This window comes from Triticum dicoccoides, chromosome 2A, assembly GCF_002162155.2.
Source record: "Triticum dicoccoides isolate Atlit2015 ecotype Zavitan chromosome 2A, WEW_v2.0, whole genome shotgun sequence".
Lineage (NCBI taxonomy): Eukaryota > Viridiplantae > Streptophyta > Magnoliopsida > Poales > Poaceae > Triticum > Triticum dicoccoides.
Genome location: NC_041382.1, coordinates 578,098,690 through 578,242,868, shown reverse-complemented (window position 1 = coordinate 578,242,868; position 144,179 = coordinate 578,098,690).

Sequence of the window (144,179 nt, the reverse complement as noted above, 5' to 3'; positions counted from 1 at the left end):
CAATTGCAGTCTTTGTAGTACATAATATCTCTATATAATGCCATATCAATAAGGCATATTTGATTAGTGTTGCTTGGTCTGAACATTCTTACATGTAAATCTGGATGCTATAGCTAATTTGTGTTCTCATTTCTAACAAGATGCAATGTTGTCTATTTGAACTGGTTTAACGCAAGACACTGATGTGAATTAGTATGAATTGTATATCCGGTTGCTAGCAGTATGTAGTTCCGAAGTACTCCCTTTGTCCCATAATCTAAGACAGTATTACATCCTATATACACACATATTGGATGTAATAACATCTTATATTATGTGACAGAGGGAGTAGAAAACTTTCCAAATCGTTGAGGCAATCAACAAGCATTTGCATAGTTTCTGTAACTCAAAATGCATCCAGGTTTAGCTCTTACAGAAACAACTATGGGACATGCACAACATGAAGCTGGGTTCTAGTGTTTGAGCTATAGTGTAGGTACATCTTCCTTGCTTAGTCTAATTGTGATTGTGAAATGTTCCTTGATTGCTATTTTTGTGTGAAATATTCTTGTGCATATGTGAAGGAAAGCTAGCTTGGATTCACTGGATGATGTATACACACCAAGCGCACCTCGCTTTCTTAATAGCAAGCAACCCCATTCTGAGGTACGTTCTCTTTGCTTGCTGCCTTTTTAAGAGTTTGTATTTCTCCGCTTAGCCTCCTCTGATGGTGATGCTTGATAACCCCATTCTGAGATTTTGTACAATCCTTTCATTGAAATGGCCTAAACCTAACATAAAAATGTGGTAATCCATTGGGACAAATGAACTGCATACATTACTCTTAAGACTGCAATACATACAAATTGGTAGGCCAACATTCAGAGAAGGATGTACTGAACTTAGGTTGTAGAAATCAAGAGAAGTGTGTACTGGATTTAGCAAGTAGAAATTCGGAGAAGCATGAGTGGAGGAGCTGAGCCTACCTTTTTCTGGATGTTGTCTACCTTTTCCTATTATCAATTGGGATGTCACTTTTTTTGATAAGGGAAAAGGCATGCTCAGGGTCTTGTTAATCCAGAACTTGTTGACCATCTGATTTCCATGCTACAAAAGATAGGCATCTCCTAAATTATGTTGCTAATTCTTTCATTTACCGAAGGTGGATGTCAGTCCTCCCAATTATGTGCTTGTATAACAGAACAGATTAGAGATATGTTCACTGCCATGCATTCAGTTTCATGCAAAGCACATAAACTATATATTAAAGGCCATTGTCTTTATGTGTACTCAGTTTATTAAGAAATAGGAGTACCATTGTAGTCATGGTTTTTGCTACTCTTTGTATTTGTGAATTTTGACCTAAATCTGCCATGAGGAATCTGCCCATGAGCTTTGTCTGGTGTCCATCATTTTGGTCATTATTAATTTTGTTGTCGCAAGTGCAGATTCTTCCAAATATGGTACTCTTAATAATTGAATATGTGGGGATAGTTGGTGTTTCATGAAACCAGATTGATTTACTTGCTACAGAGTATGAGCCACCAAGGTTTGTTTCCCGTGAGATACTTCCTACACCCAACAGGGGGCTTGATGTTAAGGTAAAGAAAAATCTGGTCAAAGTTCGTTCCAGATCAAACTTCTATGGCTTGGTGGCGAGCGCCTCAATGTGGCGACAGCGGCAACCAGCACTCGCATATGTGGGTCAGCAGAGGAGAGCGGCACGCGGCAATGACGCCTCGCACTCACATCCATGGGGCAGCAGAGGAGAGTGGGAAGCAACCATGGCGGCCAGTGCTCGCGTCCTTGTGGAAGTAGAGGAGGAGTGGACGCCAGTGACAGAGTCCCCTGTTCGCACCGGTGGGAGTAGAAGAGGAGCGGGAAGCGAAGACATCGATCCGCGTTCGCGGCAGCATCCAGCAGAGGAGGAACGGCGGGCAGGGGATGCGATCTGCGCTCGGATCTGTGGGGCAGCAGAACAGGAGAGACAACTTGTTATGAGGGAAGAGAGAAAATTACAGGATAAAAAATCCCTTAATCCTGCTAATTGAGGACAAACGGCTGCGCAGGGCAGTCTGCTCTGGTAGAACATTTAATATGGACCGTTCATTTGCGTGGCTGACCATTGATGTAATATAGTCTGTCAGATGTGATTTAGTTGGATTGATCGAACTCCTCTAGTAATCTTGTGTACACTTTGAGGTGTGTCTGTTGGGTAATTCATGTTTGCTATTTTATTAGTAGTATAGATATAGATATAGATTATTAGTAGTATAGATATAGATGATGTAATATGGACTGTCAGATATAATTTAGTTGAATTGATCGAGCGCCTCTGGTTGTCAGGACCCCGATCCTCAGTCAGACCAATCTAGCATGTAATACATCATATCACTTTGCTGCCTCATGCACGGTATTCCCACGGGTGCCACCTTACCTAGCCCGGGACCATTTGCGCCTTTTGGCTCATGTATATGATAGTCTCGCTAGCATACATATGACATAGAACCTGGGCCGACATGACTAGTCGTAAACCCAAGGTGGCAATAATTTACAGGGACAGGCATACATGACCCAGCAACGAACATGTCGATCATCAATGTATGAACCCAAGTCGTAGCAAGCTACAAGGACTTAAAGGAACAACGTGCGACATTTCCCCGAAGGGACAGACACGAGAACGAAGAAGGACACATGTTGGCCAACCTAAGTGTTCCAGAGCAGTAGCATGCTACCATGGCTCAGTGAAAGCACTACGAGACACTTCTCCATAAGAGAGGCTAACAAGAATAAACAACTAGGTTGTCGGATCCCACACATACCAAACATTTCAAAATCATACACACAATATGCTCGATATGTGCAAATACAACATGGCATCACAACAAAACTCTACAACTCAAAGTATTTATTTAATAGGCTACGAGGAGTCAGATATTACAAACATGGGTCACATGACCCAACATACAGAGCATACAGGCAACGGAAGCATAACATGTCTGAGTACAAACAACTACAAATGAAAAAGGCTAAGAAGCCTGACTATCTACACGACCGTCCCAAGGGTACAAGATCATAACTGAGGTAACAAGCTAAACGTCAAAGTCCAGCCATAACTACTAGTGAGACTGAATTCTCCTTGCAAAAACATAAATTAAGAAAATGTGAGTACAAAAGTACCCAGCAAGACTTACATCAGAACTAGCTACATATGCATCAGTATCAACAAAGGGGTGGTGGAGTTTACCTACAGCAAGCCAACTTTGACTCAGTGGCTATCCTGAACTGTGACTGCTGGTAACTCTTTTGAGTTGGTGCACACGAGTCCACATATTCACCATATCAATACACCACTATGGATATGTTCCCGTATCCCTATGAGAGGGCCATCCATAGCACTCACGCTTATCTTGCACATTTTAGAGTATCCACTTTCACTTGTCTATGAACTGTATAAGCAACCCAGTAGTACTTTACCACGGTCACGGCTATTTGAATAGATCATGTTAACCCTGACTCAAAGGAATCCGTCCCCGTCCTATCAGCAACGTTCCCTCTTGGAACACGTATCTACGTCCAGCCCGGACACCGTGCCATGTAGTGTGTCACCCGAACACACGCGTCATGCGTCACCTGCCCGCACACCTGACCACAAATGTCCGTGTAACCACAAGGTAGGCTCTGATAAGCACGGAACTCAATTCCTGTGAGTTGTATAACAAGACAATCCACCATGTTTTCCAACATGGCCTCTCATCACCAAATTGACCAAAACGGGTCAAGACACTTAACTCTCACACAGTAGGACATGTTCACACCATTCCAATCCATCCCGGATGAATCAGACCTGACACAACTATAAGCATAGCAGGCATAACAAGAAAGAATGAATGAGTAGGCACATCATGGCTCAAACAACTCCTACTCATGCTCGTGGGTTTCAACTATTTACTATGGCAAAGACAGGTCATGCAGAGGAAAGGGGTTCAACTACCGCAGCATGTAACAATTGAATCATTGTTGTCCTAATTCAGTAAAAGAGAGAAAGAGGGAGAGAATGGGATTGTATCGGAATGCTCAATGGGGGTTTGCTTGCCTGGCACTTCTAAAGATAGCAATAGTTCTTCATCGGTGTCATCGAACTCATCGTCGGAACATACGTCTACTGAGGGGGAACAACCACCAGCAAAAAAGAAGGAACACAATCAATGCAATGCACAATATGATGCATGATCATGACATGGAAAAATGGGTGTGTTTGAGCTAACGCAACTAGCAACAATTTAAATTAAATTGGTTCGAACCCAAGGTTCAAATTCAAACTCCATATGTGAAATTCAAATGCCATTTATTTGTTTTGTCCAATTCAGCAACTTTAGGTTGTTCCAACATGCATGAAAAAGGTACATATGGAAAGATTGGATTTTTCCGATCATTTTTCATATATAAATTATTTCCATTGGAGTTACGGTTTATTTTATATGATTTTTGGAAGTTTAGGCAAATTTCTAAAAATAAATAAATCATTTAGATTTATTTAAATTCCAGAAATAGTTACTGTGCCAGCATGACATTGGTGTGACATCAACAAGTCAACATAAGCCGGTCTAGGTCAAACCTGACCAGTTGGGCCCACTACTCACTGACTCAGTGCTTCCTAGGGTCACAGACAGGTGGGGTCGGGTCAACGGACACGTCAGCATAGTCAACTCTGACGCGTGGGTCGCACTGGGTTATAAACTAATCTAAATAGAAAATAAACCCGGAGTTAATTAGGCGTGGGGCCTAGTTGTTGGTGTCACTGGAGGGGTTAATTAGTGGGGCCTTAGCCACTAATGGTGCCCACATCGGCGGCTAAATGTCGGCGCTAAGCACAGCATGGCGGTGCTCGCCGGTCGGGAGATTCCGGCCATGAGAGCTCACGCTCTTGGGCTCTACAGTACCAGCGCGATGAGGCGCTTCAGATGGTGGTCTTATATGGCCATGGGGATGCCGGAGCAGTCGACGGCGTCGAGGTTTGGCGGCGGCTGGAGCACGGGATAGCGCGGGTGCGGGGCTGCAGCTCACGTTCGAGCGAACGGAGAGCACATGCGGTAGCTACGTGTCAGCAGGAGCTCGACCAGGTGCTCAAACGTGATGTTGCTCCACCATAACGACGGCGATGACAAACGTGGCGGCCGAAGCTTGCGGGCAGGACAGCGAGGTCAGTTAGCGGACGAGCGCAACCAGGGGAGTAGGGGGAAACTATGACGGAGTTCACTGGGGGTCAATGCGCAGATCAGTGGGCTGGGGGAGGCATCGGAGTTGATGAATCGACGAGTGGCGTCCGGCGGCTGTGCGTGAAGGAGATGGCTCGATGGCGGCGATGGAGGCCGTCCGACGTCATTTCCTTTGGATTAGAGACGAGATGCTCAATGGAGAGGCTCGTGTGTATGTCGGAGAGGCGAGGGGGAGGCGGTGGCTACGGCAACAGCGAGTGGCGGCAACGGCTATGCTCGGGCGGCGCTCGGCTGCGAGAGAGAGGGGGCTAGAGGAGGGGACGAGCGACGGGCGAGAGGGACCGCGGTGGCGCATGGCGTCGTCCAGAGGGGTCGGGGAGGCCAACCAAGCAGGAGGTGGCGCGCGTGTGTGCACGAACGGCGGGCACACTCCCTCCTGCATACTGGCAGGTGGTTGAAGACCGTGGGGGCCTACTAGATGGGCCAGCAGTGCCAGGCCAGGTGGGCTACAGGTAAGCTAGGTAAGTTCTCTCTCTATTTTCTCCTTTGTTTCTGTTTTCTAATATTTCAATCTATTTTGAATTTGTCTTTCAAACCAGACCAATTTTTCTGCTTCTGAAAATTACTGTGGGAGTTGAAATGGGTAATTCCAGGGACCCACAAAATGTTTCAAAATTATTGGAGCTAAAAATATAATTATAGGAATTTATAACTCCAATGCAAATACTTATTGGATTAAATCAGAGACTATAAACGCCATAGAAAAATGTGAATCATCTCTAGTTAAGGTTTTCACCCTTTTCCATAAATAATGAACATTTTAAGGCTATTTTGGGTTCAATGAAAATATTTTAGGTTAAACCTATTTCAATTACTTTGGTGATAGGGTATGGACAACCCCCATTTCAAGTTTCAAAAATTTAGACATGATGCATGGATGCTTGTGCAACTATTTGCAATCAAATTCTAGGGTTGTGACAACTCACCCCCACTAAACAAGAATCTCGTCCTAAGATTCAAGACGTGAGGTAAGAAGATAGAGGGGACACAAAGCGAACACGATTTTCACGTTCCAGATTGCACTTCATAAGAATGTTGATTGCTTGCATCATGTTGATCTTGACATCCTTGCTTTAGAGATCTTTTCCCAACACAGTGACGACAGAAAGAAACTCTACAGGAATCGATCTTCTCAAGATCGAGCAACTCAATATCAACTCATGGAGTGAGACGTTGAAACATCTCTTGAAATGAGACACAAAACACACATCAGGAGGGATGGAAGAAGGATATGATGGAGGTTCAATTTCGTAGGCAACAATTCCATGATGGAGTAGGATGGTGCATGGTTTCAAAGTAGCGAGGAGATAATTGCCATGATTCCATAACGGGACACCTTGGGGGTGGTGACTCGTAGAATTATTCCCTTATGTGGCAAAAATAGTTACTTTTGATACATAGATCATTGAAACTCTCTATACCAGCCTAAGGAAAATCATAGTCGATCATTTTACAGAGTTCGAAAGAATTACAAACTCGGACTAGAATGGATGATGTGAACTAACTTGTCGAAGACAACGCAATGGATGATTTTTGCTTATCATCGGAAATGTATGGGACCCATGGTAAGCCCACTTTTGAAGGCTTATTCTGAGCAGCAATTACTGAGAAGGGATGCCCATGGTAGAATGGCACAATGGCGTGTGCAAGCTAAGAACAAAATTCAAATGTTGGGAATGATTCTAGTAATTGGGGAAAAACTCAACAGTCGAGAGTGATTCCACCATTTGAATGGTTATAGTATCATGAAAAAACTGAGAGCACAAGAATCGCTAAGGAATAACTTCTAGAATAAGTCACACGAAATCCTCATGGAAAAGATGGATAAATTGCTCATTCAAGATACTATAATAATAGATCTTCAAGCTAGGTGTGTTGGCCAAAACATCAACCTTGCCGGAACCTACATTATTGATCTTGGAATAGTTCCAACCATTACCTGCCCGAGATTCAGATCTAGTTGGTAATAGGATATTTCAGACAGCATGTCTGGAAAGAAAATTTGCAACACAAGCCGAATAGATGACATTGCGAGATTCTCAAGAAATGGACTATGGTAGTAAGCTCCAAAACAAGAGATAGTGCTGCTACACACATGTGAACATGTTGTCCCAGACAAGCATGACCACATAGTAGTATTACAACAAACTCTACCAAGTTCTAGTGGGGAACCATCATTGAGGATATCAAAATCCTTGCATAAGGCATGCTCTTAAGAAGGAAATTCTTCTCCTTAAAAAAATCAATCCGTGGCTTGGTGTGCTAGGGATACATATAAAATGAAGGGTGCAAATCTCCATACCACAGAATATTTCGCACATATGCATGACTAACTTGGGATGATTCCATAGGAAGCAAAACTAACTTCCTCGAATTCACAGCGCCAACTTGCATCAAATGCACATGAATTAAAGGAAGTCACTTATTTCATCAAACATATACTTCATGACCTGGCACGAAGGAGATGCTTACAAAAGTTTCCAACACTAGCTTGATGTTCAACATGAATCATGGAGGAGATATAATGCTGCTTATGAGCTCAACAACAAGTCATCAAGATTCCCATGAAGATGGAATTCCACAACTATGTGAACAAGCCGATAGTATTGGTCAGACCCAAAAGATATAATGGTGTATGCTCGAGGAACAACTGTGAGTAAGACAACATTACGAACATCGTTGGTTCTGATTTGATTTGATGATAGCCCATATGCAAATCAAAGATTTGGGTAAGACAATAGATCCAACAATTGATCACGAGGACCAATAGATGAATATATCATCTTTCTTCATCACACACATACAAACGCAAAGATATCCCTTCAGAACAAACTAAGTTAGGTAAAGCTTTTATCTTCCAACTCTCCAAGCTGTTGTTTAGCTTAACCAACTAGCTCAGGGGTATCCAACACAGATTCTTGGAGAAGGGGTGGTTTATAGAAAAACCAACTTGATCACAAACTCAACATAGCAGTCAGGTGACAACCTGGTAATACTTTCGAGAAGATGTTCGGTAAATTACGAACCACCGATATGTTACTAAGCTCGAGAACAATATTGCTTTTCACGGCAAGACGATATGATCGAAAGAGCAAGGAATTAACATAATCCAAACTCATTGATCAAAGAGTGCACCAGGAAAATGGACTAGGTAGCACAATCTATCTTAGAATGATGATTCAATCCATGACGCTAAGAATGAAATTTATCATCCATTAACTACCACGCAACGGGGTTGCTAGGAGTATTGATTTCACACATCCCATTTCATTTGCCGTCATTCTGGTTGCAACAACACGGGGACCGACAAATGAACAATGATGGCGAGAAGTATCACTGCATCAAGATTTCATAAGAGGGAGTGCAATTCTCATGATACTCTTGTTATGAAAGAGGGTGATACTCCAAGGTAGAACAGAACAGAAGTTGGATTGGCATTTTGATCTGCGGGATACAACTGCTTTAACCCAATCCTAGATATGGATGAGATATTGGAGTTTGTTTCTCCTAGTCATTCCGGTATAGAATGGCTTGACAGACCATAGGAATAATAGACATTGATAACACGAATGCACAACTACTCTTGACAAACAATTGACAGACAAAGGTCGGATAACAACTAAAGAGGGACAACTCAAGGGGACATATATCTTTCTGAGTTGTGGATGCATAGATTAGTATGTCAAGAAAAGCTCAACATTTCTTCCAGGTAACCCATGCAGAAAGGTAGAACTGGCAGATTCACAATGTAGAATGGAGAACTCATCAAGAGCACTCTAGTTGTGGTCTTTTTGTTGAAAAGAACTTCTGCCATAAGCAATTCATGGTAGTTCGAAGAAGGAAATACCACGTACCTCGAGGACTATCGCAAAGGTTACTAATACCCTAAAGGAACGAGCAACACTATCAACATGATGTAAGTGGAATGAATCTTGGGTCCAAGAACCCAGGAAAACAATGCCTACTAACTAAATGGCACCATGAGATGCTCTCGAGAATGGTGGACAGAATCATCACACTGGGAACACAAAACATGTCTAGATCACTAGATGGTTCTCTAAGATACCTAATGTCGTAATAATAGCTTCAACATATAAGCCGAGGCAACGAAGTACCTCAACTCAATGATTAGTGTGATTAATCTGGCCCAAAGGAAAGTCGGGAACGGGCAGAAGGGATTTGCAAATGCATCAGACTATTTAGAAACCTGGGATGACTCGGATAGCATAACGGTTGTAAATGCTCAAAAGATTTTTGAGACATCCTGCAAAATGGTGGCATAACCACTCAATATCACAATATCAAGGTTCCGAGTCCAACTATTAACACACAGAGGTACCAGAAACTGAACTGAGACTCGAATCCATCATTCCTATAAGTCTCTAGCATAGTGACTTGTCATCCTGATAGATAGTGAGAAGACCTAGTTTCTTAACCCCGTAGAAAGGATGAGGGTGACTCAGAATCAGAATGAAACAGGGATAAGGAGCAAAAAGAGCCTTATGTTCCCTTCCACAATCAATTCCCTTACATAACTAAAGCATTTCTAGACACGACTTCGACCAGTTTGGCTTGGTAATCCTACACGCAGCCAGGCTCTGATACCAAAGCTGTCAGGACCCTGATCCTAAGTCACACCAATCTAGCATGTAACTGTTGGGGAACATAGTAATTTCAAAAAAATTCCTACGCACACGCAAGATCATGGTGATGCATAGCAACGAGAGGGGAGAGTGTCGTCCACGTACCCTCATAGACGGTAAGCGTAAGCATATGACAACACAGTTGATATAGTCGTACGTCTTCATGATCCGACTGATCCAAGTATCGAACAGACGGCACCTCCGAGTGCAGCACATGTTCTGCTCGGTGACGTCCCACGAACTCAAGATCTAGCAGAGCTTCGAGGAAGAGTTCCGTCAGCACGATGGCGTGATGACAGTGATGATGAAGCTACCGAAACAGGGCTTCTCCTAAGCACCGCTACGATATGACCGAGGTGGATTATGGTGGAGGGGGGCACCGCACATGGCTAAGGGATCAATGATCAACTTGTGTGTCCATGGGGTGCCCCCCTCCACTGTATATAAATGAGTAGAGGAGGGGAGGGGCCGTCCCTCTCTATGGTGCGCCCTAGGGGAGTCCTACTACCACCGGGAGTAGGATTCCCCCCTTCCTAGTTGGAGCAGGAGAGGAAGGGAAGGAGGAGTAGGAGAGAAGGAAAGCCCCCCCCCCCCCAAACCTATTCCAATTCGGCCTCCTGCCCAAGGGGGGCACACCAGCCCCTTGTCGGCTGGTGTGCTTCCTTCTTATGGCCCATAAGGCCCATAAATTCTCCCGGGGGGTTTCGGTAACCTCCCAGTACTCCAGAAAAATGCCCGAACAACTCGGAACTATTCCGATGTCCAAACATAGGCTTCCAATATATCGATCTTTATGTCTCGACCATTTCGAGACTCCTTGTCATGCCCGTGATCACATCCGGGACTCCGAACAACCTTCGGTTTGTCAAAACACATAAACTCATAATTCTGATCATCGCCGAACGTTAAGCGTGTGGACCCTACGGGTTCGAGAACTATGTAGACATGACCAAGACTCATCTCTGGTCAATAACCAATAGCGGAACCTAGATGCTCATATTGGCTCCTACATATTCTACGAAGATCTTTATCGGTCAAACCGCATAACAACATACATTGTTCCCATTGTCATCGGTATGTTACTTGCCCGAGATTTGATCGTCGATATCTCAATACCTAGTTCAATCTCGTTACCGCCAAGTCTCTTTACTCGTTCCGTAATGCATTGTCCCGCAACTAACTCATTAGTTACATTGCTTACAAGGCTTATAGTGATGTGCATTACCGAGAGGGCCCAGAGATACCTCTCCGACAATCGGAGTGACAAATCCTAATCTCGATCTATGCCAACTTAACAAGTACCATCGGAGACACCTGTAGAGCACCTTTATAATCACCCAGTTACGTTGTGACGTTTGGTAGCACACAAAGTGTTCCTCCGTATTCGGGAGTTGCATAATCTCATAGTCATAGGAACATGTATAAGTCATGAAGAAAGCAATAGCAATATACTAAACGTTCAAATGCTAAGCTAACGGAACGGGTAAAGTCAATCACATCATTCTCTAATGATGTGATCCCGTTAATCAAATAACAACACATGTCTATGGTTAGGAAACATAACCATCATTGATTCAACGAGCTAGTCAAGTAGAGGCAAACTAGTGACACTTTGTTTGTCTATGTATTCACAGATGTACTAAGTTTCCGGTTAATACAATTCTAGCATGAATAATAAACATTTATCATGATATAAGGAAATATAAATAAAAACTTTATTATTGCCTCTAGGGCATATTTCCTTCAGTCTCCCACTTGCACTAGAGTCAATAATCTAGTTCACATTGTCATGTGATTTAACACCAATAGTTCACATCTTTATGTGATTAGTTAACACCTCCATGTGACTAACACCCAAAGGGTTTACTAGAGTCAATAATCTAGTTCATATCGCTATGTGATTAACACCCAAAGAGTGATCATGTTTTCCTTGTGAGAGAAATTTAGCTAATGGGTCTTCCACATTCAGAGCCGTATGTATTTTGCAAATCTTCTATGTCTACAATGCTTTGCACGGAGCTACTCTCGCTAATTGCTCCCACTTTCAATATGTATCAAGATCGAGACTTAGAGTCATCCAGATCGGTGTCAAAGCTTGCATCGACGTAACTCTTTACGATGAACTCTTTGTCACCTCCATAACCGAGAAACATTTCCTTATTCCACTAAGGATATTTTTGACCATTGTCCAGTGATCCACTCCTAGATCACTATTGTACCCTCTTGTCAAACTTATGGTGAGGTACACAATAGGTCTGGTACACATCATAGCATACTTTATAGAACCTATGACTAAGGCATAGGGAATGAATTTTCATTCTCTTTCTATTTTCTGCCGTGGTCGGGATTTGAGTCTTTACTCAACTTCACACCTTGCAATATAGGCAAGAACTCCTTTTTTGACTTTCCCATTTTGAACTACTTCAAAATCTTGTCAAGGTATGTACTCATTGAAAATATATCAAGCATCTTGATCTATCTCTATAGATCTTGATGCTCAATATGTAAGTAGCTTCATCGAGGTCTTTTCTTTGAAAAACTCTTTTCAAACACTCATTTATGCTTTCCAGAAAATTCTACATCATTTCAGATCAACAATATGTCACTCGCATATACTTATCAGAAAGGCAGTAGTGCTCCCACTCACTTTTTTGTAAATACATGCTTCACCGCAAGTCTATATAAAACTCTATGCTTTGATCACACTATCAAAGCGTATATTCCAACTCCGAGATGCTTGCACCAGTCCATAGATGGATCGCTGGAGCTTGCTCACTTTGTTAGCACCTTTAGGATTGACAAAACCTTATTGTTGCATCATATACAACTCTTCTTTAAGAAATCCATTAAGGAATGGTGTTTTGACATCCATTTGGCAGATTTCATAAAATGTGGCAATTGCTAACATGATTCGGACAGAATTAAGCATCGCTACGAGTGAGAAAATCTCATCGTAGACAACATCTTGAACTTGTCGAAAACCTTTTGTGACAATTTGAGCTTTGTAGATAGTAACACTACTATCAGTGCCGTCTTACTCTTGAAAATCCATTTATTCTTAATGACTCACCGATCATCGGGCAAGTCAATCAAAGTCCATACATTGTTCTCATACATGGATCCCATCTCAGATTTCATGGACTCAAGCCATTTTGCGGAATCTGGGCTCATCATCGCTTCCTCATACTTCGTAGGTTTGTCATGGTCTAGTAACATGACTTCCAGTAAGGATTACCGTACCACTCTAGTGCGGACCATACTCTGGTTGTCCTATGAGGTTCGGTAGTAACTTGATCTGAAGTTTCATGATCATCATCATTAGCTTCCTCACTAATTGGTGTAGAGATCTGAAAGCACAAGTGCTCCCTAGGTGGTTTTGATAATTGATGACAACATATCTCTTGTTGAACTAACATTTCTATCTAGCATGTTTCAAATAAGTTCAACAATGGAGTGGCATGGACTAAAGGTTGTGGGAAGTTCTCCAAGATGCTAAGGACAAAGGATTGGCTAAAGCTTAAAGCTCAAGACTCTTCATTTTACATTTTAGTGATCCAAGATCACATTGAGTCCATAGGAAAAGCCAATACTATCAAGGAGGGATGAGGTGTTGCTTAATGAGCCTCTTGCTTCAAGTGCTTAGTGATATGCTCCAAAACCCTCAACTACTTTCCCACTTCCTCATATGACCTAAATCCAAAGCCAAACTCGGTCCTACCGATTCTTTCTATCCGGCGCCACCGAGTTTCACTTGTCATAAGCCACTGCCAAACCCTAGCAATTCGGTTCTACCGATAGGGATCTCGGTCTCACCGAGATGGGATTGCAAACTCTCTGTTTCCCTTTCGTAACTTTTCGGTCTCACTGAAAAAGCGAATCGGTCCCACCGAGATTGCAATGTAAATTCAGTGTTTCCTTTTTGTAACTTTTCGGTCTCACCGAAAGAGCAAATCGGTCCCACCGAGTTTGCCTGACCAACTCTCTGGTTAGCTAATTACCAAAATCGGTCCCACCGAGTTTGTGTAATCGGTCTCACCAAGATTACGTTATGCCCAAACCCTAACCATATCGGTCCTACCGAGTTGCATGTCAGTCCCACCGAAAATCTCTAACGGTCACTAGGTTTACCTTTTCGGTCCGACCGAGTTTGTTGATTCGGTCCCACCGAGATTGGAAAACTGTGTGTAACGGTTGGATTTTGTGTGGAGGCTATATATACCCCTCCACCTCCTCTTCATTCGTGGAGAGAGCCATCAGAACACATACACAATTCCAACTCATATGTTCTAAGAGAGAACCACCTACTCATCTGTTGAGACCAAGATATTCCATTCCTACCATATGAATCTTGATCTCTAGCCTTCCCCAAGTTGCTTTCCACTCAAATCTTCTTTCCACCAGATCCAAATCCTATGAGAGAGAGTTGAGTGTTGGGGAGACTATCATTTGAAGCACAAGAGCAAGGAGTTCATTACCTACACACCATTTGTTACTTCTTGGAGAGTGGTGTCTCCTAGATTGGCTAGGTGTTACTTGGGAGCCTCCGACAAGATTGTGGAGTTGAACCAAGGAGTTTGTAAGGGCAAGGAGATCGCCTACTTTGTGAAGATCTACCGCTAGTGAGGCAAGTCCTTCGTGGGCGATGGCCATGGTGGGATAGAAAAGGTTGCTAGTTCGTGGACCCTTTGTGGGTGGTTGCTTCTTCGTGGACCCTTCGTGGGTGGAGCCCTCCGTGGACTCGCGCAACCGTTACCCTTCGTGGGTGGAGCCCTCCGTGGACTCGCGCAACCATTACCCTTCGTCGGTGGAGCCCTCCGTGGACTCGCGCAACCGTTACCCTTCGTGGGTTGAAGTCTCCATCAACGTGGATGTAGGATAGCACCACCTATCCGAACCACGGGAAAAACATCTGTGTCTCCAATTGCGTTTGAATTCTCCAAACACTTCCCCTTACATTCTTGCAAGTTGCATGCTTTACATTCCGCTGCTCATATACTCTTTCATGCTTGCTTGATATGTATTGTGTATGTTGAAATTGTGCCTAAAACTCCACTTAAACCGAAAAAGCCTAAAAATTGCAACTTTAGCACTAAGTGTCTAATCACCCCCCCCCCTCTAGACACATCTACTTCTAGATCCTACAAGTGGTATCAGAGCTTTGGTCTCCATTGCCTTGGTTTAATCACCATTGGAGGAAGATGGATGTGTCTACCTTAGGGAGTCTTAGACATAGAGTGCCCATTCTTGATGGAGAGTATTTTCATGAGTGGAAAAATGAGATTCTTGTAATTTTCAATCAATATCATTTGAACAAGTATATTGCTAGCCCTTGTGCACCTCATATTGATCCTTTGCATCCTACCCTAGATGAAGATATTAACATGATTCGCAACTTAGAACTATTGAGCTCATCATTAGAGGATTGCCCAAAAATTTGATTGCTAGTTTGCCTACTCTTAATGTGCCTATGCTATATGGAAATTTCTTGAGGAACGATTTCCCGATCATTCCTTGAAAATTTTGGATGAAATTCTCCATAAATCTATTGCCTTGAGTAAGATGAACTCTAGTGATCCTAGTTTTGGTAATTGTCTATTTGAACTTACCAATCTTAAGCATGTTAAAGGAGATGTTGGAATCATTAGTGATATCATATTCGAAGCTATAAGAATTCATAAAAGTGACCACTTTGATGATCATTTATCTAACGAATTACCCTCTCTAGGAAATGATGAGTCACAAGATCATGATGAACATGGATACTATGATGATGATGATGATAGTGACTTCGATCCTGATGATGCAATGAGACATTTTGGTCTTATGGAAAATCTTCGGGGATATGAATCAGGAGGAAAGGAATGGGTTCTTGATAGTGGATGTACTGATCATATGACCGGAGATGAAGAGATGTTTCGTGAGCTTGCTGAAAATGACGGCCCTCGAAAATATGTCACCTTTGGTGATAATTCAAATGGTAAAGTGGTTGGCCTTGGTAAGGTGGCCATCTCACATGATAGTTCCATTCAAAATGTCATGCTCGTTGAATCTCTAGGCTACAACTTACTTTTAGTATCTAGACTTGCTGATTTCGGTTTGAATGTCCTATTTACTGAGGTAGATTGCCAAGTATTTCATCGAGACAATCATAAAATGGTCTTTACCGGTATGCGTAGAGGTGATCTTTACATTGTCGATTTCTCTAAAAAGGCACAACCTAAAACTTGCTTTATTGCTAAATCCTCAAAAGGTTGGTTGTGGCATAGACGTCTAGGTCACGTTGGCATGAGAAACCTTGACAAGCTTATTAAAGGAAATAATATCCTTGGAGTTAACGATGTCATATTTGATAAGGATAGACTTTGCAATGCTTGTCAAGCAGGTAAACAGGTTGGAGGAAGGCATCCCGTGAAGAACATCATGACCACAAGAAGGCCACTCGAGCTACTTCGTATGGATCTTTTTGGTCCCAATGCCTACAAGAGTCTCGGTGGAAATTCTTTTGGTCTAGTTATAGTTGATGATTTTTCAAGATTTACGTGGGTGTTCTTTCTTAATGACAAGTCGCAGGTCCAGAAGATCTTCAGAAACTTCGCTAGGAAGGCCCAAAATCAGTTTGACGTGAAGATCAAGAAGGTTCGGAGTGACAACGGAACGGAGTTCAAGAACGCAAATGTGGACACCTTTCTTGATGAAGAAGGGATTTCACACGAGTTCTCGGCTACATACACACCTCAACAAAATGGAGTTGTTGAGAGGAAGAACCGGACGCTCATCGAAATGGCAAGAACGATGCTTGATGAATACAAGACGCCGAAGCACTTTTGGGCAAAAGCGGTTGAGACAGCTTGTCACGCAACAAATCGCTTATATCTTCACAAGCTACTCGGCAAGACGGCATACGAGCTTCTCACTGGTAACAAACCCCAAGTTGGATACTTTCGAGTATTCGGCTCAAAGTGCTACATTCTTGATAAGCATCGTCGTTCAAAGTTTGCTCCTAAATCTCATGAAGGTTTTCTACTTGGTTATGGCTCAAACTCTCACACTTACCGTGTCTACAACAATTTCACCCGAAAGGTTGCAGAGACGGTAGATGTGAAGTTTGATGAATCTAATGGCTCGCAAGTAGAGCAATTGCCAATTGATGTAGGAGACAAAGACCCTTCAGAAGCAATCCAAGACTTGTCCATTGGCAAAATTCGTCCAACGGAGGTGAAGGAGAGTACTTCATCCGTCCAAGTGGAAGCTTCTACTTCACGACAAGGTGAACCAAGAATCGACACGGAAGCATCCACAAGTGGGACACACCAAGATGAAGAAGACAAGGAAATGCATCAAGACGAACATCAACAACCTCTTTCTCCACCACGACAAGAGAACGACGACGTCAACAATGAAGAAGGCCAAGAATAAGAACAATATGAAGAAGATGTTCAACGAAGACCCAAGCAAAAGCTCTCACGAGTTCGAGCAAGAATTGCCAAAGATCATCCCGTCGAGCAAATCCTCAATGATATACAAACTGGGAGAATCACTCGCCCAAAAACTCGTTTAGCTAACTTTTGTGAAAACTATTCATTCATCTCTAGCATTGAACCTATGAAGGTTGAAGAAGCATTGGAAGATCCGGATTGGATAAACGCTATGCATGAAGAGCTACACAATTTTGAGAGAAACCAAGTTTGGACATTGGTTGAGAAGCCCGATAACAACCACAATATCATTGGTACCAAATGGGTGTTTCGCAACAAGCAAGATGAAGATGGACAAGTGGTTCGCAACAAAGCACGTCTCGTCGCCCAAGGGTACACACAAGTCGAAGGTATGGACTATGGTGAGAGATATGCTCCCATTGCTAGACTTGAGTCCATTCACATTTTACTTGCCTATGCTAATCACCATAATATCACCTTGTACCAAATGGACATTAAAAGTGCTTTTCTAAATGGTGAAATAGACGAGGAAGTTTATGTCAAACAACCTCCCGGCTTGATCAATCCTAAGAAACCAAATCATGTTTACAAACTTCACAAAGCTCTTTATGGTCTTAAACAAGCTCCTAGAGCATGGTATAAATGCTTGACCAAGTTCCTTATAACAAGTGGTTTTGAAATTGGTAAAATTGATTCTACTCTTTTTACTAAAAGGGTTAATGGAGAACTATTTGTATGCCAAATTTATGTCGATGATATCATATTTGGTTCAACTAACCCTCTCTTTAGTGAAAAGTTTGGAAAGCTAATGTCAGAGAAGTTTGAGATGTCTATGATGAGTGAACTCAAATTCTTTCTCGGTTTGCAAATCAAGCAAACTAAGGAAGGTACATTTGTCTCTCAAAGGAAGTACACCAAGGACTTATTCAAGAAGTTCAATATGCAAGAATGCAAAGGTATGTCTACACCCATGCCTACTAGTGGGCATAATGATTTAACCAAAGATGGTGAACCGGTTGATCAAAAGGTTTATCGCTCTATGATTGGTTCATTGTTATACCTATGTGCTTCACGTCCCGATATTATGCTAAGTGTGTGCATGTGTGCATGATATCAAGCTGCTCCTAAAGAATGTCATCTTAAGGCTGTGAAAAGGATAGTGAGATATTTAATCCATACACCAAATTTTGGTATTTGCTATCCTAAGAGGTCTTCTTTTGATCTTGTTGGCTATTCTGACTCGGATTATGCCGGAGACAAGGTTGATAGAAAGTCCACTTCGGGTACTTGTCAATTTCTTGGTAGATCTCTTGTGTCTTGGTCTTCCAAGAAACAAAACTCGGTATCCTTATCCACCGCCGAAGCGGAATACATTGCCGTTGGTTCATGTTGTGCTCAATTACTTTGGATGACCCAAACTCTTAAAGATTATGGGATTTCTGTGAAACATGTTCCACTGCTTTGTGACAATGAAAGTGCTATCAAAATTGGTCATAATCCTGTACAACATTCTCGAACTAAGCATATTGAAGTTCGTCATCATTTCATTCGAGATCATGTTGCTAAGGGTGACATTGATCTTAAGCATGTTCGCACCGATAAGCAATTAACGGATATATTTACTAAACCTCTTGATGAGAAAGTGTTTTGCAGGTTGAGAGGAGAATTGAACATCATTGATGCTTCGCACTTGGAGTAGAAACTCCATTGGATACATGCAACACGTGAGCTTATGACTAATCCCTGATATATCTCTTATGATAACTATCTTTTGTCTTGGATATATTTGCACCTTGCATGTTGTCTAACCCATGTAGGTGCTTGGTTGAATCTAATTCCATGAGATTGCGACTCACTCACATCTTGAGCAATCTCTACATCACCAAGACTCTACACAATGGTGGTTGAAGACAAGGAAGCACAAAACCATTTAAACATATCCTTTGACAAATTCTATGTTGAGCTTCATGATTGTCATTTTTGGATACACAAGTGCTCTTCCTTGCAAGAACTAACCCATGTAGGTAGATGAACTCAAACTCCAAGTGGTGCTCCCAACTCTTGATGAGCTACATCAACCTTGAGCACCCACACAAGTTCAACTACATGAGCAAGAACCACACCACCACCCAAGGTATGTTATTCCATCTTAGAGAAGCTTTACTCCAAGACATGAGTCAAAGCAACTCAACAAGATGTGAATACATCAAGATGCTTAAACGAAAAATGGTAACCCCATTTTGAGCTTAAATGATGAGTATGACCTATGATCAAGTGTTCTCACTTGACTCCTAAGTCAATATACTCTAACATAGGTGACTATGTCACCGCCCAACTCTAGATGAAGTTCCCTTGTGTTCTTTTCTGTGTTATTGCATTTGTCTCATGCATGTTTAGTTTCTTTCTCTTTTTCAAAAAAAAACTCCATCTAGATTTTTCAGTCTCTTCTCTTTTCTTTATGTTTATGTTCTGCATTTTTTGCATTTAATTCCTTGCAAATCCTTCAGGTAATTCATTGCAAATCTTTGTGAGATCCTACATGTCTAGAGAGCTGAGGTGACAAGTGTTTTTCTCTGTGTGAACTCGGTTTCACCGACTTGTAATTTTCGGTCCAACCGAATCTTTTCGGTGCCACAAAAACATACCACTCGGTGCCACCGACTTCGCAACAGGAAAAACAGTTTGCCACTTGTTCTATATTTCTTCTGATCCAGCTCTACTCAATGAATCTTGTCCTCTACAAGCATCATAGTTTTATGCATTGTTTTGTGCTGAGTCTCAAGGACCAAACCTATACGACGGATTCCAGAAAGCCCTTCTTGGAAATTGAAGTCAAAGGGGGAGAGAGAGATCACATCAAAGCTTGTAGGAGAGAGAGATCACATCAAGGGAGAGAAAAAGTCTCGAGGACCAAACCTACAAGAGAGAAAGTATTAAGGGGGATAGAGAGATTTCCAGGGGGAAGAATACTCAAGGATCCCATATGCTTGATGTTGAAGAGGAGAGATGTCACATGCCTTTTTGGGGGAAAGACATGTATTTGCATTAAGTTCTATTCATTTGTATCTTTCAACTCTGATTTTCTGTTCCCTATCTTCTCCAAATATCCCATGTAAGATTCAGGGGGAGCAAGACACCTAAGGGAAAGAAATCAGTCAAATTCATTGCATATCTTTATTCTTGGGGACATGTTGAATCCAATGTGGTACCTTGTACTCACTCTCTACATGTCATCCCGGTCTTGGTATTCTTGTGGTTTCTTTTGTTTGCTCTGGCTAGTGGATGTACCTGTGTTATCTAACTTTGTTTGTGCAGGTTCATTCCATCCTGAGCCAACTCAAGACCACAAGGTAAGTATATGCATCAAAATCATGAGTATGAGGAGTTCTTGCTTATGTACATACTGTTTGCAAGAAGGACTCATGAGCATGAAGGTATTTTCCTTGATAATCTTTTGCTCTGATGCATATGGCCAAGATACATGTAACACATTGCCTACTCTGTCATGGTTATGCTCTCACATGCCTCTATATTTCATATTTACATGAATGCATACATGTAGGGGGAGCCTATGCTTGTTACATGTCCTTCCAAAGCTTTACTTGCTGTTCTTTATATCTTTATCTAAAGCTTTGATGTATGTTGCCATCAATTACCAAAAAGGGGGAGATTGAAAGCACAAGTGCTCCCTAGGTGGTTTTGATAATTGATGACAACATATCTCTTGTTGAACTAACATTTCTATCTAGCATGTTTCAAATAAGTTCAACAATGGAGTGGCATGGACTAAAGGTTGTGGGAAGTTCTCCAAGATGCTAAGGACAAAGGATTGGCTAAAGCTTAAAGCTCAAGACTCTTCATTTTACATTTTAGTGATCCAAGATCACATTGAGTCCATAGGAAAAGCCAATACTATCAAGGAGGGATGAGGTGTTGCTTAATGAGCCTCTTGCTTCAAGTGCTTAGTGATATGCTCCAAAACCCTCAACTACTTTCCCACTTCCTCATATGACCTAAATCCAAAGCCAAACTCGGTCCTACCGATTCTTTCTATCTGGCGCCACCGAGTTTCACTTGTCATAAGCCACTGCCAAACCCTAGCAATTCGGTTCTACCGATAGGGATCTCGGTCTCACCGAGATGGGATTGCAAACTCTCTGTTTCCCTTTCGTAACTTTTCGGTCTCACCGAAAAAGCGAATCGGTCCCACCGAGATTGCAATGTAAATTCAGTGTTTCCTTTTTGTAACTTTTCGGTCTCACCGAAAGAGCAAATCGGTCCCACCGAGTTTTCCTGACCAACTCTCTGGTTAGCTAATTACCAAAATCGGTCCCACCGAGTTTGTGTAATCGGTCTCACCGAGATTACGTTATGCCCAAACCCTAACCATATCGGTCCTACCGAGTTGCATGTCAGTCCCACCGAAAATCTCTAATGGTCACTAGGTTTACCTTTTCGGTCCGACCGAGTTTGTTGATTCGGTCCCACCGAGATTGGAAAATTGTGTGTAACGGTTGGATTTTGTGTGGAGGCCATATATACCCCTCCACCTCCTCTTCATTCATGGAGAGAGCCATCAGAACACATACACAATTCCAACTCATATGTTCTGAGAGAGAACCACCTACTCATGTGTTGAGACCAAGATATTCCATTCCTACCATATGAATCTTCATCTCTAGCCTTCCCCAAGTTGCTTTCCACTCAAATCTTCTTTCCACCAGATCCAAATCCTATGAGAGAGAGTTGAGTGTTGGGGAGACTATCATTTGAAGCACAAGAGCAAGGAGTTCATTACCTACACACCATTTGTTACTTCTTGGAGAGTGGTGTCTCCTAGATTGGCTAGGTGTTACTTGGGAGCCTCCGACAAGATTGTGGAGTTGAACCAAGGAGTTTGTAAGGGCAAGGAGATCGCCTACTTCGTGAAGATCTACCGCTAGTGAGGCAAGTCCTTCGTGGGCGATGGCCATGGTGGGATAGACAAGGTTGCTACTTCGTGGACCCTTTGTGGGTGGTTGCTTCTTCGTGGACCCTTCGTGGGTGGATCCCTCCGTGGACTCGCGCAACTGTTACCCTTCGTGGGTGGAGCCCTCCGTGGACTCGCGCAACCGTTACCCTTCGTAGGTTGAAGTCTCCATCAACGTGGATGTAGGATAGCACCACCTATCCGAACCACGGGAAAAACATCCATGTCTCCAATTGTGTTTGAATTCTCCAAACCCTTCCCCTTACATTCTTGCAAGTTGCATGCTTTACATTCCGCTGCTCATATACTCATTGCATGCTTGCTTGATATGTATTGTGTATGTTGAAATTGTGCCTAAAAATCCACTTAAACCGAAAAAGCCTAAAAATTGCAACTTTAGCACTAAGTGTCTAATCACCCCCCCCCCCTCTAGACACATCTACTTCTAGATCCTACAAGATCACTAGAACTGATTTCTGTGATGAGCTACTTTCCAATTCGGGAGAAGGTACAATTACCGCCTCAAGTTCTACATTCCTCCCACTCATTTCTTTCGAGAGAAACTCCTTCTCTAGAAAGGATCAATTCTTAGCAATGAATGTCTTGCCTTCGGATCTGTGATAGAAGGTGTACCCAACATTTTCTTTTGGGTATCCTATGAAGACGCACTTCTCCGATTTGGGTTCATGCTTATTAGGTTGAATCCTTTTTCACATAAGAATTGCAACCCCAAACTTTAAGAGACGACAGCTTAGGTTTTTTGCCAAACCATAGTTCATACGATGTCATCTCAACGGATTTAGATGGTGCCCTATTTAACATGAATGCAGTTGTATTCTAATGCATTACCCCAAAATGATAGCGGTAAATTAGTAAGAGACATCATAGATCGCACCATATCTAGTAATGTGCGATTACGATGTTCAGACACACCATTACGCTGTGGTGTTCCATGTGGCGTGAGTTGCGAAACTATTCTGCATTGTTTCAAATGAAGACCAAACTCGTAACTCAAAATATTCTCCTCCACGATTAAGGGAGTCCTGGAATAGGGGGTCTCCGGACAGCCAGACTATATCCTTTGGCCGGACTATTGGACTATGAAGATACAAGATTGAAGACTCCGTCCCGTGTCCGGATAGGACTCTCCTTGGCGTGGAAAGCAAGCTTGGCAATACAGATATGTAGATCTCCTCCCTTGTAACCAACTCTGTGTAACCCTAGCCCCCTCCGGTGTCTATATAAATCGGAGGGTTTAGTCCGTAGGACAACATACAATCATACATAGGCTAGCTTCTAGGCTTTAGCCTCTTCGATCTCATGGTAGATCAACTCTTGTAATACTCATATCATCAAGATCAATCAAGCAAAACGTACGGTATTACCTCCATCGAGAGGGCCCGATCCTGGGTAAACATCGTGTCCCCCGCCTCCTGTTACCATCCGCCTTGGACGCATAGTTCGGGACCCCCTACCCGAGATCCGCCGGTTTTGACACCGACATTGGTGCTTTCATTGAGAGTTCCACTGTGCCGTCACCGTAAGGCTTGATGGCTCCTTCAATCATCGGTAATGATGTGGTCCAGGGTGAGGTTTTCCTCCTCGGACAGATCTTCGTATTCGGCGGCCTCGTACTGCGGGCCAACTCGCTTGGCCACCTGGAGCAGATCGAGAGCTACGCCCTTGGCCATCAGGTCAGGTTCGGAAACTTAAACTACACTGCCGACATCCGTGGAGACTTGATCTTCGACGGATTCAAGCCTATGTCAGGTGTGTCGCACGATCACGATGAGCATGATTTAGCTCTGTCATCGGATAGTGTTCGAGAGATCACACCTGCAACTACTCCGGCCTTCAATCCGGAGCAATTTGCGCCATCCGAGGACGGCTGGATAGACCCCGCCATGGAGGTCGCACTCTCAGTGGCGATGGAGCCGGATACTGACTTCACCCCTTACGAGAGACGTGTTGTCGAACCAATGGATTCGTCTCCGGCCACGGACTCCGAGCCGCCTGCGTCTGTGCCTATCGAATCCGATTGGGCGCCGATCATGGAGTTCACCTCCGTGGATATCTTTCAGCACTCACCTTTTGGCGATATGCTAATGTCATTAAGGTCTCTCTCCTTGTCAGGAGAACCTTGGCCGAATTATGTCCAGCTAGAATGGGATGCGGACGACGAAGAAATTCGCTCCCCACCCACCACCCACTTAGTAGCCACTGTCGACGATTTAATCGACATGCTCGACTTCGACTCCGAAGACATCGACGGTATGGATGACGATGCAGGAGACGAACAGGAACCACCGCCCATAGGGCGCTGGACCGCCACCTCATCATATGATATATACATGGTGGACGCCCCCAAAGAAGGCAATGGCGACAAGATAGCGGAGGATGACCCCTCCAAGAAGCAACCCAAGCGCCGACGTCAACGGCGCTGCTCTAAGTCCCACCATAGCAAAAGTAACGATACTGGCACAAGAGACAATAACACTCCAGATAGTGCCGAAGACGACAATAATCCCCTCCAGCACGATTTAGAGCGGGAGGGTGAACAAGCTAGCCCTCCAGAGTGGGCAGCAGATGGAGAATCGGAGGAGGACAATTACGTGCCTCTCTCCAAAGACGAGGTGAGCCTCGGCGATGAAGAATTTATCGTGCCTGAGGATCCCGTCGAGCAGGAGCGCTTCAAGCGCCGGCTTATGGCCATAACAAATAGCTTGAAGAAAAAGCAACAACAGCTTCAAGCTGATCAAGATCTGCTAGCAGACAGATGGACCGAAGTCCTTGCGGCCGAGGAATACGAACTCGAGCGCCCCTCCAAGAGTTACCCAAAGTGCAGGTTGCTACCCCACCTCGAGGAGGAAGCATTGAAACCTACATCACCAGTGTATGATGCGGCTGACCGGCCACCTCGTGGCCGAGACAGAGAGGCGTTTCAGCCTGAAGTTTAGCCTGCACCCCGCCGCCACTCAAACAAAAACACCAAGGCCCAGGGCAACACACGGGACCTGCGAGACGTATAGGACAGCATGGCAAAACATGCAAGGTCGATATACGGGTCACGGGGGCGCGCGCCAACACGGGACGATGACCATCGTGCCGGATACACTAAAAGTAAATCCGGCCGGGCCGAATACAGCAGAAAAGACTCATATGAACTGCGTCGTGATATAGCCCGGCACAGAGGCGCCGCACACCCCCTATGCTTCACTGATGAAGTTATGGATCACAAATTCCCGGAGGGTTTTAAACCCTAAATATCGAATTGTATGATGGTACAACAGATCCCGCTGTATGGATTGAGGATTTCCTCCTACACATCCACATGGCTTGCGGTGATGATCTGCATGCCATCAAGTACCTCCCACTAAAACTCAAAGGATCAGCTTAGCATTGGCTGAATAGCTTGCCAGCAGACTCCGTCGGCAGTTGGGAGGATTTGGAAGACGCATTCCTTGACAACTTCCAGGGCACTTATGTGCGACCACCGGATGCTAATGACTTGAGCCATATAACTCAGCAGCCAGGGGAATCGGCTAGGCAATTCTGAACATGATTCCTAACTAAGAAAAACCAAATTGTTGATTGTCCGGATGCAGAGGCCTTAGCGGCATTCAAGCATAACATCCGTGATGAGTGGCTCGCCCGGCACCTCAGCTAGGAGAAGTCGAAGTCTATGGCAGCCCTCACGACACTCATGACCCGCTTTTGCGCAGGCGAGGATAGCTGGCTGGCTCGCAGCAACAACACATCAAGGAATCCGGGCACTTCGGATACGAAAGATGCCCATGGCAGACCACGTCGTAACAGACAAAAGCGCCGCAACAACGACGATAACACCGATGATACGGCAGTAAATGCCGGATTCAGAGGCTCTAGATCCAGTCAGCGGAAAAAGCCATTCAAAAGAAGTACTCCGGGCCCATCCAGTTTGGATCTCATACATGATCACTCGTGTCAAATCCATGGCATCCCCGATAAGCCAGCCAATCACACCAACAGCGAATGCTGGGTGTTCAAGCAGGCCGGCAAGTTGAATGTCGAAAACAAGGACAAGGGGTGCATAGTGATGATAAGGAGGAGCCCTGGCCGCCGAACACAGGAGGACAGAAGAGGTTCCCCCCACAAGCGAAGACGGTGAACATGATATACGCAACTCACATTCCCAAGAGGGAACGGAAGTGTGCACTAAGGGACGCCTATGCGATGGAGCCCGTCGCCCCAAAGTTCAACCCATGGTCCGCTTGTCCGATCACCTTCGATTGCAGGGACCACCCCACTAGCATCCGTCATGGCGGATCCGCCACACAGGTCCTAGACCCCATCATCGACGGATTTCATCTCACTCGAGTCCTTATGGACGGCGGTAGCAGCCTGAACCTGCTCTATCAGGATATAGTGCACAAAATGGGTATAGATCCCTCGAGGTTCAAACCCACCAAAACCACCTTTAAGGGCGTCATCCCAGGTGTAGAGTCCCATAGCATGGGCTCAATCACACTAGAAGTGGTCTTCGGATCTCCGGACAACTTCCGAAGCGAGGAGTTAATCTTTGATATCATCCCGTTCCGCAGTGGCTATCACGCACTGCTCGGGCGAACCGCATTTGCAAAATTCAATGCGGTATCGCATTACGCATACCTCAAGCTCAACATGCCAGGACCTAGGGGGTCATAACTGTTAGTGGAAACACAGAACGCTCGCTCCGCACGGAAGAGCACACTACGGCCCTTGCAGCAGAAGCACAAAGCAGCCTTTTAAGGCAAACCACCAATTCGGAGATATAGCCCCCGAACACCATCAAGCGAGTCCGGAGTAAACTGCAACAGGATCGCCTGGCACGTTCAGAGCTCGCCTAGCAATTCGGCCCCCGTCCCAGTCCCAGTCAAGTGACAAAATACGTGCCGCGCGTACATAGTTACGCACTGAAAATACCATGGGCATAGGCGGGGGCACAACGAGGGCACGTCCCTCAATGCGTCTTAACTGCCCTAGGGGCTGCATACCTTTATCATTTTTTCTCTTTTAGGACCTAACTCTCTGGAAACCCTTTCCGGCAGTATAATTGCTGGACACATTATGGGAAGGAACAACCAAGGCAAGAAGCTAAGACGTACAAGGAAACCCCCTGGTGGTCTCTAATAACAATCGATATACCCGCTTTTTACTATCCATATGGAGCTTGCCCTTGGATAGGACATGTCAAATAGTCCTATTTTTGCTTATTGCACTACTTGTATCAGTACGCTTCGACGTATTATTTAAATAACAATGCATAGCATTAGTCCATTATTGCATTATCCATCCTTTTTTTTCCTTATATGTTCATTTACAACAACTTGCACCTGTACATTCTGGTACAGTCAGTACGCCAGGGGCTTTCGTTTACCCCATAATAGGGCGTGAGAAGTCCGAACACTTTCGACAGTGCAGCACCCCGAACTTATAGCATTGTATGCATCAGCTCCGAATCATGTCTTGGGTCAATAGTTGGGTTTGCCTGGCTCCCATGTTTTGGTACCTTACGTTCCGCTATATCGGCTAAGGTAGCATTGGGAGAACTACTGCGATTGTGTCCCGGTTCTTCCGGACGAGCACCTCAGTAGAGAAAGCCGAAAACTGACTGTCATGATAAGGCGAGAGCTGGTCGCTATTCGAGAGGTCTCAAGTCCTTAAAGACTTTTTCCGCTTCGGGCGAGGAGTCGGCCTTGCCCGACTTAGGCGTATATAGCGCCCCAAATTCGGCCTTCCGAATACTAGGGGCTTTGCCAAAATTTAAAATTGTAGACTTCTATGGCTAAGTGACAGTGATAAAGCCTTATAGTCCGATTGCCTGGTTCGTTGTGCTGAACACCTCCCTCGAAGGACCCAAAACTGGGATAAAGAGTGCTCAGGTTTATCCTGAATACCCCAGTACTAGTTACATGGGGGCAGAAGCCGACGACTGGCCAACTCTCAGATTTTATAAACGGCCGCACAGAAGGTAATATTTTAAATTCAAAAAGCGTTGCATAGCGCAAATGAACTCGTTTCACATTACAGGATCACAGGAGCATGTTCATTCAAAAATTACATCTCTGGCACATTCCTCCGCCACAAGGCGGGAACCCTTCAGGACACTGTCATAATACATTTCGGGGCAGCGATGCTCCTTGCCCTCCGGCGGCCCCTCCTTCACCAGCTTTACGGCGTCCAGCTTCGCCCAGTGCACCTTCGCCCGGGCAAAAGCCTTGCGCGTACCCTCGATGTAGACGGACCGCTTTATGACTTCAAGCCGTGGGCAAGCATCCACAAGCCGCCTCACCTGACCGAAGTAGCTGCTAGGCAGGGGATCGCTAGGCCACGTCCGGACTATAAGACCCTTCATGGCCTGTTCGGCCGCCTTGTGAAGCTCGACCAGTTGCTTCAGCTGGTCGCTCATGGGCATTGGGTGTTCGGTCCCAGTATACTGAGACCAGAACAACTTTTCCCTCGAGCTACCATCCTCAGCTCGGTAAAACTCCACGGCATCCAGTACACTGCGGGGAAGGTCTGCAAACGCTCCTAGAGAGCTCCGCACTCGGGTAAGTAAAAGGAAAGTTTCCTTCACATCCTTGCTTTGCATAATGAATGCCTTACCCGCTGCTATCTTCTTCACCACATCCATCTCCTGGAGGGCCTTGTGGGCTTCAGCCTTAGCGCTCCATGCGCTTTCAAGCGCCTTCGCAAGCTCAGACTCTCGCGTCTTAGTGTCAAGCTCCAATGACTTGTGTTTTTTGGCGAGAGCCTCGAGCTCTTGCTGCACCTTGCCTACCCAGGCTTCTTACTTTTCCCGCTCAGTGTGCTCCTTGGCCGCTTTGTCTTCGGCCTCGGACAACGCCTTCTTCAGGGTCGCCACCTCGGTCGTGGCCCCTGGAAAATTCATGATGATCCTATTACTTTACAACCGAACTTCTTTTTAATGTATAGACAAGGTATTGCTTACCTTTGCTCTCCTCGAGCTGCCTCTTGGTAAGGCCGAGCTCGTCCTTGGACCGCTCCAGGTCCTGCTTCAGTGTAGAGACCTCCGCAGTACGTGCGGCAGCGGCCAGCAGTGAAGCCTGCACATGCACATAGACATATTCTGATTAGACTCCTGAGTCATTATTTGATCCTCTATTCGTCCTTTCTTCGCGAACGCCAAACAGAGCATCAGGGGCTACTGTCTATGCGGTAATATTTTCTTATATTTTGATTGCTTACCTCAAAGCCTATTAGGAGGCTGGCACAAGCTTCGGTTAGTCCATGATAGTGTGGTGCTCTTCGTCGATGGAAGCGCCGTGAAGTGCTTCCAGCAAGTTGTCCAGTGCCTCTGGATGGACAGAGGCCACCGGCACGGGCGGCTTGCCCCCCTTAACGGGGGATCGCCTGCCGGATTCCGGAACCACTGAAGGTTCCGGCGTAGTGTTCGGCTGGGGGCGAACTTGGAGCTCGTGGGGATCTTGCTCCCTCTGCGCCCAGGGTCCGGAAGGTCGCCTCGAGGCGCCCCCAGGACTGCCTCCCCTCGGCTCGGTGCCTTTTGAGACAACACCTCGATGTTGTCCGTAGTGCAAGGGGTGGAGGCGGTCGGAAGTGAATCGCTATTCATATCCGATGAGTCCAAAGAACCATCCGACGAAGATACGTCGAGACAGGCTCGGGACAGACTGCATAATTATATTCGGCGTAAGGAGAAGCAGTGTAATAAAACATACCATGAATTACTATGGTATCCGGATACTTACGACTTCGCCAGGGCCTTGTCCCTAGGTAACCACTCGTCCTCGCTGTAGGCGGCCGTCGTGGAGCAGTCCAGAAGGAGGGTCCTTCCCTTCTTGGACCCTTCGGCCTCCCCGGGTGGGGCAGCTTTCCTTTTCTTATCTCCCCCGGCTGGGGGGAGAACTTTTCTCTTCCTCCTCCTCGTTTTTGTAGAAGGAGTGCACTTTGGAGTTATCGGACGACGAGTCCGACATAACCTTGCGCCAGAGACCCTTTCGGGTCCCCGTGGCCTTCTTCTGGGCCTTCTTCACCGGCACCTCGTAAGGCGCCGGAACCAGCATCTCCGTTAGGAGAGCATCGGTAGGATCTTCAGGCAGGGGGGCTGGGCAATGGAGCTGCTCCGCTGTCTCTACCCAGTCCTGTTAATGGCATGGAAGCTTAGATCCCGCACATCACTAGGGTAAATAAATATCCGATGAGATATAAAAACTTACGGGATTGGCATGGAGCTTTATGCTGAGTCCGCGGTCCTCGGTAAGGGGAGGAGGTACCTCGGCGCCCTTGAACCTTCCAGATGTCCTTGTGCGTCGTGTCGAAGAGCTCTCGCAGCATCTGGTGCTTGGCCGGGTCGAACTCCCACAAATTGAATGCCCGTCGTTGACACGGGAGGATCCGGCGGAAGAGCATGACCTGGACCATGTTGACGAGCTTGATTTTCTTGCTCATCATGTTCCTGATGCAGGTCTAGAGTTCGGTCAGCTCTACCGGGGAACCCCAGGACAGGCCCTTCTCTTTCTAGGAAATGAGCCGCGTGGGGATTCTAGATTGAAATTTGAGGGCCTCCACCGAGTTGGTGTCGCGCGGCTCGGTGATGTAGAACCACGTTGATTGCCACCCCTTTATGGTCTCCACATAGGAGCCTTCGAGCCAGGTGACGTTAGGCATTTTGCCCACCATGGCGAATCCACACTCTGCTTGCTGGTCGACCACCACCTTCGGTTTGACATTGAAGGTCTTCAGCCACAGGCCAAAGTGGGGCCTGATGCGGAGGAAGGCCTCGCACACGACAATAAACACCGAGATGTTGAGGATGAAATTGGGGGCCAGATCATGAAAAGCCAGCCCGTAGTAGAACATGAGCCCGCGGACAAACGGGTGAAGGGTAAATCCCGGTCCGCGGACAAAGTGGGTAAGGAAAACTACCCTCTCATGGGGTTCGGACGTAGGGATGATCTGCCCCGTATCTGGCAGCCAGTGCACGATATCTGCAGCCAGATATCCGGCTTCCCGTAGCTTTGTGATGTTCTCCTCCGTGATGGAGGAGACCATCCACTTGCCTCCCGCTCCGGACATGCTTGGAGTGGTTTGAGGAGAAAGATGCGAACTTGGGCGCTGGAGCTTGAGTGTGCGAGAATGGATAAGCAAGGAGGAGGAAGGCGTGGGTAAAAAGGGTGAATCTTTTTCCCTTTATAAGGGCGGAAGAGGTGATGCGCTTCCCCACTTACCTGGTAAAATCGCTTATTCCCCGAACGCCGTAATTGATGGCATGGTTGGGTTACCCATACCCGTATTGATGAGAATCCCGTGATAAGGGGAGACGATCTCTGCTTCAACAAGACGTGTCAAGAAACCGCCTCGCGATATGTGCAGTGCTGGTTGAGAAAAACGGTTCGAATAATGACTGGGCCATGGCATGATGTCATGTTGCAAAACGTGTCAGTAGATTAGATTTGTGGAAATAGTATTCTCTCTACGGTGGTATGTGGAACTTGTTTTGCAGAGCCGGACACTGTCCTTGTGTTCAAAATCTTCCATGGGGTATTTGGAGGAAGAACCCGCCTTGCAATGCCGAAGACAAATCTGCGTGCCGTACTCATCGTCATTGAAGCCTGGTTCAGGGGCTACTGAGGGAGTCCTGGATTAGGGGGTCTACGGACAGCCGGACTATATCCTTTGGCTGGACTGTTGGACTATGAAGATACAAGATTGAAGACTTCATCTCGTGTCCGGATAGGACTCTCCTTGGCGTGGAAAGCAAGCTTGGCAATACGGATATGTAGATCTCCTCCCTTGTAACTGACTCTGTGTAACCCTAGCCCCCTCCGATGTCTATATAAACTGGAGGGTTTAGTCCGTAGGACAACATACAATCATACCATAGGCTAGCTTCTAGGGTTTAGCCTCTTCGATCTCGTGGTAGATCAACTCTTGTAATACTCATATCATCAAGATCAATCAAGCATGACGTAGGGTATTACCTCCATCGAGAGGGCCTGAACCTGGGTAAACATCGTGTCCCCCGCCTCCTGTTACCATCCACCTTAGACGCACAGTTCGGGACCCCCTACCCGAGATCCACCGATTTTGACACCGACAACGATCACATCGTAGAAACTTTATTTTCTTGTTATAATGATTTTCCACTTCACTCTGAAATTATTTGAACTTCTCAAATGTTTCAGATTGTTTCATCAAGTAGATATACCCATATCTGCTCAAATCATCTGTGAAGGTCAGAAAATAACGATACCTGCCGTGAGCCTCAACACTCATCAGATTGCATACATCAGTATGTATTATTTCCAACAAGTCTGTTGCTCGCTCCATTGTTCCGGAGAATGGAGTCTTGGTCATCTTGCCCATGAGGCATGGTTCGCAAGCATCAACTAATTCATAATCAAGTGATTCCAAAAGCCCATCAGCATGGATGTTCTTCATGCGCTTTACACCAATATGACTTAAACGGCAATTCCACAAATAAGTTGCACTATCATTATTAACTTTGCATCTTTTGGCTTCAATATTATGAATATGTGTATCACTACAATCGAGATTTAATAAACCATTTACCTTGGGTGTATGACCATTGAAGGTTTTATTCATGTAAACAGAACAACAATTATTCTCTAACTTTAAATGAATAAACGTATTGCAATAAACATGATCAAATCATATTCATGCTTAATGCAAACACCAAATAACATTTATTTAGGTTCAACACTAATCCCGAAAGTATAGGGAGTGTGCGATGATGATCATATCAATCTTGGAACCACTTCCAACACACATCGTCACTTCACCCTTAACTAGTCTCTGTTCATTCTGCAACTCCCGCTCCGAGTTACTAATCTTAGCAACCGAAGTAGTATCAAATACTGAGGGGTTGCTATAAACACTAGTAAAGTACACATCAATAACATGTATATCAAATATACCTTTGTTCACTTTGCCATCCTTCTTATCCGCCAAGTATCTAAGGCAGTTCCACTTCCAGTGCCATTTCCTTTGCAGTAGAAGCACTCAGTTCCAGGCTTGGGTCTAGCTTTGAGCTTCTTCATGGGAGCAGCAACTTGCTTGCTATTCTTCTTTGAAGTTCCTCTTTCTTTCCCTTTGCCTTTTTTCTTGAAACTAGTGGTCTTGTTAACCATCAACACTTGATGCTATTTCTTGATTTCTACCTTCGCCGATTTCAGCATCGCAAAGAGCTTGGGAATTACTTTCGTTATCCCTTGCATATTATAGTTCATCACTAAGTTCTAGTATCTTGGTGATAGTGACTAGAGAACTTTGCCAATTACTATCTTATCTGGAAGATTAACTCCCACTTGATTCAAGCAATTGTAGTACCCAGACAATCTGAGCACATGCTCACTAGTTGAGCTATTCTTCTCCATCTTATAGGCAAAGTACTGTCAGAGGTCTTCTACCTCTCGACACGAGCGTGAGTATGAAATACCAATTTCAACTCTTAGAACATCTTATATGCTCTATGGTGTTCAAAACGTTTTTGAAGTCCCGGTTCTAAGCCATAAAGCATGGTGCACTAAACTATCAAGTAGTCATCATACCGAGCTTTACCAAACGTTCATAACGTGTGCATATGCTCCTGCAATAGGTCTGTCACCTAGTGGTGCATCAAGGACATAATTCTTCTGTGCGGCAATGAGGATAACCCTCATATCACAGAGCTAGTCCGCATCATTGCTACTAACATATTTCAACTTATTTTTCTCTAGGAACATATCAAAAATAAATGGGGAGCTACATCGCAAGCTATTGATCTACAACATAGATATGCAAATACTATCAGGACTAAGTTCATGATAATTTAAAGTTCAATTTAATCATATTACTTAAGAACTCCCACTTAGATAGACATCCCTTTAATCATCTAAGTGACCACGTGATCCAAATCAACTAAACCATGTCTGATCATCACGTGAGATGGAGTAGTTTTCAATGGTGAACATCACTATGTTGATCTCGACCTTTCGGTCTCCGGTGTTCCGAGGCCATATCTGCATATGCTAGGCTCATCAAGTTTAACCCGAGTATTCCACGTGTGCAAAACTGGCTTGCACCCGTTGTATGTGAACGTAGAGCCTATCACACCCGATCATCACGTGGTGTCTCAGCACAAAGAACTTTCGCAACGGTGCTTACTCAGGGAGAACACTTATACCTTGAAATTTAGTGAGAGATCATCTTATAATGCTAGCGCCGAACTAAGCAAAATAAGATGCATAAAGGATAAACTTCACATGCAATCAATATAAGTCATATGATATGGCCATCATCATCTTGTGCCTTTGATCTCCATCTCCAAAGCACCGTCATGATCACCATCGTCACGGGCTTGACACCTTGATCTCCATCGAAGCATCGTTGTCGTCACGCCAACTATTGCCTCCACAAATATCACTACCGCTTAGTGATAAAGTAAAGTAATTACATGGCAATTGCATTTCATACAATAAAGCCATAACCATATGGCTCCTGCCAGTTGCAGATAACTGTGTTAGAAAACATGATCATCTCATACAATAAAAATTTAGCATCATGTCTTGACCATAACACATCACAACATGCCCTGCAAATACAAGTTAGACGTCCTCTACTTTGCTATTGCAAGTTTTACGTGGCTGCTACGGGCTAAGCAAGAACCGTTCTTACCTACGCATCAAAAACCACAACGCGGTATAGTGATTGCTTTTTGATCTTCAGAAAGAACCCTATTCATTCAATCTGATTCAACTAAAGTTGGAGAAACTAACACCCACCAGCCACCTGAGTGTCAAGCACGTCGGTAGAACCATTCTCGCGTAAGCATACGCGTAATATCGGTCTAGGCCGCTTCATCCAACAATACCGCCGAATCAAGAATCAACTAGTGACGGCAAGCAATATGTATATAAAATGCCCACAACTCCTCTGTGTTCTACTCGTGCATATAACATCTACGCATAAACCTGGCTCGGATGCCACTGTTGGGGAACGCAGTAATTTCAAAAAAAATCCTACGCACACGCGAGATCATGGTGATGCATAGAAACAAGAGGGGAGAGTGTCGTCCACGCACCCTTGTAGACCAAAAGCGGAAGCGTTATGACGACGCGGTTGATGTAGTCGTATATCTTCACGATCCAACCAATCCAAGTACCAAACACACAGCACCTCCGAGTTCCGCACACGTTCAGCTCGACAATGTCCCACGAACTCATGATCCATCAGAGCTTCGAGGGAGAGTTCTGTCAGCACGGCAGTGTGATGACGGTGATGATGAAGCTACCGGAACAGGGCTTCGCCTAAGCACCGCTACGATATGATCGAGGTGGATTATGGTGGAGGGGTCACCGCACACGGCTAAGGGATCAATGATCAACTTGTGTGTCCATGGGGTGCCCCCTCCCCCGTATATAAAGGAGTGGAGGAGGGGAGGGGCCGACCGTCTCTATGGCATGCCCTAGGGGAGTCCTACTCCCATCGGGAGTAGCATTCCCCCCTTCCCTAGTTGGAGTAGGAGAGGAAGGGAAGGAGGAGAAGGAGAGAAGGAAAGGGGGGGCACCCCCCCCCCAAACCTATTCCAATTCGGCCTCCTGCCTAAGAGAGTGCACCAGCCTCTTGTGGGCTGGTGTGCTTCCTTCGTATGGCTCATAAGGCCCATAACTTCTCCCGGGGGTTCCGGTAACCTCCCGGTACTATAGAAAAAATGCCTGAACCACTCGGAACCATTCCGATGTCCAAACATAGGCTTCCAATATATCGATCTTTATGTCTCAACCATTTCGAGACTCCTCGTCATGCCCGTGATCACATCCGGGACTCCGAACAACCTTCGGTTCATCAAAACACATAAACTCATAATACCGATCGTCACCGGACGTTAAGCATGCGGACCCTACGGGTTCGAGAACTATGTAGACATGACCGAGACTCATCTCCGGTCAATAACCAACAGCGGAACCTGGATGCTCATATTGGCTCCTACATATTCTACGAAGATCTTTATCGGTCAAACCACATAACAACATACGTTGTCCCCTTTGTCGTCGGTATGTTACTTGCCCGAGATTTGATCGTAGGTATCTCAATACTTAATTCAATATCGTTACCGGCAAGTCTTTTTACTCATTCTGTAATGCATTATCCTGCAACTAATTCATTAGTTACATTGCTTGCAAGGCTTATAGTGATGTGCATTACCGAGAGGGCCCAGAGATACCTCTCCGACAATCGGAGTGACAAATCCTAATCTCGATCTATGCCAACTCAACAAGTACCATCGGAGACACCTGTAGAGCACCTTTATAATCACCCAGTTACATTGTGACGTTTGGTAGCACACAAAGTGTTCCTCCGGTATTCGGGAGTTGCATAATCTCATAGTCATAGGAACATGTATAAGTCATGAAGAAAGCAATAGCAATATACTAAATGATCAAATGCTAAGCTAACAGAATGGGTCAAGTCAATCACATCATTCTCTAATGATGTGATCCCGTTAATCAAATGACAACACAAGTCTATGGTTAGGAAACGTAACCATCATTGATTCAACGAGCTAGTCAAGTAGAGGCAAACCAGTGACACTTTGTTTGTCTATGTATTCACACATGTACTAAGTTTTCGGTCAATACAATTCTAGCATGAATAATAAACATTTATCATGATATAAGGAACTATAAATAACAACTTTATTATTGCCTCTAGGGCATATTTCCTTCAGTAACACATATATATCACTTTGTGGCCTCACGCACGGTATTCCCAAAGGTGAAACCTTACCTGGCCTGGGACCAGTTGCGCCTTTTGGCTCACGTAGATGATAGTGTTGCTAGCATCCATATGATAGAGAACCCGGGCTGACATGACTAGTCATAAACCTAAGGTGACACTAACTTATAGGGACATGCATACATGACCCAGCAACAAACGAATCGATCATCAACGTATGAACCCAAGTCGTAGCAAGTTACAAGGACTTAAAGGAACAACATGTGACATTTCCCCGAAGGGGCAGACACGGGAACGAAGAAGGACACATGCCGGCCAGCCTAAGTGTTCCGGAGCAGTAGCAAGCTACCATGGCTCAGTGGAAGCACTAGGAGACATTTCCCCATAAGAGAGGCTACCAAGAATAAATGACTAGGTTGTCGGATCCCATACATACCAAGCATTTAAAAATCATACACACAATATGCTCGATATGTGCAAATACAACATGGCATCACAACCGAACTCTATGACTCAAAGTAATTATTCAATAGGCTTCGAGGACCCCGATATTACAAACATGGGTCACATGACCCAACATACAGAGCATACACGCAACAGAAGCATAACATGTCTGGGTACAGACAACTACAAATGAAAAAGGTTGAGCAGCCTGACTATCTACACGACCCTCCTAAGGCTACAAGGTCGTAATGAGGTAACAAGCTAAACGTCGAAGTCCATGCGGAACTACTAGTGAGACTGAAGTAGTCCTGCAAAAACATAAATTAAGCAAATGTGAGTATAAATGTACCCAGCAAGACTTACATCAGAACTAGGTACATATGCATCAGTATCAACAAAGGGGTGGCAGAGTTTAACTACAGCAAGCCAGCTTTGACTCAGTGGCTATCGTGAACTATGATTGATGGTAACTCTTTGGAGGTGGCGCACACAAGTCCACATATTCACCATATCAATAAACCACTATGGATCCGTTCCCGTCTCCCTGCGAGAAGGCCATCCACAGCACTCACGCTTATCTTGCGCATTTTAGAGTATCCACATTCACTTGTCTATGAATTGTATAAGCAACCCATTAGTCCTTTACCATGGACGCGGCTATTTGAATATATCATGTTAACCCTAACTCAAAGGAACCCATCCCTGTCCCATCAGCAATGTTCCCTCTTGGAACACGTATCTACATCCAGCCCAGACACTGTGCAATGCTGTGTGTCACTCGGACACATGCGTCATGCATCACCTACCCGCACTCCTGACCGCAAATGTCCGTGTTACCGCAAGGTAGGCTCTGATAAGCACGGAACTCAATTCCTGTGAGCCGTATCACAAGACAATCCACCATGTTTTCCAACACGGCCTCTCATCACCAACTTGACCAAAACGGGTCAAGACACGTAACTCTCACACAGTAGGACATGTTCACACCATTCCAATCCATCCCGGATGAATCAGACCTGACACAACTCGAAGCATAGCGGGCATAACAAGCAAGCATGAATGATTAGGCACATCATGGCTCAAACAACTCCTACTCATGCTAGTGGGTTTCAACTATTTACTATGGCAAAGATAGGTCATTCAGAGGAAAGGGGTTCAACTACCGCTACATGTAATAGTTGAATCGTTGTTATCCTAATGCAGTAAAAGAGAGAAAGAGCGTGAGAATGGGATTGTATCGGAATGCTCAATGGGGTTTTGCTTTCCTGGCACTTCTGAAGATAGCAATAGCTCTTCATCGGTGTCATCGAACTCATCATCGAAACATACGTTTACTGAGGGGCAGCAACCACCGGCAACAAAGAAGGAACACAATCAATGCAATGCACAATATGATGCATGATCATGACATGGAAAAATGGGTGTGTTTGAGCTAATGCAACTAGCAACAATTTAAATGAAGTTGGTTTGAACCCAAGGTTCAAATTCAAACTCCATATGTGAAATTCAAATGCCATTTATTTGTTTTGTCCAATTCAGCAACTTTACGTTGTTCCAACATGCATGAAAAGGTACATATGGAAAGATTGGATTTTTTCGATCATTTTTCATATATAAATTATTTCCATTGGAGTTATGGTTTTCTACGATTTTTAGAAGTTTAGGCAAATTTCTAAAAATAAATAAATCATTTAGATTTATTTAAATTCCAGAAATAGTTACTGTGCCAGCATGACATCGGTGTGACATCAGCAAGTCAACATAAGCCGGTCCAGGTCAAACCTGACCAGTTGGGCCCACTACTTAGTGACTCAGTGCTGCCTAGGGTCACAGACAGGTGGGGTCGGGTCAACGGACACATCAGCATAGTCAACTCTGACGCGTGGGTCCCACTGGGTTATAAACTAATCTAAACAGAAAACAAACCCGGAGTTAATTAGGAGTGGGACCCAGCTGTTGGTGTCAGTCGAGGGGTTAATTAGTGGGTCATTAACCACTTACGATGCCCACGTCGGCGGCTAAACGTCGATGCTAAGCACAGCACAGCGGCGCTCGCCGGTCGGGCGATTTCGGCCACGAGAGCTCGCGCTCTTGGGCTCTACAGAACCAGCGCGATGAGGTGCTTCCGATTATGGTCTTATCTGGCCATGGGGATGCCAGAGCAGTCGACGGTGTCGAGGTTTGGCGGCGGCCGGAGCATGGGATAGTGCGGGCGGGGGCCTGGAGCTCGCGTTCGAGCGAACGGAGAGCACATGCAGTAGCTACGGGTTAGCAGGAGCTCGACCACGTGCTCAAACGTGACATTGCTCCACCATAATGACGGTGATGACAAACGCGTCGGTCGGAGCTTGCGGGCAGGACGGCGAGGTCAGTTAGCGGACGAGCGCGGACAGGGGAGTAGGGGGCAATGACGACGGAGTTCACTGGGGGTCGATGCGTAGATCAGTGGGCTCGGGGAGGCATCAGAGTTGGCGAATCAACGAGCGGCGTCTGGTGGCCGTGCATAAAGGATACGGCTCAATGGCGGCGATGCAGGGCGTCCGATGTCATTTCCTTCGGATTGGAGACGAGCTGCTCAATGGTGGGGCTCGTTTGTACGTCTGCGAGGCGAGGGGGAGGTGGTGGCTATGGCAACAGCGAGTGGCGGCGACGGCTATACTCGGGTGGTGCTCGGCTGTGAGAGAGAGGGGGCTAGAGGAGGGGACGAGGATGAACAACGGGCGAGAGGGACCGGGGTGGCGCGTGGCATCGTCAAGAGGGTCGGGGAGGCCAACCAAGTAGGAGGTGGTGCGCACGTGTGCGCGGACGGCGGGCACACTCCCTCCTACCCACTCGCAGGTGGTTGAAGACCGTGGGGGGCCTGGTAGGATGGGCCAGCAGTGCTAGGCCATGTGGGCTACAGGTAAGATAGGTAAGTTCTCTCTCTTCTCTCTCTGTTTTCTCTTTTGTTTCTGTTTTCGAATATTTCAATCTATTTTGAATTTGTCTTTCAAACCAAACCAATTTTTCTACTTCTAAAATTATTATGGGAGTTGAAATGGGTTATTCCAGGGACCCACAAAATGTTTTATAATTATTGGAGCTAAAATATAATTATAGTAATTTATAACTCCAATGCAAATACTTATTGGATTAAATCAGAGACCATAAACGCCATAGAAAAATGTGAATCATCTCTGGTTAAGGTTTTCACCCTTTTCCATAAAAAATGAACATTTTTAAGGCTATTTTGGGTTCATTGAATTTTTTAGGTTAAACCTATTTCAATTACTTTGGTGCTAGGGTTTGGACAACCCCCATTTCAAGTTTCAAAATTTTAGACATGATGCATGGATGCTTGTGCAACTATTTGCAATCAAATTCTAGGGCTGTGACAACTCACCCCCACTAAACAAGAATCTCGTCCCGAGATTCAAGATGTGAGGTAAGAAGACAGAGGGGACACATAGCCAACACGATCTTCACATTCTAGATTTCACTTCATAAGAACGTTGATTGCTTGCATCATGTTGATCTTGACATCCTTGCTTTTGAGATCTTTGTCCAACATAGTGATGACAGAAAGAAACTCTACAGGAATCAATATTCTCAAGATCGAGCAACTCAAGATCAACTCATGGAGTGAGATGTTGAAACATCTCTTGAACTGAGACACAAAACACACATCAGGGGGGTGGAAGAAACAGATGAAGGAGGTTCAATTTCGTAGGCAACAATTCCACGCTGGAGTAGGATGGTGCATGGTTTCATAGTAGCGAGGAGATAATTGCCATGATTCCATAATGGGACACCTTGGGGGAGGTGACTCATAGAATTATTCCCTTAAGTGGCAAAAATAATTACTTTTGATACATAGATCATTGAAACTCTCTATACCAGCCTAAGGAAAATCACAATCGATCATTTTACGGAGTTTGAAAGAATTACATACTCGGACTAGAATGGGTGATGTGAACTGCCTTGTTGAAGAGAACGCAATGGATGATTTTTGCTTATAATCAAAAATGGATGGGACCCATGGTAAGCCCACTTTTGAAGGTTATTCTGAGCAGCAATTACTGAGAAGGGCTGCCCATGGTAGAATGGCACAATGGCGGCTGCAAGCTAAGAACAAAATTCAAATGTGGGGAATGATTCTAGTAACTGGGGAAAAACTCAACAGTCGAGAGTGATTCCACCATTTGAATGGTTATAGTATCATGAATAAACTGAGAGCACAAAAATCCCTAAGGAAAAACTTCTAGAATAAGTCGCATGAAATCCTCATTGAAAAGATGGATAAATTGTTCATTCAAGATACTATAATAATAGATCTTCCAGCTAGGTGTGTTGGCCAAAACATCAACCTTGCCGGAACCTACATTACAGATCTTGGAATAGTTCCAACCATTACCTGCCTGAGATTCAGATCTAGTTGGTAATAGGATATTTCAGACAACATGTCTGGAAAGAAAATTTGCAACACAAGCCGAAGAGATGACGTTGCGAGATTCTCAGGAAATGGAATATGGTAGTAAGCTCCAAAACATGAGCTAGTTCTGCTACACACATGTGAACATGTTGTCCCCTACAACAAGCATGACCACATAGTAGTCTTACAACAAACACTACCTAGTTCCAGTGGGGAACCATCATTGAGGATATCAAAATCCTTGCATAAGGCATGCTCTTAAGAAGGAACTTCTTCTACTTGGAAAAATAAATCAGTGGCTTGGTGTGCTAGGGATACATATAGAATGAAGGTTGCAAGTCTCCAAACCACAGAATACTTCACACATATGCATGACTAACTTGGGATGATTCCAGAGGAAGCAAAACTAACTTTCTCGAATTCACAGCGGCAACTTGCATCAAATGCACATGAATTAAAGGAAGTCACTTCTTTCATCAAACATATACTTCATGACTTGGCATGAAGGAGATGCTTACAAAAGTTTCCAACACTAGCTTGATGTTCAACATGAATCATGGAGGAGATATAATGCTGTTGATGAGCTCAACAACAAGTCATCAAGATTCCCATGAAGATGGAATTCCACAACTATGTGAACAACGCGATAGTATTGGTCAGACCCGAAAGATATAATGGTGTATGCTCTAGGAACAACCGCGAGTAAGACAACATTATGAACATCGTTGGTTCTGATTTGATTTGACGATAGCCCATACGCAAATCAAAGATTTGGGTAAGAAAATAGGTCCAACAATTGATCACGAGGACCAATCGATGAATATATCATCTTTATTCATCACACACATACAAACGCAAAGATATCCCTTCAGAACGAACTAAGTTAGGTAAAGCTTTTATCGTCCAACTCTCCAAGCTGTTGTTTAGGTTAACCAACTAGCTTAGGGGTATCCAACGCAGATTCTTGGAGAAGGGGTGGTTTATAGAAAAACCAACTTGATCACGAACTCAACATAGCAGTCGGGTGACAACCTGGTAATACTTTTGAGAAGGTGTTCGGTAAATTACAAACCACTAATATGTTACTAAGCTCGAGAACAATCTTTCTTTTCATGGCAAGACGATATGATTGAAAGAGCAAGGAATTAACATAATCCAAACTCATTGATCGAAGAGTGCACCAGGAAAATGGACTAGGTAGCACAATCTATCCTAGAATGATGATTCAATCCATCACGCTAAGAATGAAATTTATCATCCATTAACTACTAAGCAACGGGGTTGCTAGGAGTATTCATTTCACACATCCCATTTCATTTGCTGGCATTCTGGTTGCAACAACACGGGGACCGAGAAATGAACAATGATGGCGAGAAGTATCACTCCATCAAGATTTCATAAGAGGGAGTGCAATTCTCGTGATACTCTTGTTATGAAAGAGGGTGATACTCTGAGGTAGAACAGAACAAAAACTAGATTGGCATTTTGATCTGCGGGATACAACTGCTTTAACCCAATCTTAGATATGGATGAGGTACTGGAGTTTGTTTCTCCTAGTCATTCCAGAATAGAATGGCTTGACGGACCATAGGAATAATAGACATCGATAACACGAATGCAGAACTACTCTTGACCAACAATTGACAGACGAAGGTCAGATAACAACTAAAGAGGGACAACTCAAAGGGACATATATCTTTCTGAGTTGTGGATGCATAGATTAGTATGTCGAGCAAATCTCAACATTTCTTCCGGGTAACCCATGCAGAAAGGTAGAACTGGCATATTAGTATAACTCATCAAGAGCACTCTGGTTGTGGTCTTTTGGTTCAGAAGAACTACTGCCATAAGAAGTTCATGGTATTTGGAAGAAGGAAATACCATGGACCCCGAGGACTATCGCAAAGGTTACTAATACCCTAAAGGAACGAGAAACACTATCAACATGAAGTAAGTGGAATGAATCTTGGGTCCAAGAACCCAGGAAAACAATACCTACTAACTAAATGGCACCACGAGATGCTCTTGAGAATGGTGGCCAGAATTATCACACTAGGAACACAAAACATGTCTAGATCACTAGGTGGTTCTCTAAGATACCTAGTGTCGCAATAATAGGTTCAACATATAAGCCAAGGCAACGGAGTACCTCAACTCAACGATTAGTGTGGTTAATCTGGCTCAAAGGAATGTCAGGAACGGGAAGAAGGGATTTGCAAATGCATCAGACTATTTGGAAACCTGGGATGACTCCGACAGCATAATGGTTGTAAATGCTCAAAAGATTTTTGAGACATCCTACAAAATGGTGGCACAACCACTCAACATCACAATATCAAGGTTTTGAGTCCAACTGTTAAGACACAGAGGTACCAGAAACTGAACTGAGACTCGAATCCATCATTCCTATAAGTCTCTAGCATAGTGACTTGTCATCCTGATAGATATATGAGAAGACCTAGTTTATTAACCCCATAGAAAGGATGAGGGTGACTCAGAATCAGAATGACAAAGGGATAAGTAGTAAAAAGATCCTTATGCTCCCTCCCACAATCAATTCCCTTACATAACTAAAGCATTTCTAGACACAACTTCGACCAATTTGGCTTGGTAATCCTACAGACAGTCAGGCTCTGATACCAAAGCTGTGAAGACCCCGATCTTAAGTCACACCGATCTAGCATGTAACACATCATATCACTTAGCAGCGTCACGCACGGTATTCCCATGGGTGACACATTACCTGGCCCAGGACCGTTTGTGCCTTTTGGCTCACGTATATGATAGTGTCGCTAGCATCAATATGATAGAGAACCCGGGCCAACATGACTAGTCGTAAACCCAAGGTGGCACTAACTTATAGGGACAGGCATACATGACCCAGCAACAAACGTGTCAATCATCAACATATGAACCCAAGTCGTAGCAAGCTACAAGGACTTAAAGGAACAACACATGACATTTCCCCGAAGGGACAGGCATAGGAACGAAGAAGGACACATGTCGGCCAGCCTAAGTGTTCTCGAGCAGTAGCAAGCTACCATGGCTCAGTGAAAGCACTAGGAGACATTTCCCCATAAGAGAGGCTACCAAGAATAAACAACTAGGTTGTCGGCTCCCACACATACCAAGCATTTCAAAATCATACACACAATATGCTCGATATGTGCAAATACAACATGGAATCACAATAAAACTCCATGACTCAAAGTATTTATTCAATAGGCTCCAAGGAGTCAGATATTGCAAACATGGATCACATGACCAAACATACAGAGCATACAGGCAATGGAAGCATAACATGTCTGGGTACAGACAACTACAAATGAAAAAGGTTGAGAAGCCTGACTATCTACACGACCCTCCTAAGGGTACAAGGTCGTAGCTGAGGTAACAAGCTAAACGTCGAAGTCCACGCGGAACTACTAGTGAGAGTGAAGTCTCCCTGCAAAAACATAAATTAAGCAAACATGAGTACAAATGTACCCAACAAGACTTACATCAAAACTAGCTACATATGCATCAGTATCAACAAAGGGGTGGCGGAGTTTAACTGCAGCCAGACAGCTTTGACTCAGTGGCTATCCTGAACTACGACTACTGGTAACTCTTTTGAGGTGGCACACACGAGTCCACATATTCACCATATCAATACACCACTATGGTTCCGTTCCCATCTCCCTACGAGAAGGCCATCCATAGCACTCACGCTTATCTTGCGCATTTTAGAGTATCCACTTTCACTTGTCTATGAACTGTGTAAGCAACCCATTAGCCCTTTACCACGGACGCGGCTATTTGAATAGATCATGTTAACCCTGACTCAAAGGAACCCGTCCCCGTCCCATCAGCAATGTTCCCGCTTGGAACATGTATCTACATCCATCCCGGACATTGTGCCATGCCGTGTATCACCCGTACACACGTGTCATGCATCACCTACCCGCACACCTAACCGCAAATGTCCATGTAACCACAAGGTAGGCTCTGATAAGCACGAAACTCAATTCCTGTGAGCCGTATAACAAGACAATCCACCATGTTTTCCAACACGGGCTCTCATCACCAACTTGACCAAAACGGGTCAAGACACTTAACTCTCACATAGTAGGACATGTTCACACCATTCCTATCCATCCCGAATGAATCAGACCTGACACAACTCTAAGCATAGCAGGCATAACAAGCAAGCATGAATGAGTAGGCACGTCATGGCTCAAACAACTCCTACTCATGCTAGTGGGTTTCAAATATTTACTGTGGCAAAGATAGGTCATGCAGAGGAAAGGGGTTCAACTACCACACCATGTAACAGTTGAATCGTTGTTGTCCTAATGCAGTAAAAGAGAGCAAGAGCGAGAGAATGGGATTATATCGGAATGATCAATGGGGGTTTGCTTGAGTGGCACTTCTGAAGATAGCAATAGCGCTTCATCGGTGTCATCAAACTCATCATCGGAACATACGTCTACTGAGGCGGAACAACCATCGGCAACAAAGAAGGAACACAATCAATGCAATGCACAATATGATGCATGATCATGACATGGAAAAATGGGTGTGTTTGAGCTAATGCAACTATCAACAATTTAAATGAAGTTGGTTTGAACCCAAGGTTCAAATTCAAACTCCATATGTGAAATTCAAATGCCATTTATTTGTTTTGTCCAATTCAGCAACTTTAAGTTGTTCCAACATGCATGAAAAGTACAGATGGGAAGATTGGATTTTTTCGATCATTTTTCATGTATAAATTATTTCCATTGGAGTTACGATTTATTTTCTATGATTTTTATAAGTTTACGGAAATTTCTAGAAATAAATAAATCAGCAGGAGCTCGCGTTCGAGCGAACTGGGAGGACAGGCGGTAGCTACGGGTCAGCAGGAGCTCAACCACGTGCTCAGACGTGATGTTGCTCCATCGTAACAACGGCAGCGAGAAACGCGGAGGCCGGAGCTTGCGGGCAGGATGACAAGGTCAGTTAGCGGACGAGCACGACTAGGGGAGTAGGGGGAAACAACAACGAAGCTCACTGGGGGTCGATGCGCAGATCAGTAGGCTCGGGGAGGCATCAAAGTTGGTGAATCGACGAGCGGCGTCCGGTGGCCGTGCGTGAAGGAGACGGCTCGATGGTGGCAATGCAGGGCATCCGAGGCCGTTCCTTCAGATTGGAGACAAGCTGCTCGATGGTGGGGCTCGTGTGTATGTCGGAGAGGCGAGGGGGAGGCGATGGCTATGGCAACAGTGAGTGGCAGCGACGGCTATGCTCGAGCGGCGCTCGGCTGGGAGAGAGGGGGCTAGAGGAGGAGATGAGGACGAGCGATGGGCGAGAGGGACCGGGGTGGCGCGTGGCATCATCCAGAGGGATCGGGAAGGCCAACCAAGCAGGAGGTGGCGCGCGTGTGTGCGTGCATGACGGGCACACGCCCTCCTGCCCACTGGCAGGTGGTTGAAGACCATGGGGGGCCTGGTGGGCTGGGCCATCAGTGCCAGGCCAGGTGGGCTGCAGGTAAGCCAGGTAAGTTCTCTCTCTTCTCTCTCTGTTTTCTCTTTTGTTTCTGTTTTCTAATATTTCATTCTATTTTGAATTTGGCTTTCAAACCAAACCAATTTTTCTATTTCTAAAAATTATTGTGGGAGTTGAAATGGGTTATTCCAGGCACCCACAAAATGTTTCAGAATTATTGGAACTAAAAATATAATTATAGGAATTTATAACTCCAACGCAAATACTTATTGGATTAAATCAGAGACCATAAACGCCATAGAAAAATGTGAATCATCTCTGGCTAAGGTTTCACCCTTTTCCATAAATAATGAACATTTTTTAAGGCTATTTTGGGTTCATTGAAAATATTTTAGGTTAAACCTATTTCAATTACTTTGGTGCTAGGGTTTGGACAACCACCATTCCAAGTTTCAAAAATTTAGACATGATGCATGGATGCTTGTGCAACTATTTGCAATCAAATTCTAGGGCTATGACACTGGTAATCTTGTGTACACTTTTGTGGTGTGTCTGTTGAGTAATTCATGTTTGCTCTTTTATTAATAGTATAGATATATTCCCTCCATTCCTAAATGTAGGTCTTTCTAGAGATTTCAACAAGTGACTACATAAGGAGCAAAATGATTGAATCTACACTCTAAAATATGTCTATATACATCCATATGTGGCTCCATTTGAAATCTATAAAAAAGACTTATATTTTGGAACGGAGGTAGTAGATATAGAAAAAACAAGCGTTGGGAACCTCCACTTTCTTCTCAGTCTTTGACCATAACTTTTGCCTCGGGTACCAGGTCGGTTCACAGCCTCCGGTTAGCAATAGTTTGTGTCCACCACCGAGTGTTCTGACTTTCATGCATATTTTGTTACACATTAATTATTGGGGAACATAGAATGCAATTTCAAAAAAAAATCCTATGATTACGCAAGATCTATCTAGGAGATGCATGGCAATGAGACGGGGAGAGTGTGTCCACGTACCCTCGTAGACCGAAAGCGGAAGCGTTAGGTTAACGGGGTTGATGTAGTCGAACCTCTTCACGATCCAACCAATCCGAGTACGGAATGTACGGCACCTCCGTGTTCAGCACACGTTCAGCTCGACAACGTCCCTCAAACTCTTGATCCAGTAGAGGGTCGAGGGAGAGTTCCGTCAGCATGACGGCGTGGTGACGGTGATGGTGATGTGATCCGTGCAGGGCTTCGCCTAAGCACTATGACGCTATGACCGGAGGAGTAAACCATGCAGGGGCACCGCACATGGCTAAGAGAATTATTGGTGTGCCTTTGGGGTGCCCCCTGCCCACGTATATAAAGGAGGGGGGACAGAGGCCGGCGGCCAGGAGGGGCGCGCCATGGGGGGACTCCTACTTGGACTCCTAGTCCAAGTAGGATTCCTCCCCTTTCCTTTCTTCCACCGGAGGGAATAGGAAGGAGAGGGAGAGGGAAAGGGAAGGGGGTGTCGCCCCCTCCTCCTTGTCCTATTCGGACTCCCTAGGAGGGGGCGGTGGCCACCTCCCGCAGGCTTCCCTGTCTCTCCCTTTAGGCCCATGTTGGCCCAACACTTCCCCGGGGGGTTCCGGTAACCCCTCGGCACTCCGGAAAAAATACCGAATCACTCGGAACCATTCCAATGTCTGAATACAACCTTCCAATATATGAATCTTTACCTCTCGACTATTTCGAGACTCCTCGTCATGTCCGTGATCTCATCCGGGACTCCGACCAGGCTTCGGTCATCAAATCACATAATTCATAATACAAATCATCATCGGACGTTAAGCGTGCGGATCCTACGTGTAGCGACCAGACCTCAAACGGTCTGATCTCTGTGCTCAGGTGTCATCCCTGGATCAGTAATGCTGACACCATACAGTACTCAGAGGATTTATAACAGAGTAGCAATCACACACTTATTACATCGAGTGTCTCAATAGAGAACTTATTACAATAAATATGGCTTAAGGCCATCTAATAACGATAACAGCAGAAGGCTTGGAAGATAAGTGAGTCCATCAACTCCAACGGCATCACTGAGTATAGAACCACGACCTAGAAACTCCTTAATCATCGTCTGAAAAGTCTGCAACATTAACATTGCAGCCCGAAACAGGTCAGCACATGGAATATGCTGGCAAGGTAACACATAGAGAGTAATGGAATGAAACAACTATACTATATGCATATTTGGCTGGTGGAAAGCTCTATGGTTACAGTTTTGCGTAAAGCCAATTTTTCCCTACTACAAAGGAATAAATTTTATTTAACTATCATGGTAGTTGTTAAACATTGAGAATGGTTGACAGCATTCTCAATCCCAATTAAGCATCATCATTAAACAAAACCCAACAAAATTAATTTTAGAGTGACATGTTGAGATTCACATGATAATCCAAGTACTAGATACTCAAAACATCCATAACTGGGGACACGGCTAACCATGATTAGTTTATACACTCTGCAGAGGTTTGTGCACTTTTCCCCACAAGACTCGATCGCCTCCGTTTGGTTTCTCGCACTACATGGTGTTTGAGAAGACGGATGACCGAGACATAGTCTTTCAAAAGCGCTAGCACCTTACGATGGGTAGACCGTTACACCTACTTTCCCCTAGATCTACTAGTCTACCCTGTAAGAGTTCACACGACTTAACCAACTATGCTAGAGCCCATAATAGCTTGTGGCTGCACACGGAAGTTTCTGGTATGAAAAATCTCATGATCCCTTTGGGCCTGGGTGGCGGTCCATAAAGAAAAACAGGCAATCCTGGAATACCCAGGTACCTCAATCCACCCAGATGTGTGTTTAAGTTGCCACCTTAGATAAACCATTAATTAACAAACTCACATCTGTCATGGATATCACTCACCCAATCCACGTCTACTAGCATAGCATGGCATAATAGGCAAACATAGAAGTAACTCCCAAAGGTTTGATAACATAACAGGTAATAGGTACTACCTCAACTACTTCCCATCCCACAATTTAATTAGATCCTAATCATGCAATGTTTGAGGATTGATCTAATGCAATAAAACTGGGTAGTAGGAGGTATGATCAAAGTGTTACTTGCCTTGCTGATGATCCGCGAAACCTAGAGATTCGAAGTAACAGGCGGCGCACTCCGGGTATTCTATCGCAGACAAACAAACAAGCATACAATAGGTATTCATATAATGGACAGGTAAAACTCAAATAAGAGATCTAACCAGAAGGTTCAACTTAAGAACTCCGGTTTGCAAAAAGAATCAAATCAAACGAAGCAACAAAAGTCAAACGGCAAAAAAACAGGCTTTGTTTACTATTCTGGATCTAGGGCAATTTTTACAGTGGCAAAAACTTGTTTAAGTTTGTTAAACGGTTAGAGGGTTTAGAGACGAAACTCCAGGCGCTTGAATCGCCTGATTTCGATAACCAAGCGAAAAGTTATACTAAAACGAAAATCGGATCAGGAATCGCGATCAGAAAAATTGCGGATTAAATCCGAGAGAAAGAAAAACGATGAATGTTCGCTAGAATGAACGAACGGACGAACGCTCGCTAATTAAATAAATTGGAAAAACCGATCTATTTAAAAAACCAAAACTAAAAAAATAAAACCGCGACTTTTTTTTCGGCGTCGGCGGCTAGGGTTTCTGGCGCGGTGGGCTGGGGCGGCTCGTGTCGGGCGGCTTATAAAGGCTGCCCCCGGGCGGAGTCCCGCTCGGGTATGGCCCAAAGTCGGTTCGCGTTTTTTTATTATTCCGCGCAGAAAAACAAATAAAAGAAATACTAAACAGACTCCAAAAATTCCAAAATAAATTTTCTCGGGCTTCTAAAATCAAGCTGCACAAGGTGAACATTTATTTGGGGCCTAAATGCAATTTTGAAAAATGCACAATTTTGAAAAACGCACAATTTCTATCATATTTTTGTAATAGAAATAATTGATGATAAAATAATTAATATCAAATGATCCTATTCTCAAAATTTTAGAAAACTCAAATATGAAAATAACGAAATCCCCAACTCTCGTCGTGGGTCCTTGAGTTGCGTAGAATTTCTAGGATCAAACCAAAAGCAAATAAAATATGATATGCAATGATGGTCTAATGTATAACATTCCAAATTGAAAATTTGGGATGTTACAAACCTACCCCCCTTAAGATGAATCTCGCCCTCGAGATTCGGGTTGGCTAGAAAATAGGTGAGGGAGGTCCTTGAGCAAATCTTCCTCTCGCTCCCAGGTGGCTTCATCCTCCGTGTGGTGGCTCCACTGAACCTTGCAGAACTTGATAACCTTGCTGCGGGTGACTCGACTGGCATACTCTAGAATCTTAACTGGTTTCTCCTCATAGGTCAAATCACTGTCCAACCGAATTGCTTCCAGTGGTACAGTATCTCTCAGCGGTATGTTAGCCATCTCCGCGTGGCACTTCTTCAACTGAGAAATGTGGAGCACATCATGAACTCCTGACAATCCTTCAGGCAATTCCAACTTGTAGGCCACTTCTCCCATACGTTCCAATACTCGGTATGGTCCTACAAATCGGGGCGCTAACTTTCCCTTAACTCCAAAACACTTAATTCCTCGAAGTGGTGATACTCGAAGATAAACTCGGTCTCCGACTTTGTAAACTATATCCTTGCGTTTAGAATCTGCATAACTCTTTTGCCTGGATTGAGCTACCTTGAGCCTATCGCGAATCAATTTCACCTTCTGTTCAGACTCCTTAATCAAATCAGGTCCAAACAACTGGCGGTCTCCAACTTCATCCCATGACAACGGTGTTCGGCACCTTTTTCCGTACAAGGCTTCAAAAGGGGCCATCTTTAAACTGGATTGATAGTTGTTGTTGTAAAAAAATTCTGCATATGGCAAATTGTCATCCCAACTAGATCCATAATCTAGTGCACAAGCTCTCAGCATGTCCTCGAAAATCTGACTGACTCTCTCGGTCTGTCCATCTGTCTGTGGATGAAAAGTTGTGCTGAACTCTAGCCTGGTACCCAAAGTTTCGTGCAACTGATTCCTGAACTTTGAGGTAAACTGGGTTCCTCTATCTGATACTATACTCCTCGGAACTCCATGTAAGCATACAATCCTGGTCATGTATATCTTTGCCAACTTAGCACCGGTGTAAGTGGTCTTTACCGAGATGAAATGAGCTACTTTCGTCAACCGATCAACTACAACCCAAATCGAGTCATAGCCTGAACGAGTCCTGGGTAATCCCGTGATAAAATCCATGCCTAACTTATCCCACTTCCATTCGGGTATCGGCAATGGTTGTAGGAATCCTACTGGCTTCTGATGCTCTGCTTTTACTCTCTGACATACATCACAAACTGCTACATACTCCGCAATGTCTTTCTTCATTCCGGTCCACCAGAAAATATCCTTCAAATCCAAATACATCTTGGTATTTCCTGGGTGAATCGAATATGGTGAATTGTGTGCCTCTTGCAGAATCAACTTCCTGATCTCCAGGTCATTGGGCACATAAACACGGTCTTCAAACCATAGGGGGTCGTGCTCATCCTCACGAAATGCTTTAGCCTTTCCTTCGCTCATTTTCTCCTTTATAGAGGCAATCTCCTTGTCAGTCTTATGAGCTTCTCTGATTCTATCCATCAAAGTTGACTGAATCTCCAATGCTGCTACATAGCCTCTCGGAACTATTTCCAAACATAGTTCACAAAGATTTTCGGCTAACTCCCTTGGTATTTCTCCTGTCATTAGTGTATTGACATGGCTTTTGCGACTTAATGCGTCAGCTACTACATTAGCCTTTCCGGGATGGTAATGCAATCTCATATCATAATCCTTGATGAGCTCCAACCATCTCCTTTGTCTGAGGTTCAACTCCTTCTGCGTGAAAATGTATTTCAAACTCTTGTGGTCCGTGTACACCTCACAATGTTTTCCAATGAGGAAATGTCTCCATGTCTTCAGTGCATGCACTACGGCTGCTAACTCCAAATCATGCGTAGCATAATTCAACTCATGAGGCTTAAGCTGTCTTGAGGCATATGAAACAACTCCCCCTTCCTGCATAAGCACTGCTCCAAGTCCTCGACGTGAAGAGTCGCAATACACCTCATAATCCTTGGTCTGGTCTGGCAAAATCAACACTGGTGAAGTAACCAAGCGTTTCTTCAACTCCTGGAAACTAGTCTCACACTCCTCAGTCCATATGAACTTGGTATCCTTTTTCAATAACTCCGTCATAGGCTTCGCAATCTTTGAGAAATTCTCAATGAATCTTTGATAGTATCATGCGAGTCCAAGAAAACTCCGGATCTCTCCAATTGTTGTTGGCGCTTCCCAATTTGTCACAGTGTCAACCTTAGTGGGATCTACTACTATACCTTCTCCGGATATAACGTGTCCGAGGAATCCTACTTCCTTCAACCAAAACTCGCATTTTCTGAACTTGGCATACAACTGATGTTCTCTGAGCTTCTCAAGTACCAATCGCAAATGCTCCTTATGCTCCTCTTCACTTTTCGAGTAAACCAGAATATCATCAATGAACACCACGACGAACTTATCCAAGAACTCCATAAACACTTTATTCATCATGTTCATAAAATAGGTAGGTGCGTTAGTCAGACCAAATGACATAACGGTATACTCGTTCAGCCCATACCTGGTGGTAAAAGCTATCTTAGGTATATCCTGTTCTCGAATCTTCAACTAGTGGTATCCTGATCATAGATCGATCTTGGAAAATACCTTAGCTCCTTGCAATCGATCAAACAGATCATTGATCATTGGTAGTGGGTACTTGTTCTTGATGGTTACTTCATTCAATCCTCGATAATCAACAACCATCCTTAACGATCCATCCTTTTTCTCCACTAGAAGTACTAGTGATCCCCAAGGCGACGAACATGGGAGAATATATCCCTTATCCAATAACTCCTTAATCTGCTTCTTAATCTCCACCAAATCCTTTGCAGGCATCCTGTATGGTCTCTTCGATATTGGCCCTGTGCCTGGCAATAGCTCAATCAAAAACTCAATGTCTCTATCCGGTGGCATGCCTGGCAACTCTTCTGGAAATACTTCAGGGAAATCCCTTACCACTGGTACTTCCTCCTGCACAACTCCTGTTAAACAATTTACTTGAGTCCCTTTTGGCACATGTTGGGATACATACTTGATCCTTCTCCCTTTTGGGGTGGTAAGCAAAATTGTCTTACTGGCGCAATCGATGTTTCCTCCGTACATCGATAGCCAATCCATACCCAGAATTACATCCAATCCTTGTGATTCCAAAATGATTAAATTCGAGGGAAACACATGCCTACCTATACTCAATGGCACTTGAAAACATCCTTGACTGGCCATATACACCGCTCCTGGTGAGCTTACTAGCATAGGTGTTCTAAGAACCTTAGTGGGCAGGTTATACTTATCCACAAATCCCCTTGATATGTATGAATGTGATGCACCAGTATCAAAAAGAACGAGTGCAGTAAATGACTTAACCAAAAACTTACCGATTACGGCATCCGGTTGCTCTTCAACCTCCTCCACGTTAACGTGGTTCACTTTTCCCCTGTTGAAAGGGTTCGGCTTCTTCCCAGAGCTTCCATTGCCATTCTGGCCTTCAGGACATTCATTGGCATAATGTCCGGTCTTTTGGCACTTAAAGCAAGTGACTTGGCTCAGGTCCTTATCGGATTTCGGGTTCCGGCAGACCCTTGAGGTTCGAACACTGGGGTGCGCGTGGAGATTTCGCTTCCTACCTACCTGCACCCCTCCTCCATGCTAGGATCTAAAACTACGGAAAGAACAACACAAGAGACACAGGGTTTATACTGGTTCGGGCCACCGTTGTGGTGTAATACCCTACTCCAGTGTGTGGTGTGGTGGATTGCCTCTTGGGCTGATGATGATGAACAATACAAGGAAGAACAGCCTCGCGAGGGTCTGTTCTTGGCTGGGGCGATGAACTTCTCAGTGGAGTTCAGTCACCTTCTCTCTCTCTCTCTGCCTCCAGCAAAACCGACCGAACCGACCCCTTGCTCCCTTTGCTCTGTGGGTGGCTGATCCTATTTATAGAGGCCCTGGTCCTCTTCCCAAATATCGAGCGGGAAGGGAGCCAACAATGGCGGGCTAATTTGAAGGGGGCAGCTGGTATCAGCTATCCTGACAAAAGTAGTCTTCGCCTGCGCAAAGCTCTGGTGATGACGCCGTCTTGGGCTCCACGATGACCTCTGTCTCGTAGTCCTCCTGGTCTTGGTCTCGTTGCACCGAAATGGCAACCTTTGCCTGATGCCTCGGTACTCCACGGCTACGCTTGCCCCCTTTGCACCAAAGAGGAAAGGAGGATGCTGCGCGGGTTGGCACCCGCCTGGCGCCCTGAGTCGTCATGGCTTGCGTCACGGGCACCTCGTGAGGTACCCCGCCTTGATCTCTCCGCCTCCTCATGAGCCAGCCTGACGAGGCCATGTCTGAGGAAGCTCCGCTTCGTCCGCCCCACGAGGCTTGGCCCCTCGCGAGGGTGTAGGATCGAAAGTATGTCTAGAGGGGGGTGATTAGACTACTTGACCAAATAAAAACTTAACCTTTTCCCAATTTTAGTTCTTGGCAGATATTAGCTATTGTAGGACAAGTCAAGCAATCATCACACAATTCAAGCAAGCATGCAAAGAGTATATTGGCAGCGTAAAGTAAAGCATGCAACTTGCAAGAATGTAAAGGGAAGGGTTTGGAGAATTCAAACGCAATTGGAGACACGGATGTTTTTCCCGTGGTTCGGATAGGTGGTGCTATCCTACATCCATGTTGATGGAGACTTCAACCCACGAAGGGTAACGGTTGCGCGAGTCCACGGAGGGCTCCACCCACGAAGGGTAACGGTTGCGCGAGTCCACGGAGGGCTCCACCCACGAAGGGTCCACGAAGAAGCAACCACCCACAAAGGGTCCACGAAGAAGCAACCTTGTCTATCCCACCATGGCCATCGCCCACGAAGGACTTGCCTCACTAGCGGTAGATCTTCACGAAGTAGGCGATCTCCTTGCCCTTACAAACTCCTTGGTTCAACTCCACAATCTTGTCGGAGGCTCCCAAGTGACACCTAGCCAATCTAGGAGACACCACTCTCCAAGAAGTAACAAATGGTGTGTAGGTAATGAACTCCTTGCTCTTGTGCTTCAAATGATAGTCTCCCCAACACTCAACTCTCTCTCATAGGATTTGGATTTTGTGGAAAGAAGATTTGAGTGGAAAGCAACTTGGGGAAGGCTAGAGATCAAGATTCATATGGTAGGAATGGAATATCTTGGTCTCAACACATGAGTAGGTGGTTCTCTCTTAGAACATATGAGTTGGAATTGTGTATGTGTTCTGATGGCTCTCTCCACGAATGAAGAGGAGGTGGAGGGGTATATATAGCCTCCACACAAAATCCAACCGTTACACACAGTTTTCCAATCTCGATGGGACCGAATCAACAAACTCGGTCGGACCGAAAAGGTAAACCTAGTGACCGTTAGAGATTTTCGGTGGGACTAACATGCAACTCGATAGGACCGATATGGTTAGGGTTTGGGCATAACGTAATCTCGGTGAGACCGATTACACAAACTCGGTGGGACCGATTTTGGTAATAAGCTAACCAGAGAGTTGGTTAGGCAAACTCGGTGGGACCGATTTGCTCTTTCGGTGAGACCGAAAAGTTACAAAAAGGAAACAGTGAATTTACATTGCAATCTCGGTGGGACCGATCCGCTCTTTCGGTGAGACCGAAAAGTTACGAAAGGGGAACAGAGAGTTTGCAATCCCATCTCGGTGAGACCGAGATCCCTATCGGTAGAACCGATTTGCTAGGGTTTGGCAGTGGCTTATGACAAGTAAAACTCGGTGGCACCGGATAGAAACAATCGGTATGACCGAGTTTGTCTTAGGGTTTAGGTCATATGTGGATATGGGAAAGTAGTTGAGGGTTTTGGAGCATATCACTAAGCACATGAAGCAAGAGGCTCATTAAGCAACACCTCATCCCTCCTTGATAGTATTGGCTTTTCCTAAAGACTCAATGTGATCTTGGATCAGTAAAATATAAAATGAAGAGTCTTGAGCTTTTGAGCTTGAGCCAATCCTTTGTCCTTAGCATTTTGAGGGTTCCACTTTCACATGCATGCCATGCCAATCATTGAGCTTTCCTGAAATAATCATCTTGGAATAGCATTAGCTCAATGAGCTATATGTTGTTATGAATTACCAAAACCACCTAGGGATAGTTGCACTTTCAATCTCCCCCTTTTTGGTAATTGATGACAACATATAGATCAAAGCTTCGACAAATGATAATAAGCATGAAATATATCGTCGCTTTGAGAAGTATGTGACAAGTAAGAGCTCCCCCTAAATTTGTGCATATTTAAAATTTGCTTTGGACTGCAAATTCACAAAGAGTTAGAGTCATGGGTTACTCTTCCATGTCACATACATCTTGGTGGAGCGCTTAAAATGATAAGAATGAAATACATGCACTCATCACCAAGAATAGTGAATGATCACATAAGATAGATAAGATAATAGCATTAAGCAAGCATTAAGTGTAGCTTATGATCAAACACATGATCATCAATGTCTCACAGAGCAATGACATAGTATCTCACACAAAAGAAAACAAAGGACGAAAAACCACCAAATAAAGCAAGAGAGAAAAAAGCAACACTCTCTCTCTCTCAAAGCCTATGATCTATACATTTTTCTCCCCCTTTGGCAACAAGTTACCAAAAAGTTCCTAGAAAATGCATAGTGCTAGATCGACGCTCAGGCTTGATCTTCAGGTGGTGGTGGAGTCCGGAGCACTCCAAGGACGAAGCCTTCTGTAGACGTGGTCGGAGTCGAGGCTGAAGTAGATGCTGGAGCTGGTGGAACTGAGGCTGTAGCTGGTGCAGAAGTGGTGGCTCTGGTGTCAGCAACTGGCACTGCAGATGACCTCGGACCTTGTGGCACTCTGGCAAAGGCATCAGTTGTAGTCCTGCCTCTCCTCTCCGGCATGTCATCTTGGAGCTGCTCCACTGCAGTCTGAATCTCTGTCACCTTGACATCCAAGTCATAGAACTTTTGTTCCATGATTCTATCTAGGCTTGCCTGGTTTGAGTTAGGGTGGCTAGTCCTTTCTCAATCCACAGGGTGGATGCAATTAGGTAACCAAGCTGCTCTTGTTTGGTTTTCAGGAAATATTCAGATGCCTCCTCTTGAGTAGGCATCTTGGCAGCTTTCTCCTTCCTTGCCTTCTCCTTCTTGGCTTGTGCTTGTGCAGACGATGGTTCATTCTCAGTCATAACAACTTGATTATCTTCAAAATCTGGACGGATGGGCAGGTGTTCCTTGTCCAATAAGTATATGCCCGTGCCCATCTTGGAGTTGATGAGCTCCTGAATCTGTGGGGCATATCCACAGCTCCTCTTCTGATCTGCTGCAGTCCTCTTGGTAGTCTCTACTATGAGGCTCATCACCTTGAACTTCTGTGGCACATCAAAGATATGTAGCAAGTTGATTGCATGGCCTCTGATCATCTTGTGATCTCCAGACTTGGGCAATAAGGTGTGCCTCAGTATCCAATTGATTGTTGGCAGCCCTGACAGAAGATAATGCACTGAGCCAAATTTGAAAGTGTCAAGTGCTTCATTTGGAATCTCCTTGTACATGTTGGACATAGAGTTGTGGTCCATCTTCTTCTTGGCATAAATGTCCAAGTCATCCTCATGCTCTTCTGGGGCATTAATCAGCTGAGCCCATTCAGCAACTGTAGATTGGTACCTCGTACCTTCAGACATCCATGTTATCCTACCATCTGGATAAAAATGTGTTGTGGAGTAGAACTGCATGATAAGCTCCTCATTCCACTTTGTGAGCTTCTGCCCAACAAAGTTTGCTACTCCACAAGCATTGAAGCTGCCATACACTCCAGGGTAGTGTTCTTCATTGTGCTTGATGTACTCCCAATCAACCCATCCCATGTCACAAACTATGGGCTTCTTATCAAGTAGCACTGTCTCATAGAAATTTTGTTGTTCCTTGGTGTGAAACCTGTAATCCACAGCAGTTCTTCTCCTTGAAGCATACGGGTCTGCTTCTCTCCACTTCCTGAGCCCTGAGTCTCTCCTGAGCTTCATGTCCTCAGCCACAGGATGAGCATCATTGTGGTCTGGGATCTTGGGCTTGAGCTTTCTAAGTACTTGCTCTTCATCATCTTCTTCAGCAGCTTCAGGCACTGGGGCCTTGTTCTTCTCAGTTGCAGGTATGCTCCTTGTATTTCTCTTTGGTGCAGACTAGGGCTTGGAGGCAGCTTTGGGTGCTTCTTTGGGCTTAGATGTGGCAGACCCTGTCCTGATAGCATCACCCATAAGCTTAGGTGCCTTAGGTGCTGGTGCAGCAACCTCTTCTTCTTCCTCTTCTTCCATGATGGAAGCCTTTCCAAGCACTCTGGCTACAGTCTTCTTGACCCTTTCCTTCCTTTTCTTTCCTTCAGCAGCAACTGGCTCAGGAATCTGAGTTGAGGCTCTGGCCTTTGGCATAGGCTGCCTACCTGCTGGCCTTTTGATCTTTAAGCCTGGCTTTGTGCCTTGTGCTGGCTCAACTCTCTTTGATGTGGCTTCCTCTTCCTCTGCCACATAATCTTCATCCTCAGAATCTGAAGTTCTCTTCTTCCTCTGTCTGGTGGCAGCTTTTGGCAGATTGCTAGGAGTACTTCTGTTGCCATCATCTGAAGAGCTGGAGGGACTAGTGCCCTCACTCATCTGCACTTGTTGTTCTAATATAATCTGGCTATCACTCTGATCTGACATGATGAACAAGCTGTCTGCTGACCTTGTGAATAGTTTGTAGATGAGGTAGAATAGATGAGCATCACAAAATGCAGAGATTTTTGCAAAAGAATGATCCAAAAACTTAGTTTTAGTTTCCCACTGAAATCATCTCGGATCTACCGATTTTTAAACTTGGTGATACCGAAGCAGTTTTGGAACCTAAACTAGTGAACTCGGTTGGACCGAGTCACAGTTCGGTGGCACCGAGACTGCTAGGGTTTCACAAAGTTCCAAAATCGGTCACACCGATAAGTAATTCTCGGTCAGACCAAGTCTCACTTGTGCAATGGCATAAGCCAAATCGGTGGGATTGAGTTTTTCAACTCGGTGGGTCCGAGATGGTTTCGGTGGAAACCTAACCCTAAAAATTTTGAATCAAACCTAATCTACGAGCGCATTGACTGGATAGGAGTGTTTCAATCGTGGCAAGAGTCATTAAGAACACAATGTGCTAGGAATCGGACGGGGAATAGCACTGTGATTGAGTCCATACCCTAGTTCGGTGGAGACTCGCTACAGCGGCAATGGCGGGGTAGAATTCCATTGACGGCGATGAAGACCAGCGACTGGAGGCGGCTGGCGGCGAGGAGACGATCCGGAGACCACGTTGGCAGAGCAGGCTATCGCGTGGGCGAAGGGGTTCGGAGAAATTTCCAAATTTTTGCCCGTGACTATATATAGCCCGACCCTGTCGGTGTGACCGAGTGGAACAACTCGGTGGCACCGAGATGCAAAACTGTATATAGTTGTTGCAACTCGGTGTGACCGAAAGGTTCAAATCAGTTGCATCGAGATCGAAAACCTAGATCAACTTAATGATCTCGGTAGGACCGAAAGTGGGGTATCGGTCAGACCGAGAATCATAAAGAGGTTTTGGAAGTTTAAGTCTATGACGAATCGGGGACTCCGAGCGCTCCTCACACAGAGTGGTTCGAATCTGACTTGATCAAATTTGTGATGTAGCATGAATAGAGTTTGAGACAAGAAAATCATAGATAGCTAGAGGAGGTTCTTAGGCATTCTTGTCCATCCACTTGGCAAAAGGAAATAAAACCAAACAATCAAAACAACAAGTGGATGTCCTCGAATGAGTAAAATATGCAACCAGCATGCTCACACAATAAGATGGCAAATGAAATATGTGACAAGGCATGCACAACCAATTCTAGCATCTATCAAGCATTTTGCGATGACAAGGTCATCTATATATGAGTATATTGACTTAGGAGTCAAGTGAGAACACTTGATCATAGGTCATACTCATCGTTTAAGCTCAAGTGGGGTTACCACTTTTACATAAAGCATTGTTTTGTTCACATCTTTAGAGTTGCTTTAGCTCAAGTCTTAGAGTAAAGCTCCCCCTAGATGTGATATCCCCCCTTAGAGGGATGAACTAACCTCGGGTTTTGTCGATGATGACTTCATGTAGATGTTGAAGATGTGGATGCTCAATGTTGATGTAGATCACTTGGAGCTATCCATTTGAGTGAATTGCACTTTCAATACCTACATGGGTTAGTCCCACAAGGAACAAACAAGGATATCCATAGACATAGAGTGATGCACACACAAGATGATGTCCATGAAAACTTTTAGGTTACCTTGTCCCTTGTCTTACCAACAAGAGGGTTTGTGACTCCTTGAACTAGTGCAAGATGTGGAAGTTGATTGCACTTGTTCTTGCCAAAACGATAAGAGTGAAGTATGTTGGCGGAGTCACCCTCAAGAACTCTCTAGTTCTTCTTCTTTTGGATCCACACCATCTTGATGGGAATCCTTGGAGTTGTAGTCGTACTTGATGAAGTGGAACTTGAAGTAGTCTTGGGAATCCACTTGACTAAGGTCTTAGGAGCTTCTTCAAATGCATCAATTTCCTCTTGAAGCTTGTCCTTGCCTTTTTCCTTGTAGTCTTGTGGTGGAAGATCATCTTGAGCTTGTGTCCCCTTGAAAGAAGTATCATACTTCTCTTGTTGAGGAACAAACTTTGTCTTGGGGTAATGATCTTCTTCCCACTCAACTCCATTGGCATTGAACTTTCGTTCAAAACCAACACCTTGATTCTTCCGGTGCATTCCTTACTTGTGCACAATTTCCTCGAATTGCTTACTCCCGGCAAGGCTTTTGTACACTCCTTTCTCTATAATTCCCTTCAATAAGCTATTTTCTTGCTCAAGTGTCACTTGGCTAAGAGAATCATTAGTGGAATCAAGAGAACTACTAGAAGCAATAATATTGGATTTAGCATGATCATTGTTACTGCTAGAGGAAGAATCTTTCTTGTTCTTGTTACTAGACTTGACTTGAGGCATGTAAGTGGATAAGAGTAAACGCTTGGCAATGTAAGAAGAACTTTTCTTGCGGAGATCATCATTGATTGCTTTTAAGAACTCGTGCTCTTGCTCAAGATTGAGCTTTCCAAAGCGTAATTTCTCATGAGCTCTTAAAAGTTCTCGATGATCTTCGAAGATAGTTTCATGAGCTAACTTAAGAGTGTTTAGTTCTTTAGTTAGAGCCTCAATCTTCTCCTTATCATTGTCATTCGTTTTATCTTGATTAGCATGATTAATTGACGTTTCATCATAGTATTCATCACTAGAGTTGTCAACAAGCAAATCATCACCTAACAAGTCATCTTCATCACTATTGAAATCAACATACTCGGGGTGTGTTACCTTAGGACCTTTGGCCATGTAGCATCTTCCAATTCCTTCATTTGCTGAGTCAAATATGTCGTAGGAGTTGGTTGACACAAGTGCTAGACCGGCAACACCTTCATCTTGAGTATCTTCGGAGTCGGAGTGATAACTTCTCTCGGAGTGGCTGTCAGAGTCGGAGCCGGATACCCATTCACCAACATGAGCTTGATGTCTTCGTTTTGTGTAGCTCCTTGATGATTTTTCCTTCCTTTCCGAATCCTTGCTTCTCCGTGAGTATCTTCGTTCATAACGATCATCTCTACTCCTTCTCTCTCTTGGTGGTGATTCTTTGCTTCTTCTTTTTGGAGAATCTTCTCTTCTCTTGTAGGGAGCCGTACACTCATTGGAATAGTGTCCGGGTCTTCCAACACTGTAGCAGTTTCGCTCTCGACTAGAAGATCTTTTGTCATTGTAGGGCCTTGACTTGAAGCTTCTATCTTTGCTTCTACTCTTTTAGAACTTGTTGAAGTTCTTCACCATTAAGCTCAATTCTTCATTGAAGTTTTGTTTCTCACTTGATGATGTAGGGGCTTCACATGAGGCTTTGTAGGCACCACTTGATTTGTTGTGAAGTTCCTCTTTATCCTTAAGTGACATCTCATGAGCAACAATTCTTCCAATCACCTCCGTTCGCTTGAGATCTTTGTAATTGGGAATCATTTGGATCAATGTGCACACGGTATCATATTTTCCATCCAAGGCTCTTAGAATCTTCTTGATTATGAATCTATTGGTCATCTCTTCACTTCCTAAGCCGGCAATCTCATTTGTGATGAGAGCAAGCCTAGAGTACATTTCAGCGACACCTTCACCATCCTTCATTTTGAACTTGTCAAGTTGACTTTGAAGCACATCCAACTTGGATTCCTTGACGGAGTCGGTACCTTCGTGCATATCAATCAAAGTGTCCCAAATTTCCTTTGCATTCTCAAGGCGGCTGATTTTGTTGAATTCTTCGGGGCACAATCCGTTGAAGAGAATATCACAAGCTTGAGCATTGTATTGCAACATCTTCAACTCATCCGCGATAGCTTCACGGTTTGGTTCTTTCCCATCAAAGAAGTCACCTTGCAAACCAACACACACAATAGCCCAAACGGCGGGGTTATGTCCAAGAATATGCATTTTCATTTTATGCTTCCAACTAGCAAAATTAGTACCATCAAAGTAAGGACCTCTACGGTGATAATTTCCTCGCTAGACGCCATACTCTCCTAGGTTGTGAAACCAAGGCTATGACCACCAAAAGCTATGGAGATCAAAGCAAATGGAGATCAAAGCTCTGATACCACTTGTAGGATCGAAAGTATGTCTAGAGGGGGGTGATTAGACTACTTGACCAAATAAAAACTTAACCTTTTCCCAATTTTAGTTCTTGGCAGATTTTAGCTATTGTAGGACAAGTCAAGCAATCATCACACAATTCAAGCAGGCATGCAAAGAGTATATTGGCAGCGGAAAGTAAAGCATGCAACTTGCAAGAATGTAAAGGGAAGGGTTTGGAGAATTCAAACGCAATTGGAGACACGGATGTTTTTCCCGTGGTTCGGATAGGTGGTGCTATCCTACATCCACGTTGATGGAGACTTCAACCCATGAAGGGTAACGGTTGCACGAGTCCATGGAGGGCTCCACCCACGAAGGGTAACGGTTGCGTGAGTCCACGGAGGGCTCCACCCACGAAGGGTCCACGAAGAAGCAACCACCCACAAAGGGTCCACGAAGAAGCAACCTTGTCTATCCCACCATGGCCATCGCCCACGAAGGACTTGCCTGACTAGCGGTAGATCTTCACGAAGTAGGCGATCTCCTTGCCCTTACAAACTCCTTGGTTCAACTCCACAATCTTGTCGGAGGCTCCCAAGTGACACCTAGCCAATCTAGGAGACACCACTCTCCAAGAAGTAACAAATGGTGTGTAGGTAATGAACTCCTTGCTCTTGTGCTTCAAATGATAGTCTCGCCAACACTCAACTCTCTCTCATAGGATTTGGATTTTGTGGAAAGAAGATTTGAGTGGAAAGCAACTTGGGGAAGGCTAGAGATCAAGATTCATATGGTAGGAATGGAATATCTTGGTCTCAACACATGAGTAGGTGGTTCTCTCTCAGAACATATGAGTTGGAATTGTGTATGTGTTCTGATGGCTCTCTCCACGAATGAAGAGGAGGTGGAGGGGTATATATAGCCTCCACACAAAATCCAACCGTTACACACAGTTTTCCAATCTCGATGGGACCGAATCAACAAACTCGGTCGGACCGAAAAGGTAAACCTAGTGACCGTTAGAGATTTTTGGTGGGACTGACATGCAACTCGGTAGGACCGATATGGTTAGGGTTTGGGCATAACGTAATCTCGGTGAGACCGATTACACAAACTCGGTGGGACCGATTTTGGTAATAAGCTAACTAGAGAGTTGGTCAGGCAAACTCGGTGGGACCGATTTGCTCTTTCGGTGAGACCGAAAAGTTACAAAAAGGAAACACTGAATTTACATTGCAATCTCGGTGAGACCGATCCGCTCTTTCGGTGAGACCGAAAAGTTACGAAAGGGAAACAGAGAGTTTGCAATCCCATCTCGGTGAGACCGAGATCCCTATCGGTAGAACCGATTTGCTAGGGTTTGGCAGTGGCTTATGACAAGTGAAACTCGGTGTCGCCGGATAGAAAGAATCGGTATGACCGAGTTTGGCTTAGGGTTTAGGTCATATGTGGATATGGGAAAGTAGTTGAGGGTTTTGGAGCATATCACTAAGCACATGAAGCAAGAGGCTCATTAAGCAACACCTCATCCCTCCTTGATAGTATTGGCTTTTCCTAAAGACTCAATGTGATCTTGGATCACTAAAATATAAAATGAAGAGTCTTGAGCTTTTGAGCTTGAGCCAATACTTTGTCCTTAGCATTTTGAGGGTTCCACTTTCACATCCATGCCATGCCAATCATTGAGCTTTCCTGAAATAATCATCTTGGAATACCATTAGCTCAATGAGATATATGTTGTTATGAATTACCAAAACCACCTATGGATAGTTGCACTTTCAAAGGGTCTTGGGTTTGTGTTGGTGAAGACAGGCCATGCTGGGCCCCCCTTTGAGCCACCCCGCAGGCCGTAGGCAGGCAAGTCTGGGGACCCCAGTTCCCAGAACGCCGACAGTAGCCCCCGGGCCCAAGGCGCGCCCGGACTTGGCTGTGCAGGGAGGCGGAAGGGCAAGAGCGAAGCACCGTGGGCCCTAACAGCCTGCGGCCTTAGGCGCCGCGCGGCGGTTGATTGGACGTAGGCGGCACTGTTCCCCCACGCCCTCCTTATTTTGCGCCACGCTAGGCGGACCCATAGTCGTACACAGCCGTTCCCTTTTCTGTTGCTCGAGTGCCCTCTGTCCTCCTTCCGCTCGAACTCCGGCTTCTGTTTTCAACCTGATCTCGAACCTTCCCCCCCTTCCCATCGCCATGGCTCCGACGAAGAAGGGGAGAGGGAAGAAACATGTGTCTCTGCCTTGCCCGCCGCCGTCGGTGGCCCCCGCCGAGGGCTTGGGCAAGGTCGGCTTGGCTCTGGCCACCATCTTCAATGAATGCGGGAGGACGATGGCCTGGCCCGCGTCCCACTTCTCCATCGACAGGACAGCCACCGAGGTCCCGTATCTTGCCGACGCCCTGTGGGCGGGCCTGGTTCCTCCCTTTTTTGATTTCTTCAACGCTGTGCTTTCCAGTATCAGATCCAGATGATGCATCTGGGTCCTGAATCCATCACCCTCCTTTCGGTCTTCGCCTTTGTTTGCGAAGCTATGGTGGGCATCCCTCCTTCGGTTGCCTTGCTGCACCACTTCTTCTTGTTGCATCTTGTCGACCCTACCCAATGCTGGGCTTGCGTGAGCTTCGTTGCCGTGTCCGAGACTGCGGCCTCTGGGATTGACTTCAAGCTCCCCCTGCCCGCGGTTGGGTTCCGCGAGCGGTGGCTGTATGTGGACGCAGGGGTGCGCAGCCCCCTGCTATCGGAGCCGACCTCACCTGCTATCCCCAATTCAGGCTGGGGCCAGGAGACGCTTGAGAGCCCCCTTCTCGTCTTCGTCTGGCGCCGCTTCGCGCTCTTGAGGTCGCTTGGCGTGACAGCGCCCAAGGTGGTGAAGGAGTTCCTGCTATGCTGCGTTGCTCCTCTTCAACGCCACTCTCGCCGGATGTGGGCCTTCCGTGGGCGCGAGGATCGTATGAGGCTCCAGGAAGAGGACCTGACTCCTGAGGTCCTGAGGACGGCGCTCTTGACCCTGGCTGGGGACCCCAACCCCGGCAGCGTCCGGCAAGGAGGGGCCTTGCTGTACCTCTGCCAGAGCAGGGGCGACTTTGTGAAGCAGATGCCTGTCTTTGATGAGTGGGGGCCGCGCCCCGCCGGCCTTCAGGGGCCTCGCGAGAACCCAGTGGTGGTGATTGCCCTTCTAGTCGGCCAAGGCGACTCATCCTCGAGTGGCGGAGCAGGGAGGCACGAGGTGCTAGAGGCCGAGGGGGCTCCCGGCGCGGTGACAGCGCCGGGCGAGGCTCATGAGGAAGCAGCTCTTGGGGCCTGTGCCGCTGAGGCTGAGGGTGACGAGCAGCTGCCCTCAGTGCCTGCGACTGGGGCCCCTGAGGCTCCAGCTGCTTCTCTTGGGGAGGCGATTGGCAGTGCACATCAGGCAGGCGCCCCTGCCGCAGATCGCCTTGACGCTCCGTCTTCGTCGAAGGTTGATCCATGCGCCCAACTCTTGGGCCGCTTCCGCGTGAAACTTCGAGGCTCTCTAGAAGAGAAGGGAGGCCCTGGGCGACGATTACCCTTGTTGCCTACTGAAGCGTAGGAAGAACTTCGCCATTGATGAGTAAGCCTTCTCCTTTCCCGGCTCCTGATCCTTCTGTTACTTGTGCTGACCCTTGCTCCGCAGGCCCCTTCCAGCCGAGCTTGCCGAGACGGCTGAGGAGCCGTCCCTCTTGACCTCGCCCCCTCCACCGTCCTCAAGCACTCCGAGCAGCGGAGCCCTTGTGGTGAGGGCGATTGAAGAGGCGAACCATCCCGAGGCATATCGTGGCCCCGCGCACCTTGCGATCCTCCTTCGCGGGCCTTCTCGTGGCATAGCTAGCCTGCCATGGGCTTCTCGCCTGGTCATGGACTGCGGTTGGCTGAGGCGTTTCCTGCGCTCTTCTCCTGAGGACGGGCTGGCCCCAGGCCGGGCTTCTGACGCGGCGTGCTCGGCCGTCGCGAGGGTGCCAGCCCCCAGCCCCCAGCCCGGAGGGGGAGTGCTGACTCGCAGCCCCCGGCGCTTGCTTGGGGCAGATGATGGTGTGGAAGACGTGCTCAAGCGCGCTCGGGAGCGTCGCGCTCTCCGCCAAGGATTCCTTCGAAGGGCGACTGACGCAGTGAGCCTGCTTGGTGAGGAGCTTGCTGATGAAGACGCGCGCCTTGAGGCCGAGGGCCTGCGCCTAGCTACAGAGAGGTGCGAGCTGGAGGGCGCCATCGGCCTTGCGCACCATCAGCGTGATCTTTATGAAGCAGAGGCCAAGGCGTCATTGGTGGCCTCTCGGGAGGCCCGGTCTCGGGCCGCTGAGGAGGCTCGGGAAGCTGACCGGCGGCGAACGGCTGCAGAGGAGCGGGCTTGGGAGCTTCTGGCCTGGTGCCACTCGCTGGAGGAGCAGGTGGAGATGCGCGAGGCAGCCCTCGCGTCGATGAAGGCGGCCTCTGGCGACTCAGCAGAGCTCCAGAACCGTGAGGAGGCGCTGACACTGGAAGCCGCCGAACGTAGCCGCGAGTACGAGCGTCTGGAGATGAGGGAGCGCTTGGTGACGCAGGCGGAGGATGATGTTGCTGCACAGGAAGCCCGCGTCCTGGAGGAGGTCGGACGTCGAGTGGAGATGGCGCATTTGAACCTCGATCACGGGTTCAAAGAGAAGCTGGGGTTGATCCGGGCCGAAGCTGAAGGCAGGACTGCCGCCTTGAGGTCCAAGCTGGAGGAGGTGACGCGGCGGGCCGATGCTTCTCGGGCCGCCCTTGAGGTGGCGCAAGGTGAGTTAACCACTTCCCAGGCCGAGGTGCTCCTTCTTCGCCAGCGGGTGGAGGAGGCTGAGGCCGTCGCGCGCCAGAATGCGGACGAGATACGTCAGTGGCGGATCCTGGAGCATGAGCACGGCCCCATGCTCACCATGCTCCGGGAGAGAGCTAATGCGGCCTTGGGCAACATCTGCGAGGAGGCCGTCGGCGAGCCGCACGTAGTCAACTATGCTGGCAATCTTCAGTTCTTCACTGACGTGGTGACGCAGCTGGAGGCGCGGTCGATCAGGGTTGACAGGTTGGTGGAGGAGAGGAGCCGCACCCTGCTCAGGTGCGCCTTTTCTCGCGTCTTCAGCCACCTCCGGAACATGGATCCCCACTTTGATTTTGACGCCGCCATCGCCCCAGTCCCCCAGGCCGTCCGAGGCGAGCTGGCGCACTGGGTGAAGGACAATGTGGACGCTCTTATCAGGGCCTTCGCCTCGGACAACGATGACGTGATCGTGGCGGCTGACGAGGGTGGCATGATGGACGGCTCTGGTGGTGCTCCTGAGGACACATTGGTCGGCTAGTTTACCTTTGTTCCATGTCGGTCCTGAGGCAGCCCGCGGGGGTTGTGGTGTCCTAAGTGTCCCCTGATTGAATCTGTAGGATCTGCAGTAAAACACCCTCATGAGAGGACGCGGCGGCGGCAGTCTGGGCTGCGCGCAAGCTAGGCCCGACCTGGCTCGTGAGGGGCTCGCGAGGGGAGGCGACTGAGGCGAAGTGGTAACCAAAACGCGAGAAATTGCTCGAACGAGACTAAGCACCCCTTCCCCGAACACACGCAAATCTCAAATTCAAATCCAACATGAATCCAGCGGGGGAAAGCGATAACCAAGGGGAAGAGCAACGAAAGCAAACAAAAGGCCGCGTTCGGCACCTAGTCTAGTCTTGGACGTCTTCTCACCAGCGCGGAGCTAAGTGCTGCCACTAGGCGTGGGAGGGAGCCCCAGGGCCTGAGGCCGGAACCCCTGAGACTCTGGGGCGTGTACAGCCCCACTCATTATTACGTGAGAGTGTCACGGGGTGGCGAGCTTCACAGGCACTGGGCCTTCTTCACAGGGACTGGCCTTGCTTCATATCGCCAGATGAGGGCCCCGCCTTGCGCCACACTCTAGTGCCATCAACGACGACCGGAAACCAGGACGCCGCCGATGGGGTAGAGCAGTCGCCAGCGGTTCCCCCGACGACCACGGGTCCTCTGCCGAGGGCAGGCCCTGGGGCACCTCCCCAGCGGAGGGCCTACCTCCTGAGAACACCTTGCTCCAAACGCCACGGTGGTGATGTCGAATCCCTGCCCCTCTCCTGCAGCCCCCTGTGCCCTCCTCCCGAGGGGTAGGAGACTATGGGAGCGGGGCAGCTGCCCGCCGTGGCAACCTGCACCTCCTGCAATCCATGGTTAGCGTATGCCTGCTAAGGAATTAGCGGTACCCGATAATCGTTGCCTCTAGCATGCCCAGTGGGACCGTCCTGAGACTCCTGGAAGGGCTCAGCTTCTGGCGCCTCGTCCCCCCAGCTTGGGCTGAGGAGCGAGCCTTGTTCGCCCTCGTGTGGGTGTCCTTGGTCCATCATGAGGGGCACGTATTCCTCTGGCACCGTTACCCCGAAGGCCACGCCGTAGTGCTCTGCGCGCCACGCGGTCCTGCCTGACGCGCCAACCGTGGGGTAGCAGCGCGGCTGTCCATTGGGGCCGTGGGTCGCGTCGAGTCCTTCTTCTTCACGGACCAGGAGCGGGGGCTGCGCCGCCGCCGGTCCGGTGCTGACAGCCTCGCTGGTGTTGGAGTAGCCTTGGAGCCAGCGGGCACGCGCGGGGCCCCTGCGCAGGCCGCCCTGGGTTGGAGATGGGAGCTGGGTGCAGAAGGGGTGAGCCCCTGAGGCGGCGAAGCCCAGGAGCTCTGCCACCCGCTCCAGCAGGACGTCGCGGCCGCCCTCCAGCAGTCTGCACTGTAGCAGCTCTCGGGCCACCGTGAGCGTGGCCCTCAAGTTCGCTTGCTCCCAGCGGGTGTACGGTGTCATGGTCGCGGCGTGATTGGAGGCCCTTGCTGCCGACCGCGCCTGCCGCGGTGTGAGAGCTGTCGAAGCCTGTCCGCGTCGCCCGTGGCCCGAAGCGCCCTGCGGACCGTGAGCTGCCTGGGGCACGGGGTCGCCCGAGGCGAGCGGCTCTGCGCAGGCGGGCCATGCCGCCCATGGGTCTGGGTTGCCCTCCTGGTCATCGGGCATGGTGATGACGACGCGATGGGGCACGGAGCGGTGGAAGACGAATTCCGGCGCACCCCTACCTGGCGCGCCAAATGTCGGATTTCGGGTTCTGGCAGACCCTTGAGGTTCGAACACTAGGGTGCGCGCGGAGATTTCGCCTCCTACCTACCTGCACCCCTCCGCCATGCTAGGATCTAAAACTACGGAAAGAACAACACAAGAGACACAGGGTTTATACTGGTTCGGGCCACCGTTGTGGTGTAATACCCTACTCCAGTGTGTGGTGTGGTGGATTGCCTCTTGGGCTGATGATGATGAACAATACAAGGAAGAACAGCCTCGCGAGGGTCTGTTCTTGGCTGTGGCGATGAACTGCTCAGTGGAGTTCAGTCACCTTCTCTCTCTCTCTCTCTCTGCCTCCAGCAAAACCGGCCGAACCGACCCCTTGCTCCCTTTGCTCTGTGGGTGGCTGGTCCTATTTATAGAGGCCCTGGTCTTCTTCCTGAATATCAAGCGGGAAGGGAGCCAACAATGGCGGGCTAATTTGAAGGGGGGCATCTGGTATCAGCTATCCTGACAAAAGTAGTCTTCGCCTGCGCAAAGCTCTGGTGATGAAACCGTCTTGGGCTCCACGATGACCTCCATCTCGTAGTCCTCCTGGTCTTGGTCTCGTTGCACCGAAATGACAACCTTTGCCTGATGCCTCGGTACTCCGTGGCTGCGCTTGCCCCCTTTGCACCAAAGAGGAAAGGAGGACGCTGCGCGGGCTGGCACCCGCCTGGCGCCCTGAGTCGTCATGGCTTGCATCACGGGCACCTCGTGAGGTACCCCGCCTTGATCTCTCCGCCTCCTTGTGAGCCAGCCCGACGAGGCCGTGCCTGAAGAAGCTCCGCGTCGTCCACCCCGCAAGGCTTGGCCCCTCGCGAGGTTCTTGGGTTTGTGTTGGTGAAGACGGGCCATGCTGGGCCCCCCTTTGAGCCACGCCGTAGGTCGCAGGCAGGCAAGTCTGGGGACCCCCGTTCCCAGAACGCCGACAGTCCTTCTTGGCTGGGGTTGATGGGTTGGTACGGTTCTGGCCATTGCTTCCTCCATTTCCATTACCATTCTTGGTGTCGTTGTGATTGTGCGAGCTACCTCCTCCATGGGTATGCTGAAAATGTCCTCCCGGTCTAGGGGTAAAACGTGGCTTCTGCTGGGCTCCAGAATTGTACTTCCCTTGTCCATACTTCCTCTTGCGGTTCTCAATTTGCTGCTACTTGCCTTCAATCATAAGAGCATGGTCTACCAACTCCTGGTAGTTGTTGAAGGTTGCTACCATCAACTGAATGCTCAACTCATCATTCAGTCCTTCCAGAAACTTCTCCTGCTTAGCTGCATCCGTAGCAACGTCATCTAGGGCATAACGTGCTAATTTACTAAAGTCCTCCACATACTGGCCAACTGTCCGTCCTCCTTGGCGCAAGTTGCGAAACTCTCGCTTCTTCATGGCCATAGCTCCTGCTGAAACATGGGCAGTACGAAAAGTCTGCTGAAACTGGTCCCATGTGACAGTGTCGACAGGGAAAGTGGCTGTGAAATTCTCCCACCATGATGCTGCGGGTCCTTCAAGCTGATGTGCGGCAAACTTCACCTCCTCCGCATCTGTGCATCCTGCTGTGGTCAACTCTCTAGCTGTCTTGCGGAGCCAATCATTTGCTACTATCGGCTCGGTGCTACTGGAAAACACCGGCGGATTCAGCCTAAGAAAACGTGCTAAGTGATCAACAGGTGGTGGTGGTGGTGGATTGTTGTTGTTGTTCCCCTGATTCTGGACTAGCAACTGCATCAATGTGTTATGCTGCTGGATCAATTGGGTGAGCTCCGGTGGAAAGGTAAATCCGGGGTCACGTCTCGGAGGCATCTGAGGGTTTAGAAAAGATGAGAGTTTAGAATAGAGGGGGTCTAAAGAGAAAACACTACCCATATGCACATGAGGCAAAAGCAAACAATTCACTTCATTTAATCAAACAAGGGCATACAATCGATCTAACTATCGCAAAAGTGCTCAGACTACTGTATTTACATGGTAGACTACTACTACTGATGAGGTGGTCTACTAGAAATATTCCTCAGTTGCAGACTCCATGATATCTGCTCCGGCTTCGTCAACATAGTCATCATCGCTATCATCTGGATCCGAGTCGGTGTCGTCGATGATGATGTAGTCTTCCGGGCGAATCTCCTTGGGTTCTTCATCTTCATCTACTGGTGTAGGGCCTCCCATAAATATCCTGATCTTCTTGATTAGATCGTCATTCTTCTCCACCAATACTTCAATTTCCTCTTCATAATCTTCACATGTAGCCTTAACTTCTTCCTCCAGTTCCTTGATTCTTGTCCTTTCCTTCTTCAGGTCTATCATGTCGGCGCACATCTGGCTCTCCTGTCGTCAAATGTGCTGGTTTAACTCCTGGATAAAAGTTGCAACTGATCTATCCTTCCTGGTGCTAATCATCTCCCGGTGCTCATCTCGGCGCCCACAAATCTGGTAGATAGTATCCTTGAAATCATTGCGGTAGACTTCTCCAATGTGTCCCATGGCGATGTGAGCTGCCATGCTCTTTCCTAGACTCCAAGTTGGTGCATCAAAAGAAAACTCTATGGGCTCAGTGACTGGCATGGACGTCCTTCCTGGAATTTGAACTTGAATCATCCAGCACTCTTCTTCAGGTAAAGTGGCGTTGTAGGTTCCGGTGAAGCTTGGTACTCCTATGTTCAGGTATCTTGTGACTTCCTTCAAGTGACGTCCAAAGGGTGTATCGTCATCCGGTTGCGTGAACTTGTTCCTTGCATCCGCCATCCTAAAGAGTAGAAAAGATGAGAGGTCAGAAGAGAAGAGAGTGAATAGTGTTCTAGGTCTTTAGCTTATTGGTCGTGTCCTACAGTCAGCATGGACTCTGATACCATCTCTGTAGCGACCAGACCTCAAACTGTCTGATCTCTGTGCTCAGGTGTCATCCTTGGATCAATAATGCTAACACCACATAGTACTCGGAGGATTTATAACAGAGTAGCAATCACACACTTATTACATCGAGTGTCTCAAAAGAGAACTTATTACAATAAATATGGCTTAAGGCCATCTAATAACGATAACAGCGGAAGGCTTGGAAGATAAGTGAGTCCATCAACTCCAGCGGCATCACTGAGTATAGAACCACGACCTAAAAACTCCTTAATCATCGTCTGAAAAGTCTGCAACATTAACTTTGCAGCCCGAAACAGGTCAGCACATGGAATATGCTGGCAAGGTAACACATTGAGAGTAATGGAATGAAACAGCTATACTATATGCATATTTGGCTGGTGGAAAGCTCTATGGTTACAGTTTTGTGTAAAGCCAATTTTTCCCTACTACAAAGGAATAAATTTTATTTAACTATCATGGTAGTTGTTAAACATTGAGAATGGTTGACAGCATTCTCAATCCCAATTAAGCATCATCATTAAACAAAACCCAACAAAATTAATTTTAGAGTAACATGTTGAGATTCACATGATAATCCAAGTACTAGATACTCAAAACGTCCATAACTGGGGACACGGCTAACCATGATTAGTTTATACACTCTACAGAGGTTTGCGCACTTTTCCCCACAAGACTCGATCGCCTCCGTTTGGTTTCTCGCACTACATGGTGTTTGAGAAGACGGATGACCGAGACATAGTCTTTCAGAAGCGCTAGCACCTTACGATGGGTAGACCGTTACACCTACTTTCCCCTACATCTGCTAGTCTACCCGGTAAGAGTTCGCACGACTTAATCAACTATGCTAGAGCCCATAATAGCTTGTGGCTGCACTCGAAAGTTTCTAGTATGAAAAATCTCATGATCCCTTTGGGCCTAGGTGGCGGTCCATAAAGAAAAATAGGCAATCCTGGAATACCCAGGTACCTCAATCCACCCAGATGTGTGTTTAAGTTGCCACCTTAGATAAACCATTAATTAACAAACTCACATCTGTCATGGATATCACTCACCCAATCCACGTCTACTAGCATAGCATGGCATAATAGGCAAACGTAGAAGTAACTCCCAAAGGTTTGATAATATAACAGGTAATAGGTACTACCTCAACTACTTCCCATCCCACAATTTAATTAGATCCTAATCATGCAATGTTTGAGGATTGATCTAATGCAATAAAACTGGGTAGTAGGAGGTATGATCAAAGTGTTACTTGCCTTGCTGATGATTCGCAAAACCTAGAGATTCGAAGTAACAGGCGACGCACTCCGGGTATTCTATCGTAGACAAACAAACAAGCATACAATAAGTATTCATATAATGCACAGGTAAAACTCAAATAAGAGATCTAACCAGAAGGTTCAACTTAAGAACTCCGGTTTACAAAAAGAATCAAATCAAACGAAGCAATGAAAGTCAAACAACAAAAAAAACAGGCTTCGTTTACTATTCTGGATCTAGGGCAATTTTTACAGTGGCAAAAACTTGTTTAAGTTGGTTAAACGGTTAGAGGGTTTCAAGACGAAACTCCAGGCGCTTGAATCGCCTGATTCCGATAACCGAGCGAAAAGTTATACTAAAACGAAAACCGGATCAGGAATCGCGATCAGAAAAATCGCGGATTAAATCCGAGAAAAAGAAAAACGACGAATGTTCGCTAGAACGAATGAACGGATGAACGCTCGCTAATTAAATAAATCAGAAAACCGATCTATTTAAAAAAACCGAAACTAAAAAAAATAAAACCACGACTTTTTTTTACCTCGGGCGGCAGCTCCAGCGGCGGCGGCGGCTCCGGCGGCGGGCGGCGGCGGCTAGGGTTTCGGGCGCGATGGGCTCGGGCAGCTCGGGTCAGGCGGCTTATAAAGGCTGCCCCCGGGCGGAGTCCCGCTCGGGTACGGCCCAAAGTCGGTTCGCGTTTTTTTTAAATTATTCCACGCAGAAAAACAAATAAAAGAAATACTAAACGGACTCCAAAATCCCGAAATAAATTTTCCCGGGCTTCTAAAATCAAGCCACACAAGGTGAACAATTATTTGGGGCCTAATTGCAATTTTGATAAACACACATTTTTCCTAAATTCAAATAAAATACCGAAAAACTCTGAAATAAAATCTTATTTGATTTTATTATTAAATCCTCAATATTTCTTTATTTGGGGAAAGTCATTTTATTCCCTCTCTCATATTTTTGTAATAGAAATAATTGATGATAAAATAATTAAAATCAAATGATCCTATTCTCAAAATTTGAGAAAACTCAAATATGAAAATAACGAAATCCCCAACTCTCTCCGTGGGTCCTTGAGTTGCGTAGAATTTCTAGGATCAAACCAAAAGCAAATAAAATATGATATGCAATGATGGTCTAATGTATAACATTCCAAATTGAAAATTTGGGATGTTACACTACGGGTTCGAGAACTATGTAGACATGACCGAGACACATCTCTGGCCAATAACCAATAGCAGAACCTGGACGCTCATATTGGTTCCTACATATTCTACAAAGATCTTTATTGGTCAAACCGCATAACAACATACGTCATTCCCTTTGTCATATGTATGTTACTTGCCCGAGATTCGATCGTTGGTATCATCATACCTAGTTCAATCTCATTACCGGCAAGTATCTTTACTCGTTCCATAATGTATCATCCCGCAACTAAATCATTAGTCACATTGCTTGCAAGGCTTAAAGTGATGTGCATTACCGAGAGGGCCCAGAGATACCTCTCCGATACATGGAATGACAAATCTTAATATTGATCTATGCCAACTCAACAAACACCTTTGGAGACACCTGTAGAGCATCTTTATAATCACCTAGTTACGTTGTGACATTTGATAGCACACAAGGTGTTCCTCCGGTATACGGGAGTTGCATAATCTCATAGTCAGAGGAATATGTATAAGTCATGAAGAAAGCAATAACAATAAAACTAAACGATCATAATGCTAAGCTAATGAATGGGTCTTGTCCATCACATCATTCTCTAATGATGTAATCCCGTTCATCAAATGACAACACATGTCTATGGTCAGGAAACTTAACCATCTTTGATTAACGAGCTAGTCAGTAGAGGCATACTAGGGACACTTTGTTTTGTCTATGTATTCACAAATGTACTAAGTTTCTGGTTAATACAATTCTAGCATAAATAATAAAAATTTATCATGGTATAAGGAAATATAAATAAAAACTTTATTATTGCCTCTAGGGCATATTTCCTTCAGTCTCCCACTTGCTCTAGAGTCAATAATCTAGATTACATAGTAATAATGCTAACACCCATGGAGTCTTGGTGTTGATCATGTTTTCCTTGTGGAAGAGGATTAGTCAACAGGTGTGCAACATTCAGATTCGTATGTATCTTGCAACTCTCTATGTCTCCCTCCTTGACTTGATCGCGGATGGAATTGAAGCGTCTCTTGATGTGTTTGGTTCTCTTGTGAAATCTGGATTCCTTCGCCAAGGCAATTGCTCAAGTATTGTCCCAAAAGATTTTCATTGGACCCGATGCACTAAGTATTACACCTAGACCGGATATGAACTCCTTCACCCAGACTCCTTCATTTGCTACTTCCGAAGAAGCTATGTACTCTGCTTCACATGTAGATCCCGCCACGATGCTCTGCTTGGAACTGCACCAACTTACAGCTCCACCATTCAATATAAATATGTATCCAGTTTGTGACTTAGAGTCATCCGGAACGGTGTCAAAGCTTGCATCGACGTAACCATTTATGACAAGATCTTTGTCACGTCCATAAACGAGAAACATATCCTTAGTCCTTTTCAGGTATTTCAGGATGTTCTTGATAGCTGTCCAGTGATCCACTCCTGGATTACTTTGGTACCTACCTGCTAAACTTATAGCAAAGCACACATCAGGTCTGGTACACATCATTGCATACATGATAGAACCTATGGCTGAAGCATAGGGAATGACCTTCATTTTCTCACTATCTTCTGCAGTATTCAGGCATTGAGTCTGACTCAACTTCACACCTTGTAATACAGGCAAGAACGCTTTCTTTGACTAATCCATTTTGAACTTCTTCAAAACTTTATCAAGGTATGTGCTTTGTAAAAGTCCAATTAAGTGTCTTGATCTATCTCTATAGATCTTGATGCCCAATATATAAGCAGCTTCACCGAGGTCTTTCATTGAAAAATTCTTATTCAAGTATCCTTTTATGCTATCCAGAAATTTTGTATTATTTCCAATCAACAATATGTCATCCACATATAATATTAGAAATGCTATAGAGCTCCCACTCACTTTCTTGTAAATACCGGCTTCTCCAAAAGTCTCTATAAAACCATATGCTCTGTTCACACTACCAAAGCATATATTCCAACTCCGAGAGGCTTGCACCAGTCCATAAATGGATCACTGGAGCTTACACACTTTGTTAGCACCTTTAGGATATACAAAACCTTCTGGTTGCCTCATATACAACTCTTCTTTAAGATATCCATTAAGGAATGCAGTTTTGACATCCATTTGCCAAATTTCATAATCATAAAATGCGGCAATTGCTAACATGATTCGGACAGACTTAAGGATCACTATGGTGAGAACGTCTCATCGTAGTCAACTCCTTGAACTTGTCGAAAACCTTTCGCAACAAGTCGAGCTTTGTAGGCAGTAAAATTACCGTCAGTGTTAGCCTTCTTCTTAAAGATCAATTTATTCTCTATGGCTTGCCGATCATCGGGCAAGTCAACCAAAGTTCACATTTTGTTCTCATACATGGATCCCATCTCGGATTTCATGGCCTCAAGCCATTTTGTGGAATCTGGGCTCATCATCGCTTCCTCATTGTTTGTAGGTTCGTCATGGTCAAGTAACATGACCTCCAGAACAGGATTACCATACCACTCTAGTGCGGATCTTACTCTGGTTGACCTACGAGGTTCGGGACCCCATCCTGCGTCTACGATGTAGAGCTTGCCGCGACGACTCTTCGTCATCCGGCCCACAACGTATCCCTTCAGTCCAACGAAGCTGCCCTTCAAGAACTCAAAACCATCGTGCGATAGCCCCACGGTGGGCGCCAACTGTCGTGGTTTTGTCATGGCAGATGTCCTCATGAGAGGACTTAGTCATGGAGCCATCACTACGGGTTAGCTTAAAGGGGTTAAACCGGACAGGGCACACGAGGGATTTTATACTAGTTCGGCCCCTTCGACGAAGGTAAAAGCCTACATCTAGTTGTGATTGGTATTGCTAGGGTTTCGATGAGCAGGGAGGAAATACGCTTTGTCTGGTTCTCGAGTTGTTGTCTGTTGTCCATAAACCGCGGCTGGGTCGTCCCTTTATATACATAGGTTGACGCCCGCCGGTTTACAGAGTCCCGAGGCCAAATCATAAACGTGTCCGGCTCGGTCTCTATTCCTCTAACTTACAATACAAGTTACATGAAAGAGTCGGTTTACATCTACACGCCTTAACCCGCCTTTGGGACTTGGGCCTTCGTAAAGCACCTCCATCCTCACGTCTTCATGGGCTTCTATCTTCATGGAGTTAACCCGGCCACTTTTATCTGGTTTACCTCCAGTAATCATATCCCCAACATTAGGCCCCAAATTGATTTCAAGTTGTTCATGTCAATCTTAAATACTTAGAAAAATTCTTGCCCTGGCACCTTCGTATAAATCTGGTAAACCACCGTGACGTCATCCTTTAGATCCGTAGTAAATCGTTATGACATCATCTACCTGTTGAAGCCGAAGATGCCCTTCATTAATGAATATCCAACCCTCGAGGTGACATCCTTATTAACTATCCATTTTAAGCTCCTCGGTTTACGCACCTGTCTCTTATCGGTTCACCTTATAAATAGGCCCAAAGGCCATTCTCTTTTTCCCCCTTCGCCTCCTTCGCTTCTTCTTCCTCCTTGCGACGTCTCTGCACCCGAGCGCCACCGCCGTCGCCGAGCTTCGCCTTCGCCTCTCCATTGGCCGCTGCATCAACCTGGTTGCACCAGAGAGCTGCGGCGTTCCTCAGTTGCTTCAATCAATCGTTGTAAGTCCTTTCCTTTCCCCCTTTGTAGATCAGTCTAGGGTTTCCTTGTTCTTCGCAGTTCATCAAAGTTCATCAGGGCTCCGGTGCTGCTCTTCCCTGTTCCTCCTTAGTCTACGGATAGAAAACCTCAAGCTTGATATATTCCGCGTAATGGTTTATCTTCCTCTACCACAACAAACCCTTGTGCGCATAAAACTGATCTGAACCTTTGCGAACTGCTTTAAGTCCAACCCTTTTAGGTCAAAATATTTTGCTTTCCTGTCTTTCGGTAGATCCAAAATTTCCAAGTCCCCTTGCCGAACCTGTTTTACCTTACTTAGACATTTTTACCTTAGATTTGTATCCTCCTTACCCCATAGGCGGTTTACTTTTCTAGAAAGCAATCTATCACATACCATTAGTCCCCTTATAAACTGGCAAGCCTTTGACCTCCGTTTGTTATACTCCGGTTTAACAGCATGCTTATACCTTTGTCCGGATATTACCTTGTCATTCATTATTGTATCAGCTTCCGGTTTACGCAATTTACATACCTATATATCTTTATTCGCCGCATCTTATGTATCACCATGAATGATTTTGTAAACCGGTATTTCCTTTCAGCTTTTCGCTTGCAATGGCCAAACAGTTTTACACTTGTAACTGGGCTCCTTCCCGGGTTACCGAAGAGCGGCTTAAGGGAATGGTCAGAATTGGTACCTTGCCAAAAAAGAATGAGATCCGGTGGCGAGTTCCTGGACCGGAGAACCCCCCTACCCCTAAACCGGGTGAGGTAGTAGTATTTGTTGATCACATAGGTCGTGGTTTCAAACCACCTGGGTCAAAGTTTTTCCGGGATGTGCTTGCCAGTTTCCAGCTCCACCCTCAAGACATTGTACCTAATTCAGTATCCAACATATGCAACTTCCAAGTCTTCTGTGAAGTGTACTTACAAGAAGAACCAACTGCTGAATTGTTCCAGGATTTTTTCCATCTGAACCGACGCACTGAATTTGTAGACAGACCCAACACTGAACTTGGTGGTGTCTCTATTCAAAAAAGAAAAGAGGTTGAATTCCCTCATGCCAAGCTGCACAGTCACCCCAAAGAGTGGAACCAAACTTGGTTCTACTGTAAAGACACCTCCCCTGAAGACGAGAACCCCCTATCGGGTTATCGTGCCCACCGGCTTTCCAACACTCATCCACTGCCGCAACGCCTAAGTGCCCAGGAACGGGCCTCTTATGCCCCTCAACTCACCAAGCTCTGAGCCTTTATGGACAACGGTTTATCAGGCGTCGACTTTGTGCGTTGCTGGATATCCTGGAGCATCTTACCATTAAGTCAACACTCCGGTTTAATGTGTGAGTACACCGGTGAAGTAGAAGACTCCCAACATCACATCAACATTCAGTTAACTAATGAAGAAGTCACTGAGGGTGTCAAGAAGATTTTGAATGAATCGGAATCTGTCTGCCACCAAACCGACTTAAGCCCCTTTTACACAAAAAACAAACCGCATGTTGTAAGTACTGTCCTTCCTTTTTACCTTTGATATCTTTTTAGACTGTTCAACCTGTGAATATTCTTCTACTTGTTTATAAACAGGGTGATGATCTGTTCTGGAAGAAGTAACCCGCAGAAAAAGCGGCAAAGCCTTCCCGCCCCAAAACAAAAATTGTCAAGAAAACCTCAAAGCAGAAGGCAGCTGAACGTATCAGCATGGAACTGGATGACGACGTTGATGAACCAGAAGTTGAGGTAGAACTTGATTCACTTGGTTCCCTTTTTATGCATCTCATTAACAATGGTACTTATCAGGAGGGCGCGGAAGGCAGCCAAGCTGACGATGTAGAGGTCATTATCCTTTCCTCGGGTTCAGACTCTCTGCCAACACAAAAAATCCGTCAAGCTATCCGGAAAGTAAGCTTTTCACATCCCCTTGCTCACTTGGATCCAACATTTATTTTGAAGAAGCAGCAGCACGAGGCTCGCCGCACAACCCGGCACAGCGGCCAAAAGGTCACTTCGGCCGGTTTACCTGACACCCCAGTTCGAAAGCGCCGATCTGAGGTCTCACCTCCTTTCTAACAATTCTTATCCCAAGGCAGATTATTTCCGACAACCTCTTAATCCGTCCGATTCAAATTATCAGGTGACACCTCCCTCATGTTCTGGCGAGTCTACAGCAACCCAACTTCCTCCCCTCAAAACTGTAGCTGGGTAAGTACTTAAAGCCCTTCTTTGAATGTTTCCATACTTTGTACATTATGCTTAACTTTTGCATCTTTTTCTGTTTTTAGAGCCAAAGCTAGACCCAGCAAAAAGGCTCGGGTGAACAATCCATCTGAAGACCAGGTGGTTCTTGAACCGGAGCAAACAGGTGAACCAGACCAAACTGTTGAACCAGAGGGTCCCAATCCTGAAGCCACCTTTGATGAGCCACCCCCTCAAGATCACAATATCGATGAACAACCAGAAGTTGACACTGCTGTGCCTGATGCTGAACCGGCAGATCCAATCCGGGCTAGTCCAGTGAGAGCTACTGAAACTCCATAAACTCCAGAAAAAGCTACTGGAGATAAAGAAGGCGAGGTTACCATTACTAGTATTGGTCACACTTCTCCTGGTCGTCCTGTAATCTTGGCCCAACATAGTGCCAAGGAAGAGTGTGCTGCCATGGGAAAAGGCAAAGGGAGCACTGACTTGTCAAGCTACGCCCATCTCAGCACTCAAGAACTCCACTCCGATTTTCTAAACCGTCTGCACTCAAACCGAGATTATGAAGCCGGTTTGGTGAACTTGATGAAAGAGCGCTACGAGGTATTTTCATCACTTTCCTTTCTTAAATACAAAAGTTCAAACATCAACCCAAGTAGCCCCCAAGGGTCGGTTTATGGTGACAATCATAAACCGGGACTTTATAAGACATGAACTTTTACAAACTTGTCCTCCATATACCAACTGATCGTTTGAAGTAAATCAGACGTGATCATTATATTCCTGTAGTTTTTCACCTGTGTAGCCCCCAAGGGTCGATTTAGCTTTGCGAGGTAAACCGGGTCTTCCATCAATGCGTCAACTTTGAACATATGTACATTAGCCCCCAAGTGTTAAGGATAATGCTTGCATTGTTCTTGAGACTTGTGAGAAATATGTTGATGATAGAACAAATAGGCATTAGCCCCCAAGTACAGAGTGCATAACTTGTTATACGCTTGGTACTTCATAACCTGTTTTAATGATATATCTCATCTTTGTAGGCTGAGCTGAATAAGAAGGATGGTCAAACCGCAGACCTTCAAGAGAATGTAAAGTCTCAACAAGCAGAGGCTTCCAAAGCCAAAGCAGAGCTGACCAATGCCTTGGCAGCTATGGAGAGGTTGAAATAGACCTTCAACAAGGAGCGTGCTGACTGGGAAACAAAGAAGGCCGGTTTGATAAAAAAAGGCCAAGGACGCAGAGGCAGCCCTAAAACCGGTGGTGGAAGAACTGACCGGCTTAAAGCGCAAGATTGACGCCATGACTTCTATTGTGTTTGGTAAGTGCACTCACATGCAGTTCGTCTAATTCATAAGATCTTATCAATAGCTGGTTTACTGATGCTGAACCATGACAGGGACCCGCATTGCTCATGTGGGCTCTGATATGCGGATGGAACTTAAAGCGGCTTACACCTTAATAGAACAGTTGTTCTCTGGATCCCAGCGTGCCATTTGCACTGCAGCCTATAACAAGCTGGCGCCATCGTTGATAAAGGAAACACTTGAGAAGCTGGCCATGCTACCTTCCCGGATCACCGAACTAAAGAGATCAGCCACAAGATCAGGAGCGCTGACCGTGCTAATCCGGGCCAAGGCATGGATTCCGGATCTTGAACCAGCAGATATCATCAAAGGATATCCTGGCGTGAAAGAAGGCGGCTCGGACTTCAATAATGACGATCTGCGAAGGCTAACAAAGGAGATGCGGCCAATAGCAAGCAAACTGGCGGAGGATACAGATTTATCTCACTTCCAACTGGTTTACGATGCTGAGGGAAAGAGACAGCCCGATGTGATCCATGATGTTAAAGAGCTTGTGCCTCCAATCCATGAACATACTTACGCTCCTGACATTGACCCCTCCAGCCTTATCCATGAAGAGGTCGTGTTTCAAGCTTTAACCGGAATCGATTGGTCAACGGTTGATTTCCAGCGTCTCGGAGGGATGAAGAGGATGTGACTGCACAAGATGACCCTCAATCGTCAAGCCGTCCTGATGAAGAATCCTAAACCGGCGACCGGTTTATCAGCTACAGTCTGCCACTGCGTGAAAACAATTATGCAATTTGAGCCATTTTGAAGCTCCTTGTAATATGATAGCAGAAACACCTTTATCTACCATGCCATCGAGCATGCTTGTGTTGATTGATACTTTGAAAACTTGTTCGACTTTTGGGATCTATTTATGCATAGTCCATTATACTTTGTGTTCCTGCATATAAGAACTTGAAAGCGTCCTAGTAGTTCACCACTGGACGGGTCATGATGCCCAAAAAAATATACATAACTTGGATGGATAACCAAGATTTATATTAACCAGATAAAATAAATAATATCTGTGACATACCTCGTTGGCTGACCAACTGCTTGTATGGTAAAGGTGAAAAAAACACCAATCCGGAGTGTTGACAACTCCTTGCCCTCTTGCCGATTCATATAGAAACCATATTGGGCTATAATAGCCGCATAATGCTGGTGACATCTAGTCAAAACCAGACCGTAAGAATATACTACCAGTTTAAAACTAATCATGTACTGACAACTAAGCGTTGAAAGTCATGCCGGGTTGTAATGAACATCGGTTTATCAGAAAATATTCATAAATCCCTTATCATAAAAAAAGCAAAGACAAGAAATATGCAAGGCTTTTCATGGGCTGCCAGGCCCTAAATCGGGGCTTTTCATGGGTTGCCAGGCTGCTGAGTTAAACCATTTTGCAAAGCCTTTTAAGATGGACCTCAATCTTTAACCAATCACCGTTTTAGCTTTGACAAGTTCAGGGTCCATGGGATTGACTTGTCAAACGTTCGATGGGTCATACCAGGTTTACCTGGACGGAGTGGCTTACTTAAAGAGGCAGGATAACCCGGGGTTTTAGGTGAATACACCTGGCTTCCAAGCCTGGCTTGATAGCCTATTACAAGGGTGCAAGCTCGTTGTTCTTTGAGAAGCAAGGAGCCCCCAGGTAATATTTGAGCTGTGCTCAGTGGTTACCTATGTTTGAGCTGGGCTTAATGCAATAGACTCTCTTTGGTTCCACATAATTTCCTTTTGGCTTAAAGCCCATCAAGAGGTGTAGCTATGGTGTGAAGACAACCAAGCCCCCTAGTGATATCCCTTTTTGGTTTGAAACCGGTCGAGAGGTGTAGCTATGGTTCAGATACGACCAAGCCCCCTAGTGATTTTCTTTATATCTGTGTGGCCGTATAGGCCGGGTTAATAAAACGCCGCTTTGTCAGAAGAAGCTCATGTAGGCTTACACATGATGTAAAAATAACAGAGACCCCGCTTCATTCGAGGCTCCGGTTTATTATATAATATATACATTGTCATAAGTATGTACATAAGAAGAGCATGTGGCTCAAGTATAGTAAGGCCGAAGAAGAGCTATATTCCACGGCCACTTGGTCTCCTCCTCCGATTTACGTGAGTCTTTGTGCTCTCGAACATCAATGAGGTAGTATGATCCTGGATGAGCCAGAGCACCAAATCGCCCTCTTGAAAAGTTCTGGTCTTAACCCGGCGGCTGTGATAACGTCGGAGATCTTATTGATAAATCGCCGAACGTACTGTTGCAAGATCACGCTCCTCATCTAATAGGTCCAGTGAGTCCTGACGTGCCTTCTCAATGTCAGCTTCAACATAAGCCGCCACACGGGGCGAGTCGTGACGGATGTCACTAGGAAGAACCACCTCGGCTCCATAAACCATGAAGAAATGCGTGTAACCCATAGATCTGTTAGGTGCGGTGTTGATGCTCCATAACACAGAAGGTAACTCCTCCACCCAACAACCCGGTGTCCGCTTTAAAGGAACCAGAAGCCGGGGTTTAATACCTCTCAAAATTTCTTGATTTGCCCTCTCTGCTTGACCATTAGACTGGGGGTGAGCCATTGATGCTACATCAAGCCGCATGTGCTCATGTTGGCAAAATTCCTCCATCTCACCCTTTGACAGATTAGTACCATTGTCAGTTATAATACTGTATGGGAAATCAAACCGAAATATCACCTTTTTGATGAATTGAACCGTCGTGGCTGCATCACACTTACTGACTGGCTCTGCTTCCACCCACTTGGTGAAGTTGTCCACTTCCACTAATAGGTGGGTCTTTTTGTCCTTGGATCTCTTAAAGGGTCCAACCATATCAAGCCCCCAAGTTGCAAACGGCCAAGTTATTGGAATCATCCTCAATTCCTGAGCCAGAACATGACCGCGGCGTGCAAATTTTTGACAACCGTCACACCTTTTGACTAAATCCTACGCATCAGCATGAGCTGTCAACCAATAGAAATCGTGACGAAAAGCCTTAGCTACCAAGGATTTTGAACCGGCGTGGTGACCACAATCTCCTTCGTGGATTTCTCGCAAAATCTCACAACCCTCTTGAGGAGACACACAACGCTGAATTGCTCCTGTGACGCTGTAACGATGTAACTCCCCATTGATTATGGCCATTGACTTGGAACGCCGGCTTATCTGCTGGGCGAAGGTTTCATCCTCTGGTAACTCGCCCCGGTTCATATAAGCCCAGTATGGGACTGTCCAATCCGGTATAACATGCAAAGCTGCCACCAAATGGGCCTCCGGGTCAGGAATAGCCAACTCCTCCTCTGTGGGTATCTTGAACGACGGATTATGCAGTATGTCGAGGAAGACATTAGGTGGGACCGGTTTACACTGAGAGCCAAGGCGACTTAAAGCGTCCGCCACTTTATTCTTTCGCCGGTCTATATGGTCAACTTGATAGCCCTTGAAATGACCAGCCACTGTGTCCACCTCTCGTCGATATGCAGCCATGAGTGGGTCCTTAGAATCCTAAGTGCCAGATACCTATTGAGCCACCAGGTCTGAGTCACCAAAGCACTTAACCCGGCTTAAGTTCATCTCCTTAGCCATCCGAAGACCGTGGAGTAAGGCCTCGTACTCAGCTGCATTGTTAGTACAAGGGAACATTAAGTGGAGAACGTAACAAAACTTGTCACCTCGTGGGGAAGTTAATATGACTCTAGCCCCCGAGCCCTCCAATTGCCTGGACCCATCAAAGTGAATAGTCCAATAAGTGTTATCTGGATTTTCCTCTAGTGCCTGCAACTCTGTCCAATCATTGATGAAATCCACGAGTGCTTGAGATTTGATCGATGTGCGAGGTGTATACTTGAGCCCGTGAGGTCCAAGCTCAATAGCCCACTTGGCAATCCGGCCAGTTGCTTCTCTGTTTTGAATGATATCTCCCAGAGGGGCTAAACTGACCACTATGATAGGATGACCCTGAAAGTAATGTTTGAGCTTCCGGCTTGCCATAAACACCCCATACACCAGCTTCTGCCAATGTGGATACCTCTGCTTTGATTCTATAAGCACCTCACTGATATAATAAACCGGCCGTTGAACCGGATATTCCATTCCAGCTTCCTTGCGCTCCACAACAATAGCCACACTAACAGTCCTGGCATTCACTACAAAAAAAGACACATCCGTGACATTTTGGGTTGAACAAAAAAAAATTCTGTCATACATATGACACTTCTATGACAATAATTGTGACAAAACCCGGTATCATCATAGATGCGGTGGGCTCCTACTTCTATGACAAAAAATCATGATAGAAAATGGGCTTTTCGTCCTGGGCGGGCCGGAGACGCAGCTGCATACATTCTTTGGGCTGTCCATGACGGGAAAAACCGTGGTAGAAGCAAGGGGGGGATTTCGGGGAGTTCCCGGTTACGGTGGGAGGTCGGGGGCCGAGCGATGCGCGTTTCTCTCGTACACGTACGCGCGTGTGTGTGAGGCATTGGCTCTAACTGAACCAGAGCGAGGCGTTGGGCTCTAACTGAGCCCGAGCGATTGCACTACAGGCTACGCGTTACTGAACCCGAGCGATCGATCGATGGCTGTTAACTGACCCAATTGAGCGATTCCTTCGCTACTGCTGCTAACTGAAGCCGATCTATGGGATGAACAGTGAGTGTTGCAGGGGGTTTGGATGAACAGTGAGTGGTGGCATTGCCTCTGGATGAACAGGACCCCGTGGTGTGGTGGAGGGCTGGATAAACAGTAGCGGTGGAGGGGTGCCCGTGGAGGGGTGGATGAACAGGACCCCGTGGTGTGGGGGGCTGGATGAACAGTAGACGGTGGAGGGGTGGTTGAACAGGACCCCGTGGTGTGGAGGGATGGATGAACAGTAGACGGTGGAGGGGTGCCCGTGGAGGGATGGCTGAACAGGACCCCGTGGTGTGGAGGGCTGGATGAACAGTAGACGGTGGAGGGGTGGTTGAACAGTAGCCGATGGAGTAGCGCGCGGTGGAGGCTAGATGAACAGGAGCCCGTGGATGAACAGCCGCAGGTGGAGGCTGGAGGAGGTCGACGATGGATGAACAGTAGCTCGTGGAGGCTGGATGGGGTCGACGGTGGAGATGAACAGTATCCCGTGGAGTCCCGTTTTGCAGTACGCCACACCCCTCCCAATGAACAGGACCCCCGTTTAGACCGTAGCGCTCCAACACAAGTCCGTTTCGTCTGTTTTGCGGTACGCCACACCCCTCCCGATCAACAGGACCCCCGTTTCTACCGTAGGAGGTCCGTTTCCTCCGTTTTGTGGTACGCCAGACCCCTCCTGATGAACAGGATCCCGTTTCGAACTTGGCTGGTCAAACACAAGGCCGTTTCCTCCATTCTGCGGTACGTCAGGCCTCGTTTCCATCACTTGTTCCGTCCAAGCCCTCCCGATGAACACGACGCATTCTGTTGCCTCCCCATGAACACGACGCATTCCGTTGCCTCCCCATGAACATGACGCATTCCGTTGCCTCCCCATGAACACGACGACGACGTTGTTTCTCCGTTCCGACCCAGCCATGTACACGAGCCATGGTCGTACGTATGCGCGAGTAGGCGTTCGAGACCCCGCCCATATGTACACATATGTGGCCGTATTTTCTTTCTTGCACCATGGCCGTTGTACGTACGTGTACATGCTACGTGCGCGCCTCTACTACGACACGTGCGCGCCTCTACATCGACAAGTATATATGTACGTACACGTTCGCGACCAGAATGACAACGCTACGTACGCTTCGACCTGGTGGGTCTCGACTGTCAGGCACTTCCTTGCGTGGGAAGATGTAGCTGGTGGGTCCAGCAGTCAGGGGGTGAAATACGGTGGCCCGTCCAGTGGGTCCCCACTGTCAGGTGGAGGAATAATTATTTTGCACATAATAAGGAGGCACTTCCTTGCTGCGGCCATGCACCCACCTGTCAGCCTCTCCACGTATAATCCATGTCCAATGGAAGCCATTCCTTGACCACGTTGACCACGCTGCGCCGAGAGCACCAAGGCAGTGGACGACGGCAAGGCCTAGGAAGGGGACGACGCGGAGCCGGGGAAGACGCGGCAGTGGATGCCCACGCGTAGAGGAGTACGAGGGTTCACTGGTTCGCTGCGGTGTGAGGCTGCCATCGCCGCAAAATAACAGGGGGTGTGGGTGAGTAGAGGGATGGCCTGGCCAGCGGTGGGAGTAGTAGGGGGCGGTGAGGCCTCCGTCGCATCGCAGCTGGCCACGGGAGGCAGGAGCACGAGGCATGACTGGCCTTGGTTTGGGCGGCTGGAGCAAGAAGACTAGAGGTTGAAGAAGCACTACGGCCGTTGGATGGACATCGTACGGTCACTGGAGCTAGAATCATGCATATTGACTAAGTTGACAAAGCCCTCCATCCCCGTCAACTTAGTAGGCCCACAAGTCAGCCTCCCACCAAGGTGGGTCCCAGCTAGCAGGGGGTATTCATTTTTTGAGCGTAATAAGGAGGCACCTCCTCGCGTGCGAAGATATAGCTGGTGGGTCCGAGCAGTCAGCGGCGGTAATGTTTTTTCGCGAAATACAGAGGCCCTTTCGGTGGGTCCCTGATGTCAGGTGGAGGAATCATTATTTTGCGCGTAATAAGGAGGCATTTCCTTGCATGCGGCCGTGGACTCAGCTGTCAGCCTCTCCACGTACAGTCCACTTCAGATGCATGTCGGTCGTAGACCACGTTGACCAGGCCGCGCCGAGAGCACCAAGGCGGTGGACAACGGCAAGGCCTAGGAAGGGAACGACATGGAGGCAGGGAAGACTCGGCAGTTGTTTCCCACGCGGAGGGGAGTATGACTGTACGAGGGTTTACTGGTTCGTCTGCCGTCGCCGGAGAATAACAGCAGGTGTGGGTGAGTACAGGGATGTCTAGGCCAGCGATGGGCGTACGGTGGGGCAGTGAGGCCTACGCGGCAGCATAGCCGGCCGCGGGGAGGAGGGAGCAGGTAGTCCCGCCGGTGCTTGTTTGAGTGGCTGGAGCAGGAAGAGCAGAGATTGAAGAAGCACGATGGCCGTTCGATGGACATCCAACAGTCGTTGCTTGTGCGTCAACCTTTTTTTAGGAAAGCCTCAAATCTGTGGAAAACAGCATACAGCCCATCTGCCATTATTTCTAATAATTTACAGCGCATTTGCTAATTCTTAAGGTTTTTTTTGGAGCCCGTATTCTTTTTGTTAGCATTACAACCCATATTGTGGCCACGATTAAAAAATTAACAAAATTTTGCATATTCGGTGCGGTCCGAACTGGTTTTAATCCCGAAATTTCGACTCACATTCAAACTGATTTTAAAAATAAATGTATATCAATATAAAATCCAACAAATTCTCCACGCATAAAAATTAATGTAATTTAAAATCTCGAAATGAAAAAAAAGATATTTTAAACTAATTGTCGGTTTGATGTGTTTTAAAAATGTACAGCCCATTTCTCATTACAGATGGGCCATTTTCTCGGCCAGCCGAATGAAGCTCTCCTCGTCTTGAAAGATTTATAGCCCAACAGGCCTGACAAAGCGACTTACTTGGCAAATCACAAAAAAACTGGGTTGTGGCCGTGGACCCAGCTGTCAGCTCTCCACGTATAGTACTCTTCCGATGGAAGTCGGTCGCTGACCACATTGACCACACCGCGCCAAGAGCACCAAGGCAGTGGACGACGGCAAGGCCTAGGAAGGGGACGACGCGGAGCCGGGGAAGATGCGGCAGTGGATTCCCGCGCGGAGAGGAGTACGAGGGTTCACTGGTTCGACTACGGCATGAGGCTGTTGTCGCCGCAGAATAACAGGGGGTGTGGGTGAGTAGAGGGATAGCATGGGCCAGCGGTGGGAGTAGTAGGGGCGGTGAGGCCTCCGCGGCATCACAGCTGGCCACGAGAGGCAGGAGCGCGCGGCACGACTGGCGCAGCTTTGGGCGGTGGAGCAAGAAGACCAGAGGTTGAAGAAGCACTACGGTCGTTGGATGGACATCATACGGTCACTGGAGCTAGAATCGTTCATATTGACTAAGTTGACAAAGCCCTCCATCCTCGTCAACTTAGTAGGCCCACAAGTCAGCCTCCCACCATGGTGGGTCCCAGCTAGCAAGGGGAGTATTCATTTTTCTATGCGTAATAAGGAGGCACTTCCAGTGGGTCTGAGCTGACAGCGGAGGGAGGGGACGTTTTTTTCGCGAAATACGATGGTCCGTCCAGTGGGTCCCAGCAGTCAGGGGCAAACATTTTTTTTGCGAAATACGGTGGCCCGTTCGGTGGGTCCCAACAGTCAGGGGGGAAACGTTTTTTCCGCGAAATACTGGTGGCCCGTCTGGTGGGTCCCTGCTGTCAGGTGGAGGAATAATTATTTTGCGCGTAATAAGGAGGCACTTCCTTGTGGCTGCCGTGGACCCAGCTGTCAGCCTCTCCATGTACAGTACTCTTCCGATGGAAGTCGGTCATTGACCACATTGACCACGCCGCGCCGAGATCACCACGGTGGTGGACGACGGCGAGGACTAGGAAGGGGACGACGCGGAGCCGGGGAAGACGCGGCAGTGGATGCCCACGCAGAGAGGAGTACGAGGGTTCACTGGTTCGGCTGCGGTGTGAGGCTGCCGTTGCCGCAGAATAACAGGGGGAGTGGGTGAGTGGAGGGATGGCCTGGCTAGAGGTGGGAGTAGTATGGGTACGGTGAGGCCTCTGTGACAGCACAGCCGGCCACGGGAGACAGGAGCATGCGGCACGACCGGCGCTGCTTTGGGCGGCTGGGGCAAGAAGACCAGAGGTTGAAGAAGCACTACGGCCGTTGGATGGACATTGTTGACCACGCCGCGCCGAGAGCACCAAGGCGGTGGACGACGGCGAGGCCTACGAAGGGAACAACATGGAGCCGGGGAAGACACGGCAGTGGCGGCCCACGTGGTGGAGAGTACGAGGGTTGACTGGTTCGGCTGTCATCGCCGGAAAATAACAGGAGGTGTGGGTGAGTAGATGGATAGACAGGCCAGGGATGCGAGTATGATGGGGCCGTGAGGCCTTCCCGGCAGCACTGCCGGCCATGGGAGGCGGGAGCAGGCGGTTCCGACAGCGCTGGTTTGGGTGGCTGGGGCAGGAAGATCAGAGACTGAAGAAGCACGATTGCCGTTAGATTGACATCTAACGGTCTGACGCTGGTAGAGTCGATTGTTGACTAAGTTTCTTTGTTGACAAACCTTGTGTACGCATGAACTTAGTAGGCCCACAAGTCTGCCTCCAAATCTGTGGTAGACAACATAAAGCCCATTTGCTATTTTCTATAATTTGCAGCCCATTTTCTAATTCTTAAGTAATTTATTACAGCCCATTTTCTGCCCAGGACCATGGTCAAAAAGTCCAACCTTATTTTGCATATTTCGGTGGAGTCCGAACTATTGTAATCCCGAAATGATAAACATTTTTTAAGAACTTATTGATTTGCCAAAAAATCGTTTTGTTTTTGTAAGCAAATAAGACGTGGGACAATTTAGTTGGTTTAAGGGAAAACCAGTGGTAAAAAATCTGCGCTGGGTGGGAAAAAACAACAAAAATAAGGATGTAAATATGAAAAGGGAATTTTATGTGTTTTCAATATAATGATACGTGTATATGAACTAGTAAACTATAGGTAGAGATTAGAAAACAGATGTAGGACATGGGTTTCAAGAGGAAAATAGAACTGGGTTGTGTGTTTGATTCAGTAAAAAAACTGCCTGCAGATATTGTAAGACAAAATATAACTAACGCTGGCGGGCCAGAGGCCAGTAGATACCTGCTGGATCTTTGTGCCCCATTGTCGTCATGCGCTGGGCCTGTAAAAAACAAAGCAACCCTGGGCAATCTACAGCCCAGTTGAAACTTGCTTGACCTGAAAAAACAATATACATGCTCAATAAGCGAGAGAATTCTGCAAGTACAGACTGAGAACTGGGATGCAGCACGGATATTGTTTTTTATCGTGATAATAAGTGCATGCACTTGTTTCGAAAAAATTGGAGAACTGAGAATTCGAACAGCGGGTGTTTATGCTACCCATCAAATAAAAATCAGGTGCCTGAAAATTCGTTTCGAAACAAATGATTCAGCTTTATATCCACGCCGACCCCCGGCATGATGGTTGGAAGAAAATGCAAGTTCATACCAAAAGATCGTTAACAACAATACCAACTTGCGGACGACAAGGTAGTACAACTACCAATACCAAACTAACTTATAATCTTTTTACTCCTGGCCCTAGTGTTCCTCTGGTAGAAAATCTTGCAGAGGACCAGCTCCCGCTCCTTCTCTTGCTCCAGGTCACCGAGGTGGTACTGGTGCATCACCCAGTTGGTCCTCTGCTGGTCGAAGTTCTTGTTGGTGTGCAGCACCAGAACCTTTTTTGCTGCACGTCTGCCGGCCTTGACCATCACCGGCAAGGTATTGCCGGTCTTGTGCCACATCGCGTGCATGCCGCACTCCGACTGGCAGCACTCACTTTGGCCTCAAGGTGCTCGATTAGCTCCTAATCCGTGGGATCGAACTTGACGCCAGCCGGCAGCACGGGCCAATCCGTCTTTGACCTGCATCGGTAATTCCAATTATATGGTACTCAATGTATGATCAATCGACTATTTTAAGTGAATGATGAAAGATTTTGACAGATAAGTGGTACTCCAAATCTGAAGTCCAGAATACCCGAACACGCTGCCAGGATTCTTGGGTCACCTCACGCGTAGCGTGTTGTCACGTCAATTCAATGTGTGGACATGATAAATAATTTGACCGACGTATACTAGTACTGCTACTGTACTACTCCTTACTAGTCGTATTTAGAGTCACAATTTATACATAGGTTTAACTAACAAGTACGCACTTGAAGCCTAACTGATATATATATGGCTTCTACACAGCATCTCCATCATCATTATCAGTACATTCTATGCAGGTGAGTTAGGTTGCACTTGATCCCAGGAAGGTATCTATCCTTCAAACCAAAGGAGTCCTTCAAACTAACAACAATACATAATATCCAACAAAAGAGGGTAATGCTACAGCAGCAGAATACATGGCTCAGTCTAGATATCAGCACGAATCAAGCTGTGCATATTTGATGTTGGCATGAACCACATTGCCGCATGTCGGGTTTGCAAAAGCCATCCATCGCATGGAAGCTTGATGTCTTTCACATACTGAAGATTATCTGGCAACAAGCTGTGTCGACGAATCTCTGGATATGGTGATTCATGAAACCCATGGTATGATGTGTAAACACAGCCCCCCCCCCTCGCGAATGGAAGTTGCATAGGGCAGTAATCATCGCCGGTGATATGATCGATGATTGGTTGGATGATCGGGTAATTGAGCCTGAGGAACAAGGAGTGGTTGCCGAGGCTGTAAACCCGCCTCCAGTTGAATACGGCTGGCCCAACGGAGCTGGGATCTTTCTCGAACACGAAGAAGCCATAGCCATCCATGTCACGAACGCCCCACGCATTGTATTGCATGTGGTTTGATGTAATGGTTTGCTCAATTTGGTATGTGCGAATGAGCATAAAATGACCGCCGTCAGCTAAACGAGCGATAAACCACCACCCATCGGCTGGTATGATTCCAGGTCCTGGAATCATGAAGGCCATCGCATTTGCGTCTGCTGCAACAATTCAAATTGGAGACCAAAAGGACAAAAATAAACAATCATGTTCAGAGTATGTGTGGAATTAAGATTATTATAACAGTGACACATATCATAGACAGAGAATTGCAATGCCGTGGTCATAATCATACCCCAAGTTAAAAAAATAAGCCAATGGCTTTCATATTCTAGCAATATGTCATGGTTCAAACATCATGTAACAATGAGAGGAAAACAGCTATGACAGCGCCTACTCATATTCTACCATAGCACTTACTACTACTGTTCTCATATCAACTCTAAGCAATAACATGTGTTGTTATAAAAATCTTGTAAACGAGAGTAACATATAGCAATCATGATGTTATGCTCATAATATGTATTCTAAAAATCATTAGATGCCAATTGTTCTCATATCAACTCTAACAATAACATGTGTGGTCATATAAATCTAGGAAATGAGAGGAACATATAGCAATGATGTGGTTATAGACATGTTATGCATTCTAAATTTGTAACAAATGAACAGGCAGTCGTATTCATAAGGTAAAGATGAGATGAGATAGAACAATTACACGACGATAGATTCCACCAATATAGGTAGCCAATCTGTGCGTCGACCGCGTAAACGATGCCATCATGCACTATAGCATCAGACAGAAATGTTTCCTCAACAGGATTGATGATGAGCCATAACCATGTATGGCGACCGGATTCCAGATAGACTAATCCCTTGTTGAACAAGGCAATGAGCTTGTAATCCATGTAGTCTTCTGATGGTGTGGGCACTTCGCAGATTACAACTTTCTGCAAACAGAGGTCGAGCCAAAAGCTTGACGCGTCTCGTGCGTAGTAGGCAGGAGTGTCCGGCGGGCCGCGAGGCTCGATGGCGGCGGTATCCAACGATGGAAGGGTGATCTCTCGCTGGGTGTAGATATCCACGAGACGCCATGGACTACCGGTGTGGTGGATGAGGACGATCCAGTTGGCCTTCATGCTCGCCCAGTAGTGGTCGCGCATGAAGGACAGGTGGACGGGTAGTGGTAGCATGTCGAGGGGCACCACGGCAACCTCCGTAGGATCGTCAAGTCGGTGTCTGGGCCACCTGCGAGGATCAGGCATCAGCAAGCAGGGTGTCTTGAAAAGAGCCGGTCGGTTGCAGACGAGTAGATGGTACAAAGACACCGAGCATGCGGCCAGACGGACGGTGCTGAGTAGGTCCATACGACTACAGATCTGCTCCAAGAGAACATCGAGGAGAGAATTCCAATCGCGGCTCTGCGTGTCAGTCGGTTATGCCATTGGGGTTTTCGGTGCCTGCAAGCCAGCGGGGAAGTGGATTCGGGTGGGCGAGCGAAGAAGCTTCTCCTTGTGTGGCCGAGCAGTGAGCGGGGTGATATGGTACGCGCGAGCTACCAAGGAAGATGGCGCAGGCGGGCGAGCAGTGAGCGGGGGTAAATGGTGTGGGGCCGATGATGGGGAAGAGAGGAGGAAGAAGAAGAGAGGAGGAAGAACAAGAGACTAGTTGAATAGTTCTCTCTGACCGAGATGGGGAATAAATGGATCGCGAGGACTTCCTTTCTACAGTACCCCCATGCCTCTATGCTCACTTCACTCATTTTGCTCCGTACCTAGTCACTTGTTGAAATCTATAGAAAGACAAATACTCTGTATTTGGGAATAGAGGGAGGCTTTTACTCCGTACTATTTGGGAACAGCGGGAGTATCACCATATGGAGGGAACAGAGAAGCTTGAAATATGAACATGTCAATGGGAGGGAGTAAGCCCCATGCATGCATGCATGCAACATGCAACACTCACACGTACACATGGACGCATGCAACACTCACGCACCCATGCGGCACACAGCACACGACGCAACACACACGCTCACGCTCAAGTGCTCAACCTACTCCCTACGTCCGTGAAAGACTGTACATTTAGAGATTTACACATTGACCAAGGCATATTAACGCCCAAAAGTAGCAGACTTATGTGTGCATGCGACCATTGAGATAAGAAGATTAAATGAAGGTCGTTGCATGCTGTAATTAAGGATAGACATGTAGCCTACACCTACAGCACAAGTTGGTGCATTAGTCAATCAATATCGATTTAGATTAAAGGCTAAATGCATGGGAAGTGTAGATGTACATCATGTAGTACACTCTTTGTTGGAAGACCGAGGGAGGACACGTGCATGCACTCACATACACAGCCAGGGTGGTTCGCGCACAAGGGTTGGACTCGTGTCGCGCCTGCGTAAAGTTTTGTTTAACTAATTTCTTTGCTCTGCCAACTGACAGGTGGGACCCAGAAACCAGGTGACAATTTAACCAGTCAACAAAGTGCCACGTCGACTATGTGGCCGGTCAGTAGGGTGCAATACGATGCTCTACGATGAGCTAGTGATTGCATAATCGCCGCAAAACTATATATAGTGACTGTAAAGAGCGTACTGTTACATATGTTGACCGCCAGTGTATTTTTCTCATTTCAAATTAAGCCATATTAGTCGGAAAGGACGTAGTATGGACTACAACTACCAGTACTAGTACTGCTTTCATGTGTCCCGCCAACTCACCGAACGAGGAGAAGCTTGCTTACTACACCTCTCCCTCGCCCACGCGTGTGGTGGTTCGCTGGACGAGGAGAGGGTTTTGACTACAGCGCCCTCTCCCTCTCCCTCTCCCTCTCCCTCGCCCTTGCCCTCGCGGTTGACATGCAGCAGTTCAATCGGTGTCAGATTGCCAGAAGCATATTGTACTGTAGTATCATCATTGTTGGACCTTCCGAAGAGGCGAAGAGCCAAGTGCAAGGTTCACACGAGTACGAACAGTTGAACCTCCCGAAGAGGCAAAGAGCCAAGCACAAGGTGTTATAGGAGTTTTCGTCCTAGTAGGAGTGTACTAGTACAACTATAGCGAATGATGCTACTGTATGATGCCGCCACGTCACGTATATCCAAAGTTGTGCCACCTTTTTTTCTCAAATAGCATGTTGGAGCCCGTGCAACAACCACACAAGTTGCACGTACACATAACACATTTACTAGTAATAAATTCTAAAGGACAAATGCCAGTATGCCACACAAGTTCATCTCCAACTCATGTGATAAATTTGTGCATGACTAGTCTACATATATTCACAGCGCTACCATTCACAATTACCGTACTCCACTTACACGTTATAGATGGGCTACATGTCCTCCTCCAGGTTCCAGTCCTAGGTGTTCTTCATGGATGGCATGATCCATAGCGGTGGGCAACAGGAATCATTGTCGCAGCTTTCTAGTTCGGTTCCACACAATGGAGACTCATCCAAGCTGAAGCGGCATAAATCAGGGATAGTGTGTCCCAGCATGTCGTTCATCCGGCGGTGCGCACTGAAGACACAACCATGCTTCATGAACGGCAGGCCTTCCGTGTCGTGCACGGAAGGTGGCATCCGCTTCACAATGGGGTATATGTCCCTGATGAAAAGCGAGTACTCTCCAAGAGTGTTCCTCGGCACCCACGTAGCATCACGGGGGTTGAACTCGGCGCCGTTCATCTGGTACATGCGGCATCCTAGATCTGGACACATGGTGACGTACATAGTCAAGGTCCATGCATAATAATGTTGTGCTCAAATGTGGCGGCCAGTAATACTGTGCAGCAAATAGTACTACTCCGGTATAGAGGAAGTAAGATAACCGGCTTATTATATATAGCCACTCTTGGCTACATGGATGAGATAGTAAGACATGGAAAAACAAAAATGGTGGCAGCTAGTGGGTTCAAGTCCTCAAGGGCCTAGCTAGCTATATGCGTCCTCCAAGGTAAAAAGTACTCCTACTAGTACTACAAAGTATACTACTAGTACAACAATGAAAGAGAAGGCGAGAGGGTTAAAAATGGAATACCTGGGTAGATGGTGACAGTCCGATCATGGTAGATTATGTGACCATGTTGCACATCAGTGGTACCATGGGTAACGACTGCTAAGATAGTTGATCCCAATATGCCAAAGTCAGCTACAAGGTTCCAGGTTAGACCGAATCACGGATGCAAATGCACATGCAGGATCGGCGATCTTATTTTGATCGGGGGATGACTGGTCCCTATAAAATAATGGAGTACCGTTAGGGATGCAAATGATGGTTTGTGCATTCCGTTTGTAATATCCCGTACTGTAGGATGTCAACCAGATGAAACAAGTCCCCTGGCTTGTCACTGCGAAGATGCGGCCTAGATGGCGCATGGCGTCTTCGAACGTGTAGGGGTACAAATCTGCCGCCGCCAACATGCGCCAGCCTCTACCGTTACTGCCTCATGCATTGATGGCAATCCTTATGTCGAACACCGCGATGAGATAGTAATTGTCGTAGCCACGTTGCTTTGTCGGCGGGTCCGCAATTGCTATCTTCTTCAATCTCATGTAGGCATGATCATACGTATTATTGCCCAGCCAGTCCGAAAGGCTGATCCCAATGGTGGAGAAGGGGTCTACCGGAACGGCCGCACTGCTGTGGATGTTGTGCAAAATGATGGTGGTATCCAGCCGGAGGTATGCAAGCCAATCTTCGTTGGCACGGACCTAGACCTATATATAAGACGGTTGGCAGCGGAGAAATTATGGGATGGAAATGGAATAACTAAGTACTACATGATCAAACTCCATTACTGACCTGCTCATCGGACAAAATCCGACTACCTCTCAACGTTGGCAACTCTAGCGGAGTCAACGTGCAACCATGGCCAGGGAGCGGTGGACTGTTCGAAGGATTGTCCCATAGAAGAACCTTCTCCTCGAGGATGCATGGAAGACCAACAAGCATGGCCTGTTTAAGCAGCGTCTTGAAAAAGTTGGTGCAGGAAGCACCGAGTCTTGCGGCGGTGAGGACGTCGGAGCGGCGTGCGATTTCTCCCACAGGATCGTCGTCCAAGGTCTCCCAGCCCCGACGAGGAGGAGAACCGCCTGGCAAATCCATGGGAGCAGCGATGAACTGCTTCTCTTCGGGGGGGAGGGGAACTGGCGAGGAGGAGATAAGAGCGTAGTAACCGCAGGGCCTCGTCCCTTCCAACTGTAGATCGTTCCTCAGCGAAGGGGTGAGGCTATTATTTACTACTAGTACTCCCTCCGATTCTTTTTACTCTGCGCATAAGAGCAGACCCGGATACCAAGGCAGGGGCTCGCTGCGTGCTTTCTAGACGGAAATACCCCTGGCGCATGGATGGGAGGAGTTTAGCAACTATAAATGCCCCATGCAGCCCATTGGTTGTCCGCCCACGTTCTCCTCTCTCTGCATGCTGCATGGATGTCTCCCTCTCTCTCACATGACTGCATGCGGTGGCGCTGGCCTATGAGAAGCTCGCGTGGAGATAGCAATCTTCTCTCCAGAGGAGATTTTTTTGAAAGAAAGGGATTATGGAACGTTATGGGATTGCATTATACTGTAAATAATAGCACTAGTAAGAAATTTTTGGCACTAGGTAGTAGTTTTTGGCGTGGATTAAGAAATTTTGGGTATGTTTTTGCCATTTTTTGTACACGCCAACTAGTGTCAAAAAATGTCTTACATTATGTGACGGAGCAGTACGTACTCGTACTATAGCAGTACTAGTACTACTTTTCTCAACTAGTAGTGCGATGTACTGTACTTCTAGTCTAGTCTAGTATAGTGCACCAGTTTTGAACTCTTGAATCTCAGGGCCAAGGAGCTACAGTTGGAAGTGGAGGGTACTACTGTTCTCTAGAACCATCGTTGTACTATCAATGAAGGGGAAGTACACCTGCGTAGTGGCCTAGTGGGTAAGCTCTATTCAGCCACTCCTCTCACGTAGTTGGCCTACTCAGCCACTCCTCTCACGCACACACTAGCAGCCTTTTTATCAGCGATGGTTACTGCAGGGGCAGAACATTTGAGTTATTTGATACAGCGAGACTAGGATTTTCGCTTCCATTTGTGGAGGTGTAATGGATCTCATCGAACTTTGTTAGTAGTTCCTTCTTTATGAATGAGATGAAGCAAAGCTTTTGCCTCTGTTTCAAAAAAAACACGGCAAGAGGAATTTCTTTTATAGTAGAGCCGATAATGGAGTGAAGTCCATGCATGCAACGCCACAAGCTACAGAGTAGTAGTAGAGCACTTTACGTACAGAGCCATATTGCACAGTTCCCAATGCCCTGCCAGGCTTTTCCGGCTCCTCGGGCTTAATTGGGAGGCGCTAGTTTAAATATGCTACTAGCTGGAAGCTGCAAGCGAGGTGCGGCTAGGGCGAGCACGCGAGCCACGGGATGGTGGGAAGGAAAACCCATTCATGTGGCTAGGCTATCCAGTGCACCCAGATTGTGGGGCCGCACGTCCGTTTGACTTCAAAACTCAAACTACCCGTGTAAAATATTGGCTCGCAGCGAAGTGTAGTAGTACTATTTTTTTTAAAAGGTCGCCGTGCGTTCGGCCAGGATCAAACCCACAAATTGAGGTATACACTCCCGCGACCACTAGTAGTACTCGTTGGAGTACAACGCAACCTAGAATCGCCTTTTGTCGCTAGTAGTACGTACATTGTTCCTTACAAGAAACCCTTAAGAGCATGGTTAATAGTATAGCCAGCTGCTGGCTATAAGCTAGTGCCATGTCATCTACAGCCCATCATATAGCCAACATGTAGTAGTAGTTTATTTCTTATAGCCCGCTTACTCAGCTCTATTGTACTTGCTCTAATAATGCAAGACACCACTAAAATGCCAAGAAACTACTACCACTTGCATACGTGGCAGACTTAAGATAATACTACCTTATTAACCATTGTACATGCTCTTACCAACAAAAATCCTCGAGTGACCTCCTACCTCCGGCCCGTCCACCTAGTCATCCTCGGCCATGGGACGCAGCTACCGCCGCCGGCAGAAGGCGAGGTCAAAACCGCCGGTGGTGCAGAGCCCATGTTGTGGCAGCCCGGATGCTAGCTCCATTCGGCGCTCGCGGCCGCTAGCTAGCCAAGATAGCTCCGTCCAGCTGCTTGTCTGCAAGGTTTGCTAGCTAGATTGGCAAGGCAGCGCGGTGGCTTGCTACCGCGCGCCACGCTAAGGCCAGTCATCTAGCTCGAGCGAAGGCCAGCGCGGCGGCTTGCTCGCTTGTGAGTCACGCTCTGGCCAGCCTGCCAACCCGTGTGGAGGCCAGCGCGGCGTCCGGCCCGTCCGGCGGAGCGGCGGCCAACTCGTTCATCACCGGCGCCACCGACGAACACGCATCAGTACTGTTTGAAGTAATGTTCAGAAAAAATAATGATTTGAGGGGGAATAACAGGATAGAAGGTCAGATGTGGGTCCCTCGTGTCAACGATCAAACAAAATGTGTTGGTTTAAGCTGCCTCGTCAGCACGGACATGTGGGCCAACCCTGTCATAAATGGGTTTAAACGAACCTAATCGGTAGGAGTACTAGGTAGTTTTTGGCGTGGATTAAGAAATTTTGGGTATGTTTTTGCTATTTTTTGTACAATAGATTCCTCCTAGGGCTTGTTGAAAGTGGTAGTTTTTTGTTAAATACTCTACATATTGTAAGTAGGAGTGAAAGTTAAGCTTTGGAAGCCAATAAGCAAGGCTAGTTACATAGTGCATATGTGTACATGATTGAAAGTAAATATCAACCATGAGTGACTAATATCTTGATGGAAAACTCGAAACTATGGAATACTAGGAAAAGAAATGCATGGTTGGAAATACTAACAATATTCATGTCCGTTGCAACGAATCATAATTATAATAATACTTATTCACAAACTTGGTACAAAACACTCTAATTTTGATATACATATGTCACTAGAGATATATTATGTTTCAATTAGAATATATTCCTTGGGCTGTTTTGGTGCGGTCAGGGAGGGATGTGGTTGGTTTTAAGATACTAATTATGGGTTTTTCTGCAAATTGGTAGACAAGTGGGATGTTGGTGAGAAAAGGCAACAACTTACCTCACAATCGTTAGATGTAGCTCTAATGGTCAGAAACGACGGATGGCAGACACACCAGCATCACCAACTTAGTCTTGTGTAGGAGTACTAGCAAGATCCGTGCATTGCATGGAACATCAAGATGCATTTTTTTATAAAACACTTGTTGTGATTGACCCTTGCGGGAGTAATCCCATGTGTAAAAACTAATGATATCTTGGGAAATATGAGATAAGGTGAAGAGGAGTGGGGTGTGGTGGTGGTTGGTGGTCGAACTGAGCGGAGGCATGGGGATTGACGACGCCGGCAGCGGCCACCAGGCCAGTTTGTTCCAGAGGCTTCCTTTCTTAATTGCTCAACAATGAGGTTTTTTGGAGATAAGGATGAACGAGGGAAGGCCTTGTCTGCAAATGTGGAGAGGGGTGCGGGTATCTTTTAGTTTAATTTCCATCCGTCAGATATAGATCAGACGGTCTATATTTCAAGATGGCACATGTACCATCATCACCAACTCGGTTTGTATAAGAGAAGAAATATAAGTATGGAGATACAAACGTATTATCGATACTTGCTTCCGTAAACTAGCATCTACATTCTATTCAATGCCTCGGCATGTGGGGCCTTAGCACAATGACTTCTCGACTGTGTAAAACGAAGATTTTCCCGTCGCCGACAAGGAGGGGGTGACGGCGGCGCGCTTTTTGGCTTGCTCTAGTCCTAGTAGTCATACTAGGTGGTCTAAGCACGTGTAGATTTATTATTTTTCACATCTCGTGTTCGCCGTACTGCCACGACTGTTCATGAATAGATGGTAAGTTATTCACGGGGAAACCCTTGTTGAGCGTGTTTGCGAGAGAGAGAGAGAGAGAGAGAGAGAGAGAGAGAGCGTGTGTGATATGTTAGAGACTGAGGCAATGATAATAGATTCTTTGTGTCTATGTGTGTGGAGGATAGAGAGAGGCATGTACATGGGGCTTTGTGTTGTGTAACGTGGAGACACATATACATAATTAGAGAGTGAGTGTGTGAGATACACATGCAGACATGAGGAGAGATGAGGATCCAGGTAAATGGGTGTTTGTGCGTGTCTGTATGTGTTTGTGCACGCGTTTGTGTGTGAGAGGGAGAGAGTCTATGTGGAGTAGAGAGACCATTGATGATGTAAACCTAGTATAAGGGAAGGGGGAATGGTGTGACATGTGTAGTAGCGAGATAGCACGGGTGCGGGCAGGGGGAGCAGACTATTTGGAAGAGACATCGAGTGTGTGTGGGAGAGGGGTGTGAGAGCGAGAGAAAGAGAGAGTTAGCGACGGAGAGAGAGAGAGAGAGAGAGAGAGAGAGGAAGAGAGGGGCGAGAGGGGTCATTTGTGTCCATAAATGGCGTATATATAGGGATACAATGTTGATGTTGTCCGAAATTGGCCTATGAACGGAGACGCAAGGGAAGCGAGTCATCGTGTGTGTGATAGGGGCATCATGAGAGAGCTAGAATAGATGGTGTAGAGAACAATGTGCAAAATCGAGAACGGTTATACATTACGGAGCTATGCAAAGAGTCACGACATATATGTATACAGGGAAGGAGCTGGGGCGGGTCCGCATGTGGGAGAGATAGAAAGAGGAGAGTGGTGCACAAGGAGACAAAGTGTGCTTGTTTGCAGTGGGGGTGGTGTGTGAGGTGAGTGCGCGAGAACCACATAACTAGGGAGATAGACGTTTGGGGGCGACGTTTTGTGTGTATGGGAAATATACACTCTACATAGTGCGTGTGCTTGGGTAAGAGAGATAGCGGGAGACCTAGAGAGTGAGGGAAGAGATGTGTGCATGCCCGAGAGACAAAGTGATAGAGACCTATGTTGGGGTCCGGACTTTACAAGAGAGAGGGGTGTTAATGTGCTCGTCTGTTGGTGTTTGGGGGAGAGAACATCTTCTGTGTGTGTGTGTGTGTGGTGGGGGGGTTGACTTCAGATAAAGAGTGAGGTGTCTATATTTGAGGGACTTTAGCATAATTGAGATATTGTGCACTCATGGTTGATCAAATTGTTTCACAGTTTGTACTATGAGATAACGATACTTTTGAACATGTGTGATATACCTTGATGTACCAGAATTACAAACCTAAGATTGGAATTTTGGAATTCGACTCCATCATTAGCTTTTGTAATTCATTTAAATGGAGGTACATTTTATTAAGTTGGGATTTCGTTATTTCAAATTCATATATCAAACCTAGAGATATACACATACGGGCATGTTCAAACTTTATAATCATCCACTTTATTCATACACATTTTTTCTTTTGTCATCATATTTAGGATAAACACATTTGGAATTTCATTTGAATTGGACTGTATGATGGTATTTGCTTGTAGTAGCTCAATGATCCATATTTGAATTGAATGGACAATCTAAGTTTCGAGTTGGAGACATTGATTTTCAAAACTTGCACATTTTTTTTGCGTGCAAAACAAACAAATTGTCGGCCATGATATCATAGTCCGCCGACGAGAGCAGAATACTTATAATTTTAGGCGCCAAAAGCTTTCAAACTTCCCGATCACATCGAAATATCACGCGCCCGAAAGTTTAGCCCTACGATATTCCTATTTTACCCCTGCCACATGAACGGAAAAGGGATGCTTTGGTAACTCCATTGTTTTCCCCTCTTTGCCCCCAACATTCTTCCCCAGAGCCCCTCCCCTTCCCCTCCCCGACACCCCCCAACCACAGCAAGCCGCCGAATCTAGTCCTCCGTCACAGCGGTGGACCTCACACCCCGTCGGATCTACCTTCCGCACCTTGGAACCCCCAACTGCCAACTCACCACTTCACCGGAGCCGCTTCAGCGACTGGCTTGCCCAGCGCTCCAGATCTCCTTGACCGCCATCATGGTCTACCACACTGGATCTTCTTAACCGGCGCCCTCATCCACCACAGTGTAGGCCCTTCACTGACTCCCTTGTCCGCCCCTTCGCTGGCCCTTCATACAAGCCCTCGTCCGCCGCAACAGATCCGCCTCACCGAAAGCACTGTACAACGCGCCCGCCGAAGCCTTCGTCCACTGCACCGGACCCGCTCCACGGACGCCATATTCAACTCCACCGGCCCTGCTTTACCGACGCTGCAGCCTCATCAGGTTATTTCGATTTGTACTCCTTCGGTTTTTCTCTTTATTGTGCAACTGTTCACTTACCACAGATGAGCTTTCTTTTATGTCGACAGGCGCCGCAACCGTAGCACCGGAGCCGCTTCAGCGATGGCTCAGCCGGCCCAAACTCAACCGCAACACGAGCACCATCGATGATCCTTAGCTATCAAGTATGACAACGATACCCATACGCCGCCGAGAATCAGGTACTATTATCCAACGGCCGGCGCCTACGTTCACTTTCCTAGCATAAGCACCGCACCTTTAAATTTCTTCAGGGCATCATTTAGTGTTTCATGAGACGCGTTATTCTGCTTGCACCTGTAGGGCAATACTTTTGGCAATGAACATGTTACATGTGCTAAATTACATACTAGTGCACATATAGTTAATATGCTTTAGTTTTGTTCTGATGCCACCTGTTGGTTCCATCAGACTGCTTAATGTTCTCTATGCTTAATTACACATCAGCAAACTAGCATGTGGTTTCGCTGCTTTTTGTTTGTTTTACCCTATGTTTTCTGATGCTAGATATTACATCACTGCTCCGAGCCTCTGTTCATTACTTGTTTGTGTGTTCTTGATCTTCCCAAGTTGCATGACTAATTTGATGCTTCTATAAATTATGGAGCTGCCAACCCCATCAAGCAAAATATTTGTTCTTTTGGGGCTGGCACCTCGAACAAGCATAAAAATAGAGGGAAGCAGATATACTCCCTCCGATTCTATTTACTCTGCGCATAACTCTTGACCCGCATACCAAGGAGGGCATTGGTTTAATTTTTCTGGACTAATTTGCCAATTAATTAGGGCAGAGACGGATGGGGCGGGGCACAAAAGGAAACCAGCGCTAGGAATCGGCAACGCGCAGACTAATACGAGAAAACTGAGAAAAAGTTATACGCAGAGTAAAAAGAATCAGAGGGAGTATTGTCGTGTATGCACACACCCTTCTTTCATTAGTTTAGATGAACCATTGCTGATCAATTCGGACCAGTGCATGCGATTAAAATTAATTTTACCTAAATAGATGGTGCAGAATAAACTACAACAACTAGATTTGCAACCACGGGATGCTGACAATATCTTCAAAGAACATTGTAGCAGCAGCTAGGCTTCACAGCAACATATGGTAAGCCAGTGCGTTTTACTACATGTGAAATGTAATGCGAGTGGGCTGCTTTCTTGGCTTGTGCCCTCAACGTGTAATCCTACCGAATTACAAATAGTTCAGTTGTCTACTTTGCTGTATTGCTTGATACGAATGCTTATTTGTTGTTACGCTATACCTAAGTTGGCCAATATGTCAGCAGTGCTTGCTGTACTATCGTAAAGAAATACATTCCTATTTCATTTGAGTCCTTAATTTTTCCTCTCAACTTCATCACAAGACTGTCTTTGTAGTTTATATGAGGCCACACTGTTAAGTGCTTTCTCAGATTATTTCAACTGCTTAGATGCCTTGGCAACTTAAATATAGCGGTTGTACACTCCCTTTCAACTAGGGATGTCAACTGGGTCTGGTTTAATCCCGATTAAATTCCACTAGTGGTATGATAGTTCAAAAGAGTTTTTGTTTTTTTGAGGAAAATGAACTAGGGAGGTAGCAAAAACTAACTAGATGGGACTGGCGGATTTCGTTTATTTGCCACTTACATCCCTAGTTTCATCTTACCATTTTAATTTCTTTTCAGCTGATGCTGCTTCGAACCATTTAAATATAGTTTGCCATGCTCGGCAATAATTCGTTCTTCATTTACCATGTAAGCTTACTGCCTGGATCATATGATAACTATCTCTTACTGATGTCCAGCGGAAACCTTTCAGGATGACGTTCACACTAGGAGACAATGTACAACCCCAGAATCTATTTGTGGAAGCAGTGTGCCATCCATGTTACCAGATGGTAGCAGTTTAGAGGCAACACCGCCGGAGAGCAGTCTGAGCACAGATATTATAGTGCTTGAGGCTCTACTAGAGGCAGAAAGAGATGGTGTGGCTGCCATGAATGAGGTAATATTTATCTTGAGGCTGGAAATTACGGAATTAGCGGCACGCATTATGCAAGCAACCCAAGAATTGGAGGAAGTAAGAATGTTGCATTTGAAGACGGAGGAGGTCCTGCTGTTTCTGCAATCTGAAGCCCAAGATAATCCCGGTTCTTATTTAGATACCAGATGAAATTTTCATTAGATTATTGTACTTGCATGTTGTGTCATGTCTCTGAATGGATTATGTTGCAAGACCCCCTATGTTGTCCATGTGTTGTAATGATCCGAATTTTTTAGGCGAGGTAATCCTCAGAACTTGTATGATTGACATAAGGTGAACTGTTTGTCGTGTGAGCATATTGTATTGGATGAAATAATTGTTTGACTCAGAGTGTATCCAACCTACTGAATTCGAAGATCGCGGCATTTCTAAATCATAATCATATATAAAGGTGGAATAAATCTTTGTTGTGGTTTTGAAGAAATAAATAACAAAATGTATAATTATCTGTGGATATTCATAATCGAATACAAATTGGATTTGAATTTAGTTTGCCAGGTCCCAGGGCAAACGTGAATGCTAATTCTCCCAAGTTTTGAACGAAGCGGCTAAACACCCACTATAATTTGTGGGCTGCTCGAAGCAAGTGTTTGCGAGATGGAAATTACTGTCTACCCCTGACACTTGACATCCTTATCGATAGGATTTACACTGCTATCGATAGGGGTAGACTATTAACTTCAATCAGACGTGACACGACGGCCTCTGAGCCCATTCAGACACGGTGGGCGCCACACGTGGGCGGCAAAACACATTTGATTCAAGCTCGTCCGAAAGACATGTGTCTCTTCCTCCATTTCCCCATTCATACACAGTGGGTGGCAAAACAAACTCTCCTCCTCCGAAATCGATGTAGGCTTATATTTTAAATAGGGGCAGATGTGTAACTTCCATCAGACGTGACACAACCGCCCTACCTGTCAGCCCCGTTCATACACCGTGGGCGCCAACCATGGGCGGCAAAACACCCTCTCCTTGCCCGAAATAGTTACCGGCAAATATTTGGGAGATGCGAGATTACCGTCTTATCCCCAACCGATGCGATGTATGAAATTTTAAATAGGGGATAAGTTCATAACTTTCCCCCATTTCAGAGAAGCGCGTCCCAAAGTTTGAGATCCCCCCTCCCCTCCATTTCCACATTCATACACCATCGGCGGCACGACAACCTCCGCACTGCGGCCAGCCTCCTCCGTCCGCCACCCATCCTCCACCTTGCCGGAGCCGCTACCCCTACCCCGTCGTCCACTGCAAGAGATGGACGTCTCTCATCCACGGCGCTGGACCAGCATCCTTTCATCGCCTCCTCTCGCTTCATCGGCGCCGTCGTCCACCTTGCCGTTGCCTCTCCTACGACCACCTCGTCCATGGCAACAGGATATATCCCCCTACCCGGCCGTCTGCCGTCTAAAGTCTTCTTCCCCGCCGCCGACAGCCATCGCACCCGCAGCACCCTCAACGTATCAGCATAGGCCTACACGGCGTCGGAAGAGAGGTGGTACTCTTCCATATGTGCTTAAGTTATTGATCTCACCCGAAAAATAGATCGTAATTTGTTTACTGTACTTTTCTTGTCCGTACCAAATCGTAGTGGCTTGTTGAAAGCAAACATTGGTTGTGAAGTAGCTTTGACCGGTTTGCACCTTCTGATCCGCCATGGCACGGACACTATACTCGTAAAGCTTATGGTTTCCCCCCTTTATATTCACTACCATCATCGTAGGTGCTTCGTGTCGTGCTAGCACTACTCCTCAAGACCTCAACCCAAAGCTTACGTGTTGAAATACGAATCTGATATGATGCTCATATCACTAAAACAGAGAACGTTTAATTGGTCACCTAATGTTCCTATATTCGTTTCGAAAAGCATGTGCGCCACCCACTGGTCCAGCTAGTTCCACTTTCCTGATTTTTCTCTTGATGCTTAGGGTTTTCCCCTTTTATCTACTCTACTATGATCTGCATAGGTGCTTTCTGTCGTACTAGCATTACTCCACCCTTCAAGCTAAACAACACAACACTCAGAATTTGAAAGCTTAGTTGTTCAAATATGATTGTGATATGATAATGATATTAGTTAACCGACACATTTAATTGGTTAGCTAAAGGTCCCACTTGAGTTTCCAAATGCATGTCGCGACATATAGAGAGACAGGATAATTGCATTTCTTTGTCACTTGTTGACCATACTTTTCCATACCAAATCTTAGTTGTTATTTCAAAGCAAACATCGGTTGCTAACTACCCTCTGCGCGGTTTGCAGCTTCAGATCTACCATCCCACTGCCATGGTCAACACTGTACTCATCATGCTTATGTTTTCCCCATTTTATGATGACCACAATCAGCCTACGTGGTTCGTGTCGTAATAGCACTGCTCCACCCATCGAGCTAAACAAGCTTAGTTGTACAAATTCATATCTGATATTATTGCTGATATTAGTAAAACTGAGAGATGTTTAATTGGTTAGCTAAATGTTCATACTTTAGTTTCGAAATGCATGTGAGCCACATATGGAGAGACCGGAAAGAATAGTATTTCTTTGTGCGCTCTGGTTCATCATGGGTGGCCAACCGACATTGTATTAAAAGACTTGTAATATCTTCAATCTGCTTGCTCTTTTGCTCTTCTTCAAGATGATACTCTTCTCTTGCGGTCGACTGGTCAGGTCGAGTTGTTCTCCCTTAGTATATTTTGAATCTGTCAGGTCAGGTCGACTTGTTCTTCTTTACTATATGTTGAAGCTATCATCTGCAAAGTGTCATCACTTCTGGATCTCTCATATTTTGAGTAGTAGGCCACATTATATTAATGCACACAACAAATTACAACATGCATGGCATCTTTTAAAAGAATTGTAGAGATAGCACAAAGGGGTTTACATGGAGGCAGTATTGGATTAGAATCACTTCTGCATTACAAAGAAAATCTCACTTGTTTTTATGTTTTCATGCATGTCAGATATTGAACATTATCAAAATGAATATGAGAATGGGCGCACGAGAGGAATATTGCGGAATGATCCACTGCCTAACAAACTTGGCATGGTGGAGGATGGCCTATCTTATTCACCCATCAAGGTGCTTGCTCTAACTTTGCAAAGTTGTATTGGTCGCACATATTTTGCTTCTGACCTCTTGCATTACTTCTACTTTGTTACACCATCTGCTTAGTTTAAGCATCATATATGAGTATATGCCATACCTATCCATTTTCTGTACCTATTCCATGTGTCGTCACACTTTGTTTTTTCAGTCAAATGTTGTTCTTTCATAATAGGTGTCCAAAAGGAAGAGGGTGAGTGCAGGTCGTCAAGGAGTACAAACTAGGTATTTGGAAAAGGTAGTGATACCTGTTAAATCAGATAAATCAGTAGCCACAGAAAACACAGGCCCAACTGTACCACACTTTACCCCTACTCCAGTGGCCAAACCCCTATTAGAACTGCTGGGAGCCCAGCGTCAGGTACTGTCTATGATATCAATTCAAATTTTGAACTCCTAAATTTCTGCTTGTGCCTTACCTTCTCTCTTGTATGAAAACTAATTTCAGATAAATCTCCTTGCTCAAAGGATCATACGATCTCAAAACAATAAAGGGCTCTGCATTGCTCTTGGCAGTACCTCTCTCCCTTTTGCCTTGTAACGCTGTACTTAATTAATTGCTATTTGATTATGTATCATCAGTCTGCACCTGAGCTTCATTATCCTCTGTTTCTTCCAATATTATTTGATCTATATTTACTCTTTGCAAAATGTAGAATAATGGCAACGCTTATAAAGAATTTTCTTTGGGGAATTTATTGAATTACCCTTCCATCAACATGGAGAAGGGCTTTGTCCAGCCCGTGTTAACATGTAATGTAAGTTCATCCTTCTCAAGCCTTCAAACTTTGTTCTAGTATAGATTTGGATAAGCATCATTTCCTCCACTGTTGTTTGCTTTGTTGTTTACATCTGATTGGATGTTTGCAACAACTACCAGTTTCAAATTGTAGTTGTAAAAACATGTTCCTTATGCAGAACAGATCCATTTATTTGCTTATGTAATTGTGAAACCTGTTACGTGTCTCCTTGTTTCTCTTTCAGACTCGTATCTCTTACGCCAGGCAGAACTTTAGGGAAGATAGTGAGCCAAACCATCTTGAGGACAGCGAGATGACCCCAAGGTCCTGTCTTGATGAAGACAGTGAGTTGAAGCTACTCACCAGCAGGTGTGAGACAACCTATGTGCAGTCGCTGCCTCAATCAGTTCGACTTCTTCAGTCTCAACTTAAAGCAGAAAGGCTTGCTTCAGCTCAGCTCCGACTTGAAGTCAAAGATGCAATGAAGATGTCAGAGGACTGCCGTGCGCACCATCATGCCTTAAATCTAGTGTTGATGCATCTATCGTTGACACAACTGAGGTCTACTCAGCTTCTTCAGCTGTTTGGGGGAGCGACCTGGCCAGGCCTAGTGCCTTCTGAAGTGCTCTCAGTTTTGTATATTCTTTTGTCGGCGCGTTTATTTGCACTGGTGGCGAACTTTGATGCCCAATGGATGTAATATGTGTGATAGCCGTGATAGCCTAGCGTAAGTTGCTTGCTTATTTATTTCCTTGTTGTCTTGTTTATTTGTTTGCTTCTAGTCATTGCAGTTCCTTTTCCGCGGTTTGCTAGTGGATGCAACAACCTATTTTTTAAAACTAGGCCACAATAACCATGAGCTAATATTTACTGTAGTGACACTGGGCCTCCTACGGGCCGTAGAAACAGTGGGCCTTCTATGGGCCGTAGAAACAATGGGCCTTCTACGGGCCGTATCATCAATGGGCCTTATACGGTCAGTATGATCGATGGCCAAACATGGGCCAATAACATGCTGCAGTATGGCCGTAAACGGGCTAGAGTTGGAATCGTCCGTTCATGGGCCGACCATAACGGGCCATCGTTAATAGGCCGTATTTGATGACGCTATGAAAACGGCCCAACATATTAATGGACCACAAACGGGCCGACTGTAACCACGGGCTGAATTTGGCCCACAAGCAGAAAATGACAGTAACGGGTCGTAAGTAAACGAATGTTGGAAACGAGCCCAAGAATAAATGGGCTCTAAGAAGGCCGAAAGATAACATGGGCTGGAAACGGCCCAACAGAATAACGGGCCGTTAATGGGTATAAAGTGATACACTGTCATTACGGGCCAGATTCACCATGGGCCATTAATGGGTGTAAAGTGATACACTGTTCATTACGGGCCAGTTTCACCACGGGCCATTAGTAGGCCAAGAGTTACATAGGGCCTCATATGGGCCGAAAGACATCATGGGCCATACATGGGCTAGAAGTGAAAACGGACTGGAATCATATTGGGTGGCCCAGATGACGCTACTGGGCCTAACTCGGATAGGGCGTAACGGGCCTTGGGTTAGCGGGCTATAAATGGGCTATATGCGAACAGGCCGTTAACAGGCTTTACAAGGGCCGGCCCGCCACCTTTTAACCAAGTCAAACGGGCCGGCCTTTTCACAGGAATGGGCCTCTGTTGGGTCATGCCACATGTCGACGTATCATAGGTGCCTATCTGACCCACTGACGAGCTGACACGTGTTTCGTCCGGCCAATAAGAACTTTACACATGGAAATTTCCCATTGGTCGGGGCTATTAACGGGTTATCGGATCCAAAACCCGACCCGAGAGCTTAATGGCGTTCCGTTACGGTGGATGCCACGTGTCAGTCATCCTTTGACGAAAGCACTTCTGTGACGCGCAATTTATCGTCATGGAAGTGGACACTTCCGTGATGATAATTTTGGTAATGTCATGGAACACTTCTACGACAGCACATGTATGACTATCTTGATTCTGTCATAAATTTGTCATGGATGTACATGCATGACAAAAACGCGACCTACTGTGACAAACACGTATCATCACGGAAGTGTATTTTTTGTAGTGATTAGCAGCCACATACAGCAGTAAAGGCTCTTTATCGATCGGAGCTGCAAGCACATGCGGTTCAGCTAACTACCTCTTCAGATCCTCAAACGCTTTATTAGCCGCATCGCTCTAGAAAAAGTCATCTGTTTTCTTTAACATCTGGTATAAAGGGATAGCTTTCTCCCCGAGACGACTGATAAACTGGCTCAAAGCCGCAATCCAGCCGGCTAAACGTTGAACGTCATTGATACACGCCGATTTAGCCAAAGACGTGATTGCTGAAATTTTTTCCAAATTAGCCTCAATGCCCATGTTTGACACCAGAAAACCCAAGAGCTTGCCTGCCGGAACACCAAAGACACATTTGTCCGGATTAAGCATCATCTTATAAACCCAGAGGTTATCAAAGGTTTCTCTTAAGTCATCTATCAATGTTTCCTCCTTCCTGGACTTTATCACAATATCATCCACATATGCGTGAACATTGCGCCCAATCTGTTTATGAAGACAATTCTGAACACAGCGTTGATAAGTCGCCTGAGCACTCTTGAGCCCAAAGGGCATGGAGACATAGTAGAAGGCTCCAAAGGGAGTTATAAAAGTTGTCTTCTTCTGGTCCTTAACTGCCATTTTGATATGATGATAACCAGAATAAGCATCCAGAAAACACAGACGGTCACAACCCGCTGTAGCATCAATAATCTGATCAATACGAGGGAGGGCAAAGGGATCTACTGGGCAGGCCTTGTTCAAATCTGTGTAGTCCACACACATATGCCAAGTGTCGTTTTTCTTGAGAACCAGCACCGGATTAGCCAACCACTCCGGGTGAAAGACCTCCACGATAAACCCTGCGGCCAACAGCCAAGCTACCTCCTCACTGATAACCTTGCGCCTTTATTTGTTGAAGCGGCGGAGAAATTGTCTGACCAGTTTAAACTTAGGATCTATATTAAGTGTGTGCTCAGTGAGTTCCCTCGGTACACCTGGCATGTCAGAAGGTTTCCATGCAAAGATGTCTCGGTTCTCACAGATGAACTCGATGAGCGCGCTTTCCTATTTGGGATCCAGGTTAGCGCTGATGCTGTGGCCGATTTAAACTTCAACGCCAGATCGTGCTCCATAGTTGGCTTTTTCAAAGAAGTCATGTCTGCCGGATCAACCTTGTCTTTATAAAATTTCAGCTCTTTCGTGGCACAAACTGACTCAGCGTAAGCGGCATCACCTTCCTCACATTCCAGAGCAATCTTCCTGCTCCCATGTACTGTGATGGTCCCCTTATGACCTGGCATCTTAAGCTGCAGATAAACATAACACGGCCTCGCCATGAACTTGGCGTAAGCCGGTCGCCCAAACAGAGCGTGATACGGACTCTTGATTTTCACCACCTCAAAAGTCAATCTTTCTGACCTTGAATCATGATCATCTCCAAAGGCCACCTCTAGGGCTATCTCTTCCACTGGATATGCAGATTTACCGGGCACCACACCATGAAAAATGGTGTTCGACGGTTTAAGATTCTTATTTGTCAACGCCATACGGCGAAAGGTGTCATAGTAGAGAATATTGATTCTGCTTCCCCCATCCATGAGCACCTTGGTGAACTTATACCCCCCAACTTGAGGTGCCACCACTAAAGCTAGGTGACCCGGATTATCAACCCAGGGTGGGTGATCCTCTCTACTCCATAAAATGGGTTGCTTAGACCAGCGCAAATATTGAGGCACTGTTGGTTCAACAGAGTTCATGGCCCTCTTGTGAAGCTTCTGATCACGCCTACACAAGCTAGTGGTGAAGACATGATACTGCCCACTATTCAACTGCTTCAGATTGCTCTGATAACTTGACTGCTGCTGCTGCTGATTCCCCTGATGGTTATAACCTCCATGGTTGCCCTGGTTCCCTTGATTGTTATGTCCGGTTTGATTGGCTTGAAATCCTGAACCGGAGCTACCGCCTCCATAACCCAGCCCATGAAAACCACCTCCTGAACCGTCGGGCGGGCCATTGTCATATTGAAACGTATTGGAGTTCTTGAACTCTCGCATGATATAACAATCCTTCCAAAGATGTGAAGCTGGCCTCTCCTTCGATCCATGCTTTGGACAAGATTGATTTAACAGGCGCTCCAGATTGGGGCCTGAACCTCCACCCCTCTGGGATTGTTTACCCTTACGACGCTGACCATTATTTTGAGCATTGGTGTTAGCCACAAAGTCCAAACTATTGTCTGCCTTGCGCTTACCATTGTTCCCGTGACCTGCCGGGTTATGCTGTTGTCCCTTGGTGTTGTCGTTCTTCTTCCCTTTCCCCGGTTTTTCCTCCTCTGACTCAGGGTCCTTGGTATTATTTGAATCGGCATATTTAACCAAAGCGGCCATAAGCGTTGCCATATCATTGTAGTGATGTTTGAGCCTTCCTAACTTCTGTTTTAGTGGTAGAAACCGGCAATTGCCTTCCAACATTAATACTGCTGTGTCCACATTGATGCGATCCGATGAATGCAGAATAGCTGATACCCGCTTCACCCAATGGGTTGTAGACTCCCCATTTTCTTGAACAGAAGTAGCCAGGCCCACAATCGACATAGGCTGCTTACAAGTATCCTTAAAATTCTGGATAAACCAGTGTTTTAACTCGGCCCATGATCCGACAGAGTTAACCGGTAAGCTCTTTAACCAAGTATGAGATGTCCCCTCCAACATCATGGTGAAGTATTTAGCGCACACTGCTTCATCCACATCCAACATCTCCATTGCCATCTCATAACTTTCAACCCATGACTCTGGTTGCAAATCGGCGGTATAATTGGGCACCTTACGAGGGCCTTTAAAATCCTTGGGCAGTCGCACATTACGTAAAGCGGGGGTGAGACACGGCACCCCTAAGGAACTAAAGACCACACCTGGCTCCACTAAAGTGGTAGGGCGAACCGGAGTAGGTTGATGAGCTGCATGAAGAGCTGCCAACTCGGCCTCTCGACGTGCACGACCATGATCCACCACATCCTACGCATTAGCACCTCCACTTGTCAGGTTGTACCCTCGCGGCGAGTTACGGCGACGTGCACTGCTTGACACAGCTGGTTCATCCTCAACATGCCTGCTGTAGCTCCGGCTCAGGTGGGGGTGGAATGAATCCTCTCATGACTATGCGAATAAGCCTGCTTCTAGTTTAAAGCTGTTTGCAGGAGCTCTCTGGCCCGTCGTGCCTCAATCACAACTGGTGACTCGTCGTCTGTTGGGAGGGCTGCCAATCGTGAAGCGGCAGCCACAATGTTGTCCAACGGGTTGGAGTAATTCCCCGGGGGCATCGGAACATACTGCGGCACAATGTTGTTTTGATGAGGCGGGTCCATCGTGCGCGGCTGAACCGGCGCTCCTGTTCCCAGCGCCTCCATCCGGTTTAACACTGGCTGGTTACTGGTTCCTGCTCCTAGCGTGTTGAAGAGATTTCTTGGCTCATAACCCGGCGGGAGGTGCGACCGGTATCTTCTTCTCATGACTTCATCTGAGGCATTCTAATCCAGCCTAAGCTGGTAGGCCTGAGCTTCCAACTCGGTCCGTTCTGTAGCCATCCTAGCGTTCTCTACCACTAGTCCGCTTTAGCCTGAGTTATCTGATCTTTCACCTTTGCAATCTTTGTATTGTGCTGATCCCGGGCTACTGTGTCCACCTCCGCGGCCATCAATGTTTCTAAAGCGTCAAACAAATTAGACAGAACTTGAGCCGGAGGTGGCGCAGAGCCCCCTGCTCCCGCTGGCGTTGCTGTCGCTGAACCGGAGAGCATTGCCGCGGCGGTTGATGAGTGTTGCGCTGATTGTGTACCGGCCATGAAGATAGCGACACGGCTTGGCAGATCGAGGGGGTCCGAAATACTGTTGCCATCGGATCCTCCGCTAATCCCGCCGTCCTGCAACTGATACAGCGATTCGGTCTCTCCAGTTGAAAACTCGTCATCAGAACAGACAACGGTTTCTCCATCAGATGCCGGTCCATCCTCATATTCTGCTCCATGGATGAAACCTATGAAAACATGCCTCGCTGCGAGCTGAACCGGGGAAGGGCTTGCACGCTGAGCCGTCTCGATGATGTCTGTGCAGGTGTCCGGCTCAGGGCCCAGTTCGCCGTTCTTGCCGATGAAGACATGAATCCCACCAAAGGGGACCCAGTACCCGTATTCGATTGAACCGGCATCGGGGCCCCATCCTGCGTCGTCGATGTAGAGCTTGCCGCGACGACTCTTCGTCATCCGGCCCACAGTGTATCCCTTCAGTCCAACAAAGTTGCCCTTCAAGAACTCAAAACCATCGTGTGATAGCCCCATGGTGGGCGCCAACTGTCGTGGGTTTTTCACGGCAGATGTCCTCGTGAAAGGACTTATTCATGGAGCCATCGCTATGGGTTAGCTTCAAGGGGTTAAACCGGACAAGGGACACGAGGGATTTTATACTAGTTCAGCCCCTTCGATGAAGGTAAAAGCCTACGTCTAGTTGTGATTAGTATTGCTAGGGTTTCGATGACTAGGGAGCAAATACGCTTTGCCTGGTTCTCGAGTTGTTGTCTGTTGTCCCTAAACCCTGGCCGGGTCGTCCCTTTATATACATAGGTTGACGCCCGCCGGTTTACAGAGTCCCGAGGCCGGATCATAAACGTGTCTGGCTCGGTCTCTATTCCTCTAACTAAAAATACAAGTTACATGGAAGAGTCGGTTTACATCTATAGGCCTTAACCCGCCTTTGGGCCTTGGGCCTTCGTAAAGCGCCTCCGTCCTCACGTCTTCATGGGCTTCTATCTTCATGGAGTTAATCCGGCCAGTTTTATCCGGTTTACCTCCAGTAATCATATCCCCAACAAGCCTCAACACTCATCAGACCGCATACATCTGTATGTATTATTTCGAATAAGTCAGTTGCTCGCTCCATTGTTCCATAGAACGGAGTCTTAGTCATCTTGCCCATGAGGCATGGTTCGCAAGCATCATGTGATTCATAATCAAGTGATTCCAAAAGCCTGTCAACACGGAGTTTCTTCATGCGCTTTACACCAATATGACCTAAACGGTAGTGCCACAAATAAGTTGCACTATCATTATTAACTTTGCATATTTTGGCTTCAATATTATGAATTTGTGTATCACTACAATCGAGATTCAACAAAAATAGACCAGTCATCAAGGGTGCATGACCATAAAAGATATAACTCATATAAATGGAACAACCATTATTCTCTGATTTAAATGAATAACCTATCACATCAAACAAGATCTAGATATAATGTTCATGCTCAACGCTGGCACCAAATAACAATTATTCAGGTCTTAAAATAATACCGACGGTAGATGTAGAGGTAGCGTGCCGACGGCGATCACATCAACCTTGGAACCATTTCCCACGTGCATCGTCACCTCGTCCTTAGCCAATCTTCGTTTAATCCGTAGCCCCTGTTTCGAGTTGCAAATATGAGCAACAGAACCAGTATCAAATACCCAGGCGCTACTACGAGCATTAGTAAGGTACACATAAATAACATGTATATCAAATATACCTTTCACTTTGCCATCCTTCTTATCCGCCAAATACTTGGGGCAGTTCCGCTTCTAGTGACCAGTCCCTTTGCAGTAGAAGCATTCAGTCTCAGGCTTAGGTCCAGACTTGGGCTTCTTCCCTTGAGCAACAACTTGCTTGGTGTTCTTCTTAAAGTTCCCCTTCTTCCCTTTGCCCTTTTTCTTGAAACTAGTGGTCTTGTTCACCATCAGCACTTGATGCTCCTTCTTGATTTCTACCTCCACAGCCTTTAGCATTGCGAAGAGCTCAGGAATTGTCTTTTCCATCCCTTGCATATTAAAGTTCATCAAGAAGCCTTTATAGCTTGGTGGCAGTGATTGAAGAACTCTGTCAATGACACTATCATTAGGAAGATTAACTCCCAGCCGAGTCAAGTGGTTGTGGTACCCAAACATTCTGAGTATATGTTCACTGACAGAACTATTCCCCTCCATTTTGCAGCTATAGAACTTGTTGGAGACTTCATATCTCTCAACTCAGGCATTTGCTTCAAATATTAACTTCAACTCCTGGAACATCTCATATGCTCCATGACGTTCAAAACGTCTTTCAAGTCCCGATTCTAAGCCGTAAAGCATGGCACACTAAACTATCGAGTAGTCATCAGCTTTGCTCTGCCAGACGTTCATAACGTCCGGAGTTGCTCCTGTAGCGTGTCTTGCACCTAGTGGTGCTTACATGATGTAATTCTTCTATGCAGCAATGAGGATAATCCTCAAGTTACGGACCCAGTCCATGTAGTTGCTACCATCATCTTTCAACTTAGCTTTCTCTAGGAACGCATTAAAATTCAAGGGAACGGTAGCACAGGCCATTGATCTACAATAACATAGATATGCAAAAACTATCAGGTACTAAGTTCATGATAAATTAAAGTTCAATTAATCATATTACTTAAGAACTCCCACTTAGATTGACATCCCTCTAGTCATCTAAATGATCACGTGATCCATATCAACTAAACCATGTCCGATCATCACGTGAGATGGAGTAGTTTTCAATTGTGAACATTACTATGTTGATCATATCTACTATATGATTCACGTTCGACCTTTGGGTCTCAATGTTCCGAGGCCATATCTACATATGCTAGGCTCGTCAAGTTTAACCCAAGTATTCTGCAAGTGCAAAACTGGCTTGCACCCGTTGTATGTGAACATAGAGCTTATCACACCCGATCATCACGTGGTGTCTCGGCACGACAAACTGTAGCAACGGTGCATACTTAGGGAGAATACTTGTACCTTGAAATTTAGTGAGGGATCATCTTATAATGCTACTGTTGTACTAAGAGAAATAAGATGCATAAAGGATAAACATCACATGCAATCAAAATATGTGACATGATGGCCATCATCATCTTGTGCCTTTGATCTCCATCTCCAAAGCACCGTCATGATCTCCATCGTCACCGACTTCACACCTTGATCTCCATCGTAGCGTCGTTGTCATCTCGCCAACTATTGCTTCTACAACTATCGCTACCGCTCAGTGATAAAGTAAAGAAATTACATGGTGATTGAATTTCATACAATAAAGTGACAACCATAAGGCTCCTGCCAGTAGCCGATAACTTTTACAAAACATGATCATTTCATACAATAACCTATATCTCATCACGTCTTGACCATATCACATCACAACATGCCCTGCAAAAACAAGTCAGACGTGCTCTACTTTGTTGTTGCAAGTTTTATGTGGCTGCTACAGGCTTCTAGCAAGAACCGTTCTTACCTACGCATCAAAACCACAATGATTTTTTGTCAAGTGTGATGTTTTAACCTTCAACAAGGACCGGCCATAGTCAAACTCGATTCAACTAAAGTTGGAGAAACAGACACCCGCTATCCACCTGTGTGCGAAGCATGTCAGTAGAACCAGTCTCATGAACACGGTCATGTAATGTCGGTCCGGGCCGCTTCATCCAACAATATCGCCGAATCAAAGTAAGACGTTGGTGGTAAGCAGTATGACTATTATCGCCCACAACTCTTTGTATTCTACTCGTGCATATCATGTACCCATAGACCTGGCTCGGATGCCACCATTGGGGAATGTAGCAGGCAATTTCAAAAAATTCCTATGATCACGCAAGATCTATCTAGGAGATGCATAGCAACGAGACGGGGAAAGTGTGTGCACGTACCCTCGTAGACCGAAAGCGGAAGCATTAGGTTAACGCGGTTGATGTAGTCGAACGTCTTCACGATCCATCCGATCCAAGTACCGAATGTACGGCACCTCCATTTTCAGCACACGTTTAGCTCGATGACGTCCCTCGAATTCTTGATCCAGTAGAGGGTCGAGGGAGAGTTCTGTCGGCACGACGGTGTGGTGACGGTGATGGTGATGTGATCTGCGCAGGGCTTCGCCTAAGCACTACGACCCTATGACCGGAGGAGTAAACTGTGGAGGGGGGCACCGCACACGGCTAAGAGAATTATTGGTATGCCTTTGGGGTGCCCCTGCCCACATATATAAAGGAGGGGGAGAGAGGCCGGCAGCCAGGAGGGGCGCGCCATGGGGGGAGTCCTACTTGGACTCCTAGTCCAAGTAGGATCCCCCCCCCCCCGTTTTTCCTTTCTTCCACCAGAGGGAATAGGAAGGATAGGGAGAGGGAGAGGGCAAGGGAAGGGGGGCGCCGCCCACTCCTCCTTGTCCTATTCGGACTCCCTAGTAGGGGGCGGTGGCTGATAACCCACAACTATAGGGGGTCGCAATAGTTTTCGAGTGTAAAGTATTCAACCCAAATTTATTGATTCGACACAAGGGGAGCCAAAGAATACTCTCAAGTATTAGCAGCTGAGTTGTCAATTCAACCACACCTGGAAATTTAATATCTGCAGCAAAGTGTTTAGTAGCAAAGTAATATGATAGTAGTGATAACGGTAGCAAAAGGTAACAGTAGTAAAAGTAATGTTTTTGGTATTTTGTAGTGATGATAGCAAATAGCAGCGGGAATGTAAATAAGCGAAGAACAATATATGGAAAGCTCGTAGGCAATGGATCAGTGATGGAGAATTATGCCGGATGCGGTTCATCATGTAACAATCATAACCTAGGGTGACATAGAACTAGCTCCAGTTCATTGATATAATGTAGGCATGTATTCCAAACATAGTCATACATGCTTATGGAAAAGAACTTGCATGGCATCTTTTGTCCTACCCTCCCGTGGCAGCGGGGTCCTTACGGAAACTAAGGGATATTAAGGCCTCCTTTTAATAGAGAACCGGAACAAAGCACTAACACATAGTGAATACATGAAATCCTCAAACTACGGTCATCACCGGTAAGTATCCCGATTATTGTTCACTTCAGGGTTAACGGATCATAACACATAATAGGTGACTATAGACTTGCAAGATAGGATCAAGAACACTCATATATTGATGAAAACATAATAGGTTCAGATATGAAATTATGGCACTCGGGCCCTAGTGACAAGCATTAAGCATAGCAAAGTCATGGCAACATCAATCTCAGAACATAGTGGATACTAGGGATCAAACCCTAACAAAACTAACTTGATTACATGATAGATCCCATCCAAACCATCACCGTCTAGCAAGCCTACGATGGAATTACTCACGCATGGCGGTGGGCATCATGAAATTGGTGATGGAGGATGGTTGATGATGACGATGGCGACGGATTCCCCTCTCCGGAGCCCCGAACGGACTCCAGATCAGCCCTCCCGAGAGGTTTTAGGGCTTGGCGGCGGCTCTATAACGTAAAACGCGATGATTTCTTCTCTCTGATTTTTTCTCATCGAGACTCAATATATGGAGCTGGAGTTGGAATCGGAAACACAACAGGGGGCCCACGAGGTAGGGGGCGCGCCCCCCACCCGCGTGGCAAGGTGGTGGGCCCCCTAGCCTCCATATTTTGCAGGTATTTTTCTTATTTTCTAAAAAGTCGCTCCGTGAAGTTTCACGTCATTCCGAGAACGTTTGCTCCTGCACATAAATAACACCATGGTAATTCTGCTGAAAACAGCGTCAGTCCGGGTTAGTTCCATTCAAATCATGCAAGTTAGAGTCCAAAACAAGGGCAAAATTGTTTGGAAAAGTAGATACGTTGGAGACGTATCAACTCCCCCAAGCATAAACCCTTGCTTGTCCTCAAGCAATTCAATTGACAAAGTGAAAGTGATAAAGAAAAACTTTTACAAACTCTGTTTTCTCTTGTTGTTGTAAATATGTAAAGCCAGCATTCAAGTTTTTAGCAAAGCTTATAACTAACCACATTCACAATAATGCATAGGTCTCAAGTTTACTCATATCAATGGCATAATCAACTAGCGAGCAATAATAATAAATCTCGGATGACAACACTTTCTTAAAACAATCATAATATGATATAACAAGATGGTATCTCGCTAGCCCTTTGTGAGACCGCAAAACATAAATGCAGAGCACCTTTAAAGACCAAGGACTGACTAGACATTGTAATTCATGGTAAAAGAGATCCAGTCAAGTCATACTCAATGTAAACTAACAATAATGAATGCAAATGACAGCGGTGCTCTCCAACTGGTGCTTTTTAATAAGAAGGTGATGACTCAGCATAAAAGCAAATAGATAGGCCCTTTGCTCGGTTTTGAAACAGAGGTGAATAATATTTTGAGCGGTATACTTTCATTGTCAACATAACAACCAAGAGATGGTGATATCTTCCATGCTACACACATTATAGGCGGTTCCCAAACAGAATGGTAAAGTTTATACTCCCCCTTCCACCAACAAGCATCAATCCATGGCTTGCTCGAAACAACGAGTGCCTCCAACTAACAAGAGTCCCAGGGGGAGTTTTGTTTGTAATTATTTTGATTTAGTTTGCATAAAGCATGGGACTGGGCATCCCGGTGACCAGCCATTTATCTCGTGAGTGAGGAGCGGAGTCCACTCCTCTTGAGAATAACCCGCCTAACATGGAAGATACAGACAACACTAGTTGATACATGAGCTATTCGAGCATACAAAACAGGATATTTATTTGAAGGTTTAGAGTTTGGCACATACAAATTTACTTGGAACGGCAGGTAGATACCATATATAGGTAGGTATAGTGGACTCATGTGGAATAACTTTGGGGTTTAAGGGATTGGATGCACAAGCAGTATTCCCGCTTAGTACAAGTGAAGGCTAGCAAAAGACTGGGAAGCGACCAGCTAGAGAGCGACAACAGTCATGAACATGCATTAAAATTAATCAACACCGAATGCAAGCATGAGTAGGATATAATCCACCATGAACATAAATATCGTGAAGGCTATGTTGATTTTGTTTCAACTACATGCATGAACATGTGCCAAGTCAAGTCACTTAAATCATTCATAGGAGGATACCACCCTATCATACCACATCATAACTATCTCAATAGCATGTTGGCACGCAAGGTAAACCATTATAACTCATAGCTAATCAAGCATGGTACAAGAAACTATGATCTCTAGTTGTCATTGCAAACATGTTTATTCATAATAGGCTGAATCAGGAACGATGAACTAATCATATTTACAAAAACAAAAGAGGTACCCGCTTTTCTCATCCTAATAAGTTCATCATATAATCATCATTATTGCCTTTCACTTGCACGACCGAGTAGTGTCAATAATAATAATAGTGCACGTGCATTGGACTAAGCTGGAATCTGCAAGCATTCAATAAACAAGAGAAGACAAGGTGATATGGGCTCTTTTGTCAGATCAACAATAATGCACATAAGAGCCACTTCAACAATTTAATCATGGTCTTCTCCTATCGACCCCCAAAGAAAAGAAAAGAAATAAAACTATTTACACGGGAAAGCTCCCAACAAGCAAAAAGAAGAACAGGAAATCTTTTTGGGTTTTCTTTTTAATTACTACTAGAAGCATGGAAAGTAAACTAACTAAAAGCTACAACTAATTTTTTTTGGTTTTTTTTAAGGTTTATTAAAAACATAAGAAGAAAGCATTAAAAGGAAATTAAACTAGCATGGATGATACAATGAAAAAGTATGAGCACCGACATCTAGCAATGAGTGAGTGAACATAAATGTAATGTTGGTGAGAAATACATGCTCCCCCAAGCTTAGACTTTTGGCCTAAGTTGGTCTATGGCAACGGCTGGCCTGGCGGATATCCATAATAGTAGTTGGGGTCATACTGTGATGCAACGACTATCGCGTGCTGAGCTGCAGCGTGGCGACGAGCGGCCTCCTCTCTCCTCTCGTACTCATCTACCTCCTCTCTGGTGATAGTATATCTTCCTCTTGCCTGATAATCAAAGAAGGCAGGAGCAGGGAGAGTAATACGTATAGCACGGCGTCTTTCAAAGATTAGTCGATACTGGAGAGGTGATTCGTTCCTCTCGACAAACTGGTGGTGAACCATAGCATTAAAATCTAAATAAGTAGGTGGTAATTCAATATCATCTTTGTGTATGCCTATACCAAGAAAATTAGCTATGCGGGTTGCATAAATTCCTCCAAAGAAATCTCCATTATATCTGTTAAGGTGCAACCTACGTGCAACAATGGCTCCCAAATTATAAGATTGGTCTCCTAACACAGCACTCCTAAGAATACTGAGATCGGGGACACACATGTGACATGCCTCATCCTTACCATTGATGCATCTACCTATGAAGAGAGCAAAATAATGTATAGCAGGAAAGTGAATGCTCCCTATGGTAGCCTGTGTAATATCTCTAGATTCTCCCACAGTTATGCTAGCAAGAAAATCTCTAAATTCAGATTTGCGAGGATCCCTTATACTACCCCATTGTGGAAGTTTGCATGCGGTGGTAAAATCCTCTAAGTCCATAGTGTAAGATTTATCATAAAGATCAAACAGGACAGTTGAAGAATTACGTGAAGTTGAAAATTCAAACCTCCTCACAAAGGTACTAGTGAGGTTGTGATACTGGCTGCACTTCTCTTCCTCGAAGCTCACGAGATCAGCGTTACGCAAATATGCATTGAATTCTTCTTTAATTCCCGCTCGATCCATAAAGTTCTCAGAAGGCCATTCACAAGGACGCACTGGAGCGTTTCTTGGTGGCTCGTCATCAGCATCACGCATTGCAAGCCTGGGCCCTTGCTTCCTTGAGGAACCACCTTGGAACATTTTCCTAAGCATATTTCTTCCTCTAAAAAATTCTGAAAATTTTAAACTTCAAAATAAAAGTAAACCAAACTCAATAATATTGATAGCAACTACTCCTACAAGTGCCTAGGGCCTATATCATGCATTAAAACTACTTTTGACCATATATATTTGACAGGCAAGCTCAAGAACAGGGTCACCTAAGCAGCAAAAATTTGCAATGAATAAAGCACTAGAACAAAAACTAATTGGACCAATGGAGGAGTCACATACCAAGGAACAATCTCCCCAAGCAGTTTTGTGAGAGGTGCTTTGAGCAAGGAGATCGAAAATGGCAGCAAAGAGAGCTAGAACTCGTGCTTGAGCTGGATATTCATGTTTGTGGGAGGAAGAAGGAGTGTATGGGTGAAAGGATAAGTGGAGGAGGGCCACCATGGGCCCACGAGGCAGGGGCGTGCCAAGGGGGGTAGGGCGCGCACTCCACCCTCGTGGGCAGGTGGTTGACCCCCTGCTGTGTTCTCAGTGCCAAATATTCTCAAATATTCAAGAAAAAATCATATTTAAATTTCAGGGCATTTGGAGAACTTTTATTTTTGAGGTATTTTTATATTGCACGGATAATCAGATAACAGACAAAAAAATATTTATTTTTTATTTTATTCATATAAATAACAGAAAGTAAAAGTGGGGTACATAAGGTTGTGCCTTCTAGTTTCATCCATCTCATGCTCATCAAAAGGAATCCACTAACAAGATTGATAAAGTCTTGTTAACGAACTCATTCCGAATAACATGGAAACGGAGAAATTTCGAATAACACTATGTTACCTCAACAGGGATATGCACATCCCCAATAATAAGAATATCATATTTCTTCTTAATAGTAGGAAGAGGAAATTCAAAACCTCCTAATATAATCGATGGAATTTTTCCAATAGAGTTGATACTATGAACTTGAGGTTGTTTCCTCGGAAAGTGTATTGTATGCTCATTGCCATTAACATGAAAAGTAACATTGCCTTTAGTGCAGTCAATAACAGCCCCTGCAGTATTCAAAAAGGGTCTTCCAAGAATAATAGACATACTATCATCCTCGGGAATATCAAGAATAACAAAGTCCATTAAAATAGTAATGTTTGCAACTACAATAGGCACATCCTCACAAATACCGACAAGTATAGTAGTTGATTTATCAGCCATTTGCAAAGATATTTCGGTAGGTGTAAACTTATTAAAATCAAGTCTACGATATAAAGAGAGAGGCATAACACTAACTCCAGCTCCAAGATCACATAAAGCAGTTTTACCATAGTTTCTTTTAATAGAGCATGGTATAGTGGGTACACCGGGATCTCCAAGTTTCTTTGGTATTCCACCCTTAAAAGTATAATTAGCAAGCATGGTGGAAATTTCAGCTTCCGGTATCTTTCTTTTATTTGTAATGATATCTTTCATGTACTTAGCATAAGGATTGGTTTTGAGCATATCAGTTAATCGCATACGCAAAAAGATAGGTCTAATCATTTCAGCAAAGTGCTCAAAATCCTCATCATCTTTTTTCTTGGATGGTTTGGGAGGAAAAGTCATGGGTTTCTGAACCCAAGGCTCTCTTTCTTTACCATGTTTCCTAGCAACAAAGTCTTTCTTATCATAACGTTGATTCTTTGATTGTGGGTTATCAAGATCAACAGCAGGTTCAATTTCTACATCATTATCATTACTAGGTTGAGCATCATCATGAACATTATTATTAACGTTCTCACTAGTTTCAGGTTCATTACCAGATTGTGTTTCAGCATCAGAAATAGAAATATCATTTGGATTCTCAGGTGGTTCAATAACATGTTCACTAGAAGCATGCAAAGTCCTATCATTTTTCTTTTTCTTCCTTTTAGAAGGACTAGGTGCATCTATATTATTTCTGTGAGAATCTTGCTCAATTCTATTAGGGTGTCCTTCAGGATACAAAGGTTCCTGAGTCATTCTACCAGTTCTAGTAGCCACTCTAACAGCATAATCATTATCTTTACTATTCAATTCATTGAGCAAATCATTTTGAGATTTAAGTACTTGTTCTACTTGAGTGGTAACCATAGAAGCATGTTTACTAATAAGTTTAAGTTCACCTTTGACATTGGCCATATAATCACCCAAGTGTTCAAGCATATTTGAATTGTATTTCAATTGTCTACAAAAATAAGCATTAAAATCTTCTTGCTTAGCCATAAATTTATCAAACTCATCTAAGCATGGGCTAGCAAACTTAGTAAATGGGATTTCAGCTTTATCATATATATATAGAGAGAATTTACCTTTACTACCTATGTCGGGTTATCAAAACCATGAGTTTCTTCAATAGGAGAAGGATTAAGATCATATATTTCTTCAACAGGCGGTAAATTAAGACCGTGTATTTCTTCAATAGGAGGTAAATTCTTAACATCTTCAGCTTTAATACCTTTTTCTTTCATAGATTTCTTTGCCTCTTGCATATCTTCAGGACTGAGAAATAGAATACCCCTCTTCTTCGGAGTTGGTTTAGGAATAGGCTCAGGAATTGGCTCCGGAGGTGTCCAATTATTTTCATTTGTCAAGATATTATTCAATAGAATTTCAGCTTCATCCTGTGTTCTTTCCCTAAAAACAGAACCAGCACAACTATCCAGGTAATCTCTGGAGGCATCGGTTAGTCCATTATAAAAGATATCAAGTATTTCATTTTTCTTATGAGGATGATCAGGCAAAGCATTAAGTAATTTAAGAAGCCTCCCCCAAGCTTGTGGGAGACTCTCTTCTTCAATTTTCACAAAATTATATATATCCCTTAAAGCTCTTGTTTCTTATGAGCGGGGAAATATTTAGCAGAGAAGTAATAAATCATATCCTGGGGACTACGCACACAACCAGGTTCAAGAGAATTAAACCATATCTTAGCATCACCCTTTAATGAGAACGGAAATATTTTAAGGTTGTAAAAGTAACGAGTTCTCTCATCTTTAGTGAACAGGGTGGCTATATCATTTAATTTAGTAAGATGTGCCACAACAGTTTCAGATTCATAACCATGAAAAGGATCATATTCAACTAAAGTAATTATATCAGGATCAATAGAGAATTCATAATCCTTATCAGTAACACAGATATGTGAAGTAGCAAAAGCAGGGTTAGGTTTCATTATAGCACTTAGAGATTGCTTACTCCATTTAGCTAATAACCTTTTAAGTTCATTTCTATTTTCGCAAGCTAAGATAGCGAAAGAAGCTTCTTGATCAAACACATAACCCTTAGGAATAACAAGTGATTCTTCATCATCGCTTTCATCAGTATCATCAGATTCAATATTTTCAATTTCTCTAGGCCTAGTAATTTGTTCATCAAGAAAATCACCAAGTGGCATAGTAGTATCAGGCATAGAGGTAGTTTCATCATAAGTATCACGCATAGCAGAAGTGGCATCATCAATAACATGCGACATATCAGAACGAATAGCAGAAGCAGGTGTAGGTGTCGCAAACTTACTCATAACAGAAGGTGAATCAAGTGCAGAGCTAGATGGAAGTTCCTTACCTCCCCTCGTAGTTGAGGGATAGATCTTGGTTTTTGGATCTCTCAAGTTCTTCATAATGATAAGCAGATATATATATCCCAAGTGAATCAAAGAATAGAGCTATGCTCCCCGGCAACGGCGCCAGAAAATAGTCTTGATAACCCACAAGTATAGGGGATCGCAACAGTTTTCAAGGGTAAAGTATTCAACCCAAATTTATTGATTCGACACAAGGGGAGCCAAAGAATACTCTCAATTATTAGAAGCTGAGTTGTCAATTCAACCACACCTAGAAACTTAATATCTGCAGCAAAGTGTTTAGTAGCAAAGTAATATGATAGTAGTGATAACGGTAGCAAAAGGTAATAGTAGTAAAAGTAATGTTTTTGGTATTTTGTAGTGATGATAGCAAATAGCAGCGGGAATGTAAATAAGCGAAGAACAATATATCGAAAGCTCGTAGGCAATGGATCAGTGATGGAGAATTATGCCGGATGTGGTTCATCATGTAATAGTCATAACCTAGGGTGACATAGAACTAGCTCCAGTTCATTGATATAATGTAGGCATGTATTCCAAACATAGTCATACGTGCTTATGGAAAAGAACTTGCATGACATCTTTTGTCCTACCCTCCCGTAGCAGCGGGGTCCTTACGGAAACTAAGGGATATTAAGGCCTCCTTTTAATAGAGAGCCGGAACAAAGCATTAACACATAGTGAATACATGAACTCCTCAAACTACGGTCATCACCGGTAAGTATCCTGATTATTGTCACTTCGGGGTTAACAGATCATAACACATAATAGGTGACTATAGACTTGCAAGATAGGATCAAGAACACTCATATATTGATGAAAACATAATAGGTTCAGATCTGAAATCATGGCACTCAGGTCCTAGTGACAAGCATTAAGCATAGCAAAGTCATAGCAACATCAATCTCAGAACATAGTGGATATTAGGGATCAAACCCTAACAAAACTAACTCAATTACATGATAGATCACATCCAACCCATCACCGTCCACCAAGTCTGCGATGGAATTACTCACGCACGGAGGTGAGCATCATGAAATTCGTGATGGAGGATGGTTGATGATGACGATGGCGACGGATTCCCCTCTCCGGAGCCCCGAACGGACTTCAGATCAGCCCTCCCGAGAGGCTTTAGGGCTTGGCGGCAGCTCCGTATCGTAAAACGCGATGATTCCTTCTCTCTGATTCTTTCTCATCGAGACTCAATATATGGAGGTGGAGTTGGAGTCAGAAATGCAACAGGGGGGCCACGAGGTAGGGGGCCCGCCCTAGGGGGGCAGGCGCGCCCCCACCCTCATGGAAAGGTGGTGGCCCCCTGGCCTCCATCTTTTGCAGGTATTTTTCTTATTTTTTGAAAAGTCGCTCCATGAAGTTTCAGGTCATTCCGAGAACGTTTGCTCGTGCACATAAATAACACCATGGTAATTCTGCTGAAAACAGCGTCAGTCCGGGTTAGTTCCATTCAAATCATGCAAGTTAGAATCCAAAACAAGGGCAAAAGTGTTTGGAAAAGTAGATACGTTGGAGATGTATCAGCGGACACCTCCTGCAGGCTTCCCTCTCTCTCTCCATTTAGGCCCATGTTGGCCCAACAATTCCCCAAGGGGTTCCGGTAACCCCTCGGTACTCCGGAAAAAATACCCGAATCACTTGGAACCATTCTTATGTCCGAATACAACCTTCCAATATATGAATCTTTACCTCTTGACCATTTCGAGACTCCTCGTCATGTCCGAGATCTCATCCGGGACTCCAGACAAACTTCGGTCACTGAAACACCTATAAATCGTCATCGAACGTTAAGCGTGCGGACCCTACGGGTTCGAGAACTATGTAGACATGACCGAGACACATCTACGATCAATAACCAATAGCGGAACTTAGATGCTCGTATTGGTTCCTACATAGTCTACGAAGATCTTTATCGGTCAAACTGCATAACAACATACGTCATTCCCATTGTCATCGGTATGTTACTTTCTCGATATTCGATCGTCGGTATCATCATACCTAGTTCAATCTCGTTACTGGCAAGTCTCTTTACTCGTTCTGTAATTTATCATCCCGCAACTAACTCATTAGTCACATTGCTTGCAAGGCTTAAAGTGATGTGCATTACCGAGAGGGCCCAGAGATACCTCTCCGATACACAGAGTGACAAATCCTAATCTTGATCTATGCCAACTCAACAAACACCTTCGGAGACACCTATAGAGCATCTTTATAATCACCCAATTACGGTGTGACGTTTGATAGCACACAAGGTGTTCCTCCGGTATTCGGGAGTTGCATAATCTCATAGTTAGAGGAATATGTATAAGTCATGAAGAAAGCAATAGCAATAAAACTAAACGATCATAATGCTAAGCTAACGAATGGGTCTTGTCCATCATATCATTCTCTAATGATGTAATCCTGTTCATCAAATGACAACACATGTCTATGGTTAGGAAACTTAACCATCTTTGATTAACGAGCTAGTCAAGTAGAGGCATACTAGGGACACTCTATTTTGTCTATGTATTCACACATGTACTAAGTTTCTGGTTAATACAATTCTCATGAATAATAAAAATTTATCATGATATAAGGAAATATAAATAACAACTTTATTATTGCCTCTAGGGCATATTTCCTTCATTAACATACACCATCCGATCCATATTACTTGTCGCTCTAACGGGTGTATGTAACATCGAAAACGTCTACATAGATTCATTTGAGCGACAAGTAATATGGATCTATGGGAGTATCAAAATTGTAGCAAATATGCGTAATATATTAAGTATACAAAATTGGATAGGTCATCTTTCAGTACAGATGGAAACTATTTTAGATATGCATATTCATATAATGTAAGATTAATTCAGTGAGAACAACATACAATAAGCATGGACTCAAGCTTACGAAGGGCAGAAAGGTTCACATGAACATCTGTACGACCCTATGGTTTATTAATAAGCATGAACCAGCTGAAGAGTTTGAGTGTGTAATTCTCAGCAAAACTTTTATGCAAATGGAGAAAACTTACTTCAGTGACAAGTAAAAATGCACCGGTTCGTTCCATTTTCCTTTGTAGGAACCAGCTTGGCCGTGTATGTTGCCAACATAATCAATGGGTGTGGTATGGCCCCGTGTCCATGGTGATCAGAGTGGTGATGATCAACCGACTCTACTGTGAGCATCTCCCGGGTTGCCTGTCTTCTTCCTCGCCATGGTCGTGATTGGTATGACTCTAGTGCCCTCCCATGCATGTGGCAGGTTTCTTCTCTGGTGTGTTCCAGATGCATGGACACCATCTTCTTCTTTGATGTGGTTGAGAATGTGCATTGGTAGCCACTACTATAGTAGTATATGAGTATATCTCCTAACAAAGGAAACTTGCCTTCCCTGCCTCATCACCAAGACACAGTAAACATTGTATGACATACAAGAATATTTCTCCTACCACAGTAGTGTTTCTCCAAACAAAGAAAACTTACCTTCCCTGGCTCATCATCATTCGCGGTACAGGGGGTACAAGCGCGGAATAGATAGCATGGCAACTTACACACTTTGTAAACTGATGAAATCATGACACTAGAATAAAGTGTTATTTTACTACTAACATGAAGTCAATCACCCAATGTAGATTCTAGTTTTCTTCTCATTCCCTTGTTTGCCTTCTTTTCTTTTCTTCTCCTTTTCTTTTCTTGTTTCTTCTTTCTTTGTAACTATTTTCTTTTCACCTTACTGTTTTCAGGTAAAAAATAAACATAGTCAATCTATTAATTGGTATAACCAATCATGTTTGGAACTAATACTACTTATGTTCTCACCCAGGCTTAATTAGTATTTGGGCTTTCCCATTATTTAACCTAACAATAAGCCTCCCATTTATGGATGGTGTAAAACTTCGGAAGGAATAACTATGTCAGTTTTGTTTATTTAGCATAAAAATATTTCACCACAGAATGAACATCACAAGCCTATCTTGAATACTTACATTTTTACATTAGGCCTCTTGTCATACTCCATAAGCAACATACAATTCATAATTTATTTTTTCTAGAACTGCTCTCTCATCGTCAGGGGATTTTCCCAGAACTGCTCTCTCAACATACACTTGTTATTCAATTCTCATCAAGGGACTTCAGATTTTTGAAAAGTACAAATCCACGTCCTTCAAAGTTGAGAAAAGAGAACAAGGATCAACATGAAATTTGATGAAACCAAACCGGTGTGTGACCCAGTTCCGGCATTGTGGCTTGGTTGGGGTATCCGGCTTTAGATGTTAGGATTTGGTGCGATGTCTATTTGGTATTAGGCTCGGACATTTGGCACCCCTTCATCAAGGGGATAGGAGTGCACTTGTACGCGTCGATCCTAAAAAACGGTTTTTAACCCCTTTCCACAGCATTTGGAACCGTCACCAAGTGAGTGTGGGCGATAGGAGGGTCCTTCCACACAACCCAAAAATCGTCAGGGATAGGCCCTCCTGGGATCCAGGTTGGGGCCGTGTGCGATCGGGCAAGGCATCGAAACCCAATCATTTCCGTAGGTATGTAAATCCCACACAGTATCTGAGAAAATCATTTCCGTAGGTATGTACATCCCACATGGTGAATCCTAGAAAAACATTTCCGTTCGTATGTATATCACACACAGTCAATCCAAGGAATACGTTTCCGTTCTTATGTACATCCCACACAGTCAATTCAGGGAAAATGTTTCCGTTCGTACGTACATCCCACAAAGTTTTATTTGTAGGCTCATGTGTGAAAGGTGTAACTATCACACGCGGTCTGCCTTGGTTAACTGTTTGTTTTATCAACTATATCACACACGATTTGATGAAGAAAACTGTGTGGCATTGGGTTATCCATCGCAAGCTCTTTTACTGCTAGAACCATTTGCAAAGGTCCATGACACATTTAGTAGGTTTATTAGTTTACAATTAATAATTCTAGTATTACGCACATTCACATTTCATATCGAACAGCTGTTTGCCAATTTCATATCAGGCACATAAATATATTATAACATCACAGTACGGTAGCTACATGAAAACAGCACGGTTAAACATATAGCTAGTTCAACTTCATAAGAACAATATATTCATTTCCCTAATCGACATCATCCAGGCTCGTCTTATCCACCTCTGCTTTCAGTTCAGTAAGAACCTGTTTTGCATGGGCCAACTGGGAAAGTGCCTCCTCCTTGGCCAACACCATCTTAGCAAAGTCTAATTTAAAAAATCTGAGCTCATTCTCCACCTTAAAAAATTTATCCCGCTCTTCAAATATTATTTAGTCTTGACAACAGTTTCTATAAGCCTAGGTTGTTCTCTTCCTCATACATGCTCCAGAGCTTCGCTAGGCACATCTTCGAAGACTGTGGCCACTCTTGATCAACCCACTCCAAGTAAGAACACTTACGTTTATCCTAATATTTAAAACTAGATTAGTAACAATTGTAGGGGAAATTGGTTTATATCAACATAGAAAATCACCAATGCTTATTTTAAAAAACTGAAGAAACATGTTAATTATGACATATCTTCTCAAAAAGATCAATGTGCAAATGAAATAATTGGTACTGAGACAACAACCAAATTCTAGAACATCAGAAGCTATAATTAACTACAACGACGCTACAAGTTCTTACTCATGTACAATAAATAACAAATTGAACATTTTATGAGGAAGGTAAATATAACTGCAACAGCATAGCGACAGTGTTTGGATGACAGCAAATTGATACTAACAAGCGTGTACATGCACAATTTTAGTAACATAGAACTAATAGCACTAAGGCCGTCCACTATGTATGCCAAAACTGGGGTAAAGACAACTGTTGCTATATCTCGCACTGGTGCCCTGCACTAGCGAGCCGATGCAGCGGAAAAAAATAGGGACCCGGACTCCGGAGCACGTAGTTGCTCCGATGCCCATTCCTTTGTGCCATAGAGATTTAGTATTTTACTGCTTGGCTGCTCGGATGTGTGGACCAAAGTTGGCTGCACAAACTGCTGAAGCGGTGCCAAATAATTTTCTAATGGCACCGCTGATGAGATGGAAACAATTTAAGATACTAGGTACAAATTGTGACATTGTCTTAGGATGCGTTTGGTTGAAGGTGTGCTATGAATGGGTTGGGACCGTGACATTGTCTGAATCACATCTAACAAATGATTTGTAACAACGAAAGAGGGTCTAACCCTCCCTGCACATGCCAGAAACTTCTTCCCACTGTCCACAGAATCAAACGCAAGTAGCTTCACGCATGGAGATTGATGGTGACAACGAGCAGATAGATCTTCAACCACCCCGCTCCATTCGTTGCCACTGATGGTCCTAGGGAGCTACAAGAGGAAGAAATGACTCAAATCGACTGTCGGGTAAAAATCATTCATTCCAAGTCATAGCCCGAGAGAGAGAGAGAAGAGAGGCATACCCGAGTGGTGAAGGAGTCGTCGCCGGAGGAGGAATGCTACCTCTTGAGCACTGCATTGGATTTCCCCGAAGAGGAAAGGATGATGCAGCAAAGTGGCGTAAGTATTTCCCTCAGTTTTTGAGAACCAAGGTATCAATCCAGTAGGAGGTTGCGCGCGCGTCCCCTAGTACCTGCACAAAGCAAATAACTCCTCGCAACCAACGCGATAAGGGGTTGTCAATCCCTTCACGGTCACTTACGAGAGTGAGATAAGATAGATATGATAAGATAATTTTTTTGGTATTTTTGTGATAAAGATGCAAAGTAAAATAAAAAGCAAAGTAAATAACTAAGTATTGGAAGATTAATATGATGAAGATAGACCCGGGGGCCATAGGTTTCACTAGTGGCTTCTCTCAAGAGCATAAGTATTCTACGGTGGGCGAACGAATTACTGTTGAGCAATTGACAGAATTGAGCATAGTTATGAGAATATCTAGGTATGATCATGTATATAGGCATCACGTCCGAGACAAGTAGTACGACTCCTGCCTGCATCTACTACTATTACTCCACTCATCGACCGCTATCCAGCATGCATCTAGAGTATTAAGTTCATGAAAACAGAGTAACACCTTAAGCAAGATGACATGATGTAGAGGGATAAATTCATGCAATATGATAAAAAAACCATCTTGTTATCCTCGATGGCAACAATACAATATGTGCCTTGCTGCCCCTACTGTCACTGGGAAAGGACACCGCAAGATTGAACCCAAAGCTAAGCACTTCTCCCATTGCAAGAAAGATCAATCTAGTAGGCCAAACCAAACTGATAATTCGAAGAGACTTGCAAAGATAACCAATCATACATAAAAGAATTTAGAGAAGATTCAAATATTGTTCATAGATAAACTTGATCATAAACCCACAATTCATCAGTCTCAACAAACACACCGCAAAAAGAAGATTACATCGAATAGATCTCAACGAGAGAGGGGGGGGACATTGTATTGAGATCCAAAAGGAGAGAAGAATCCATCTAGCTAATAACTCTGGACCCGAAGGTCTGAGGTAAACTACTCACACTTCATCGGAGAGGCTATGGTGTTGATGTAGAAGCCCTCCGTGATGGATACCCCCTCCGGCAGAGCTCCGAAACAGGCCCCAAGATGGGATCTCATGGATACAGAAAGTTACGGCGGTGGAATTAGGGTTCTGGCTCCGTGTTTGATTGTTTGGGGGTACGTAGGTATATATAGGAGGAAGGAGTACGTCGGTGGAGCAACAGGGGGGCCACGAGGGTGGAGGGCGCGCCTGGGGGGATAGGCGCCCCCCCTACCTCGTGACCTCCTCCTTTGTTTCTTGACGTAGGGTCCAAGTCTCCTGGATCATGTTCGGTGAGAAAATCATGTTCCCGAAGGTTTCATTCCTTTTGGACTCCGTTTGGTATTCCTTTTCTTCGAAACCCTAAAATAGGCAAAAAAAACAGCAATTCTGGGCTGGGCCTCCGGTTAATAGGTTAGTCCCAAAAATAATATAAAAGTGGAAAATAAAGCCCAATAATGTCCAAAACAGTAGATAATATAGCATGGAGCAATCAAAAATTATAGATATGTTGGAGACGTATCAAGCATCCCCAAGCTTAATTCATGCTCGTCCTCGAGTAGGTAAATGATAAAAACAAAATTTTTGATGCGGAGTGCTACTTGGCATAATTTCAATGTAATTCTTCTTAATTGTGGCACGAATATTCAGATCCGGAAGATTCAAGATAAAAGTTCATATTGACATAAAAATAATAATACTTCAAGCATACTATCAAAGCAATTGTGTCTTCTCAAAATAACATGGCCAAAGAAAGTTCATCCCTACAAAATCATATAGTTTAGTCATGCTCCATTTTCGTCACACAAGAATGCTCTCATCATGCAAAACCCCGATGACAAGCCAAGCAATTGTTTCATACTTTAGAAATCTCAAACCTATAAACTTTCACGCAATATATGAGCGCGAGCCATAGACATAGCACTTTAGGTGGAATAGAATATGATGATGGGGGTTATGTGGAGAAGACAAAAAGGGAGAAAGTATCACATCAACGAGGCTAATCAATGGGCTATGGAGATGCCCATCGATTGATGTTAATGCAAGGAGTAGGGATTGCCATGCAACGGATGCACTAGAGCTATAAATGTATGAAAGCTCAACAAAAGAAACTAAGTGGGTGTGCATCCAACTTGCTTGCTCACGAACACCTAGGGCACTTGAGGAGGCCCATTGTTGGAATATACAAGCCAAGTTCTATAATGAAAATTCCCACTAGTATATGAAAGTGACAAAACAAAAGACTCTCTATCATGAAGATTATGGTGCTACTTTGAAGCACAAGTGTGTCAAAGGATAGTAGCATTGTCCCTTCTCTCTTTTTCTCTCATTTTTTTGGGCCTTCTCTTTTTTTATGGCCTTTCTCTTTTATATATATATTCCTCACTTGGGACAATGCTCTAGAAAATGATGATCATCACACTTCTATTTATTTACAACTCAATGATTTCAACTCGATACTAGAACAAAAGATGACTCTATATGAATGCCTCCGGCGGTGTACCGAGATATGCAATGAATCAAGAGTGACATGTATGAAAGAATTATGAACGGTGGCTTTGCCACAAATACTATGTCAACTACATGATCATGCTAAGCAATATGACAATGATGAATGTGTCATGATAAAAGGAATGGTGGAAAGTTCCATGGCAATATATCTCGGAATGGCTATGGAAATGCCATAATAGGTAGGTATGGTGGCTGTTTTGAGGAAGATATAAGGCGGTTTATGTGTGAAAGAGCGTATCATAACACGGGGTTTGGATGCACCGGCGAAGTTTGCACCAACTCTCAATGTGAGAAAGGGCGATGCACGGTACTGAAGAGGCTAGCAATGATGGAAGGGTGAGAGTGCGTATAATCCATGGACTCAACATTAGTCATAAAGAACTCACATACTTATTGCAAAAATCTACAAGTCATCAAAAACCAAGCACTACGTGCATGCTCCTAGGGGGATAGATTGGTAGGAAAATACCATCGCTCGTCCCCGACCACCACTCATAAGGAAGACAATCAAATAACACCTCATGTTTCAAATTTGTTACATAACATTTACCATACGCGCATGCTACGGGACTTGCAAACTTCAACACAAGCACATCTCAAATTCACAACTACTCAACTAGCACGACTTTTATATTATTACCTCCATATCTCAAAACAATCATCAAGCATCAAACTTCTCTTAGTATTCAAAATACTCATAAGAATTTTTTTACTAATCTTGAATACCTAGCATATTAGGATTATTTAAGCAAATTACCATGATATTTAAGACTCCAAAAATAAGCTAAGTGAAGCATGAGAGATCAATAGTTTCTATAAAACAAATCCACCACCGTGCTCTAAAAGATATAAGTGAAGTACTAGAGCAAAACTATATAACTCAAAAGATATAAGCGAAGCACATAGAGTATTCTAACAAATTCCAAATCATGTATGGCTCTCTCAAAAGGTGTGTACAGCAAGGTTGATTGTGGTAAACTAAAAATCAAAGACTCAAATCATACAAGACGTTCCAAGCAAAACACATATCATGTGGTGAATAAAAATATAGCTCCAAGTAAAGTTACCGATAGAAGTAGACGAAAGAGGGGATGCCTTCCGGGGAATCCCAAAGCTTTGGCTTTTAGGTGTCCTTAGATTATCTTGGGGGTGCCATGGGCATCCCCAATCTTAGGCTCTTGCAACTCCTTGTTCCATAATCCATCAAATCTTTACCCAAAACTTGAAAACTTCACAACACAAAACTCGAAGTAGAAAATCTCGTGAGCTCCGTTAGCGAAAGAAAACAAAAGACCACTTCAAGGTACTGTAATGAAATCATTCTTTATTTATATTGGTGTTCAACCTACTGTGTTCCAACTTCTCTATGGTTTATAAACTATTTTACTAGCCATAGATTCATCAAAATAAGCAAACAACACACGAAAAACAGAATCTGTCAAAAACAGAACAGTCTGTAGTAATCTGTAGCTAGCGCAAGATCTGGAACCCCAAAAATTCTAAAATAAATTTCTGGACGTGAGGAATTTATCTATTAATAATCTTAAAAAAGAATTAACTAAATAGTAATTTCCAAATAAAAATGGCAGCAGTTCTAGTGAGCGCTAAAGTTTCTGTTTTTTACAGCAAGATATCAAGACTTTCCCCAAGTCTTCCCAACGGTTCTACTTGGCACAAACACTAATTAAACACAAAAACACAACCAAAACAGAGGCTAGATAAATTATTTATTACTAAACAGGAGCAAAAAGCAAGGAATAAAGATAAAATTGGGTTGCCTCCCGACAAGCGCTATCGTTTAACGCCCCTAGCTAGGCATAAAAAGCAAGTGTAGATATAGGTATTGCCATCTTTGGTTGGTAATTCTTCAATGAGGCATCTACCATCCTTAGGAATTTCTTTCTTTTTTAGTTACTATCAAACTTTTAGGCACAAGATCGAAAAATTCATTTGTAACAAATGGTTCCTTAATGATAGCAACAAGATTGGGATGAATACTTATAGATTTGAGATCCGCAATTTCCTTACTAGAGGATTCACCCTTATTTTTAGGAACATACATAAGCTTGGCAATTTTAGTCGGAGGACTTGGAGTATTCTTTACAGAAGAAAAAGCGGTTCCCAAGTTGGTAATGATACCCTCAAGTTTATCGATTCTAGTGGAATCATGATTTATTCTTTCATTAACTATAGGTTCTTTCTCTTTAATATTTCTAAAGTTACTCCTACTTTAGATCCATATTGAGAGATTCGGTTGTGGATCTTTTTATCCAAATTTTCAATTGACTCTACGGTAGCAACCTTATTTTCAATAATTTTGAGGCTTTGCATTACATGCTCCAAAGTTAATACAGTTCCATTAACCAAAAGAGGTGGTGAGCCAAATAAATCTATCATAGAATTATAAGAATCAAAAGTGTGGCTACCCAAGAAATTCCCTCTGGTAATGGTATCAAGGACATATCTCTACCAAGGAGCAACGCCTACATAAAATTGCGAAGAAGAACGGAAGTAGATTGCATCCTGGTAGATCTATTTTGAGCATTGCAAATTCTATACCAAGCGTCTTTTCGATTTTCTCCCTCCCTTTGCTTAAAATTTAGAACTTCATTCTCGGGAGACAACGAAGAAGATAGAGGACTCGCCATAATGACAAGCAAACGGAAAAGAGGTAAACAGAAAAGAAAGGGAGGATATATAGAAAGAGAGGGCGAATAAAACGGCAAGGGTGAAGTGGGGGAGAGGAAAACGAGAGGCAAATGGAAAATAATATAATGCGGGAGATAAGGATTGTGATGGGTACTTGGTATGTTGACTTCTGTGTAGGCACCAGAAATGGCTTGTTGTCGGAAGTCAAATCTTGACTTGCGTGAACCTCCCCGGCAACGGCGCCAGAAATTCTTCTTGCTACCTCTTGAGCACTATGTTGGATTTCCCCGAAGAGGAAAGGATGATGCAACAAAGTAGTGTAAGTATTTCCCTTAGTTTCTGAGAACCAAGGTATCAATCCAGTAGGAGGTTGCGCGCGCGTCCCCTAGTACCTGCACAAAGCAAATAACTCCTCGCAACCAACGCGATAAGGGGTTGTCAATCCCTTCATGGTCACTTACGAGAGTGAGATCTGCTAGATATGATAAGATAATATTTTTGGTATTTTTGTGATAAAGATGCAAAGTAAAATAAAAAGCAAAGTAAATAACTAAGTATTGGAAGATTAATATGGTGAAGATAGACCCGGGGGCCATAGGTTTCACTAGTGGCTTCTCTCAAGAGCATAAGTATTCTACGGTGGGTGAACGAATTACTGTTGAGCAATTGACAGAATTGAGCATAGTTATGAGAATATCTAGGTATGATCATGTATATAGGCATCACGTCCGAGACAAGTAGACCGACTCCTGCCTGCATCTACTACTATTACTCCACTCATCGACCGCTATCCAGCATGCATCTAGAGTATTAAGTTCATGAAAACAGAGTAACACCTTAAGCAAGATGACATGATGTAGAGGGATAAATTCATGCAATATGATAAAAAACATCTTGTTATCCTCGATGGCAACAATACAATACGTGCCTTGCTGCCCCTACTGTCACTGGGAAAGGACACCGCAAGATTGAACCCAAAGCTAAGCACTTCTCCCATTGCAAGAAAGATCAATCTAGTAGGCCAAACCAAACTGATAATTCGAAGAGACTTGCAAAGATAACCAATCATACATAAAAGAATTCAGAGAAGATTCAAATATTGTTCATAGATAAACTTGATCATAAACCCACAATTCATCGGTCTCAACAAACACACCGCATAAAGAAGATTACATCGAATAGATCTCCACAAGAGAGGGGGAGAACATTGTATTGAGATCCAAAAAGAGAGAAGAAGCCATCTAGCTAATAACTATGGACCCGAAGGTCTGAGGTAAACTACTCACACTTCATCGGAGAGGGTATGGTGTTGATGTAGAAGCCCTCCGTGATGGATACCCCCTCCGGTGGAGCTCCGGAACAGGCCCCATGATGGGATCTCGTGGATACAGAAAGTTACGGCGGTGGAATTAGGGTTTTGGCTCCGTATCTGATCGTTTGGGGGTATGTAGGTATATATAGGAGGAAGGAGTACGTCGGTGGAGCAATAGGGGGCCCACAAGGGTGGAGGGCTTGCCTGGGGGGTAGGCGCGCACCCCTACCTCGTGGCCTCCTCCTTTGTTTCTTGACATAGTGTCCAAGTCACCTGGATCATGTTCGGTGATAAAATCACGTTCCCGAAGGTTTCATTCCGTTTGGACTCCGTTTGATATTCCTTTTCTTCGAAACCCTAAAATAGGCAAAAAACAGCAATTCTGGGTTGGGCCTCCGGTTAATAGGTTAGTCCCAAAAATAATATAAAATTGGAAAATAAAGCCCAATAATGTCCAAACAGTAGATAA